A 144,179-nucleotide genomic window follows, 5' to 3' on the forward strand; every position below is an offset into this window, starting at 1 on the left:
GACCATGTCTCCTGCAATACTTCCTTCACACTCCCTACCTGCAACAACCACCAAAACAGAATCTCTCTCGTCCTCACGTACCACCCCAACAACTTCCAAATCCAACGCATCATCCTCTGACATTTCAGCCATCTGCAATCTGACCCCACTACCAAAGACATTTTTCCCTTCCCACCCTTATCTGCTTTCTGGAGGGACCACTCTCTCCGCGACTCCCTTATCCGCTCCACACTCCCCTCCAGCCATACCACCCCTGGCACCTTTCCCTACAACCAAAGCAAGTGCTACACCTGTCCCCACACCTCCCCCATCCCAGGCCCTAAGAAGACCTTCCACATCAAACAGATGTTCACCTGCACATCTGCCAATGTGGTATCAGAGATAATGGGAACTGCAGATGCTGGAGATTCCAAGATAATAAAATGTGAGGCTGGATGAACACAGCAGGCCAAGCAGCATCTCAGGAGCACAAAAGCTGACGTTTCGGGCCCGAAACATCAGCTTTTGTGCTCCTGAGATGCTGCTTGGCCTGCTGTGTTCATCCAGCCTCACATTTTATTATCTGCCAATGTGGTATACTGTATCCGGTGTTCCTGTTGTAGCCTCCTCTACATTGGGGAAACCAAGTGGAGGCTTGGGGACCGCTTTGTGGGAACACCTACATTCAGTTTGCAACAAATAACTACACCTCCCAGTTGCGAACCATTTCAACTCCCCCTTCCACTCCTTGGACGTCATGTCCATCCTCAGCCTGCTGCACTGTCACAATGATGCCACCTGAAAGCTGCACGAACAGCATCTCATATTTCGCTTGGGAACCCTGCAGTCCAAGGGTATCAATGTGGACTTCACAAGCTTCAAAATCTCCCCTCCCGTGACTGTATCCCAAAATCAGCCCAGCTAGTTCCCGCCTCCCTAACCATGCCTCCCAACTCAAGCCCAACCCCCATCTCCTACCCACCAACCTCATCCCACCTCCTTGACATGACTGTCCTCCCTGGACCAACCTATCCCCTCCCTAAGTCCACACCTACATATGCCTTCGCTGGCCCCAACCCCACCTCTTTGACCTGTCTGTCTCCTCTCCACCTATCTTCTCCTTTATCTATCTTTTATCCACCTCTCCCTCTCTCCCTATTTATTTCAGAATCCCCCTCCCCTCTCCCATCTCTGAAGAAGGGTCTTGACCCAAAATGTCAGCTTTCCTGCTCCTCTGATGCTGCTTGGCATGTTCATCCAGCTCTGTACCATGTTAGAACATAGAACATAGAACAGTACAGCACAGAACAGGCCCTTCAGCCCACAATGTTGTGCCGACCATTGATCCTCATGTATGCACCCTCAAATTTCTGTGACCATATACATGTCCAGCAGTCTCTTAAATGACCCCAATGACCTTGCTTCCACAACTGCTGCTGGCAACGCATTCCATGCTCTCACAACTCTCTGCGTAAAGAACCTGCCTCTGACATCCCCTCGATACTTTCCACCAACCAGCTTAAAACTATGACCCCTCGTGCTAGCCATTTCTGCCCTGGGAAATAGTCTCTGGCTATCTCAGATTCTCCAGCACTTGAGTTCCTACTATCTCTGCAACCATGTGCTATTCGCACTTGTTGGAGGGGAGGGAGGAGAAGGATGATGGACAGCCTTTTGGAAGAAAACAAAAACTGTGTCAGTGATATTTTGAAAATAAGTGAACAAACCTGATTTATTTGACATTTATCCAGAAAACTAAAACATACATCTGAAGTCTGGGTTCGAATCTCACTGACAAACACTGGAATTTGAATTCCATGTACAAAATATTGGAATTAACACAATCTACTGATTCCCACTGAGCCACTGCAATTGTCAGAAAAAATACCTGATGTCCTTCAGGGAAGGAAATCTGCCAACCTCACTTGGGCTGGCCTACATGTGACCCCAGAGCCACAACAACATGATTGACACTCAACTGCCCTCTGAAATTACCGAGTTGTATTAATCACTGTGAAGTTTCAACAATGGATGGAACACTTAGCACCTACCAATGCACCAGAAAAGACAACTACAGAATCAGCCCTTTTGACACTGCAAGTTCTCCTTGCTCATATCTGGAGGCTAGTGTCAAAATTGGGAAAGCTATCTCACAGACCAGTAGTCAAGCAACAGCCTGACATAGTCATAAGCGCGGATCATACCCTACAATCAATGAACTCGACACCACCATCACCATCTCTACTAGTCATATACCATCAGCTTGACAGACACAACAGCAGTGGCTGCACAGTGGTGTACAGACAGGAAAGGTTTATCTTGGGGATTCTCAACATTAACTCCAGACCCTATGAAGTCTCATGGCTTCACGTTAAACATGGGCAAGGAATCCGCCTGGGGATTGCCAAGTACTATACTCCCTCAGCTGATTATTAAGTACTGTTCCATGTTGAACAACACTTGGCTAAAGCACCGAGGGGCGTAATAGCACAAAAATGTATTCTGGATGGGAGATTTCAAAGTCCACCCCTAAAACTGGCCTAGCAGCAGTATGACTGATTGCGCTGGTTATTGCTCAACTGGGTGTGCAGCAGATGGTGAGGGCACTAACAAGCGAGAAAAACATACTTGACGTAACCCTTCTTAAATCAATCAGTCACAGATGCATCTATTGGTGACGGTATCGGTTAGAGTGATCACTGCATAGCCCTTGTGGAGACAAAGACACACCCTCACATTGAGAGTACCCTTTAATTGTTTTGAGTGGCACTATCACCATGCTAAATGGGACAAATTTTGAACAGATCAAGGAACTCAAGGCTGGGCATGTAGACTGTCAGCTGCAGGAGAATTGTACTCCAGCACAATCTCAAATCTCATGTCACAGCATATCCCCCCACTCAGCCATTCCCATCAAGTCAGGGGATCAACCCTGGCTCAATGCATAGTGCAGGAGGCATTCTAGTATGGCACCAGGCATATGTAAAAGTGAGGTGACAACCTTGTTAAGCTGCAAAACAGGACTATGTGCATGACAGACAGCATAACAGGCAGAGTTGTGTGATCCCACAACCAATGGATCAGATTGAAGCTCTGCAATTCTGCCACATCCAGTCATGAATGGTGATAAGCAATTAAACTCACTAGTAGAGGCATCACAAATTTCATCATCCTCAATGATGGACGAGCTCAACACATCCACGCAAAAGGTAAAACTATAGCATTTGCAGCAATCTTCAGCCAGAAGTACCAAATGGATGATCCATCTCAGGTTTCTTCAGTGGTCTCCAACATCACAGGTGTCAGTCTTCAGCCAATTTGATTCATTTCACATGATATCAAGAAACAGATGAATGCACTGGATAGTGCAAAGGTTATGGGCCCTGTCAATATTCTGGCATTAGTACTGATATCTTGTGTTCCAGGGCTGGCTGCCTGAATGCCAAGCCAAGCCACTCCAGTCCCGCTGCAGCACTGGTACCTACTGACAACATGGAATATCGCCCAGGTATGTCCAGCTCAAAAATGCAGAGCAAAGCCAACCTGGTCAATTACCATTCCATCAGTGTACTATCCATCATCAGTCAAGCGATGGAAGGCGTCACCAAAAGTGTGACCAAGGAGTGCCTGCTCAGTGATGCCTAGTTTGGGTTCCACGAGGTTCACTCAAATCCTGACCTGGATACAGACTTGATTCAGAAATTGGCAAACAGCTGAATTCCAGATATGAAGTAAGACTAACAGTCCAGCACCAAGAGCACCTTGTTTCACTTCAGTGACATCACCCAACTCTACCCCAGTCTCAGCTCATCTGCTGCTAAATCTCTCATCCATTCCTTTGTTACCACTAAACTTAAGTATCCAAACGCAATTCTGGCTAGTCTCCCACATTCAATCTCCCTGTAATCTCAAAAATATCTAAAATGCTGATGCCCACCTGCTCACTTATGCCAAAACTTGTTCACCCATCACCTACAAAGCCTCCTATTTATAAGCAACATATTAAAATTCTCAACCTTGGATGGAACTGGATGGTAGTTGGCGATTAACAAAAGACTACCAAGAACAAGAACACCCTGTTAACGAATAGCTCAAAGGATGGTTGTTAAGCAAAATGAGAATGTGCAGTGGTTCATGGTTTTGGACATAAGGAAGGGGCTTTGGTCAATCCCATTGGAGGCAGACTGCCAATATAAATGTGTGTTTACTTTCTGAGACCAGAAATATATGTGGACCACTCTGCCACAAGCATTTCATAATTCGCTATCCATATTTCATCAACATCTAAAGGAAGAGTTAACAGGACTCAAAAGGTTGTTAAGGTTCACTACAAAACCAGCTCCATTGAAGAAGTGATTAAAAGACAAATGTGGCCTGGGAGGTGAAACTAGAACACACACAGGTCATTGCATCTCTGAAACAGCACTAGCAACCGTTCTTGCTCTGAAAACCGTAAGTCCAAACATACTGTTTTCATCGGAGGTAGCCCCCACAGGCACCATCCTTTCAGCAGTTCGGCTGTGGAAGAGACATGGGAAATTAAGACCAGTAGCATACGCCTCACATGCTCTCACCAGCATAGCAGGGTCTAATTCAACATGTTTGTTGATGGAGTTCCGGTTGGAAGGTCAGACCTCCAGGAATTCCCCAGCATGTCTGTGTTTGGCTTGTGCGATTATGGATGTATTGTCCCAGTTGAATTCATGTCCCTTGCTGTCAGTGTGCACTGAGACACATGAGAATTTGTCATTTCTCTTGGTGGCACATTAGTGTTCATGTAACGGTATTGTCAATTTTCTTCCAGTTTGGCCTTCAGTGTTTGTCACGGCCCTTGCGAAGTATTTTGTACATTACCCTAGTTTTGCTGGTTTTGGGTATGGGGCCCTTTATGTTCAGTCACTGTCATAGGTTGTCGGTTTGTGGGCTACTCTGATACAAATTCAGACCAGATATTCAATTACACTAGCAACAACCCCAATGCCCACAAACGGAGCCGCATCAGGACACTATTTAAATGAGCCACAACACATTGCAGCAATCTGGAACTATGCAAACAGGAGTACCTTTATGGAGTCTTCAAAAGGAATGGATATGCAAACAGCACAAATCGTCATTACCTCCGAGACAAACCACAACAGGAAGACACAACACAATCAGACTCACCAATAACCGGCGGCAGTTAGGGCAGCACGGTGGCTCAGTGGTTAGCACTGCAGCCTCACAGCGCCAGGGACCTGGGTTCGATCCAGCCTCAAAATGTCTGTGCAGAGTTCACACATTCTCCCCATGTCTGCGTGGGTTTCCTCTGGGTACACTAATTTTCTAATACAGCCAATCCCAGCAATCCGAGGCATATAAATAACAAGCAGGACAGAACACCGACACTTCACCTGAAGCGCACTGATGATGTTACCGAGCAGGGTGGCGAAACGTTTGCAACCAAATTCACTGGCTCGGCGAGCATGTCTTCAATCTCATCCGCAACAGGGGCTACATGTCTTCTTGAAAACCTGGAGATAGCTAATGGGCCCAAGGGCCAATTTGCATCAAAACAAATGGGAGGGGTTAAGATGGGGCCCAAAAGCAAGGAGCCAAAGGAAAGCAAGAACCCCATTTCACACCTTTTGCGGATTGCTCTTAGTCAGTACAGGACAGAGAAAGAAAATCTGGGTGCAGGATCAACAGAGAGGATGAGAATGGACAGGAAAGATATAGCATGGCTCTAAAGTTAGCCAGAACCACAAGTCGGCAGGCAGCAGAGTAAATAACCATCACATGTGGTTGGCCACCCAGAACAATTATATACTCTGACAGCATGTATGTCTGTTATAGCCCCACAGAATATTTGCCCCTATGGAAGATGAGGGGTTGTGTCTCAGTGGATGGAAAGCTCCTTCCATCAGCTCCACTGTTACAATAAGTCTTTGAAGAAGCACAAGGGAAATGATATGGGGTCACAAAAAGTAAAAGCTCTTTAAAACTATTGCCCAGGGGAACAAGAAAGCTGATGAGCTGGCCAAACAAGGAGCTGTAAAACAAGGGCAGGAATGGTGGCCACGAATTGAAGAAATCAGGGCCAGGAGAAACAAGTCAAGGTAATGGATTAAGAACCAGAGCAAAAGAAAGACAGAGAACTGAAAAAAAAAAACTAATAGAAGGAGCAGAATCAGACACAAAAGCACACAAGGGGGATCTTTGTTCAGGACAGAGTAGCTTTATATGAACAAAAATGTGCAGTGCCAGTGGGCAATGAAATCAAAAATTCACTGGTACCATGAGTTATGGGGGCATAAAGAGGCAGAGAATGCCCTGGATAAGATAAAGGAAGTACACTGGTGGCCCAGAATGAAAGGTGATGTGCAACACTATGTTCAGAATTGTTTGATCTGCACATAGCATAACCCCGATACGAATGTTAAGGAAGGGGCATTCCAACATACTAGACCAGTACAAAGGCTATGGACTAATTCACAAATAGGCTATGTAGGACCCCTACCCCCCAATCTAGGGGGATACAAGTACATTCTCGTAATAGTGGACACCTTTACTAAATGGGTAGAAGCTTTCCCAGCCACAGCAAAAAGCCAGAAATACTGCAAAACTTTTGTTTGAACGGATATTCACGCATCAGGGTATACCCCAAAGCACAGAATGAGATCACAAAACACATTATGACCCAAGTAATGCAAAATCTAATGACCCTTTTTGGGATCAGACAGAGAATCCACAAAGCCTATTGACCACTAACAAGCGAAATTGCAGAAAGGATGAATCGGACACGGAAAAACATGAAGCCAAAACAGTGCAGCAGCACAAGGAACCTAGTAAGTTGCTCTGCTTCTGTTGTTTCTGATGTAATATATCAGGTAAAGTAGTTGGTGGAAACAGTAAAGGAAGCAAATTATATAGCAGCTCACCAATGGGAACAGCAAAGTAAAGCTTATTTCAACACAAAAGCCAGCCCGATAGAGTTGAGTCCTGGACAAAGGGTAATGATCCGAATACACCAGCCCATCTTATTCTTGAGCCCAAAGTTTACCAGTCTCTATGAGATAGTAGCTAGGGCTGGCCCATCCGTCTAAGATATATGGTATGCACCAGCCAAGACTACCTGGTATCACATCAGTTAGTCAGTAGGAGAGAAACAAGACTGTTAACATTGAACGTTGAGCATCACATGTCAATTATGGCAAAGATCTCAATGCCAGAGACAGCAAGACAGAACCAGTTACAAGTATCTAAAGAGACAACTGGAACACGACCTGATATCGGCCGTCCACATATAAAAAGGACATCCAAGGAAAATAACAAAAGATGAAAGAAAAGGGTAGAGGAAGTAAGTGGATCAGACAAAATAGATGGTTTAGAATCCAAAACAGATTGGGAACAAGGGATAGACAATCTGGCTCAGCGTATGGAGAACCTGAGCTTATAGTAATCATAAGAAAGAAGCTATCGATAAGAGCAGAAAAAGCATTTGCATATTACAGGTCTAACCTGGGATGAGGGTAGTAATACATTTTGTTGCTACCGGGCCGATCATGCTTGGAACCAAGGTTGAACCAGCATTGGAGTCACCACGATGAACAAATTGAGCAGTGTCAATGCTGGAAGAATGTCTTGTGATCAGGAACAACTGGTCCACAACACAAGACAGTATGAATTAATAAAGGAAGCAGAGGGGACTTAAATTTGTATTATATGGGAGCAAATGGGTTGGTATGAGAGAGCAAGATGTTGGGGAAGAAACAGGGGTACAATTCTCATACAGAGTTCTGGAGATGACATTGGCCGTAATCCCAGAAGGACAAATTACCCATCAATTTATAGGTCCATTTATTCAGCAACCATCAGGGAATGACAGTCAAGGTAGAATTATGGTTCACTGGGATCACACCTTTGTGAATACAGACCGGGGTAGTGATGCATACAAAAGGTATATTGACTGGGGTGGCAAGGCAATTCAAGAAAATTGATTAGATCATCAGTTGTACAAAGGAATGACATGGTACAGGAGGGGACGAGGGAAAAAAAAGGGTGTTGAAAGATGCAGACAGGGGTTTTTGTCTGGGGCCAGGGTCCTTCATAATTTTCAGGTCTCGTAAGAAGCTTATTACCTAATGTGCCCCAGTGATTAAAACCAAACCAGAACCTAGGAGTTGAGTCTCAGTACAGGATGGAAAGTGTGGGTCTGGTGCTCAACGAGGCAGGAGAATCTGTCACTTTGGTACCAGGATATTGGCATGTCCAGGGAGTTTTTAATTTAACTGAAATGACCGCTCTAGAATAGTGCCCTTCCACCATAAAACAATTATTTATCCACCTCCTTGACAAACAATTGAGCAGTAATGATCCTTAAGTCCAACAAAAATATAAAGAAGAGGACCAGTGGAGTTGGCAGGGACATGATATGCATCATGAATGGCAACCATCAACACCTTGGACACAACAGATTTAGAAAGTCAGATGCAATCCCTCCAGCAGAAAATGCAGGTCATTACTGGGGAAGGTTAGTAAGACCAGGTACAGACCAACCAGATGGGTCGGAATACGTCAGAAGTGACCTTGGGCACGTTCTGAAGTGTTTATAGGATACAACAAATTTAAATCGTTGATTGTATGCCCAATACTTCTGAGGAAGCCCATATGACCGGAGGTGTGTGCCATATACACTAGCTGGGTATTGACTATGATGGGGACTAATTTGATACAGCTGCATGCTCATCAAGTTCCACACTGGGTATTGGATGAAAATTAATAAAAAGTGAGTTGAAGTAAAGGAGCTTCTGTCACCTCAGAAGTGTGACCTTATCTAATAGGATGTTACAATGAATTATGTTGGGACAGCGTTTCATATTCCCCAACACGGAAATAATCTGACCTACCCTTTAAAACAAGTTCATAATGTGGGAAAATATCATGAAGGTTCTTGGATATCTTTAGATTAGATTCCCTACAGTGTCGAAACAGGCCCTTTGGCCCAACAAGTCCACACTGCCCCTTGAAACATCCCACCCAGACCCAGACCCATTCCTCTATAACCCACACACCCCTGAACACTACTGGCAATTTAGCATGGCCAATCCACCTAGCCTGCACATCTTTGGACTGTGGGAGGAAACCCACGCAGACATGGGGAGAATGTGCAAACTCCACACAGACAGTCGCCCCAGGCTGGAATTGAACCTGGGTCCCGGGTGCTGTGAGGCTGCAGTGCTAATCACTGAGCCACCGTGCCACCCAACATCACATGCTATTGTAAAAGGATGGTGCGGAGGGAGGATAGATTTGTCCAAATGCCACCAAGGGAGAATCACTGTTGATCTGATGAGATAACGAGACAGAGACTTACAGATTGCGTTTTCAGCTTCTGTGAAAATTGCACATTGGTTATTCTGCTTGCGAGTAACCAGTCCTTTTTACAATATGCCTTTGTGGGGCAAACATATGACATAGACACAGCAGCTATGGATTATACCAAGGGATGGAGACAGTGCCGTTTGGACAAAGTAGCTATCAACAACATTACCTGATTTGATGATTGGCGGACAAGCGCTGTGTCAGCCAATGACTGGGGTGGTGATTACAGAAAACCTTATGATCCAGAGTACAGATATAAACCAAGACATACAGAGGTATGTTGCTACTGAATGACCACCCATTCCACACCTGATAGCAGATCAGACATGCACAGTGGGAGAGGCAAAAGAAGTAATTCATCAGTAGAACAAACACACTAAAACAATTAGAACACATGCTGAAAAAACAAAGGATAGGTTCTGGAATTGGGGAATCAATGTTTAAGTATGTCCATGGGTCAGAATTCTGTTGTATGCTGCTACAGCAGTGATTCAATGTATATTAGTAATCATCATACTCACTGTATGTAACCTCAGAAGGTGACTAAAAGTCAAAAATTATACGAAGATTGGAAGTGGAGGCTATAATGAAACAGAAGGAACATTTTGGAAGCACTGTGTGAATTAAGTTACGTACATGTTTCTCATATATGCTTCTTTTCTATATGCACTTTATATATACACACACACTGCTTATATGTACGTTTTTGTACACATTCTATCATTGCAGTATGACACTGTAGATGTGATACACCCACTCGGGCTCACTAACAATCCTAGGAGTGGTCCACAGCAGAAGACAGAGAATGGTCCTAAGATAAGTATCTTTTGGGGAGTTGGGGGGGAAATATGTTAGCCAAACAATGGCAGAGAGTTAGAGAGAAGTACCAGCTGCTGACATGCTGCTGGAAATGCTCAGTATAAAACTACTGACAAACACAGGGAAAATACGCTTGTAAATTGAGAATGACCGGAGTCCAATTGCTTACCTGAGCTGATCAGAACCACTTGGTACCATGCAGGTTCTGCAAAATTTAAGAAAGATGAGGAAATGCAGAAGCCTTATTTGGACAAGGAGCTGTAAGGTAGTGGTATGAAAGTCTCCTTTCCACCGCTAATAAGGTAAAAGCATGCAATAAGCAGACAAGCCTCAGCCAATGGGAAGGAAACAGCACAACGCGAAAGAGATAAGACAAAAGGATAAAAAGACGATTGTCAGGGCATGCAGTCAGCAAAAACTCCGGAGACTAACCGTTGCAGAAACAGACCCTACGTCAAGGACGGGATGACGACAAAGTGCAACATCTGTCCAGCGTCAGGCCTCATTAGCAGCAGCTATCCTCATTGGGTTTTCGCTTTCATATTCTGTGATTAGTCAGGGAGTGTCACAGCCTAGTGGGTGTACAAATAGGTTTTAGGTCAGTTTGTGGGAAAATATAAGGTCTAGCTTGTAATAAAATATTAAGCAAAATGTGCCTTGCTTAACACATTAATAACAGCAATTTGTGAGGTTATGAGAACTGACTCTTCTGTCCAAATAAGCTGACAACCAGAACCAGCGTTCTCTAGACTCCAACAATTGCTACAGATGGTGCTGGTGAGTGGCTTTTGAGTGGGTCGCTAGTTTATTCAACCAGCACACGCGCTTTAGCCTGTTTCTATGCAGTAACATTCCTCTTGTCCTATCGAGAGGAAATGAAGAAAGAAAGGGCTCAAGCAAGGAAATATCTGAGAAACAGTTTGGCCCAGTGGGCAATTGTTTGGGAGGGAAGCAGCTGATTGTCACCAAGATTGAGAAAATCCAAAGAATCTCCATCAGCTCCTTGCATTTATTGGGAGAACATTTCAAATTAGATCTTAAAACGACTCTGGTTTAACAAAAGGTCGATTTATTTTACTTAGTCCAGTGTATTAACACCAACAGCTGGGCTGGAGGTTATTGACATCAGCCCCAGTCAATGTAGTTCAACCCTTGGTGAAATAAACTGCAAAACTGGATTGCTGCAGTTACTGGTGAACTCGCTGGTGTTTCAGGAGGGTAGATGAAGTCTTGAATGCTTTCTCGCACTGGGAGCAAGAGAACGGCCTCTCCCCAGTGTGAACTCGCTGGTGTGCCAGCAACGCAGATAACTGAACGAATCTCTTCCCACACTCAGGGCAGCTGAATGGTCTCTCCCCAGTGTGAACTCGCTGGTGCGACCTCAGAGTGGATGACTGAGTGAACGCCTTCCCACAAATGGAGCAGGCAAATGGCTTCTCTCCAGTGTGAATGCGCTGGTGTGTCAGCAGTGCAGATGACTGAGTGAACCCCTTCCCACACTCTGGGCAGCTGAATGGTCTCTCCCCAGTGTGCACTCGCTGGTGGACGGTCAGCTGCTCGGACTGTTTGAATGCAGAGCCGCAGTGAGAGCACCGGTATGGTTTCTCCTCAGTGTGTATACGTTGATGGCGCACTAGGTCCCCAGAATATTTAAAGCACTTCCCACATTCCAGACAGTGAAAAGGTCTCTCCTCAGTGTGAACTCGCTGATGTTTTTGCAAGTCAGCAAACTGAGTGAAACCCTTCTCACATCTGGAGCAGGTGAATGGCCTCTCCCCCGTGTGAATCCTTTGGTGTTGCTGCAGCCCTGATGAGCGAGTGAATCCCTTTCCACACTCTGGGCAGGAGAATGGTCTCTCCCCCGTGTGAATTCGCTGATGTCTCAGCATATCGGCTGAGTGAATGAATCCTTTCCCACACTTCGGGCAGCAGAATGGCCTCTCTCCAGAGTGAACTCGCTGGTGTCTCAGCAGGTTGGATGAGCGAACAAATCCTTTCCCACACTCCGGGCAGGAGAACGGCCTCTCCCCTGTGTGCCTGCGCCAGTGAGTTTCCAGCTCAGAAGGGGATCTGAATCCCTCCTCACAGTCTCCACATTTCCATGGCTTCTCTCCACTGTGAGCAGTGCTTTTTCTTTCCATATTAAACATTCAACGATATGGATTTCATGATAAGTTGTATCGATCCCTGATGTGACGTATTCTTTTAGCTTTGTGATTGCAAATCATCTCCTTCGGATATTCTGTAAAACTGATTGAAAACAAAAAAAAAGGAGTGAGCGAGAACCAACTGAAAACAAAGCCGATTGTGAAGTACAGCTGAATGCATCTGGTCATTTGTGCAGCTAGCACAAGGAGAAGTGACATATAAGCAGTGGGATTGTCATACAAACCAAGCTACTGACGTCCATCAGGGAAGGGAAGTTGTCACCCATCCGACCAATAGTTAGGTCTGGCCTCTCTGGCAAAAGGGTTAGGGGAGGGGGAGGAGAGTGAGAGAGCGAGAGCGCGAGCACGAGAAATGCCGATGTTGAAGCTAAATTGTTGTTGGTGATTTGAATGAACATCACCATGCCTTTATCAGCTCTGTAATAATCCTATAACTCCTTACTTATCAACACAATGGGAACACTTTCACCCCACATACAGCAACAGTTCAAGGTCAAATGTCATATATACTAATGAGTCCATCTCATTATTCTTAGATATGAATGTCATTAACGTGTGTGTGCAAAGTAGACTGATAGCACTCTCGGCAATACTTGTCCTTGAAACAATGTCCTGTTACGTTTTATGGACAGTGTTGATTTAGCAACCTGAACTCCCTTAGAATCTCCCTTTAACAATTTCACACTAGACATTGCAGTCTTTGGGGATAACTGCAGCAGTTTCTCCTCCATCTCCACTCCAGCTGAAACAGATGGAAAGAGACTTTTAAAAAGGGAATTGCATACATTCCTACAATGAAACAAATGTTGGTCTACGAAGAGGGGGCTCGGAATACATTTCATGGTGTGTAGAATAAATTATAGATAATATTAAAAAGTGCAGAAATTGATAGTCATTAACCTCAGAAGTGAAAGAGAAATGGGCTGTGGCATGGGACTAAAAAAGTCCTGATTTTTAAAAGGATCCTGTGGGAAGTTCAAGCTGGTAAATTAGCAAGTACAGGCAGCTGTGGAAATCTGACCAATAAAATACTAAACGTGAGTAAGATAGCCCCATTGTTAGAGACAGAGGAGGTTAGACAATGTCAGAGAGATGATCAGGGAGAATAGAGGTGAAACACAGCAGCAAATGGACATAAATTTATCGAAATGTGTAGTACAGAAACTGAACCTTTGGTCCAACTGGCCCATGTCGACCAAATATCCTCACATTCTGCATTCACACAGCACAGCACACGTCCCACTCAACCAAGGCCATCAAGCCAGGGGATCAAAGCTGATTCAACTGAGGATGTGCCAGAAGCAGCTACAGACATGCTTAAATATGAGTTGGTCAATCTGGTGAAGCCACCAACAGGATTACCTGCATACCAAACAGCAGAAGCAGCAAGTGATAAACACAAATAAGCAATCCCATAATCAACAGATCAGATCTAAGCTCTGCAATCGCGGCACACACAGCTGTGAATGGTGGCAACTCACTCACTGGGAGAGGAGACTCCCTAAATATCCCCACTGTCAATTATAGAAGACTCCAACACATCAGTTCAAGTGATAAGGCTGAAAACAATTGCAGCAATCTTCAGCTAGAAGTGCCAAATGGATGATCCATCTAAGTATCCTCCAGGCTTTCATAACATCACAGATGCTATTCTCCGGGCTTCAATTCATTCTATTTGATATCAAGATACAGTTAGAATTACTGAATTCTGAACAGACTATGGGCCCTGACAATATTCCAGCAATAGTACTGAAGAACTGTGCTCCAGAACTTGCCATTCCCGTAGTCAACTGTTCCAGTCGAGTGACAACAGGGGAATCTTCTCGACACTGGAAAATTGTCCCGAAAGACGCTCTACAGAAAAAAAAATCAGGACAAATCCAACCCGATCAATTACTTTCCATCAGTCTACTCTCCCAGTAAACTGATGCAAGGCGTCAGTGTCATCAAGCTGCACCTACTCAGCAATAACCTGAGTGATGCCAAGTTTGGGTTCCAATGGGGCTACTGAGCTCCTGACATCATCACAGCCACAGTTGAAAAGTGATCAAAACAGCAGAATTTCTGAGGTGAATTAACAGTGACAGCCTATAAAATAAAGGCCGCATTTGCATGAGTGTGGCATCAAGGACCCCCAAAAAAAAAACAAACACTGGAAATCAGGGGCAAACTGTCTGCTGGTTGGAGTCATACCTGGCATATAGGAATGTGGTTGTTGCTGTTGGAGATCAGTCATCTCAGCTCCAGGGAATGTCTGCAGACATTCCTCAGTATAGTGCCCTAGGGCCAAACATCTTCAGCTGCTTCAAAGACATTCCATCCATCAAAACAGTTCGTATTGGGGATGTTTCCCTTGCACAATTTTCAACACCCATTCGCGTCTCCTCATAAACTGATGTGAATCTTCAAATGCAAAAGATACGAACAATATCCAGACCTGAGCTGACAATTTGCAAGTAATGTTCACACCACACAAATGCCAGGCAATGACTATTTCCCAGAGGAGACAATTTGAGGCGGCACAATGGCTCAGTGGTTAGCACTGCAGCCTCACAGCACCAGGGACCCGGGTTCGATTCCAACCTCAGGCAACTGTCTGTGTGGAATTTGCACATTCTCCCCGTCTCCGCGTGGATTTCCTCCGGGTGCTCCGGTTTTCTCCCACAGTCCAAAAGATGTGCAGGCTAGGTCGATCGGCCATGCTAAATTGCCCGTAGCGTTCAGGGGTGTGTGGGTTATAGGGGAACAGGTCTGGGTGGGATGCTTCAAAGGGCGTGTGGACCTGTTGGGCCAAAGGGCCTATTTCCACACTGTAGGGAAACTAATCTAATCTAACCACTGGCCCTTGGTATTTAATGCGCTACCACCACTGAACTGAATCACCACTATCAAATGTCCTTGAGACTACCACTGACAATAAACTCAACTAGACGAAATACAGTAGCTAAAAAATCAGCTCAGAGCCAGCAATACTGCAGCAAGAATTCACCTGCTGACTCCCTGAACTTGCCTGGACGAGTGCAGCTCCAATAACACTCGAGAAGCTTGACACCATCCAGGACAAAGCAGCTCACCCGATTGGCAACATATCCACAAGCATCCACTCCCTCCACTACTAATGCTCAGTGGCAACAGTGTCTAACATCTACAAGGTGCGCCGCAGAAAGTCATGAAATATCCTTAGGCAGCACCTTCCAAATGCACAACAGCTTCAATCAAGAAGGTCAAGGTCAGCAGATACCAGTAAGTTCCTCTCCAAACCACTCAACATCTTTACATGGAAATATACAATTATTCCTTAACAACAAAGTGTGGAGCTGGATGAACACAGCAGGCCAAGCAGCATCTCAGGAGCACAAATCCAGCTCCACACTTTGTTATCTTGGATTCTCCAGCATCTGCAGTTCCCATTATCACTGATATAATTATTCCTTCACTGTTCCTGGGCCAAAATTTTGAAATCCCCTCCCTGAGAGGACAACGAGTCTACCTACAGTAGATGGACGACAGCAGTTCAAGTAGTTAGTTCACAACCACCTAGAGATGGTCAATAAATTCTCGCCAGCCAATGACACCCAGATCCCATGACAAAATTGTGCAGATTATAAACAGCAGCAGAAACAGACATCTATAAAACCGGTTCACTCCCAAATTTGATTCAGTGAAATCTAATCACTAGAGTTACATGTGAACTCGTTGGGGTCTCAGCAGGCTGGCCAGCTGAGTGAATACTTTCCCACACACCGAGCAAGTGAATAGATTCTCTCTGGTGTGAACTCACTAGTGTGCTGTGAGTTGAGATGAAAGCCTGAACTGAGTCCCTCAGCAAAACACCTATTTGCATCTCAGTGACATCACCCTATTCTCTGCCAAAACTCTGGTCCATTTCTTTGTTACCTCTAGACTTAAGTATCCTAACACACTCCCAGCCAGCCTCCTATACTCAAGCTCCCTGTAATCTCAGGAATATCTAAAAGCCTGCTGCCTAAGTGCTCACTTGTACCAAGACTTGCTCACCCATCACCCCTGTACTCCCCCACCTAAAAAGGCTCATAGTTAAAAGCAACATTTTAAAAATCTCACCCTTGACGTAATTCCTGCTGTGGTTATCCCTACTCCCCCACACCACACAACTTTTGAGGTCTCAACAACTCATTTAGTTTCAGACTCCAAATCTTCTGCAGTCCACTTTCCTCTTTTAAGATGTTCCTGACAACCTGCTTATTGAGCAATGCTCTTGCTCACTTGACCTAATACCTCCATCTGTGGCCCCACATCAAAAGTTCCTCTACAATATTACTGTGAAATTAGAAACATGACAAAAATACAAGTCTAGACAAATACTGTAACTCTTCAGCATCATTGGGTGAACGATCTGCAAGTCCTTACCTAATCGCATTGTGAGAGCACGTTCACCAAAAAAAATTGCAGCAGTACAAAAAGGTCAAACAAGACCTTCTCCACAGATCACAGGGCTTTGCCAATAATTGTTGGTATCTGTGAAAGGAGAAAGAGTTAACATTTCAGGTGTGCAAAATGAATTGCAGGAAATGAAAACAGTGCAGAATTTGATAGTAAGAAACAGACTCCCCCACTCGAAAAATAATTCCTGACTGAGAAAGAGGTGTGTGCCGATCAATCTGCTAATTCAGCAGCAAGTGGTCAGAGGATGGATGGCAGTGGAAGTCATTTATACAAAGGTTTGCAAAACTAACTAAACTAATAAATAGTTAGAACGCACCCATTTATAACAGCAAGTCAGCTATTGACAAAGTTGATCGGGGAGCACAGGGGTGAATCAGAGCAGTGTTCAGTGTTATGATCCCAATTGTATGAATACTGGGCAGACGGATATACTTTGATAGATCAAAATCTTTAAAATAAGGCATCATAAAGCAAGGCTGCAACAGGTAAAATAGTATCAGAGATAATGGGAACTGCAGATGCTGGAGATTCCAAGATAATAAAATGTGAGGCTGGATGAACACAGCAGGCCAAGCAGCATCTCAGGAGCACAAAAGCTGACGTTTCGGGCCTAGATCTCTGATGAAGGGTCTAGGCCCGAAACGTCAGCTTTTGTGCTCCTGAGATGCTGCTTGGCCTGCTGTGTTCATCCAGCCTCACATTTTATTATTATGCTGCAACAGGTAACTTGGAATATTCCTACATTAAACATCTGAAGTATAACAGTAGCAATTATACTGCCTGAAGCCAGTTATTTGCTTCAGTTCTTTAACAGCGTTAAATGGCTCTCCCAAGAAATATAGGCTGGATCGCTGGGGAAAACAGAGAAAGCTACAGCAGTTTGCCGTCCTCCGTGTTGGCGGCGGCAGCGCGTGCACGCACGCAGCGGACAGTTGCCCGCAGTAAAGATGGCGGCAGTTATCAAGCCTGATGACTGCCTGAGGCCGGGAGACGTTTGCTATAAAAACAGGACCGGGATATTAAAATTTGTTCTTCGATGCGCACTAAGTATTGTTGAAATCTCTCAGATTAGTCGAACACCACTTCCAGTTTCCACAACCGCTTTCGGTTTATTCCCTTTCTTTACCTTCCGAACGAACGGGGCGATCAAACACAGTCATGCTACGACTGCAGTCAAAGACGATCACGTGGCTTTGTACTAGTCCCACCTCCTCATCCGCGAAGATTGGTTGGAGACCAAGCCGCCAGCACTTGGTCCTTCAGCCCCCGTCCCCTTTCCTCCTATTGGACCAGAGCTGACATCAATCACATGGCTGCCCATAGTGACCTCAAGCATGTGCAGTACTTCCTTTCTTTTGGTTTTCTGATTCATAATGTGTTGGTTTTGCTGAGTGTTCGTAAGACAAAACCATAACATACAGGAGCAAAATTTACACCCTTCAATTTTGGCTGATATATTAGAGCAAATTACAAGCATCTACAAGTTTGCTGACCACACCACCGTTGTATGATGGATATCTACCAACGACAAGTCAAAATACAAGGAAGATAAAGGACTTGGTGACGTGTGCAATGAAAATAACCTCTCTCTCAACGTCAGCCAAACTAAAGAACTGATCATTGACTTCAGAAAGAAAGGAGGTCCCTATCTAATCAACAGAACGGAGAGGGTGAAAAACTGAGTGATGATAGCAGACAACTTATCTTGGATTTCCCACTTAGATGCAACGGTCAAGAAGGCAAAACAATGCCTGTTCTTTCTTAGGCGGCTGAGGAAATTTAGCATGCCTCTAAGCACCGTCACCAAATTCCACAGATTAGACTAGGTTAGATTCCCTACAGTGTGGGAACAGGCCCTTCGGCCCAACAAGTCCACACCGCCCTTTGCAGCATCCCACCCAAACCCATCCCCCTATAACTCACACACCCCTGAACACTACGGGCAATTTAGCATAGCCAGTCCACCTAGCCTGCACATCTTTGGACAGTGGGAGGAAACTGGAGCACCTGGAGGAAACCCACGTAGATACGGGGAGAATGTGCAAACTCCGCTCAGACAGTTACCCGAGGCTGGAATCGAACCCAGGTCCCTGGTGCTGTGAGGCTACAGTGCTAACCACTGAGCCACCATGCTGCCAGGTGCACACCGGCCCGGTATGGCAACTCCTCTGCACAGGTGTGTAAGACACTACAGAAGTTTGTGTGCACTGCCTAGACCATCATGGAAAGCCAACCTTCCACATGCAGACTCTGTTTACACAGCTCACCACAGAAAGGCTGCCAACGTCATCAAGTAGCCTAGTAATGACTTCTTGCAACTCTTTCCTAGGGTGGCACGGTGGCTCAGTGGTTAGCACTGCAGCCTCACAGCACCAGGGACCCGGGTTCAATTCCAGCCTCGGGCAACAGTCTGTGCGGAGTTTGCACATTCTCCCTGTGTCTGCGTCGGTTTCCTCCGGGTGCTCCGGTTTCCTCCCACAGTCCAAAGATGTGCAGGCTAGGTGGATTGGCCGTGCTAAATTGCCCGTAGTGTTCAGGGGTGTGTGGGTTATGGGGGATGGGTTTGGATAGGATGCTCCAAAGGGGTGGTGCGGACTTGCTGGGCCGAAGGACCTGTTTCCACACTGTAGGGAATCTAACCTATCTAATCTAATCTTCCATCAGGCAGAAGATACAGAAGATTGAACACATGTACCAGAAGGTTCGGGAACTGCTTATTCCCAGCTGTTATTAGACTAATAAGTGGACGCTCTAACCTCAAATACTGATGATCTTGCTAATGTTAATTTCACCCAGCGCACATCCTGTGCAAAATAACCTGTATGTCTCTGTCTAAGTTTTACTACAACCTCTGTTCTGTACATTCCGGCTTACTATGATCTGCTTGTACTGCTCGTACACAAAGCTTTCACTGTACCTCAGTACATGTAATAATTACTGCAGATGCTGGAATCTGTACTGAAAACAAAAAATACTGGAAATCACAGCAGCTCAGGCAGCATCTGTACAGAGTCAGTAATCTCATGTTTCAAGTTTAGATGAATGTTCATCAGCTAACATAAAATGATAAATTTCTCACCTCCATTCTCCTGCCTTCTTGCCATAACCGTTGGTCCCCTTACAAATCAAGAACCTATCTCTGTTTTAAATACACTCAATGGCTGGCATCCACATCCATCTGCAGAAGTTCTACAGATTCACTACTCTCTGGATGAAGAAATTCTCCCTTATCTCATTTCTGCAGTGTGGTTCTTTCACTCTGAGCTTGTACCGTCGGGTTTTAGTCACTCCTACTCATGGAAATATCTTTTCCATGTCTACTCTATCCAGGCCTTTCAGTATCCCCTAAGTTTCCTCTAAGATTCTCATTAATCCTTCCAAACTCCATTAGTACAGTTCCAGAGTCCTCAAAAGCTCCTCATAATACAAGCCGTCCATCACTGGGACCATTCTTGTAAACCTCCAATGCCAAGACATCCTCAGAAATGGAGCTCAAAACTGCAGACAATATTTCAAGTGCATTCTGACCAGAGCCTTATACAGTCTCCATCCTTAACTCCAACAAATGAAAGGATCTCATGAAGTGTACTTGTCATTCAGAATAAGACAGTCAGTTCCTACCAGCTGAAGATATCCAACCTTATCTCAGTTATAAAGTGTTGAGTTTATTATTAAAGATGATATTTTGGAGTACTTGGAACTGCTTGGTAAAATAGGGCACAACTTCGGCAAGGGGAAGTGTTATGTTTGACAAATTTGTTAGAATTTGTTTGAGGAGTTAATGAGTTACTCAGACAAAGGAGAGCCATTGGACATCACTAATTTAGATCTCCAGAAGGCCTTTAACAAGATACCACATAAGATGTTGCAAAATACGATAAGAGCCCATGGTGTTGGGGTGAAGTACTGGCATGGGTAGAGGATTGGCTCACAGCAGAAGACCAAGTTTGGGGATAAATGGGTCTTTCTTCAGATGGAAAACAGTTCTTTCAATCTGAGGCTGTGTCCTCAGATTCTCGTCTCCCCTACTCATGGAAGGATCTTCTCCACATCCACTCTGTCCGAGCTATTTAATATCCTTTAAGTTTCAATGAGATTCTCACTAACCCTTCTAAACCCTAACTAATGCAAAGTTGCTGTTCAGTTCGTCCACCATTTCTTTGTTTTCCATTACTACTTTTTCAGCTCCATTTTCCCGTTGTCTAATGTTTAGTCATACCTCTTTATATGTATCAAAATCTCTAAATATTCTTTTGTGTTACTAGCTAGCTTACTGTCATATTTCATCTCCCTCATATTGCTTTTGTAGTTGTCCTTTTTGCTGGTGTTTAAACTCCTTGCATTCCTCTGGCTTCCTATCGATCTTCACCACATTATATGCATTTTCTTTTGTTTTATTCTTTCCTTGACTCCCCTTGTTTTTCTAATGAACCTGTTCAAAGATGTTATTAAGCACCACTGCAGTAGGTGGGAATTGAACCTAGGTCTCCTGGTCCAAGCACTTAATTACAAGAGGGCTGCTCTGACTTGTTCGGAAGGATTGTCTCGTTCTGCTCGAACATGTTTCCAGTGCACAACTGCTGAGTAGCGACTGAACCAGTTATGAGGAAGAGTCACTGGATCCAAAATTTAACTCTGATTTCTTTTCACATATGCTGCCAGACCTGCTGAGCTTTTCCAGAAATTTCGGGATTTGCAGCGACTGAACCAAACTCTCTGCCAGAGGGCAGGGAACGGAACTGAAGCACAGTGCTGCAGCCCGTCTTCTGACCAGAGTGAATGAGGAGCGGGGCTAACGAATTGGCAGGGAGTGAACGCTTCAGGACCAGTCAGAAACGGAAGCGAAAAGCTTTCCAAGTTCCTTTCATTCTCACTACATAGCGCATTACATCTAAGAAATCAGCGAGACATCTTAATAAATAGTTGAGATACAGATCACGATAATTTGCATATTTCCAATTAATTTACGGAACGCGAGTAGGGTACTTCGTTTCAAGTCCCCAGAGCGATTGCGAATGGTGATCCTTCTCCCTACTAGGCCTCGAGTGTGGTAACATTCTTTATGTACGCGCCAATAGCTCAGGCGCAAGCGCAGTTTGGTTTGTATCTGGGGCATGCGCAGTGTCACTTCAATCAGGAGAGGACTTCATGGAGCTTGTTTCTCCGGCGGAAGCGATCAACGGCAGAAAGAGGAGTACGGAACCCTTGTGGGCCGGCAATGAGCGGAGACATTTCATCAATACTTCGTGTAGGTCTCAAACCCTCGAATACGACTCTCCCGGCTCCGCGTTAGGAGATGGCGGCCCTTGTCCGGGGAAGAGGCACTGGTTTACAGCGGCCATTTTTTTGTTAAGGGAATAGGGAGGGCGAGCAGGCTGCGGAGGGCTTCCATCTTTCTTGGGTCAAGGTGCAGTAGAGCGCATGCGCGACGTCTGGGTGACTTGACAGCATTGGAGGTAACGTTGACAAGTAGTAGTGTGAATGAGAACTGGCAGCAGAGGTTGGGGAACGAGTGCATGTGGGAGCTGTTGTGATTGATATCTACAGAGAAGAACGGAACGGAACTTCAGAAGCAGATGAATTAAGACTGGGGTGAAGTTGGTGATAATTCTGAGGTGGAAATAGGTGGTTTTACTTTATTGATGACATGGACATGTGGTTTGGGGCGAAATAATGTACCAAGGTTTTGAACAGTCTGCCTCAGCACCACACAGTTGCCAGTGAGAGAGATTCAGTTAGCAGCTGGGGGACGCAGTTCGTAGCAGGGATTGAGGGCACTGACTTTCATCCTTCTAACATTTGCTCAAAGGAAGCCACTGTTCCTTAAGTAATGGATGTCGAACAGGTCAGGATGGTGTGACCTGAAGGGTAACTTGATGGTGATGGCATTTACTTAGATCTACTACCCCAAGCCTTCATGCTGGTGAAAATCCTGTCAGATTTCTGGACAAGTTTAATTATATAGAGTCCCCTTTTCTTTGTATCTTAACTCTTCAACTTCCTTCCCATGTCTGTCTGTTTTCTGTCTCAGTCTGCTCCATAATTATGCTACTGTCCTGTGCAGGCCTGAGCAGACACAGTAAGTTCCTTACTGAAATGCCTCAGATCTGTTTCTATGACAAAGCAGCAGCTGTGATGGTCACTTGTCCAAAATGTCACTCCTCCACCCCCACTTACTACCAGATTCATTCATTATAGTTTTGCAACCTGTATTTATGCATTTGTGGCTTCTGTCTTTTTCACTTTTTCTGTTTATATCAATTAACAGGTATGAAAAGAAGTGGATTTGAAGTCAGGCTACTGAAATCAGGCATCGCAGTGTGATCTGATGGTGCCAACCAATTCATCACAACTAGACTATCAACAGATTTTAAACATGGAAGGAGAAAGCACTGTTCACAGTGGGGAGAACAGATACATATGTTCTGTGTGTAGAGAAGGCTTCAGCCAATCAAGTGGCCTCAAGAACCACAAGTGCAATCATGCTGGGGAGAAACCGTGGAAATGCGGGTACTGTGAGAAAGGGTTCAGTCACCGTTCTGCACTTGAAATTCATCAACGTGTTCACACTGGGGAAAGGCCATTCATCTGCTCCCTTTGTGGGAGGGGATTCACTCAGTTATCCACTCTGTTGAAACACCAGAGAGTTCACAGTGAGGAGAGACCTTTTAAATGTCCAGACTGTGGGAAGTATTTTAAAAGTTCCAGTGATCTGATGTCCCATCGGCGTGTTCACACTGAGGAGAGACCTTATAAATGTCCAGACTGTGCGAAATGTTTTAAAAGTTCCAGTGAGCTGATGTCCCATCGGCGTGTTCATACTGGGGAGAGACGATTCAGGTGCTCTAACTGTGGGGCTGGCTTCAAGTGGTCATCTCAACTCACTGTTCACCAGCGCATCCACACTGGGGAGAGGCCATTCACCTGCTCTGAATGTGGAATTGGATTCACTCAATCATCCCATCTCAAGTCACATCAGCAAGTTCATACTGAAGAGAGACCTTTTAAATGTACAGACTGTGGGAAGTGCTTTAAAAGTTCCCACTATCTGCAGTCTCATCAACGTGTTCACACTGATGAGAGACCTTTTAAATGTTCAGAGTGCGGGAAGTGCTTTAAGGGTTCTGGGGAGCTAATCGTCCACCAACGTGTTCATACTGACGAGAGACCATTCAGATGCTCTCATTGTGGAAACGGGTTCAAGAGATCATCCCAACTCACTCTACACCAGCGTCTTCACACTGGGGAGAGGTCATTCATTTGCTCTGAATGTGGGCAGGTATTCATGCGGTTCTCCACTCTGTTGAAGCATCAGCGAGTTCATTCTGGGGAGAGACCATTCACCTGCATTGAGTGTGGTAAGGGATTTTGTGAGTCTTTCCACCTTAAGGCACACCAGCGAGTTCACACTGAGGACAGACCCTTCAAATGTCCAGACTGTGGGAGGAGTTATAAAAGCTCAGGGGAGCTGAAGTTGCACCAACGTGTTCACACTGATGACAGACCATTCAGGTGCTCTCACTGTGGGACTGGGTTCAAGTGGTCATCTCGTCTCAATGCACACCAGCGCACTCACACCGGAGAAAGACCGTTCACCTGCTCCGAATGTGGGAAGAGATTCACTCAGAAAATTCACCTGTTGACACACCAGCGGGTTCACACAGGAGAGAGACCTTTTAAGTGTACACACTGTGGGAAGTGCTATGTAAGATCCTGGGATCTGATACGCCATCAACACGTTCACTCTAATGAGAGGCCTTTTCAATGTCCAGAATGAGGCAAGTGTTTTAAAAGTTCTGGGAAATTGATGCTACAATGTTCACACCAATGAGAGACCATTCAGTGCCCTTACTGTGGGACTGGGTACAGATGATCTTCCCAACTCACTGTACACCAGTATTTTCACAGTGAAGGAAAGCCATTCATCTGCACTGAAAGGATTCCCTCAGAAATTCCACTTGATTGGCACACCTGCTGGGACAACTGTGAGTTTGAGTGATTTCAGGAGTGTGTATTTTTCTGTTAATCACATCCAGGATAAAAGCATACTAAAACATCTAGCCCAGCTTTATCTGATAACACTTAAGATAAATATTTGGATTTTAACTGAACACAGTCTACTGAATCTATTTAATATCCAAACAATTCCTTTGAATATAAATCAGAAAACTAGAAGCCCATGTGATATGGGCTGTAAGTAAGAATAGATGATTTCATTCCACATGTAAAGTGGGAGCAGCTACTCAGCACAAATGCTGTGGAGGGTGAATATCTGCAGTTCTTACTGAAGTATTTTTGAAGGACCAAGCAGGAATCATATTGTTTTAGGTTCTGTAAAGTGAAACTGTAATTTATAACTTTACTGTTAAGTAGCCTTTGTTGAATACAGACCAGAATGTGGAATATTCAATCAAGTTTGGAAATGATATAGTTCATTCTGGAGTTAGGGTCTCAAACCTGAACAATGTAAATATGAAGACTGGAATGGCAAGTTGGCTGTGAGGGATTGGAAAAGCGCAGTGATTTGAAGGTACACAGGTAGTAATAGGATCCAAAGATGTATTGTATGGATTACAACAATTATGCATTTCCTCAAATCAAAAATAGTGGTTTTGAAGGTTGCACAGAAAAGCAATTAAACTGAGGCATTTTTAATCTAACAAAGGATGATCAAGAAACTAATGAAATAGATGTAGGGAAGCTCTCAGGAAACATAAAGGTGGACTGTAGATGTTGCTTAGGTCCATGAATGCAAAAAATGCAAAAGCCTCCCAGATTGGCATCCTCACTATCAGCTTCAACATGCACTCCCTCATCACTGATGCACAGTTGCAGAAATGTGTACCATCTACAAGGTACACTGTAGTAACTCACCAAGGCTCCTCCAACAGAACTTTCTCACAACCTGTCACTGACAAAGACAAAGACAGTACATGCATGGGAATACCACATCGCAATTTTGCTGCCAACCCCTCTCCATCATAACTTGGGCCAAATCACCTCCTTTCAATGTCACAAGGTCAGGAATACGGAACTCTCTTCTCAACAGCACAGTCAATGCCTTGATAGCCCAAAGACTGCAAATATTCAAGAAATCAGATCACCAGCACCTTTTCCTGGGCAATTACATTTAGGCAGTAAAAACTGGCAAAGCCAACAACACTCACATCTCATGAATGAATAAAAAAATGATAGGAGTGATATTTCACTGAGCATTTGTAAATGATGTTTCAGGAAAAATGGATTAAACTGCTGTTTATGTTAAGGTCTTTCAAAATTGTCATATATACAAAATGTGTTGTTTATTGAAAAAACATTGGCAATATCATGTGAAGATGTTCAGTATTTAACCACGATCCTCTCCAAACTTCAAACATAAAATTTATGATCTATCAAGCCAGGTTTCACTCAGAGATCCAGTAATACCATCCAGTGGGATCATAACATTTGGAGCATGACAGTGATCTAATTAAAACTTACATGATTCTTACAGCGTGGATGTCGCTCAGATTTTTCCACTGGCAGGTGAGTCGACAACCACGGAAAATTGTCTCAGAAATAAGGTATAAATCAGGGTGAGGAGAATCTTTTCACTCAGAGGGTGGTGAATCTTTAGAATTCTCGAACGAGAGGTTCATGGAACGTCAAATCAATGGGGATGTTTAAATCACAAATCAGTAATTTCCTGAAGTGAATGACATAATGTCCAAAGATGTGCAGGCTAGGTGGATTGGCCTTGCTAAATTGCCCATAGTGTTCGGGGGCGTGTGGGTTATAGGGAGATGGGTCTGGTGGGATGATTCAAGGGGCGGTGTGGACTTATTGGGCCGAAGGGCCTGTTTCCACACTGTAGGTAATGTGATCTTAAAAAAACTGTTACTTTAAACACATCCACTAACAGCATCCACTCCACCTCACTACCATCTATCTCCATTGCTCCACTGTTGCTAAGTTATCAACTTGATTACTGTACATACATGGCAGATGAGCAGAAATATCATCCAAATGAAAATTAAGACGACCAAAGCCATTGTCTTCAGGCACCACTGTTCCTTAACTACCAAGTCCATTCCTCTCCCTGGGAAATGTCTAAGGCTCAACCAGACAATCTGTTAGATTTGACTTTAAAATTAGCTTCTGATTGCATATCACTTCATATTGCATGTTAATTGCCTTCAAGCACACATGGGTAAAGAGTAATTTCATCCACATATGGAAATATTTTAGAAGTTTCAATCTGTATTGATATAAACTGTTTCCACTGCAGGATGATTGGTAACATAACTTAAGTGGCAAAAAATCCAGATAAGTATGAGGGAAATGATTTTACAGAGTTAATTTGGATGATCTGGAGGATGTTATCTGAATGTGTAGCGGAAGCAGATTCGACAGGAAGTTTCAAAACTGACTTCAACACTTCTCCTATGAGGAAAAGTTTTCAGTATGAGGAAGAAGGTGGTGGGGAGTGGCACACATTGTCAGCATTTTCAGAGACTGTATCAGCACAATGGTACCAATGGCTACCTTCTGAGCTGTTAAGATTTTATTGTGTGGGTTTATGATGAATCACAGTTTAATTATTTAGAGTTCCCATTTTATTAATAATCTCTTGCTTCTTTCTTCAATAATTGAGAAATAATTTCACCAATAATTTGTGAAATCACAAAGTTATTGTTATTAATAATCAGAACCTTATTACATCAATATTAGGATCCTGTTAAAGTCACTTGCCAATTGTAAAGGTTGTACAATCTCAAAGTAATTCCAATAATAATCAAAGTCCAAATACATCAATAATCTGTTATAAATACCCCAGCTGCCTCCCCTTCCCCCATTATCAGCAATGCTCAAACCACTCCCCAAAAAAAACTTTACTTTTGGGGTGACACAGATTCTGAGGTATGAAAAGGAATGAAACTGGAAAATTTTGGGAAGCGGTGATTCAATAAAATTCATTTCTAGATTTTAAATGCATTGATCTAATTTCCTGTCTCATCATTCTATCACAATTTTAATCTCCCTGAGAGAAGTTATTATTATCCATGAGTATCAGGTGTCCTTGTGGGTTGTTGATTTGGTGTTGGCATCTGTTTCACTTCATTCCTCACCCTGCAACTGTCAGATGCAGTGCTGTCAGATTGTACGGTTCAGGCAAGTGGTTATCAAAAGTGCAGTTCAGACCAAAGAGCTTTAAACCAAGGCATTGGTTATGATCAATCAGCTGCATTAGGCAGTTTACATCATTTGCATGCCTGACACAGGACTTCCAAAAGAAGCTCCCCAATCTAAGCAAGCATTTGCTCAGAAAGAGATTTCCTAGCTGGCAAAGAAACGTGTTCAGTATACACTTTTTTTTCTGAAAAATGGCAATTTCCCAATTTAATTGGTGGAATATTTAGCCAAATAAGATTCAGTTTGGAGAAAAAGCATCTGTGAAGAAATCAACCGTTTTGAGCATCTCCAACAGGCCTAGATGGAGAAGAAAGGTTACTAATGGAAGAAGCATTTGAATATCTAAGCATCATACCCACTCCCTTCAGCACATATCACCTGCCCCACATGTGGCAATGCTTGTAGATCCAGCATTGAACTATTTAATAACCACAGGTATCCAACCCTGGGGTGTAAGAAAATCATCCTTTTCCCACGGTGACAGCTCAAGAAGAAGAATATGATCTTACAAAAGATAAGTGCTGGACAGACATTCAGTGCACATATTTCTGGATGGCGTGAATACATTTCTTAGTCTAAAAGTATCAATCACTATATCCCGCATACTCCCTCCTTATGTAACCTAGAAAAACAAAATCATCCAACCATCTCCTTGTTTTTCGTTCAAATCTTCTTTGCTAAAGATGCTTCCCAGACTCATTTTCACAGTCACAAAAACAGACATTGCTGGAAAAACTCAGCAGGTCTGGCAGCATCTGCGAAAGGAAATCCAGTTTAGGCTCTGGTGACCCTTTCTCAAACTGATGGTAGTTGGAAAAGTGTTTGTTTATGTGCAGAAGACAGGGTGAGGTGAGGGGTTAAAGAGTAAATAATAGGGCCCATAGAGAGAACAGTTGAATGGACAAGGGAGTGGATAACGATACTAAAGTGTGAAGCTGGATGAACACAGCAGGCCAAGCAGCATCTCAGGAGCACAAAAGCTGACGTTTTGGGCCTAGACCCTTCATCAGAGAGGGGGATGGGGTGAGGATTCTGGAATAAATAGGGAGAGAGGGGGAGGCGGACTGACGATGGAAAGAAGAAGATAGGTGGAGAGTAGAGTATAGGTAGGGAGGGGATAGGTCGGTCCAGGGAAGATGGACAGGTCAAGGTGGGATGAGGTGGTAGGTAGGAAATGGAGGTGCGGGTTGAGGTGGGAGGAGAGGATGGGTGAGAGGAAGAACAGGTTAGGGAGGCAGAGACAGGCTGGGCTGGTTTTGGGATGCAGTGGGGGGAGGGGAAGAGCTGGGCTGGTTGTGTGGTGCAGTGGGGGGAGGGGACGAACTGGGCTGGTTTTGGGATGCGGTTGGGGAAGGGGAGATTTTGAAGCTGGTGAAGTCCACATTGATACCATTGGGCTGCAGGGTTCCCAAGCGGAATATGAGTTGCTGTTCCTGCAACCTTTGGGTGGCATCATTGTGGCACTGCAGGAGGCCCATGATGGACATGTCATCTAAAGAATGGGAGGGGGAGTTGAAATGGTTTGCAACTGGGAGGTGCAGTTTGTTGCGAACCAAGTGGAGGTGTTCTGCAAAGCGGTCCCCAAGCCTCCGCTTCGTTTCCCCAATGTAGAGGATGCCACACCTCCGCTCAGTTTGCAACAAACAACTGCACCTCCCAGTTGCGAACCATTTCAACTCCCCCTCCCATTCTTTAGATGACATGTCCATCATGGGCCTCCTGCAGTGCCATAATGATGCCACCCGAAGGTTGCAGGAACAGCAGCTCATATTCCGCTTGGGAACCCTGCAGCCCAATGGTATCAATGTGGACTTCACCAGCTTCAAAATCTCCCCTTCCCCCACCGCATCCCAAAACCAGCCCAGTTCGTCTCCTCCCCCCACTGCACCACACAACCAGCCCAGCTCTTCCCCCTCCTCCCACTGCATCCCAAAACCAGCCCAGCCTGTCTCTGCCTCCTTAACCTGTTCTTCCTCTCACCCATCCCTTCCTCCCACCTCAACCCGCACCTCCATTTCCTACCTACCACCTCATCCCATCTCCCTGACCTGTCCGTCTACCCTGGATTGACCAATCCCCTCCCTACCTCCCCACCTATACTCTACTCTCCACCCATCTTCTTTTCTCTCCATCTTCGGTCTGCCTCCCCCCTCCCTATTTATTCCATTCCAGAACCCTCACCCCATCCCCCTCTCTGATGAAGGGTCTAGGCCCGAAACGTCAGCTTTCGTGCTCCTGAGATGCTGCTTGGCCTGCTGTGTTCATCCAGCTTCACACTTTATTATCTTGGATTCTCCAGCATCTGCAGTTCCCATTATCACGGAGTGGATAACAATCTGGCTAGGAAAATGAATAGCTGTTAGTGGACACCATTAATAGTTAACAATAGGTAATGTGTAACAGCAGACTATGTGATAGCAAGGCCTGGTGTTTTTTTTAAATACGTTCATTGGATGAGGGCATCACTGACAAGGCAACATTTTTTGCCCACAGTGAAGTTCAGAGTCAATCACATTGCCGTGGGTCTGGAGGCACGTGTAGGCTAGACCAGGTAAGGATGGACATTAGTGAACCAGATGGCTTTTTCTTTGCCCCTGACAAGTCACAATGGGTTTATGGTCATCACTGGACTTTTAATTCCAGGTATTTTGTAGAATTCAAATTCCACCATCTGCCATGGGAGCCTGGCTCCCCAGAATATTATCTGAATCACTATTAACAGTCTAGCGATAATACCACCAGGTCATTGCCTCCCCATTGTTCGACGGGGTGGGGGGGGTTGCGGTTGGAGTCCCCGCGAAGACAGTCTGCAAAGTGGTTAAGGGGTCTCACAATAAAATCCAGTGACAGCCCACATGTACTGTGTGACTGAGTGGTGATTAGATTAGATTCCCTACAGTGTGGAGACTGGCCCTTTGGCCCAACAAGTCCACACCGTCCCTTGAAGCATCCCACCCAGACCTATCCCCCTATAACTCACACATCCCTGAACACTACGGACAATTTAGCATGGCTGATCCACCTAGTCTGCACATCTTTGGACTGTGGGAGGAAATCGGAGCACCTGGAGGAAACCCACGCAGACACGGGGAGAATGTGTAAACTCCGCACAGACAGTCGCCCGAGGCTGGAATCGAACCCGGGTCACTGGTGCTGTGAAGCAGCAGTGCTAACCACTGAGCCACCGTGCTGCCCCGTCTCACCAACTTCCGCCACACACTTTTCATCCCACTTTGCAGAGACAGGCAGTTCTGTGTGGTGAGGGCAGGTGCTGGAGCTATGTGCAAGAAGGATCTGGCTGGAAATGCATTCCACTCTGTGATCTGCTGGAGAACAACAGCACCCACTGTTTATGTGGGATGGCCACTCAGATCATTAGAGTCAAAGTGTCTCCAGCTCCAAGTGGATCCAAATTCCACCCCCAAAATCGTCATAATACTGGAAATTGACCAAATTGAAATGGAGGAGGATCAGAAGTCCTCTGGTCCTCTTGCCAATCAGGTAGAACATAGAACAGTACAGCACAGTAGTACAGGCCCTTTGGCCCACGATGTTGTGCCGAACTTTTACCTGAAACCTAAGGTCTATCTAACCTCCACCGCTACCTTATACGATCATCCATATGCCTATCTAATAGCCGCTTAAATGCCCCTAATGAGACCAACTCCATTAACCTCTCTGGCAATGCATTCCATGCCCCTACCACTCTTTCAGTAAAGAACCTACCTCTGACATCTCCCTTGTATCTACCTCCTTTCACTTTAAAACTATGTCCCCTTGTAAAAGCTACCTCCACCCAAGGAAAAAGTCTCTGGCTGTCTACTCTATCTATATCTCTTAACATTTTGTACACCCCTATCATCTCAGTGTGGACATTGGACAATAAGCTTCTGAAGAAGCGCCACTGAACCTGAAACATTTCACTCCTGATTTCTCACCGCAAATGCTGCCAGACTGCTGAATTTTTCCTGTGATTTGTTTTTGTTTCTCACTTACAGCAACTACAGTTCTTTCAATTTTTGAGCATCTGAAGTTGCTCACTGCTATCCAGCAAAGCTGCTGTTTTCTCTCTCTCCCTCAATGAAAATTGAGCTTCACCCAGACTGAAGCTTCCTCCTCTGTCCAATATCTGTGAGCACGAGTGTCTTATATCTTACTTTTCTTTAGGGAAAAAAACCTAGGATTAAATTATTGATTTGTAGCAACTGAAGGGAGAGGCCCACACTTGGTTCACAACAAACAACTGCACCTCCCGGTGGGGAACCATTTCAACTCCCACTCCTTGGATGACATGTCCATCCTGGGCCTCCTCCAATGCCACAACGATGTCACCTGAAGGTTGCAGAAACAGCGCGTCATATTTCACATTGGAACCCTGCAGCTCAATGGTATCTATGTGGACTTCACAAGCTTCAAAATCTCCCCTCCCCCTACCACATCCCAAAACCAGCCCAGCCTCCCTAACCTGTCCACTGTCGCACCTATCCTTTCCTTCCACCTCGAGCCCCACCCCCATCTCCTACTCATTAGCTTCATCCTGTCCCCTTAACCTATCCGTCTTCCCTGGAGTGACCTATCCCCTCCCCAACTCCCCACCTACACTCACCTTTACCGGCTCCACCACTGTTTCTTTGACCTGTCTGTTTACTCTCCACCTATCTTCTCCTTTATCCATCTTCTATCCACCTCTCTTCTCTTTTATCCATCTTCTATCCACCTCCCGCTCTCTCCCTATTTATTTCAGAATCCCCCTCTCCTCCCTCATTTCTGAAGAAGGGTCTAGGCCCAAATGTCAGCTTTTCCGCTTCTCTAATGCTGCTAGGCTTGCTGTGTTCATCCAGCTCGACACCTTGTTATCTCAGATTCTCCAGCATCTGCAGTTCCTACTACCTCGGAAAGGAACTGAAACCAGGAAAGGCGCAGAGTCCATCCAGGACAGATCTTTTTAGTAGCACCTTCTGGAGAATGGGGAGAGTGTACATTAAGGACAAACAGAATGAGAATGACAAGAAAGACTGTGGGATTACAGATTTGGGGGAAGGGAAAGGAAAAAATCCATTCTAGAGAAATAGAATTGTCCGTTTTGAATTTCTAATCTGTATTTATTCATTTTATTATTATTACAGGATGCCAGAAGGGGATGATTTGCAGAAAGGAATCTCAAAACAAACAACATGTCAACATGTGAGGATGGGAGATAGTGGGAACTGCAGATGCTGGAGAATCCAAGATAACAAAGTGTGAAGCTGGATGAACACAGCAGGCCAAGCAGCATCTCAGGAGCACAAAAGCTGACGTTTCGGGCCGAGACCCCTCATGTGAGGATTGTGAATTAATTAACTAGAGCTTAAATAGCCATAAGTGGAGAAACATACATCTGTTCTGTCTGTATTGAAGTTTTTAAACATCAATTTAATTCAAAAAACAGATGCACACCCTAAATTAAGAGTCTTTCAGTAAACTGATTGTGGAAATAGTTTCAATCAGTTGCATGGCCTGAAGAAGCATTGCAACATTCTCTGTGAGTAAAGACATACACATTTGTGTCTGTGTATACGGGTGGTGTGAATTGACTGTTGAACTTTCAGACACACAACCACATGCTCAAATGGAGAAACCATGGAATCCTAGAATGCCTACTGTGTGGAAACAGGCATGTCAGCCTGTCCAATCACCTAGCCTGCACATCCCCGGACACTATGGGCAACTTAACATGGCCAATCCGCCTTACTTGTTCTTTGGACTGTGGGAGGAAACCAGAGAACCCATGCAGACACAGGGAGAATGTGCAAACTCCACACAAACAGACAGTCACCTGAGCTTGGAATCAAACCAAGGATCCTAGTACTGTGAGGCCGCAGTGCTAACCACTGAACCACCTTGCTGACAAGTTTGAAGATAATAGGAAAGGATTCCATGTGCTGTCAATACTGGAATTTCATCAGCTTGGTCACACCACGTAGTGAGCAGGTGAAAGGCCTCTATGTGGAATGGGATTCCCTGACTTGTGTACCCTAGGGAAACACCAGTGTTCTGCCCCTAGAGAGCTGTTGAGAATGGGAAGAAATTCAGAGAATGTTCAAATCTGCTGCAAACTTTAATACCCACAGCCTATTCAGATTCCATGCATGAACCAGCCGGATCCCAGACTCAAGCCCGCAATCTCTAACAAAGCAGATGTTGATGCTGCTTTCCCCCCATTCTATCCCCAATAATTAAAGCTGAAACACCTACAGAGGCTTGACTCGCCTCCTGATCATTTAAAAGATGTGTGAAAAGTGCTATAACCTGCCTCTCACCCCTTGATCTGTTCGAAAGGAGTGGTTAAATGAAATGAAATCCTTTCACTCACTCTCTAATCAACAAATAACAATTTATCTAACTCTAACAGTGAACAAATTAACAGAACTACTAACAAATCTAACAATTCCCCCAACTACACCTATACCCAAATAAAACAAAAGTACCCCACCAATCTACGAGCCATGTAGCTTCGTCTCCTAAAACGTTATGTTTCTTGTAGGAGGCTCACCACATTGAGGAACAAAGTGATACAAAAATTTGTCCTGCGCCTTCCAACTGCTGTCAATGCTGAGGATATCTTCATGGCTGCAGTATGTGCCACAAACACCATTTAAGACAATGAACTCAAACTTAATGAGAAGGGAAGGGCTCCTTTTTCCTTCCACTTCCCGAGGACACTACAAAGGAATCCCTGGCACCACCACTTACACATTTTTGTCCGTTCCTGGATATGACTTGAAGTGGTGGAGAATTCCACCTATCTATAGCCAACCACAGTCTGTCTCAGCGACAAAGCATCACTACCAAAAAGTCCTGATGGGGAATGGCAGGGGGGCTGGTGGGGACTTTGTCCACTAGCACCTTGTTTCTCTCAACTTCGTCTAACTCAGTGGTGCTCACAATCGACACCAGCCCTCCTCCAGGTCATTGCCTCCGACCCCTGACCCATCCCTACATCAAGTGTGGGGGTTAGGCCGGGATCACTGTATGGTCCCTGCCATCCCCAGGATCAAAGGCAGGAGGATTCTTTGCAGGGACCATCTAGGTCTTGGATTATAGCAGACTCAACTAAAATGTTGACTAAAATGTCAGGCCCCTGGCAACCTACTCGACTCCTGGTGCCAGGCCACCATGTCTGGGAAAGGATCCTCAGTAAAGGGCACGGCTGCCTGACATAAAAGGCCTGTTTCCTTCATTCCTATCATCCAAGGTTCCCTCAAGGTAACTATCTCCACCACAGTGCAAAGGCAGCAATGAAATAAATGCAGGATAATTTATCAGTCTTAACTCGTTTTCTGCTTTGTTTGTGCCCTGAATATTTGACTTGCTCCTCTTCTCAAATGTTCTAGACTCAGACTGTTCTCTTTTCTCACTATCTCATTTGGGCCCCTCCATTGCCCCTTTTAATTTAAATCCTGAGTAGCACTGCCGAATCTCTCCACCAGGATATTGTTTCCATTGTAAATCAGCTGCAACCTGTCTTTCGCATAAATGTCAACCATAGAAGAGATTCCACGAATCCAAAAATGTGATTCCTTGCCTCAGCTCCTCAGGCACGCATTAGTGTGCTCTATCCTCCTATTCCTCCTCTTACAAGCAGGTGGCACCAGGTTACTCAGCAAGTCTGAAATCATCTGAAATCATGACTGATGCAGGAACCATTGCAACCTTGAACAAGTGTTTAAATTATCAAATAAAGCACCATAGTATTAGCTTTCAGGCTGAATGCTGGAAAATGGGATGGCCATAAATAGATGCTTGATGCCCAGCACGGACAGATACAATGGGGATATTGTGTTCAACAAATTTATATCACAATCTCTGACCCCATTTTGTTTTATGATTCTCTCTGACTCTCCTTCGATAAGCAGGAAGGTGCGGCAGGCAGTGAAAAATGCAAATGATATGTTGGCCTTCAAAGTAAAGGATTTGAGTACAGGAACAGGGATATCTTTCTGTAAAGTAGGAACAAACTACTGCAGATGCTGGAATCTGCACTAAAAACAATAATGCTGGAGACCACAGCGCATCCGCTGAAAGAGAGCAAGCTAACGTTTCAAGTCTAGATAACACTTCATTACAGCTTTCCTGCCTGACTTGCTGTGATCTTCCAGCATTTGCTGCTTTCAGTATCTTGCTGCAAGGCGAAGCCACAGCCGGAATACTATATGCGCTATTGTTTTCCTTGCCCTGGCTATGACAGAGTCCAAAGAAGGTTCACCATACTGATTCCTGTGGTGTCAGGGCTGATGCATGAAGAGGGGCTTGATCTTTGTTTAACCTTTGTTTCTTTCATCTTCCTGAGTTGCCAACTACATCAGTAACTAATGTTCTACCTCCTGTTTCCTGAACTGAATATATAACACCGAATCCCACGTTTTGGTTCCAATCACCCTGCCATACCAGTTTAAAATCTCACCAACATAACCAGAAGAAGTCCCCGTAAGGAGATTTGCCCCAACTCTGCCCATGTCCAAGCTTCCACAGAAACAGACCCAATACCTCAATAATCTAAGCCCCCTCTGGTACCATTTCTCCAGCCACACATTCATCAGATCTATTCTTCTATTCCTGCTCTCATGAACACATAGCACTGATAGTAAGTCTGACATTACGAATTTTGAGATGATGCATTTTAATATATCTCCTATCGTCCCACATTCAGCCTTCAGGTCCTCAGACCTTTGCTTTGATATGCCGTTGGTGCCAATGTGTTTCACGATCAGTGGCTGTTCACTCTCCCACTCCAGAATGTCCTGCAGCTGCTCCACAACATCCTTGATCAGGTGCCATGGAGGTAATGTACCATCCTGGATCTAAGTCTGTGACCACAGAAGTGCCTGACTGTATCCCTTACTACAGAATCCCATATTACTTTAGCCTGCTACTCATTTCCCACTCCTTCTGTGCTGCAGAGCTACCCACAGTCCATGAATTTGGTTCTTGCTGCTTTCCACTGAGAAGCCACTCCCCATGACAGGATCCAAAACAATCAATCAATCTGTTTGAGAGGGGAATGACCACTGCAGACTCCTGTACTTCCTTCCTGAGACTTTTACTTTGTCTGTTAGTCACCCATTCCCTTTCTGCCTGTGTAATCATCACCTACAGTATGACCACTAAATATGCAGTCTACAAAATTCTCAAGATCACAGATGCTCCACAGTGAATCCACTCACAGATTCAGCTTTGAAAAGCAGTCAACCAGTAGCTGCAGATGTACACACTTCTTATACATATAGCTGTCAGGGACACTGGAAGCAACCCTTATTTCCCACATTGTGCAAGAGGAGCACACCATGGGTCTGAGGACTCCTGTCATGACTTTTCTCCAGATTAAGATAGTTACTCCCATTAATTGATCTCAGGATCTTCCTTCATTTCAAACAGTTTTAGTTTGATCGAAAGCCCCTATCTTTTCTTAAGCTGATACATTATACTTTAAAAACTATTGGAAATACCCTGCTGGAGAGGCAACGGCCTGGTGGTATTATCGCTGGACTCTTAGTCCAGAGACCCAGCTCCTGGGCTCCTGAATTGGAATTCTGCCATGGCAGATAGTAGAATTTGAATACAACAAAATATCTGGAAATAAGGATCCAATGGTGACCATGAATCCATCGCCGATTGTCAGGAAAAACCCACCTGGTTCACTCACGTCCTTTAGGGATGGAAACTGCCATCCTTACCTGGTCTAGCCTACATGTGACTCCAGATCCACAGCAATGTGGTTGACTCTGAACTGCCCTCTGGGAAATTAGGGATTGGCAATAATTGCTGCCGAGCCAGCGGCATTCTCGTCCCATGAATGAATAAAGGAAAGAAAAAAGCTTCACTTACCAATTATCTGTTTCTGTTGGGACCGTGACACTTTCTGAACAGCCTGGAGTTAGACTGAGCCCTGCACTCAGACTTTCAGCTTCACCTTCTCCGTCTTACCTGCCTTGGTTGCACACAATTTCAAAGCATTCTCATTGAGCCAAGCAGAACTCACAGGGAATCTTGTTATTTTAATTGTCTGCTCACATTCACTGATGTTGGCCTCTTGTACTGTTCCAATGTAGCTCAATGGGAGCTCAGAGAACAGTGTCTCATCTTTCAATTAGCCCTTTATAACTCTCTGGACTCTTCACAAATTTCAGCAGTTTCTAAAGCAACAGATAATTGTCAGAATCTGGGACATCCCACCTGAAGATGTGCTGGATCTCGAGTCTACAAGGAAATTTCAAATAGAGTTTGCAGGTATTTGAGAATGAGGGGAATTTATAGGCTAAAAATGACAGTTCTTTCAAAGCAGCAAAGTGTTATTTGGAAAAAATTTGTCACCCCCTCTCAGGCCAAGAACTCCTTTCAAACCTGCAGGGTGCAGAACTGAACACATACCCATGGGTAGTCTAACCATATTTTAACATCTTGCTGCTTTTCATGTTACAACCATATCAGAGGTATTTTCCCACAGACAGAACAGACTAAACCTTTTCCTTCCACAGTTGAATGCCAGTAATGTTCACAACCTGATGACTCCACTGACTGTGTTAGAACTTGCTTTGAGATTCTGGGGTGGAAATTATTCTCAATTGATATCCTGTAAAACAAATTCACAAAGGAAAAAAAAAATCACTGGCAGTGCAAGACAGAAATCTAGAAAGACGAATATTTTTCTTGGATAACAAGTCCACCAAGGAGCATCAGAGGAGCAGGAAAGCTGATTTTTCGGGCCTAGACCGTCAGCTTTCCTGCTCCTCAGATTCTGCTAGGCCTGGTGTGTTCATCCAGTTCATGCTCCTTGTTATCTCAGATTCTCCAGCATCTGCAGTTTCTACTATCTTTGAATATTTTTCTCAGTTTGGGTTGGCTCTATATAAAGCGTCAAACCCCGCCCCCACCTGCGCATGCACCTTGCTGTCCCAGAGGTAACCTGTGGTCTGTGGGCGAATAAGACGCGCAGCAATTTTCCCGTTTGCAACGAATGCGGGAAGGGTATGTCAAAATCGGATCCAGCGGCCTACACCGGGTGTTTATGAAACATCCCAGTGTTGCAAACTAACTCCCTACCTCCTCTGTACCTCTCCTCGTCACTTTTATTTGACTTCCCGCATTGTCACAGCGTCACTGCGCCTGCGCCATTGATGGTCCCGGCTCCTCCTAGCTCCGCCCCTGTTTCAGTCTGATTGCTTGGAACCGCCCCCTGCTTCCTCCTATTGGTCCAGGGTTTCCGTCAATCAGACAGGCCCTATTGTGATAATACAGTGTGAGGCTGGATGAACACAGCAGGCTAAGCAACATCTTAGGAGCACAAAAGCTGACATTTCGGGCCTAGACCCTTCATCCTTGAAAGTCAGCTTTTGTGCTCCTAAGATGCTGCTTGGTCTGCTGTGATCATCCAGCCCCACACTTTGTTATCTTGGATTCTCCAGCATCTGCAGTTCCCATTATCTCAGGCCCGATTGTGATGTCCGTGATGAGCAGCAGAAGTTCCTTTCCCCCAGATGTTGCCTGGCTTGCTGTGTTTCTTCAGACTCCTGCTTCTCTACCTTGTTTTCTACCATCTGCAGTTTTTGTTTGTTTCCCTCTCTTACCCCAAACCGCTCACCAATTAATCAGCACATATACCACTATTTTCTAGCTGCTTTTAGTTCTGGATGGGTCATAGTAATCGAAACCTTAACTCTTTTTCTATCACAAAAGTTTCACTCGTACTTTAAGTTAGACTCTCGCCCTGGAAGAGCCCCGTAGAAATCATTAACAACACTCGCACAACTAAACTTTGGGTTTAGAGATAGTAGGAACTGCCGGTGCTGGAGTTGTGAGATAACAAGGTGTAGAGCTGGATGAGCACAGCAGGCCAGGCAGGATCAGAGGAGCAGGAAAGTTGATGTTTCCGTTCGGGATCCTTCTTCAGAAATGGGGGAGAGGAAGAGGGGTCTGAAATAAATCGAGAGGGGGCGGCGGTAATAGAAGGTGGATAGTGGAGCAGATAGGTGGGAGGTAAGACGGACGGGTCAAGGAGGCGGGTATAAAGCTAGTAGAGATGAGTGTAGATAGGAAGTGGGGATGGGGGTCGGTCAGTGAGGTGGGAGGAGTGGATAGGTGGGAGAGAAGACGGACAGTTCAAGGAGGCGGGATGAGAGGGGGTGTTGGTCTTGGGATAAGGTCGGGGTTGGGGAGATTCTGAAGCTTGTAAAGCCCACATTGAGCCCGTCGGGTGTAGGGTTCCAAGGCGGAATATGAGTTGCTGTTCCTCCAGTTTCTGGATAGTATCGTTGTGACACTGGAGGAGGCCCAGGATGGACATGTCGTCCAGGGAGTGGGGGTTGAGGAGGAGTTGAAGTGGTTCGCGACTGGGAAGTGTTGTCGTTGGAGCATAGGTGATCCACAAAGCAGTCTTTGGGCTTACTACTTGATTTAACCCTTCCGAAATCTACTCATGTGTTACAACCTGCTCCCGTGGATGGACTGTGCTGGCTACACATGGTCTGTTCTACCTTGCATTGATCCATCTCTTGGTTTTGGTCTAAGGGCACGCCTCTTGAAATGTTGGCTATTCTCTAGGAGCTGACGCTGCCTAAATTCCGATACGGTCTTTAGTCTGACCGACCATATCATCCAAATGTGCCTGCTTATAATTGGCTGGGTTTTGATGCAGCGACCACGGGTTAACTTGCTGGTCTGACGTCCATCCGTTACTTATTTTTTTACTGTGGATATATGAGTCAGGGCCAGGTGCGTCCTCCTATGTCTGCGGCCTGTAGCAGCATTTACAGCAGTCCTGATGGGGCCCCCTTCCTCCGATCCCATTGATTCGTAGCTAGGCCACGCAACTCGTCCAACAAATCCTCCACACCCCCCACCATGATACTAAATTTAACCTATTAAGTTTAGGATCATATAAATTCACTGTATAAAAGTTATAACATACAAAATTACGCATCCGGCATTACAATTCTATTACGTTTGTATTTATTTTACATTTACATTTGTAATTATTCTTCGCGATTCAGTAAGCATAACAGCACTGGGTTAAAGTTAATACAATCAGATAATAAGTATTACAATGGACGATATAGTATTGTTGGCAATACCCTTACGTACACATCACCATTGTAATAAGGAAAATAAACATCATAAACCCTCTCCCATAGCTACCTTCTCGTATTTAAGATCAGTAGTTACCCCTTTCCATTTCTCAACTTTCCGTTTTAACAAACAGAATAAGATCATCACTGCAAAAAACATAACTTGCAGTTAGCGAGTTTTGAGAAGAAGAAGGAAACCTAACCAGATAAATAGAAAGCGGGACATAACACCAGCGCTTCGTCGGAGGCTCACTGATGATGTTACCTAGAATGGTGACGAAACGTCTGAAAACTAACCTTCCAGTTCAGCGAGCAAACTCACATCCATAACTTGCAGTACTAAAATCACATTAGATGTTATTCTGATCCATGGGGGGACCTGAGTGTTCAGTCCCCAATTCCAAATTTCACTCTTAAAAACTCGGAACCTGAAAATCCTTATCTCCCTCTTCAGGTGAATTTTAATCTTTTTTTCTTGTGTGTGGACCATCTCTAGATGATTTCCCGTGCCTCCAGAATGATCTCTGTCCAGTCCACTGTGAAATTCGGAATGGAAGGAAGTTCTGTGACTACAAGTTACCTTAAATCTTCCTCCTCATTTGGATGGACAGACAGGATTATATTCAGCTTCCCATTAGATTCTGGCTTGTGCAAAACTACAAGAACGGTTAAATCAGAAGAGATATTACTAATGATTACATTTCTGCCTATATAGGGTACATCAAATTCGTCCTTTTTTGGTATTCGCAGGCTGCTGTGGCAACACAGTAAGTATATCTTACTAAGGCATATTTAAGGAAAGTTTGGTCATTCTCAGTAGAGGCAAATCCACACGAATTTGGCCCTTTGATCATTTCAGGATATGCGCAATGGTTTCCACTTGATGGCATTTAGATAAATGAATCCTCCTTTTTGACCCCACTGTAACAAAGCATGGGTTGGTGGGTTACTTAATGATATCCAGTTCCTTCATGGTATTTGCCCACATTATAAACTCGCATCGGGGGTATTTTAGGTTGCTTCTATGTTTTAGTGTATGCAGCACTGCACCAATGAAAAATTGACCTTTAATATCATCACTAGTAGCCTGAACCTGATAGGTGAGGGTGAGATTTCTGAGGTGGCATAAAGGCATCTTCTCTCCCACCCATATTCTCAGTTGTTCATCTGACACCCAGTCAGTATCCTGTGATTCTGTAGTTGCAGCATATTTGTGCTGATCATGGATAAAATCCAGTTGGGATAAGTTGAACAGAATGTTTGCCTTATTATTGCGAGGCTCGTCCTGAGCTATCTTATCAATAATCTCATTGGTAATGTCCGAGAGAAGCTTCAGCGATTTTGTGATGCTTAGGATCACTTGTGCTGTCTGCCATCCAGCTGTTCATCCAACTTCACACTTTGTTAGTGATAATGGGAACTGCAGATGCTGGAGAATCCAAGGTAACAAAGTGTGAAGCTGGATGAACACAGCAGGCCAAGCAGCATCTCAGGAGCACAAAAGCTGATGTTTCGGGCCTAGACCCTTCATCGGAGAGGGTTCAGGAATAAATAGGGAGGGGGGAGGCGGACCGAAGATGGACAGAAAAGAAGATAGGTGGAGAGTAGAGTATAGGTGAGGAGGTAGGGAGGGGATAGGTCAGTCCAGGGAAGATGGACAGGTCAAGGAGGCGGGATGAGGTGGTAGGTAGGAAATGGAGGTGCGGGTTGAGGTGGGAGGAAGGGATGGGTGAGAGAAAGAACAGGTTAGGGAGGCAGAGACAGGCTGGGCTGGTTTTGGGATGGCAGTGGGTGGAGGGGAAGAGCTGGGCTGGTTGTGTGGTGCAGTGGGGGGAGGGGATGAACTGGGCTAGTTTTGGGATGCGGTGGGGGAAGGGGAGATTTTGAAGCTTGTGAAGTCCACATTGATACCATTGGGCTGCAGGGTTCCCAAGCGGAGTATGAGTTGCTGTTCCTGCAACCTTCGGGTGGCATCATTGTGGCACTGCAGGAGGCCCATGATTGACATGTCGTCTGAGGAATGGGAGGAGGAGTAGAAATGGTTCGTGACTGGGAGGTGCAGTTGTTTGTTGTGAACTGCACTTTGTTATCTTGGATGTGTAACTACATTTTTTTTACACAGAGCATGGTGGGCGTGTGGAATGCGCTGCTGGCAGTGATAGTGGAGTCAGATATGATAGAGACTTTTAAGCGACTCTTGGATAGGCGCATGGAGGATAGTAAAATGTAGGGTGTACAGGATAGATTGGCCTTAGTAGGGTAATAGGTCGGCACAATATCGTGGGCCGAAGGGTCTGTACTGTGCTCTACTGTTCTATGTTCTACGTATGCCACTAATGCCAATCCTACTGTCTGAACGCTCATAGTTTTCAGTAATTTTAGGGCTATGCTTAATATTTACTGTTCATCTTCCATGTAGATACCGCACCCTGCTTTCCGCTCAACTTCCTGCGCCGATGAGAATCCGTCCACTAAAAAAGTAGGTAGATTTTTGCTTTTGCGATAACAAAGTGTGGAGCTGGATGAACGCAGCAGGCTAGACAGCATCTGCAGTTGCCATTATCTCTGATACGATTTTTGCTTTCCTTCTGTTTTCCCTTTACTCTGCGCGTCTTTATTGTTTTGCTTTCTATTAACACTTCCTTTTTTGTTTTGATGCAAATTGCCCCGTCGTGGCATTTACTATCAATATATCATACTCATGTTTGTTCCCTTGATGGACGAAACTGTCAGCTAACATTGTGGTAGATTTTTTTACTCCTTTAGTAGCAACGTTCTTGCCTGTAGAAGTCTGTAGTAGTACAGTCAGTGTCTGTCAGTCAGTCATCTGTCAGTGTGATTTTGGCTCACTGACACCCTTTTAATCTTCCCGTCCAGCAACAAATGGATAGTTGTCTATTCAGTCAAAATAGTAAGAGAATTCAGCCCCACTAGGTGGTGTTGTGCTGTCCAAAAATGGCTAATAAGTCTTTTTTCACATACCATATACCCAAGTTCTACAGGGGTCAGCATATGAGATTCATATGCCACTGGCCTTAACTTTCCATGTGCGTCTTGTAACAGGGCAGCTGACAAGGTAGTATCTGTTGCTGCTACTTCTAATGAGAATGTTTCCTCAGTAGTCAGTGCGGGAGCGGTAACTAATGTCTGTTTTAAGTCTATCACTGCCTATATTAAGGTTGCTACTGCCACTGTACGTTTTTCTTTGATAATTCCATCGAGGGTGCAGCTTTTGTCACAAAGCCGTCCATGTGGTCTTTGCAATATCCCACTCGCCCTAAAGAGGACATTAGGCCTTTTAAATCTTGTGACGTAGGGAGTTTTCTCACTGTTTCGGTTTGTTGCGTGTCAATCTCTCACCTTCCTAAGGTTAATATCATTCACAAATAGCTAATCTCTTGTTTCATGATCTGCTCTTTCTTGAGGCTTACCTTCAACCCGAGTTTTTGTCGGCGCTTCCTTCATTTTACTGCACCTCCCAGTCGCAAACCATTTTAACTCCTCCTCCCATTCATCAGACGACATGTCCATCATGGGCCTCCTGCAGTGCCACAAGGATGCCACCCGAAGGTTGCAGGAACAGTAACTCATATTCTGCTTGGGAACCCTGCAGCCCAGTGGTATCAATGTGGACTTCACAAGCTTCAAAATCTCCCCTTCCCCCACCGCATCCCAAAACCAGCCCAGTTCGTCCCCTCCCCCCACTGCATCACACAACCAGCCCAACTCATCCCCTACCCCCACTGCATCCCAAAACCAGCCCAGCCTGTCTCTGCCTCCCTAACCTGTTCTTCCTCTCACCCATCCCTCCCTCCCACCTCAACCCGCACCTCCATTTCCTACCTACTAACCTCATCCCACCTCCTTGACCTGTCCGTCTTCCCTAGACTGACCTGTCCCCTCCCTACCTCCCCACCTATACTCTCCACTCCGCCTATCTTCTTTTCTCTCCATCTTCGGTCCGCCTCCCCCTCTCTCCCTATTTATTCCTGAACCCTCTCCCCATCCCCCTCTCTGATGAAGGGTCCAGGCCCGAAACATCAGCTTTTGTGCTCCTGAGATGCTGCTTGGCCTGCTGTGTTCATCCAGCTCCACACTTTGTTACCTTGGATTCTCCAGCATCTGCAGTTCCCATTATCTTCGATCTTCGTGGCTTCCTGCCGCAACTTGGCCACCCCTTGCCTGCTCTCTCAACTGTGGCATTTACCATATCATGTAATTCGTTAGGTCATACCAGAATCCCGCTGTCCCAGTATAATCACTCGTTAGTATGTGCTCCTGAATCGTAAGGAGTTTTATTAGTGCTATCGGTTGATTTAGTACTATTTCCCCGTCTGTACTTCAGTCAAGGCACTCACTTATCCCATTTCTGTGTCCCGTGAATCCACTCAAGAAAAACGTAGTTTGTACTTCTCATTTTATCCCTGTCAAATTCCCAATGTCCCTAAACAGAAATTGAAAGGGGGTGGGGGCGGCTTCCTGCACAACACGATCTCCCCATCTCATCCCACCTTGTTCACACATAATTTTGGAATGCCTGAGACCATCATTGGAGCTGGGAATGTAGTCCTGTTGATAGCTGCGTCTCCTGTATGTTGTGTTGAGGGTTCCACCGAGAGTGGCGATTGTCTTGTGCAATATACCCATTTTCCTTGCAATTGTAGACTTTAAATATGGGATCTTGTCCTCTTCCTGTCAGGTGTTCTCTCCCTTGTTCCCTGTCCTGGCCTCCACGCTGTCCATAGCAAGGTAGTGGTGCCTTTGCAATTGGCCCTTCATAACTCTACATTACCTTGTTCCTTGAAAGGGAAATGCTTATTTGCATCTTTCTCCTATGCCCTTGTCATTCTCCTCAGGATCCATGCCTCTGTGTGAGTGCTATCAGCAGGGTCAAACTGATTCCAGTCAATATCCTGGAAGTTAAATTCTGCAAATGTTACAACCTTACTATTTGTACAGCTACCTGCGATCTACCCACATATTTGGTCCTCAGTTTCCTGCCAACTATCAGGGAGGCCTAAAGTACTATCCCATCAAAGCAATCATCCGTTCTTATTTCTCAGTTCTACCTCTATAGCTTCACGAAATGATCCTTCAGGAATAAAAACAGAAGTTGCTGGAAAAACTCAGCAGTTCTGGCAGCATCTCTGAAGAAAAAAATCTGAGTTAACATTTTGGGTCCGGGACACTTTCTTAATTCTTCCTAAACATCTTCACTCTGCTCAACATTCTGAGGTAGAAAAAACTGCGTATGCTGAAGTCAGAGATAACACAGAATGGAGATGGAGAAGCACAGTGAACTAGATTTCATCACAGGAGTGGGAAAGTTGATGCTTCGGGTTGGGACCCTTCTTCAGAAATGGGTTCTGACTTAACATTCTATATTGTTTCACTAGTGTTTGGGATCACAGCCCTCCATCGCCAGACTACTTTAAACCCTCCTGAGCAGCTGTAGCAAATCTCCCTGCCAGAACATTGGTCCCCCTCCAGTTTATGTGCAACCCGTCCTGAACTCTGCCCCCAAAGAAATTCCAATGATCCAAAATTCTGAATCCCTGCCCTCTATGCCAGCTCCTCTGTCACAGATCCATCTGCCCTATCCTCCTATTCCTAACCTCATTAGCAAGTGGCACTGGGATTAATCCACAAGTTATTGCCTCTGAAGTCATGTTTTTTAATGTCCTGCCTAATTCCCTATATTCAATCTGCAGGACCTCATGCATTTTGCAACCTCTGTCATTGTGTATCAATGTGCAAAATGACCTCTTGCTGCTCATGCTCTCCTTTGAGAATTTTCTGTAACCAATCTGACAGTTCTTGAACCTGGAACCAGAAAGCAACACACTAGATCCTGAAGTCTCATCTCCAGCCTCAGAAATGACAGTCTGTGCCTCCGGCTAGACAAACATGTGCTAACTTGGAATTTGCCATAGCCTACTTCACAGCAGAGTCCATTGTGATGTGCCACAGACCTGGCTGCTCTGGCAATTTTCTTCTGAGAGGCTATTTCCACCTGCCAAAAGAGTTTCTTGAGCAACAGGATATAACTCAATCCCTCTCTGTTGCCAGAAAAACTAGCCATTCCCCACTCCCACCCTGTTCTCTGAGAGATTGTCTTTGACTGCATTCTCACTCTACCCCAGTGAATCTGTCTCACATGTAAATACCACTTTTTGAAAATCTCGATCCCCAGTGGGGCCTCTCGATTCCGCAATCAGTCAATGAGCCCTCGCAGTTGGTCTAGCTGTTTAAGGCTTAACTCTTTATTTCTCAATACGGCCGGGTATAGAGCGTCCGGAAACAAAGAAGTTAAGCACTTCTGTGCTCCTCGGGCGAACTGCACACGACAGGTTAATACAAAGACATTTTTATACATTTCTTAAAGCAGACTACAAGGCTTGATCGTACAGTATATTCAAACAATTACCAATCAGTATATAATAATGCTTCATTGACAGTTATTAAGTCCAATGATGTTAACTGTTAAACAACTTATGTCACGACACTTAGATCATTTTTATCCCACGACAGAGAGCCGTTGCACCTGCGTTTGAAAGTCAGTCAGAGCAGTTAGTGCTTCTCTATCTTATCAGGTTACTGCTGTACTCTGAAAGGCGCATTGTCTACTGTCTTTTTTGCAGCAATCTGAGGGTTAGTGAATTATGCAGCTCTAGCAGAATTAGTAAACAGTTTGCAGCCTAGAAGCCATTTTGTTCTGCTAACTTGAATCAAGAATCCATTTTGTACCTGTGTCCAGGTTTCAGCCTCTCATTTCTACCAGCGATATTGCCTCATTCCCCGTTCCTACTTTGTTTTCAGAGAAATTGTCAGAGGCACCACCACCACCATCTCAAGGGTAACTAGGTATTAGTATGAAATGCTGGTCCAGCCAGTGATGCAGACATCCCATATGGCTCCCCGCAGGCCCTTATCCAGTGTGTGACAGGGCACCATCTAGCTTGTAAAAGGGCCCTCTGAGGTCTGTTAAATGGACCCATTCAGGCTCTCAAAGACAACAGTGTGCCACAGCAAAGGCCTCTATCTGGTTTATCACAAATGATCTTACCTGGCCCAAAATAATACCCCTGTTTGGTTTCTCAAAAGACCTTATTCAGTCCAACAAATTATACTATTTGATCTGTCAAAAGCCCTGATTCAGTCTGACAAAGGCGTCTTTCTGGTCAGTGAAGCAACCAGATTCAGTACCCCAAAAGTCCCTTTCTGGTCAATAAAAGACCCCCATACAACACAATAAAGGCCCCTATCTGGTCTTTTTAGGCCCCATTCGGTCTTTCAAAGTCATATATTCAGCGACACATATTCTGTCTCTCAAAGGCACCAGTCCAACGAGAAAAAGGCCTGGCTCTCCCATTTCTCCTGATCCTACTGCTCAATGTTTTCACCGTCAGACACATTTTAGTGACCAGCAGAGCCCGCAGGAGGCTCCAGGCTCACACTTATGGGGACAGTCAGGGTGACACAGAAATGGAAAATCGAAAAAAAATTCCATCATTTTACTGTTTGTGATCTCGGCCAATTTCATTCTGTTATAGAACATAGAACATAGAACATAGAACAGTACAGCACAGAACAGGCCCTTCAGCCCACAATGTTGTGCCGACCTTTGATCCTCATGTATGCACCCTCAAATTTCTGTGACCATATACATGTCCAGCAGTCTCTTAAATGACCCCAATGACCTTGCTTCCACAACTGCTGCTGGCAACGCATTCCATGCTCTCACAACTCTCTGCGTAAAGAACCTGCCTCTGACATCCCCTCTATACTTTCCACCAACCAGCTTAAAACTATGACCCCTCGTGCTAGCCATTTCTGCCCTGGGAAATAGTCTCTGGCTATCAACTCTATCTATGCCTCTCATTATCTTGTATACCTCAAATAGGTCCCCTCTCCTCCTCCTTTTCTCCAATGAAAAGAGACCGAGCTCAGTCAACCTCTCTTCATAAGATAAGCCCTCCAGTCCAGGCAGCATCCTGGTAAACCTCCTCTGAACCCTCTCCAAAGCATCCACATCTTTCCTATAATAGGGCGCCCAGAACTGGACGCAGTATTCCAAGTGCGGTCTAACCAAGGTTTTATAGAGCTGCAACAAGATCTCACGACTCTTAAACTCAATCCCCCTGTTAATGAAAGCCAAAACACCATATGCTTTCTTAACAACCCTGTCCACTTGGGTGGCCATTTTAAGGGATCTATGTATCTGCACACCAAGATCCCTCTGTTCCTCCACGCTGCCAAGAATCCTATCCTTAATCCAGTGGTCAGCTTTCAAATTCGACCTTCCAAAATGCATCACCTCGCATTTATCCAGGTTGAACTCCATCTGCCACCTCTCAGCCCATCTCTGCATCCTGTCAATGTCCCGCTGCAGCCTACAACAGCCCTCTACACTGTTAACGACACCTCCGACCTTTGTGTCGTCTGCAAACTTGCTGACCCATCCTTCAATTCCCTCGTCCAAGTCATTAATAAAAATTACAAACAGTAGAGGCCCAAGGACAGAGCCCCGTGGAACTCCACTCACCACTGACTTCCAGGCAGAATATTTTCCTTCTACTACCACTCGCTGTCTTCTGTTGGCCAGCCAATTCTGTATCCAAGCAGCTAAGTTCCCCTGTATCCCATTCCTCCTGTATTCTATATGGGATTGGATGTATTGGATTGGGAATGGGTTTGTGTATCTACATGACTTTGTGCAGCATTTTGGCTTCATGCTGCAGCTCCTCAATTGCTGCATAAACTCTGTGATTTATGCCATGACCCAGACTAAGTTCAGAAAGCAGCTGAAGAATATGCTGATATATTCCTTTACTCAAATTCATCATTCAATCAAATTCCATCATTAATTGATTGACCTAGGATTTTCTCATTCCAGACAAATGTGCAACAATGAAACAGCTTGTTGCTATGGTAACAGGCTGGTGTGTCTAACCTTATCAGACAGATTACATGAGCACATTTCAATGTTTTTCTCAACTCAGGGGCTAGCCCCTGAGAAAAATCACCATTCCATTGACTGTATCTATAATTATGATTTGTAAATAATAAAAATGTCCATTAAAAAGTGCCAAGCAGCAGAGCAAACTATATTTTGTTTGTGATTGAAGAGCTGAGCTGGAGAGAGACAGACTTGGCCCCAAGCCCTGGTGCTCAGGGAAAGGGAGGGGCCCAGGGCCGAGTTTAGGATTTGGGTTTAAGTCAATTTAAGGCTTTCAACTCTGGTATCACCTACTCTAACCTGGCCTCAGCAAAATTCATCTCTCTCCCTTGCTCCCTCTCCCTCCATCTCTCTCTCTCTCTCTCTTCTTCCCATTTTCTCAATCTTTTTCACTGTCCCTCCCTCCCGCATCCTGCTTCTCTCTCTCTCTCTCACACACTATCTACCTCCCAATCTCTCTCTCCCCCAGTTTCCTCATGTTCTGCATACTTCTCTTCATCTAATGTTGCAAGGGGAATAGATGGAGATTGGTTCCCAGGCCACTGATAGGGAAAAGATTTGGTGTGGGACTACTGTCTGTTGCTAGGGAACAGAGTGTAACTGAGTTCATAGGCTGCTGCAAGGGGATCAGTGTGGTGGGTGTGAGAAACAGTACCTGCTCACAAATTCAGCCTGAGACAAAGCCTTGGAAACGAGACAATTTTATTCTGTACGATCTTGCAAGAAAGGGTGTCTGCTAGACAGGCACACACTACAAAGCATGTTAAACATTCTTATACAGTTTACAAGTTGCGGAATCACGCCTCCCTGCTCCCATTGGTCTTCTCTTATCCTATCATTCCCCATCCTATCGGACCGTTTATTGTTTATTGTTCCCTTTTCTGCCGGCCGAAGGCCCCATTCCCTTGTTTACTGCAATTCTTATTTGCTATCCTAAAGAGCGCTAGACATGCTGTACGTGCGAATCGTCAGGTTTGCAGAGGTAAGCCCCTGCTACAACACCCTTATCTCTACCACGTCCTTGTCTGCAGAAACAATATTTCTGGTCGTGCTAACTGCCGCCTTTGCAGAACCTAATCTCTGGTTAATGATAAACTTCTGCTACAAAATCTTGTGACTATAATGTTCTTCTTTTGCAAGACCCCACCATTCATCCTTGTCTGCAGAAACAATATTTCTGGTCGTGCTAACTGCCGCCTTTGCAGAACCTAATCTCTGGTTAATGATAAACTTCTGCTACAAAATCTTGTGACTATAATGTTCTTCTTTTGCAAGACCCCACCATTCATCCTTGTCTGCAGAAACAACATTTCTAATCTCTCACAATTCCCCCTTTTTCTTTTACTCAAACTGTTGTTTCTGCACTAATTAAGCCCCTTTTCTACTTCATTTTCCCATTTTCTGCCCTCTTACGCTTGCTGGCGTTGAGGTTCACAATCTTGTACACGGTTAGCCCTTAAATCATTCTTTGTGACGTTAGTTTTTCAAACTCTAGAAGCATTCTTTGACTTTCTCTTTGTTGCATACCATCTGCTGATTGTAAAAGCATCTGGTGATGTACTAGGGTTTGTTCCCCTAGAGATGTCATTAATCGGTTCAGTATCCATTTGAGGACATTAAACCCCACCACCAGATCCACTAATATCAATAATCCATAGATGGCCAACTGAACCAACCACCTTCCTCAACCAGTTCATCCCCAATTCCCCCATTCCCAGACTTTTTCATTCCGGTATCGGTTACCGGCCTCCCTTATCTTGGCGATTTTGTCTCGCACATGTTGGGAGATATCAGTAATGTTATGGGAAACCTCGGGTATGTATGTACAACACTCTTCCCCAATTAGAGCACAGGTACCACCTTTCTCTGCCAGAATACAATCTAGAGCCATCCTATTCTGAAGAGTCATTAGCCTGGTGGCAATTATTTCGGTCGTTATGGCTGCCACTTGGGATTGAGTCTCGACCAACGCATCGGCAGTATTGTTGGCCAACTCCTCCAGGGAAGGCGCCAACTTTTGTATTTTTCTTCCTGCTCGGACAGTCTCATACATAGGTATCAAAGTCCAGAGGAAGCGATCCCCTTCGGTTACTTCTCGGGGCGTCCGCTTCCCTCCCTGCCCATTCTGAGTTATTTCTGGGGTTTTATCTAACAGCCTCAGATGGGGAATTAGGTAGGCAAGGTAGCAACAGCCACTCCAGCCTTTCTGACTTTGAGGCAGTGTTAGATCAAAATCATAACATTTCTGCATTTCTACGCTTCCTATGCATTCGGCCACCCGAATGTACCTTTCCCCGGGGATAAAGGGATAGGCCTCTAGACCACATATCCAATATATACCGTTCAATATGTGGGGTACATTTGTGCCAGTAGCTTGGCTGGTGGCGACACAAGATGAGTTTCCTAACTGGAAGGGTGCGCTGTTGTTCTGATTGCAGAAACAAGTAGTATTGACTACTCCTTTTGGTGGGGAAACCTTAAGGCCGTCGATAGCACCCGGGGTTTTCAAAGCCGGTCGTGGGAACCATCCCGCGAATTTATAATCACCCCTTTCAGATCTCCATTTTGAATCATTTGAGCCCAAGTCAAATTGTTGTACCTCGTACACCTCTCTATTGGTAAATGGTATTACCGTGAGAGGGATTCCAGATTCTCCATGGTGTGGGATCGCAGCATACCCAACAGTCAGTACGCCCCATTACTCTAGCATAATTGTGACATAACATGGTAAAATGATTCTTCCCAACCCCCTTGGCAACTAGCGCCAATATTATCGTAACAACATAAAGATGCCTGCTCATTTCAGCTTCCCAACCCCCCCCCACCTGTCTATTCCCTAACCCTTTAAGTACCCGGGAGGCGTGGGTTCGCGCAATGCTTACAATTCAAAAAAAAATTTTAACCAATACTTAATAGTCTCTCATATCAGTTCAGTTCATTCTTTCTGCTCAGTTTGACTTTCAAACGGTTGTCTGTAGGATGAGCTTGCCACTCGGCCGGAGGGGAAGGAGCGTCCACCGGACCCTTAACACGAGTGTGATGACTCCACCCTTTTTCAGCAGTACAGATGGCTGTTTCGGTAGTCAGGAGGGTTAGGAACGGTCCCTCCCAGCTTGGGTGTAGTTTGGTATCTTTCCAGGTTTTGATCAGGACCCAATCACTCGGTCGTATCCGATGTACTGCGAACTCAAGTGGAGGTGTTTGGGTCAACAGACCCTTCTTCCTAAGGACAGACAAAGAAGAACCGAGAGCCACAATATAGTTCTTTAAAAACTTATCATTGAACTCTACAGTTGGTAATTCCCCTTTTCCACCCAAGAAGGGTAATCCAAACAGCATTTCATAAGGAGAGAGAATATAGGGTATTGTCTAACCCGAACCGTCTCATCTTTTCGATGGGGATTGGTTCCCAGGCCACTGGTAGGGAAAAGATTTGGTGTGGGACTACTGTCTGTTGCTAGGGAACAGAGTGTAGCTGAGTTCTTAGGCTGCTGCAAGGGGATCAGTGTGGTGGGTGAGTCCAACTTAGCGGCCACTGAGAAAATGGCACCATTCCACATACTGCATCTTTATGCCAAGCAGCAGAGCTGACTGTATTTTGTTTATCTTTTTGTTGAAAAACCTGAGCTTGAGGGAGGCAGACTGGCCCCAAGTCTTCATCCTCTAGGAAGGGGAGGGACTGGGGCCAAGCTCAGGAGTTGGGTTTAAGTCACTCTGACCTGGCTTTCTCCTCTCTCACCAACTCTGTCCTGGCCTTGGCAGAATTCATATCTCTCATTTGTTCCCTTTTCCTCCATATCTCACTCTCACAATCTCTGTCCCTTTCCTCTTCCTATTTCCTCTCTCTTTTTCACTGACCCTCCCTTCCCCATTCTGCTTCACTCTTTCTTTCTCATTCTCCCTTTTGCACTGCCTACCTAACCCCCAACACCCACCTCTCCCACTTCCCTCATATTCTCCATATCTCTCTTCCTATCATCCTCTCTTAACTTCCATTGTTAAGGAGACAGTATGGAGTAGGACCACACACCATTGCTTGGAGAAATGCTGGGTAGGAACACAGGTAGTTGCTCAGTGAAAATAATAGTGTGGCTCCACTGTCTGTTGCTGAAAAAACAGAGTGGGTGTGGGTCCACTGGCCATTAAAGTCACAGAGTGAAGATGCGGTTGACAGACTGTTGTTCGGGGTTCAGTAAGTTGAAAGGTCTGGGAGTGGGATCATAGGCCATTGCAAGGGAAGCAAAGGGGATTGGGGACGGTGAGTTTTTCTAGGGGTACAGAATGAGTGCAGGCTCTCAGGTCATTGCTAGCGGAACAGTGTAGGGGTGGGACCACAATCTGTTGCTGGGCAAAACAATGGGGGGGGGGGGGGTGCGGTTAAACAGAAGAACACTGTGGCTGTGGGACCACTGTCTATTGCTAGGGGAACAAGGTGCAGGTGAGTTCACAAGCGATTGCTCAGGCTACAAGAGTGTGTGGCACAACTGGTTGTTTCTAGGGGAACAGAGGGGGTGGGGCTGATGGACATTGCTAAGAGAACAGAGGTGATAGGTATACAGCCCATTGCCAGGGGAGCAGAGAGGGTGGAACTGCTGGGCATTGCTAGGGGAACAGTGTGGAGTTTGGGTGAAATAACTCCACAGGGACCTTAACTCCCAGATTGTTGGAAAATCCCACCTGTAGGGAGGAATCTATCATCCTCACCTGGTATCTTCATATGTGGAGAAAATATAAGGCTTTATTCCTTCATTTTAATCTTAAAAGTGTTTAAGAGTATGGTTAGATTTTTTCAATGATGATCCCAGTCCAGAAGCAGTAAGATTTTCTACCTATATATCCCAGCAGTTTCCATTATTGTCTCAAAAACTTTCATAACCTCTGATCTTTCAGGAATACAGTCTTAGGAAGGGTAATGCCCGAAATGTTGACTTCTCCTTTCCTCCAGGTGCTGCCTGGCTTTCTGTGTTCTTCCAGCCTCCTGTTTGTCTACCTTTCAGGAATCCAACCCTAGGTTTGTGTCATACCACACCCTTGTCACTGAATTTTTGCTGTCCAGCACTATCTTTCTGGTGAATCTATGCTGCACCGAAATGGACACAGACTCCCAATCCCCATTCTTTCTTCCCTTTCTCTGTTTAGAAAGTCAGTGTCAGTGCTATGCTAACATGAAATGGCTGCCATAAACAAACCTCAACTGTCGGATTGACCGAATCATTCATCCTGGCTTTGCAGGTTAAAACGCACCTCACAGTTTTTACATCTCTCAGCCTCCTGCAGATGGAACAGCAAGCTGTGAACCAATTCTGTTTGGATGTTACACTGAGGAGGGACAATGTAAAATAAATTGTGCAATACTAAACTTGGTGCAGGAACAGAGAAGACTATTGTTTGGCTTTGGAATCGAAGAGGAGCAAATGAGACAAGATTCCTGCATTGAAGAAATGTTAATTTGTTTGCAGAAGTAAACTCTGTGAGAAAGGATATGCAAATTTCAACAGATTAAGATGTAAATTCCAGAATCAGTTTAAAATTACTGCCCTGAGAGAACTAAAAGTTTCAACATTGTCAACTTTTCAACTTCCCAAACTTCAAACAGGCAGAGTGAATGGAATATGCAAAATTTGACATGTCAGGTCAGCCTTGGTATGAGGCCTTGTTCAGAATCTGTCACAGTGTTTTAACGTGGTTAAGACTTGCTTTATCCTGAAAACAGGAATTTATCAAATACCATACTGTGGCTTTCAACATTCTGCTGTCTAAAAACAAATCTTAAAAAGTGGAATTGCAAATAAACAAACCTGCTGAACCCATAGATCCATGTGAGAGAGTGAGTGTGATTCTGAGCCAGTGAGGGAGTGAGAGTTTATATTTGAATTTGTTTGAGTGAGACATTGTGCTCGTGTGAGTGACAGGCATGCGTAAGATTGGGTGATTCTGTGAGTTGGTGAGTTTGTAATGCTGTACAAGTGTGTGTCTGACGGATTTGTGTGTGCATCTGTGCATGTGCAAGTGCATGGCAGTGTTTGCATGTGTGAGCGTGAGTTAGTGCATGAGTTTTCATGTGTATGAAAGATTCATTGTATGTGTGTGTGGCAGAATGAGTGAGCATGTGTGTGTTTATGTATGTATGTCTACACATGTGATAGAGGAATTCCAAAGGGATATTAATAATTTCTGTGAAAGGGAAACTCTGAAAGACTAACATCAAGACTTGCTCACATTGTTAAAACAATCTCTTGGCAATAAGTGTCAATATATTATTTGTCCTCTTAAACTATATTATGTTAATTTTCTGATACCATCAACACACCCTGGACAATAATGTTTAATAAATTCTCAGCATTTTAAACAGAAGCATTCTGTTTTTTTTCTTTTCTTCCTACAAACGTGAATCACTTTTCACCACATTATATTTTCTCTGCCGATGTTTTAAACAAGATATAGATAGCAAAGTAGATGATATGATGAGATGTAGTGAACTCTATTACACTCAAGGTCTTCATGTTGCAATGTTATAATATCCAGTCAGAAAACAGGCTCCACACAAGGTCTAAACTGCACTGTGTCTGGAACTGTGGATTTGGCACGGAATTTTTAATATTTTAATATGTCACGAAATTAGTTTGTAAATCTCTGTTGCACATGGACATTTCTCCACATTATATTTCACCTGTCAATTGCTGGCCTACTCAATAAACCTACTCATATCCGTTTAATGCTTCTTTGGTTGTTTCCACAACTGTCTCTCCAACATGGTCTTGTCAATGATATTGGAGACATTACACTTCTTCCCTTCGTATAAGTCATTGACGTTGATTGCAAATGGCTGTGTCCTCAGCAATGATTCTTCTGGCACCTCCACTAGTGTTAGCTCATCCAGCTGAAAATGACTCTGTTTACTGTCCACCAGCCAATCCTGTATTCTCCAGGACACAACAAATACTGTTGCACTAATTGCGCCTTAGCATTACAATGTTAAAATATACAGTTAGAGAATGTCAAAGATGGGGATGGTGGGAGACACAGAGAGGATCAGAGACAAGCAGAGAGAGAGAGAGGACAGTGACAGTCAGAAAACGACATACAGAGACTGAGAGGGAGAACTGTGAGTGTGCACTGAGCTGAACAGCTCCCTGAATTATGACACAATACGCACATTCAAATACAATGCAATTTTCTATGATAACAAAGTGTGGGGCTGGATGAACACAGCAGGCCACGCAGCATCTTAGGAGCACAAAAGCTGACGTTTCGGGCCTAGACCGTTCATCAGAAAAAGAAAAAGAAAACGGAAAAGTTTTTCTGATGAAGGGTCTCGGCCCAAAACGCAGCTTTTGTGCTCCTAAGATGCTGCTTGGCCCGCTGTGTTCATCCAGCCCCACACTTTGTTATCTTGGATTCTCTAGCATCTGCAGTTCCCATCATCTCTGATGACAATGCAATTTTCTGACATTTTCAGGTTGTTAGATGTACATATAATAAATTGATAAATTCTGAGACCCACACTGACTCTTAAAAACTCTGCAACAAGATGAAAGCCTAGCTCTCTCTGGCCATCTGTCCATTTTAACATTGGTACCGTTTAGTTTATACTGCCTCTACTCAGATTTTCATTCAAACTAAATCACTATGCTTTTCTTAGCGTTTCAGTGAACTGCCGTGTGTCTGTCCACTGAATCTGCTCACATCCCATCAATGTGAGTGTCCTGTAAACCAGTCCAGAGAAACAGGGCTGCTGCAGCAAGCAATCACAAGGCAAATGCTACATTGGCTTTCATGGAGGAAGGGTTGGATTTCAGATTTAGGAATGTTGTAATGCAGTGAAAGGGGGACGTTGCTATGACCTGACAAGGAGGATTGTGTACTTTGGTTGTCGCTACCTAAGAGAGATATCCTTGCCATAGAGAGAGTGCAGCAGAGGTTCACTCGGCTGATATCAGGGATCGCAGGACTGTCCTGTCAGGGAGGTTGTTTTACCTGGGCCTGTATTCAGAAGAATTGCAGGGGGATGTGATTGAAATGTATCCAATTCTAACAGGGCTACTTGCAGGAGGATGTTTCCCGTGGTAGGGGACAGTCTCAGGATATGGGCTAGGCCGTTTTGAATGGAGATGGAGACAACTTTCTTCATTCAGACTGTGATTTTGCAACTACAGAAAGGTGTGGAGGTCAAGTTACTTAATATATTTAGGAAAGAGAATAATAATCCTTTTAGAGAGTAAAGGCATTTTGGGGTGTGGAGAGAAAGTGGGGAATATGGCATCATGGTAGAGGATGTCAATTTGAAAATGTCAATTTTCTTTCCAGGAGCTGTTTACATTTGGTCTGAGGGTTAAAGTGGTCCACAGGATTTCTGATGTCCTCTCAGTAAAACAGTCACAGCAAGGCATACCTTACACTTGATGGCCAATCACTAGCAATAAAGGCTGACATTTCATGGACCTTCCTGATTGTTTGAGGTTCTGAGTGTTAATGTTCTGTGTGATTTATGGACAATGTAAATGTAGAGAGGAAATACACTGAATGTCTTCTTTGAAACTGAGGGACGGACATTTACATAGCACTTTTTTATATAACTTAAGGGTATCTCAATGGGTGTTGTAGATAATTAAGCTGGTTTGAAGTTTATTCAATGTTATTGAGGGAATGAGAGATAATTTCAGAGACACACAGAGTTACAGACATAGAAACAAAGCCAGTGACACAGATGCAGGATCAGACTGTCCAGGAAAATGCTTCACAGCTGAATCTGTGACACAGAGAAGGCAGTACAGCAGCAGAAGGAAGACAAACATTCTTTGGTCATATACAAGACGCTTTATTTTGTAGCTGACAGCAGATTGTATCTGTTCTAGGAGAGTTGATGGAGACTGCATCTTTACATTAAGGGAACTTTTGCTCTGTATGTAACTCTGTGCTGTCACTGCCCTGGGAGTATTTGGTGGGGACAGTTTTACTCTGTATCCAACCCCATACTGTCCCTGTCCTAGGAATGTTTGATGGGGCAGTGCAGACAAAGATTTACTCTGTATCTATTGATGCATTGTACCTTTCCTGCAAGAGTTTTATGGGGATAGTGTCAGGGTGAATTCATCAATACATAAGCTCATCCTGAACAATGGCTTAATATTTTCAAATAGGTTTCAGATTATTGTTAAATTTCCTTTTTACCCAGCACTTATTGCCCATCAGGCAGTTAAGAGTCAACCACATTGCTGTGGGTCTGGAGTCATATGTAGGCCAGACCAGGTAAGGATGGCAATTTCCTTCCCTAAAGGACATCTGACAATCAACACTGGATTTATGGTCTTCACTAAATTCTTAATTCCAGGTAATTATGGAATTCAAATTCCACCATTTGCCATGGTGGGATTTGAACGCGGGTCTCCAGGGCATTATCTGGGTCTCTGAATTAATAGTCCAGCAATAATGTCACTGGGCCATCACCTCCCCTGACTTTTAGATGATGAACCTAGGCCCAGAGTCCAGAAGCAACAAGAATGTTTTCTTTTTATCTAACCCAGTAATTTCTATTATCGTCTCAAAAACGATGATCATCTCAGATCTTTCTAAATTCCATGGATGTAACACTGGGTTTGTATCATTTCACTCACTCGCCATTAACCCTTGCTGTCCAGCTATCATTGTGGTTATTCAACAGTGTACTCAAATACACATGGACTCCCAAGACTCCACTCTTTATTCCCTTTCCCTGTTTATTGAGTCAGTGTCAGTGCTGTGCAATCATGAAACGGCTGTAGTGAACAAACCTAAAACAGCCTACTGACTGATTCCTTCTGAATCATTTGTCCCAGCTTCGCAGAATGAAACACACCTCACACTTTGTACATTATCATCTCTCAGCATCCTGCAGAGGAAATACAGCGAGATGTGAACCAGTGCTTTTGGATGTTACACTGAGGAGGGACAATATAAACTAAATGGTACAATGTTAAACGGGGAGGAGGAACAGAAAAAGCTTCAGTTTGGGCCTGGAATTCTGTCAGCAAAGCAGAGCGGCAAATATGTGAAAAGCTGTTTTCAATCATCCCATTCCTGCATTGTAGGAATGATAGTTCAAACTGCAGAGGCTGTATATGGAAAATCACTTGTCAGAAAGGTGTGCACATTTTGATTGATTAAGATGCAAATTACACCATCTGTTTAAATTCAGTGCCCCCAGACAATTGAAAGTGCCATCATTGTCTGTCTAACTTCTCAAACTTCAAACAGGAAAATTCAATAGGAAAGTACTAAAGGTCAGGTTAGCCACTGAATTGTAGGTGTGAGGCTTTGTTCAGAATCTGTCACAGTTTAACCCGGAGTCAGGTATGTTTTATTTTGAAAACAGAAATTTAACAAATGTCACATTGATGTACTTTGGCTTCAAATTTTGTCCTGTCTGATAGTTAAAAAAGGGGATTGGAAATTAAACAAACGTCTGGACTTATAGATGTATTGTTTGGATATGTTTGTGAGGGAGTGACTGTGTATGTGAAGGAGTGAGTATGATTTTCAGGGACTGCATCTGTGAGGCAGTGAGTGTGACTACGAGGGAATGAGAACTTGTGGTTGAGTTTGTTTGAGTCAGAAATTGTACTTAAATGTGTGCAAGAGGTATATGTAAGATTGTGTGATTCTGTGAGATGGTAAGTCGAAAATGCTCTTCAAGTGTGTGTGTGTGTCTTTGTGCATGTGTGTGAGTTCAGATGTATGGGTGTGTGTCCATGTGAAAAGTTTTGTCTGAGTTTCAGTGCTTGTGAGAGATTAAGTGTGTGTGTGTCTGAGAGAACAAGTGACTTTGGGTTTTTTTCTTTGCAAGTCTATGTGTGGGAAGGATGAACTCCAAATGGATATTATTATCTTCAGTGAAAGAGAGTATCTGACCTAGAGAGATTCACTGCTAGATTTCCACATGTTCCCAATTAAATCTCCTGGCAATAAGTGGCCACGTATCATTTGTCCTCTTCATTTTTCTGACTGGAGGACAAATGATACAAGACTTGAGGGAGTAACAGTGTCAAGGGGTATCTTACTCTGTATCTACCCCCATGCTGTACCTGGCCTGGTAGTGTTTGATGAGGATGGTGTGGAAGGTGATTTACTCTGTATTGAACCCAGGTAAGTTCGTGTCCTGGATATGTAAAAAGGATAGTACGTATTTCCCTTTGTGTAGCCTGTGGTGTCACTGCTCTTTTTAAAATTTCGTTTGTGGGACATGGACATCGCTGGCTGCCAGCATTTATTGCCCATCACAAGTTGCCTTTGAGAAAGTGGTGATGAGTTGCTTTCTTGAATCGCTGCAGTTCACCTGCTGTGAGTTGACCCACAATGTCATAAGGGAGAGAGTTCCAGGATTTTGACCCAGGGACAGTAAAGGAATGACAATTTATTTCCACAGCAGGATGGTGTGTGGCTTGGAGGGGAACCTATAGGCGATGTTCCCACATATCTGCAGCCCATGTCTTTATATATGGAAATGGTCATGGGTTTGGAAGGTGCTATCTGAGGATCTTCCATGAATTCCTACAGGCAATCTTGTAGATGGTACACACTACTGCTACAGAGCTTCGGTGATGGAGGGAGTGGATATTTGTGGATGTCATGCCAGTCAAGTGGGCTGTTGTGTCCTTGATGGTGTCAAGATTCTTGAGTGTTTTTGGGCTGCACTCATCCAGACAAGTGGGGAATATTCCATCATACTCGTAACTTGTGCCTTGTAAATGATGGACAGGCTTTGAGGAGTCAGGAGGTGAGTTCATCACCACAGTATTCCGAGCCTCTGACCTATTCTTGTAGCCACAGTGTTTATGTGGTGAGTCCAGCTGAGTTTCTGGTCAATGATAATCACCAGGATGTTGTTAGTGTGGATTCAGTGATGGTAACACTAATGAATGTCATGGGGCAGTGGTTAGATCATTGCTTCTTAGTGATGGTCATTGCCTGGCATTAATGTGGAGTGAATGTTACTTGCCACTTGTCAGTCCGAGCCATTGTCCAGATCTTGTTGCATTTTGAACATGGATTTCAATGTCTGAGGAGTTGCAAATGGTGCTGAACATTGTGCAATCATCAGCAGACATCCCCACTTCTGGCCTTATGATAGAACATAGAACATTACAGCACAGTACAGGCCCTTCAGCCCTTGATGTTGTGCCGACCTGTCATACCGAACTGAAGCCCATCTAACCTACACTATTCCATGTAGGTCCATATGCTTATCCAATGACAACTTAAAAGCGTTCCTTTCCCTTACTACTCTCTGAGTAAAGAAACTACCTCTGACATCTGTCCTATATCTTTCACCCCTCAATTTAAAGCTATGGCCCCTCGTGCTCGCCGTCACCATCCTAGGAAAAAGGCTCTCCCTATCCACCCTATCTAACCCTCTGATTATTTTATATGTCTCAATGAAGACACCTCTCAACCTTCTTCTCTCTAACAAAAACAGCCTCAAGTCCCTCAGCCTTTCCTTGTAAGGCCTTCCCTCCATATCAGGCAGCATCCTAGTAAATATCCTCTGCACCCTTTCCAAAGCTTCCACATCCTTCTTATAATACGGTGACCAGAACTGGATGCAATACTGCAAGTGCAGCCGCACCAGAGTTTTGTACAGCTGCAGCATAACCTCTTGGTTCTAGAACTCAATCCCTCTATTAATAAAAGTTAAAACACTGTATGCCTTCTTAACAGTCCTGTCAACCTGGGTGGCAACTTGCAAGGATCTGTGTACATGGACACCGAGAGCTCTCTGCTTATCTACACTACCAAGAATCTTACCATTAGCCCAGTACTTTGCATTCTGGTTACTCCTACCAAAGTGCATCACCTCACACTTGTCTGCATTAAACTCCATTTGCCACTTCTCAGCCCAGCTCTGCAGCTTATCTATGTCTCTCTGCAACCTACAGCATCCTTCGTCTCCATCCACAACTCCACCGACCTTAGTGTCGTCTGCAAATTTACTAACCCATCCTTCTACGCTGTCATCCAGGTCATTTATAAAAATGACAAACAGCAGTGGACCCAACACCGACCCTTGTGGTACACCACTAGTAACTTGGTCTCCAGGATGAACATTTCCCATCAACTATCACCCTCTGTCTTCTTTCAGCAAGCTACTGTCCGATCCAAACTGCTATATCTCCCACAATTCCATTCCTAAACATTTTGTACAATAGCCTATTGTGGGGAACCTTATCGAACGCCTTGCTGAAATCCACATACACCACATCAACCGGTTTACTCTCATCTACCTGTTTGGTCACCTTCTCAAAGAACTCAATAAGGTTTGTGAGGCATGACCTTCCCTTCACAAAACTGTGCTGACTATCCCTAATCAATTTATTCTTTTCTAGATGATTATAAATCCTATCGCTTATAACCTTTTCCAACACTTTACCAACAACTGAGGTAAGGCTCACTGGTCTATAATTACCAGGGTTGTCTCTACTCCCCTTCTTGAACAGGGGAACCACATTTGCTATACTCCAGTCATCTGGAATTATTCCTGTAGACATTGATGAGTTAAAGATCAATGCCAAAGGCTCAGCAATCTCCTCTCTGGCTTCCCAGATGATCCTAGGATAAATCCCATCCGGCCCAGGGGACTTATCTATCTTCACCCTCTGTAGGATTTCTAATAACACCTCCTTGTGAACCTCAATCCCACCTAGTCTAGTAGCCTGTATCTCAGTATTCTCCTCGACAACATTGTCCTTTTCTAGGGTGAATACTGTTGAAAAATATTCATTTAGTGCTTCCCCTATCACCACTGACTCCACACACAACTTACCACTACTATCCTTGATTGGCCCGCATCTTACTTTCGTCATTCTTTTATTCCTTAAATACCTGTAGAAAGCCTTCGGGTTTACCCTGATCCTATCCGCCAACAACTTCTCATGTCTCCTCCTGGCTCTTCTGAGCTCTCTCTTTAGGTCTTTCCTGCCTACCTCGTAGCCGTCAAGTGCCCTAACTGAGCCTTCACATCTCATCCTAACATAAGCCTTCTTTTTCCTCTTGACCAGAGATTCCACCTCCTTCGTAAACCATGGCTCCCAAGCTCTACAACTTCCTCCCTGCCTGACAGGTACATACTTATCTAGGACACACAGGAGCTTTTCCTTGAATAAGCTCCACATTTCTAATGTGTCCATCCCCTGCAGTTTCCTTCCCCATCCTATGCTCCCTAAATCTTGCCTAATCTCATCGTAATTGCCTTTCTCCCAGCTATAACTCTTGTCCAGTGGTATACACCTATCCCTTTCCATCACTAAAGTAAACATAACAGAATTGTGATCGCTATCACCAAAGTGCTCACCTACTTCCAAATGTAACACCTGGCCGGACTCATTACCCAGTACCAAATCTATTGTGGCTTCGCGCCTTGTTGGCCTATCTACATACTCCATCAGGAAGCCCTCCTGCACACTCTGGACAAAAACTGACCCATCTATAGTACTCGAACGAGAGTGTCCCCAGTCAATATTTGGAAAGTTGAAGACCCCCATGACAACTACCCTGTCTCTCTCACTCCTATCAAGAATCATCTTTGCTATCATTTCCTCTACATCTCTGGAACTATTCGGAGGCGGAAAGAAAACTCCCAACAGGGTGACCTCTCCTTTCCTGTTTCTAACCTCAGCCCATACTACCTCAGTTGACAAGTTCTCAAACATCCTTTCTGCAACTGTAATACTGTCCTTGACCAACAATGCCACACCTCCCCCACTTTTACCATCTTCTCTGTTCTTACTGAAACAGCTAAATCCCGGAACCTGCAACAATCATTCCTGTCCCTGCTCTATCCATGTCTCCGAAATGGCCACAACATCGAAGTCCCAGGTACTAACCTATGCTGCAAGTTCACCCACCTAATTCCGGACACTCCTGGCATTGAAGTAGACACACTTCAGACCAACTTCTTGCTTGCCGGTGCCATGTTGCGTCCCTGAAACTTTATTTCAGACCTCCCTACTCTCAACCTTTTCTATACTCGAAGTACAATTTTGGTTCCCATCCCCCTGCTGAATTAGTTTAAACCCACCCGAATAGCCTTAGCAAATATCCCCCCCAGGATATCGGTACCCCTCTGGTTCAGGTGAAGATCATCTTGCTTGTAGAGGTCCCACCTACCCCAAATAGAGCCCCAATTATACAAGAATCCAAAACCCTCCCTCCTGCACCATCCCTGTAGCCACGTGTTCAACTCCTCTCTCTCCCTATTCCTCGCCTCACTAGCACATGGCACATTATGATGGATGGAAGGCCATTGATGAGGCAGCTGAAAATAGTTCGGCCTTGGACAGTACATCAGGAATTCCTGTGGGGATGTCCTAAAGCTGAGATGACTGACCTCAAATGACCAGAACTATCTTCCTACATGCCAGGTATGACTCCAGGGAGTTTGCCTCCTGAAACCCATTGATTCCAGTTTTACAAGGGCTCCTTGATGCCACACTCAGTAAAATATAGCCCTGATCTCAAAGGCTGTCACTCTCACCTCACCTCTGGAACTGACCTCATTTGCCCATATTACAACCGAAGCTGAATGAGGTAATTTCATCATTATTCATCACAATTGATGACACCTTCCTTTGTTTTCCTGTTGATCAAGAGTAGACAGATGAGGCAGTAATTGCCCAAGCTAGGTTTGTCCTGCTTTTTTATATATAGGACAGATCTGGACAATTTTTCACATCATCTAGTAGATGCCAGTATTGTACTGGAACAGCTTGGATAAGAGTGTGGCAAGTTCTGGGACACAAGCATTCAGTACTATTGCTGGAATGTTGTCAGAGCCCATAGCCTTTACAGTATCCAGCATCTCCAACCATTTAGAACATTACAGCATAGTACAGGCCCTTCAGCCCTCGATGTTGTGCCGACCTGTCATACCGAACTCAAGCCCATCTAACCTACACTATTCCATGTATGTCCATATGCTTGTCCAATGACGACTTAAATGTACCTAAAGTTGGCGAATCTACGACCGTTGCAGGCAAAGTGTTCCATTCCCTTATTACTCTCTGAGTAAAGAAACTACCTCTGACATCTGTCCTATATCTTTCACCCCTCAATTTAAAGCTATGCCCCCTCATGCTCGCCGTCATCATCCTAGGAAAAAGGGTCTCCCTATCCACCCTATCTAACCCTCCGATTATTTTATATGTTTCAATTAAGTCACCTCTCAACCTTCTTCTCTCTAATGAAAACAGCCACAAGTCCCTCAGCCTTTCCTCGTAAGACCTTCCCTCCATACCAGGCAACATCCTAGTAAATCTCCTCTGCACCCTTTCCAAAGCTTCCACATCCTTCTTATAATGCGGTGACCAGAACTGTACACAATACTCCAAGTGCGGCCGCACCAGAGTTTTGTATAGCTTCACCATAACCTCTTGGTTTTGGAACTTGATCCCTCTATTAATAAAAGCTAAATCACTGTATGCCTTCTTAACAGCCCTGTCAACCTGGGTGGCAACTTTCAAGGATCTGTGTACATGGACACCGAGATCTCTCTGCTCATCTATACTGCTAAGAATTTTACCGTTAGCCCTGTACTTTGCCTTCCGGTTAAGCCTGCCAAAGTGCATCACCTCACACTTGTCTGCATTAAACTCCATTTGCCAGCTCTCAGCCCAGCTCTGCAGCTTATCTATGTCTCTCTGCAACCCACAGCATCCTTCGTCACTATCCACAACTCCACCGACTGTAGTGTCATCTGCAAATTTACTAACCCATCCTTCTACGCCCTCATCCAGGTCATTTATAAAAATGACAAACAGCAGTGGACCCAACACCGACCCTTGCGGTACACCACTAGTAACTGGTCTCCAGGATGAACATTTCCCATCAACTACCACCATCTGTCTTCTTTCAGCAAGCCAATTTCCGATCCAAACTGCTATATCTCCCACAATTCCATTCCTAAACATTTTGTACAATAGCCTATTGTGGGGAACCTTATCGAACGCCTTGCTGAAATCCATATACACCACATCAACTGGTTTACTCTCATCTACCTATTTGGTCACCTTCTCAAAGAACTCAATAAGGTTTGTGAGGCATGACCTTCCCTTCACAAAACCGTGCTGACTATCCCTAATCAATTTATTCTTTTCTAGATGATTATAAATCCTATCGCTTATAACCTTTTCCAACACTTTACCAACAACTGAGGTAAGGCTCACTGGTCTATAATTACCAGGATTGTCTCTACTCCCGTTCTTGAACAGGGGAACCACATTTGCTATACTCCAGTCATCTGGCACTATTCCTGTAGACAATGACGAGTTAAAGATCAATGCCAAAGGCTCGGCAATCTCCTCCCTGGCTTCCCAGAGGATCCTAGGATAAATCCCATCCGGCCCAGGGGACTTATCTATCTTCACCTTCTGAAGGATTTCTAATACCTCTTTCCATGTGAACCTCAATCCCACCTAGTCTAGTAGCCTGTATCTCAGTATTCTCCTCAACAACATTGTCCTTTTCTAGAGTGAATACTGTTGAAAAATATTCATTTAGTGCTTCCCCTATCTCCTTTGACTCCACACACAACTTACCACTACTATCCTTGATTGGCCCGCATCTTACTTTCGTCATTCTTTTATTCCTTAAATACCTGTAGAAAGCCTTCGGGTTTACCCTGATCCTATCCGCCAACAACTTCTCATGTCTCCTCCTGGCTCTTCTGAGCTCTCTCTTTAGGTCTTTCCTGGCTACCTCGTAGCCGTCAAGTGCTCTAACTGAGCCTTCACATCTCATCCTAACATAAGACTTCTTCTTCCTCTTGACCAGAGATTCCACCTCCTTCGAAAACCATGGCTCCCGCACTCTACAGCTTCCTCGCTGCCTGACAGGTACATATTTATCTAGGACACACAGGAGCTTTTTGCCTTGAATAAGCTCCACATTTCTAATGTGTCCATCCCCTGCAGTTTCCTTCCCCATTCTTGCCTAATCTCATCGTAATTGCCTTTCCCCCAGCTATAACTCTTGCCCAGTGGTATTCACCTATCCCTTTCCATCACTAAAGTAAACATAACAGAATTGTGATCGCTATCACCAAAGTGCTCACCTACTTCCACATCTAACACCTGGCCGGGCTCATTACCCAGTACCAAATCTAATGTGGCTTCGCCCCTTGTTGGCCTATCTACATACTGCGTCAGGAAGCCCTCCTGCACAGTCTGGACAAAAACTGACCCATCTATAGTACTCGAACGAGAGTGTTCCCAGTCAATATTTGAAAAGTTGAAGTCCCCCATGACAACTACACTGTCTCTCTCACTCCTATCGAGAATCATCTTTGCTATCTTTTCCATTACATCTCTGGAACTATTTGGAGGCCTATAGAAAACTCCCAACAGGGTGACCTCCTTTCCTGTTTCTAACCTCAGCCCATACTACCTCAGTTGACAAGTCCTCAAACATCCTTTCTGCAACTGTAATACTGTCCTTGACCAACAATGCCACACCTCCGCCCCTTTTACCATCTTCTCTGTTCTTACTGAAACATCTAAATCCCAGAACCTGCAACAACCATTCCTGTCCCTGCTCTATCCATGTCTCCGAAATGGCCACAACATCGAAGTCCCAGGTACTAACCCATGCTGCAAGTTCACCCACCTTATTTCGGACGCTCTTGGCATTGAAGTAGACACACTTCAATCCAACTTCTTGCTTGCCGGTGCCATCTTGCTTCCCTGAAACTTTATTTTGGACCACCATACTCTCAACCTTTTCTATAGTCGAACTACAATTTTGGTGCCCATCCCCCTTGATATGGAGTGAATGGAGGATCATCTGCACAGCATTTCTGGCTGAAGATTGCTGCAACAGTTTCAGCTTATGATTTTGCCAGGAAGGAACCCCATATGCAGTAGCTGCTACTTAAGAATCCTAAAGAGGGCGCTGCAAGTATTTAGGTGGTTAGTAACCTGAAATGTTGACAGGAGTAAGATTTCAATTCACACTTTCATTGAGATTGAAACACCAATGATTCGCTTCAGATCACTCAGCCAGGTCACTTCATTTTAATGTACCCACTTCTTTGACTGGGATTGATATTGAATTAGAGTCAGAAGGATATTATTTGACATCTCCATTCTATTTAAAAAAAAACAATAGAACATGGGTGCCACTGACACCAGTATTAATTTCCAGATCCCACAAACCCTGAGATGATACAAAAACAGAAATTGCCACAAAAACTAAGCAGGTCTGGCAGCATCTGTGAAGAAACAGTTAACGACTTGAGTCCATTGAACCTTCGTAAGTCTTCAGAACCCCTCAACACCTCTGAGATGACTTGGAGGTGCTGGTGTTGGACTGGGGTGGCATTCTATTTTGTTCAAAAAGTACATAGTTAATAGATAGTCAATGTGGTGTTTTATAAATTCCGACTTTAGAAATAAAACCAGTCTGACTCCAAACCAAAATACAAACAGATTTGAAACAAAGCCTCACATCTAACATGCATTGTCTGCCCTAAAATGTCATCTCTTTTTTATACTGATAAAATCTTTAGTTCTCTCAGGACATTGACTTGAAAGGAATTCAGGGATTTACATATACATATTAATCTATTAAACCCATTTAACAAATTAAAAATTCAACAGCATCTTAGGTTGTTTAATATATCCTCATTAATGGTGTGACCATTTGATTGTTTACTTAGAAATTCAGTGTCTGATACCATCTCTCACACCAACTCCTGAAGAAGGAGCAAGGCTAGGAAAGCTTGTGTTTTCAAATGAACCTATTGAACTATAACCTGATGTTGTGTGATTTCTGACCGTATCCACCTCAGAGATTATGGTAATGATCGATCAACACAATTTGATGATTGACTCATTACTTCATTTGCTTACCTTCCTGCATTACAGTCAATCATATACTTCCTCTAATGTCCTTGTTACAGAGTAGTTGCTGACTTTACAATCAGAAAATGCGCAAATATCCATCAGTTCCTGCAGCCTCTGTGGGGAGAGAGTAAGAGAAATAACATTTTAGCTCGAAGGCCTTCCATCAGAAATGAACAAAGTGAGAGTTGCAACAAGTTTGAAACAATCCAATGATGGGGAAGGAGGACAAGACCAGAGAATTATAGAGAAGCTATGTGACAGGGTGGAGGAAAGGAGAGACTGAACAAAAACAAAAGGAAGATGGTGAAAGGCAGAAGGAGATGTGAATGGAAAAAGTGAGGTAACAGCAGTTGGCAGAATCATTCTGGACCAATCAATTCTCTGCTCTGAGAGTTTTAATTCTCATTCACTCAGAACTCTTCTGACTAACACTGAAAACTCACGTCCTTTCGTTCCGTTACTGAGAATAAACATTTCATTGACCAAACACAAGCAGGTTTTTTGAGTGCGAGCAGCAGCGGAGGCAAGACGGACCCGGAAGACTGCAGCTAAGGTAAAGCAGTTTATTTTTAAAATTACTTACCGGTAGTGGGCAGCGGTGTTTTTTTTTCCTCTTTCAGAGAAGGAGCGGGAGCATCAGAGGAAGTGACGAGGACCAGAGGGGCAGCCGGGAAGGAAAGCAGTGAGTATAAATACTCACCCTTCGACGCCAACGGCCTTTTTGAGTGCGAGCAGCAGCGGAGGCAAGACGGACCCGGAAGACTGCAGCTAAGGTAAAGCAGTTTATTTTTAAAATTACTTACCGGTAGCGGGCAGCGGTGTTTTTTTTTCCTCTTTCAGAGAAGGAGCGGGAGCATCAGAGGAAGTGACGAGGACCAGAGGGGCAGCCGGGAAGGAAAGCAGTGACCATATATATCAGCAAGGCGGCTTAACCCGAGACTCTACAACTGTAGTGTCTCCCACCCGCCCTCCTCCTCTAACCTAGTTAATAAGGTAAGGTTCATTCTAAACTTTCTCTATTGAACATAAGTTTGTTATTATTACTTGAAGTAAGCTTTCTGCTTTAGTATTGAGTGGGTGTTCAGATAAGTGGGGTATGGATGCTAGGGCAGTTGCTTGCTCCTCCTGCAAAATGTGGCAGTTGGGAGATGTGGCACACGTCTCCGCTGGCTACATCTGCGGGAAGTGCACCCAGCTACAGCTCCTTGAAAACCGTGTTAGGGAAATGGAGCTGGAGCTGGATGAACTACGGATCATTCGGGAGGCAGAGGGGGTAATTGAGAGGAGTTATCGGGAGTTGGTCACTCCTAAGGCTCAGGACGAGGATAGATGGGTTACAGTTAGGGGGAGGAAAGGGGACAGACAGACAGTGCAGAGATCCCCTGTGGGCATTCCCCTCAGCAATAAGTATACCGTTTTGGATACTGCTGGGGGGGTTGACCTACCAGAGGAAAGCCATAGTAGTCAGTTCTCTGGCACTGAGCCTGACACTGTGGCAAAGAAGGGAAGGGGGCAGAATAGAAAAGTACTCGTGGTAGGGGACTCGATAGTTAGGGGAATCGACAGGAGATTTTGTGGGCAAGATCGGGATTCCCGGAAGGTATGTTGCCTCCCTGGTGCCAGGGTCCGGGACGTCTCCGATCGGGTGTATAAAGTTCTGAAAGGGGAGGGTGAACAGCCAGAAATCGTGTTACATATTGGCACAAATGATATAGCCAGAAATAGGTTTGAGGATATAAAAAGTGATTTCAGGGAGTTAGGATGGAAGCTGCAGAGCAGGACGAACAGAGTAGTGTTCTCTGGTTTACTACCGGTGCCACGAGATAGCGAGGTGAGGAACAGGGAGCGGGCGCAGCTGAACACGTGGCTACGCAGCTGGTGTAGGAGGGAGGGTTTCAGATATGTTGATAATTGGGATGCCTTCTGGGGAAGGTGGGACCTGTACAAGAAGGACGGGTTGCATCTGAACTGGAAGGGGACCAATGTCCTGGGTGGAAGGTTTGCTCGAGTAGTTCGAGAGGGTTTAAACTAGTATGGCAGGGGGGTGGGAACCTGAGCTGTATACCAGAGGTGAGCGTTGATGCAGGTGAGGCAGTAGCAAGAGGTAGACCAGCTAGTGGGAAGGATTTTCCTGGGAAGGAACCAAGGGATCGGTTAAAGTGTGTTTGCTTTAATGCAAGGAGTATCAGGAATAAAAGTGATGAACTTAGAGCATAGATCAGTACCTGGTGCTATGATGTTGTGGCCATAACAGAGACATGGGTTTCTCATGGGCTGGAATGGTTGCTGGATATTCCAGGGTTTAGAACATTTAAAAAGAATAGGGAGGGGGGAAAAAGAGGAGGGGGTGTAGCACTACTAATCAGAGAGGGTATCACAGCTACAGAAGCTTCCATTGTCGAGGAAGATCTGCCTACTGAGTCAGTATGGGTGGAAATTAGGAGCAGCAAGGGAGTAGTCACCTCGTTAGGGGTTTACTACAGGCCCCCCAATAGCAGCAGGGAGATTGTAGAAAGCATAGGTCGACAGATTTTGGAAAAGTGTGGACGCAGTAGGGTTGTTGTAATGGGTGACTTTAACTTTCCTAATATTGATTGGAACCTCCTTCGAGCAGAAGATTTGAATGGAGCTGTTTTTGTAAGGTGTGTTCAGGAGGGTTTCCTAACGCAGTACGTTGACAGGCCGACGAGGGGAGAGGCCATTCTAGACTTGGTGCTCGGAAACGAGCCGGGGCAGGTATCAGATCTTGTGGTGGGAGAGCATTTTGGTGATAGTGACCATAACACTCTCTCATTCTACATAGCTATGGAGAAGGAGAGGATTAGGCAGAATGGGAGGATATTTAATTGGGGAAGAGGAAACTATGATGCGATTAGACACGAGTTAGGAAGCATGGACTGGGAGCAGTTGTTCCATGGTAAGGGAACTATAGACATGTGGAGATGGTTTAAGGAACAGTTGTTGGGAGTGATGAGTAAATATGTCCCTCTGAGACAGGCAAGACGGGGTAAGATAAAGGAACCTTGGATGACGAGAGCGGTGGAGCTTCTAGTGCAAAGTAAGAAGGTAGCTTACATAAGGTGGAGGAAGCTAGGGTCAAGTTCAGCTAGAGAGGATTACATGCAGGCAAGGAAGGAGCTCAAAAATGGTCTGAGGAGAGCCAGGAGGGGGCACGAGAAAGGCTTGGCAGAAGGAATCCGGGAAAACACAAAGGCATTTTACACTTACGTGAGGAATAAGAGAATGGTCAAAGAAAGAGTAGGGCCGATCAGGGATAGCATAGGGAACTTGTGTGTGGAGCCTGAGGAGGTAGGGGAAGCCCTAAATGAGTTTTTTGCTTCTGTCTTTACGAAAGAAACGACCTGTGTAGTGAATGAAACCTTTGAAGAGCAGGTGTGCATGCTGGAATGGATAGAGATAGAGGAAGCTGATGTACTGAAAATTTTGTCAAACATTAAGATTGACAAGTCGCCAGGCCCGGATCAGATTTGTCCTCGGCTGCTTTGGGAAGCGAGAAATGCAATTGCTTCGCCACTTGCGAAGATCTTTGCATCCTCGCTCTCCACTGGAGTCGTACCTGAGGACTGGAGAGAGGCAAATGTAATTCCTCTCTTCAAGAAAGGAAATAGGGAAATCCCCGGCAATTATAGACCGGTAAGTCTCACGTCTGTCGTCTGCAAGGTGTTAGAAAGGATTCTGAGGGATAAGATTTATGACCATCTGGAAGAGCATGGCTTGATCAAATACAGTCAACACGGCTTTGTGAGGGGTAGGTCATGCCTTACAAACCTTATCGAGTTTTTTGAGGATGTGACTAGTAAGGTTGATGAGGGTCAAGCTGTGGATGTGGTGTATATGGACTTCAGTAAGGCATTTGATAAGGTTCCCCATGGAAGGCTCATTCAGAAGGTCAGGAGGAATGGGATACAGGGGAACTTAGCTGCTTGGATACAGAATTGGCTGGCCAACAGAAGACAGCGAGTGGTAGTAGAAGGAAAATATTCTGCCTGGAAGTCAGTGGTGAGTGGGGTTCCACAGGGCTCTGTCCTTGGGCCTCTACTGTTTGTAATTTTTATTAATGACTTGGACGAGGGAATTGAAGGATGGGTCAGCAAGTTTGCAGACGACACAAAGGTCGGAGGTGTCGTTGACAGTGTAGAGGGCTGTTGTAGGCTGCAGCGGGACATTGACAGGATGCAGAGATGGGCTGAGAGGTGGCAGATGGAGTTCAACCTGGATAAATGCGAGGTGATGCATTTTGGAAGGTCGAATTTGAAAGCTGAGTACAGGATTAAGGATAGGATTCTTGGCAGCGTGGAGGAACAGAGGGATCTTGGTGTGCAGATACATAGATCCCTTAAAATGGCCACCCAAGTGGACAGGGTTGTTAAGAAAGCATATGGTGTTTTGGCTTTCATTAACAGGGGGATTGAGTTTAAGAGTCGTGAGATCTTGTTGCAGCTCTATAAAACTTTGGTTAGACCGCACTTGGAATACTGCGTCCAGTTCTGGGCGCCCTATTATAGGAAAGATGTGGATGCTTTGGAGAGGGTTCAGAGGAGGTTTACCAGGATGCTGCCTGGACTGGAGGGCTTATCTTATGAAGAGAGGTTGACTGAGCTCGGTCTCTTTTCATTGGAGAAAAGGAGGAGGAGAGGGGACCTAATTGAGGTATACAAGATAATGAGAGGCATAGATAGAGTCGATAGCCAGAGACTATTTCCCAGGGCAGAAATGGCTAGCACGAGGGGTCATAGTTTTAAGCTGGTTGGTGGAAAGTATAGAGGGGATGTCAGAGGCAGGTTCTTTACGCAGAGAGTTGTGAGAGCATGGAATGCGTTGCCAGCAGCAGTTGTGGAAGCAAGGTCATTGGGGTCATTTAAGAGACTGCTGGACATGCATATGGTCACAGAAATTTGAGGGTGCATCCATGAGGATCAATGGTCGGCACAACATTGTGGGCTGAAGGGCCTGTTCTGTGCTGTACTGTTCTATGTTCTATGTTCTATGTTCTAGGTCACATGGGTTGGTCTGTTTTTGTCGTGGTATATAACATTAGAGAGGGCATCAATGATGTGTTTCCCCCAACCTTCTAAATTAGTTAAATTTGGTTTGGTTCCATTTGACATGGACCCACTACTATTAGTTTCCCCCAGAGAGTCTCCATTCACAGTCTGAGACACTGAGCAGATTTCTTGTTCCAGGGATTGGGGTAGAACTTGCCATTTGAAAGTGTTATCATTTATTGCACATGAGGCTGAACCGACAAACTTGTCTCTGGCCCTTCCAATGAAGTGGAAACTGTTTTCACTCAGAGACCAACAACTAAGATATTCACAAAAGCAGCTGCAGTAAGACTTTGCTTGAGCATTGACACTGCTAGAGGAATGAAGTGCTGGGTGTCAACTCACAAATTCCAAAATAAAGGTGCCCAGTGTGGGGGTGAACCCATGATTCTGAGATTAAGAGTCTCATGCCTGACTAACTGAGCTAGCCAGGCACATTCACTAGTGAATTAATTTCTCCTTTTATCCTGAGATTAAGATGCATATATGTTCGCATTTTAATTTTACCTTTTTCATATCCACTTGAAGTCTCTGAATTTCAAGCTGCTGAAGTTCATCAACCTAGAAAATCCCAAAGTCACTCTATCAGATGGTGAATAAATCTGTGAATCTGCTTCAAAAAAATCCCTGTCATTTCTATTACAGACTCTAAGAAATGTTCATCTGCCCGCTGAGTTACAATTCCACACAATCAGCACTTCCTTTCTTCTGTGTTAGCAACTTCTGCCACTTCTCATTTGGGGCTAGATTCTCAGTGTTTGGATAAAGACGTTCTAAGGACAAGAATAATCTGCTGCAGCTGTTGTCAAATGTTCCTTTCACACAAAGAAAACCATTCACGAGGAACAGATTTATTCACTCACTTGAAGATTGCATACATGACCAGGAGACTGGGATTTCAGAAAATCAAAGAAAGATTAATTCATTTTCAGAAAGCACTTTTCATCAGCAGTGGATATCTCAAAGCATCTTCCAGCCAAGCAACTCCTTTCAGAAGTGTAGATGTTGTTGTAATGTTGGAAACACAGCAGCCAAACTCAGCAAACCCACACAAACAGCAAGTTCGGAACAAACACAGAATCTATTTTGTCATTTTGATTAAGGGGTAAACATCACTCAAGACAGTGGCGGATGTTGTGTTTCTATAGTGCAGTGAGTTTCGCTTTCACCTAACACTCGTAGAAACAGCGGTGCTCCCTCATTATCTGGCAAGGCATGCTGCCTCCACCTGCTGGTAGAAGCGAATGGAGATCACTTCTTGAATGACACGTTGATCCAGTAGTTAGCCATCTTGCATAACAGCACCACAGACCTGTCTGTGTGGCGTTTGCATGTTCTCCCCCATCTCCAGTTTCCTCCCACAGTTGAAAGATGAGCAGTTTAGGTAGATTGGCTGTGCTAAATTGCCCTTTAGTGTCCAGGGATGTGTAGGCTGGTGGCATCAGCCATGTGCAAAGTGGGAATGGAGTGGGTCTGGTTGGAATGCCCTTCAGAGAGTTGGTGCAGACTGGATGTGCCAAATAGCCTCTATCTATGATGTAGGGATTCTATCTCCTCTGCTGTTCCTTCAAATAGTCCCATTGGACTTTTGACATTCCAGCACTTCATTTCCACTTGGGTAAGATCTTGGGTCAATATTTGTCACCTTACATCCTGGTGGACTACAGGAAGGGCCATGCAACCCGTTGCAGCATTCTACCATTTTCTCTTATGCTGCAGTCAGTCTTGCCACACCTCTGGGTGAGCTCTGTCATGGATTAATAATTTGGGTGGTAATATCAATCAAAAGCTTATAGTCAGTAAAAGCAGGAATCAAATGTCTTATGCCTCATGCCTACTGTGCTACTTAATAGGATCCTAGTGGATTTGCCAAACTCAACATCCATTTCACCTTGATTCCCAGAGGAAAGATGTAAAACACCTTCCACTTTTGTCTGAAGATATCTCAAACATCTATTTTCTCAAGGAAAGAACTAAACAAAACATGCTAGAGGCAGTCAGATGATCTGTTAACGTTTGTGTCAAGAGAAAGAGAATTAACATTTTCAATTTGACATGACTCTTCCGGCAGCACTTTTCCATGGCTAGTTGTATTTATTTTACATCCAAAGGTAACTCATGGTTTGGGTGTGTAAAATAATGCATGAGGACGTGATGTAAGGCGAAAAAGCAGTAACATGAATTTAGGTGAGACAGTCATTTGGAAATCTGCCATAGTCACAATGGGATGACTGGACTCTTTCTGCATCATGGTATTAGTCTCTGGTTCAGGTAAGTGTCAATATAATCAATCCAGAACAATGTATTTTGGTGGTGCCGTTTCATTTTGCACGCCAGGAAAGCATGTGAACACAAATTGTCAGTCAATTCTATGACGGTGACCCTACCCAGAGGACCACAACGTTAAAAATGTCCCATATCAAGATAACAGGAGTGTAGTGCACAAACACAGAGCTGATTACAAAAAAGAAGCATGTACGAAGCAAGTGGTGGTAAGAGAGATGGTTTTGGTTTTTTTGGTTCCACAAATATTGCAACTGAGACAAAAAGGAAAGGCTGTGATGGTCCAGGCAAATGAAAAGGCTCTGTGAATATTTTGTGAAACCTGCAAATCTCGATAATAAAACCCCGGTCCCCATTCACAACAAACAGAACAATGGCTTTAGGCTTCATCCCAAAGACTGGCCCAGGGAACGGCCACTATTTTTATTGGTGGGGGGGGGGGGGGGTGGTCAGTAAATATCAGGGCACACACACAGTTCCTATGTTTGTCTGGGAGAATGTTTAGAATGACTCGGCAGAGCTTGCTGTCCATGGTTCAGAATGGAGACAATTTGTTCATCAAACTACATCAGCCTTTCACACCCGATGTCTTATTGATGAGGTGCAGTGACAGCACAGAAGTAAAGAAAAGGAAGCAAATTTTGCTCTCTGAAACCCCTACCTCTAACAGTCATAGCCATAGAATTATACAACATAGAAACAGACCCTTCATTCCAACTCATCTATGTCAACCAGGAATCCTAACTGATCTAGTCCCATTTGCCAACATTTGTCCTGTGTTCCTCTAAACCCTTCCAATTCATCCCTATACAGAGTCCTCTTAAATATTGTAATTATACCTGCCTCCACCACTTCATCTGGCAGCTCATTCCATAAATGCACCACCCTCTGTGTGAAAAAATACTGCCCTCAGATCTCTTTCAAATCTTTCCCCTCTCACCTTAGGGGATAGGTCAGCACAGCGAGGGCAGACAGGTCAAGGGGGTGGGATGAGGTTAGTGCGTAGGAGAAGGGATGGGCTTGAGGTGGGGACTGTCTGGGCTGGTTTTGGGATGTGGTAAGGGGAGGGGAGATTTTGAAGCTTGTGAAGTCTACAAGTTACCCTTGGGCTGCAGGGTTCCCAAGTGAAATATGAGATGCTGTTCCTGCATCTTTCAGGTGGCGTTATTGTGGCAATGCAGGAGGCCCAGGATGGACATGTTATCTGAGGAGGGGGCGAGTTGAAATGGTTCACGACCAGGCGGTGTAGTTGTTTGTTGCGAACTGAGCGTAGGTGTTCTGCAAAGTGGAGGCTTGGGGACCACTTTGCGGAACACCGGAACAACTACACCTCCCAGTTACGAACGTTTCAACTACACCCCCCCCCCCCCCCCAGCCAATCCTCTGACATCAATGTGGTCTTCACAAGCTTCAAAATCTCCCCTCCGCTGACCACATCCCAAAACCAGCCCAGCTATTTCCGCCTCCCTAACTATTCCTCCCACCTCAAGCCCCATCCTCTTCTCCTCCCCACTAACTTCATTCAGCCCCCTTGACCTGTCCGTCCTCCCTGGGCTGACCTGTACCCTCCCTAACTCCCCACCTACATTCACCTTCACTGGCTCTAACCCCACCTCTTTAACCTGTCTGTCTCCTCTCACCCTATCTGCTCCTTTATCCATCTTCTATCCGCCTCCCCCTGTCTCCCTACTTATTTCAAAATCCCCTTCCCCTCCACCATTTCTGAAGAAGGGTCCCGACCCAAAACGTCAAATTTTCCTGTTTGGCCTGCTGTGTTCATCCAGCTTCACGCCGTGTTATCTCAGATTCTCCAGCATCGGCAGTTCCTACTATCTCTGTCACAAATCTTCCAGTTGTGTTCTCTGCAAATTTTGAAGTTGTGCTCTCTACATTGAGGTCTACATCATTAAAATATATAATCAAGAAAAAGAGGACCCTCAAACTAAGCCATGTGGAACTTCACTGGAAATCGTCCTTCAGTCCAAGCCCAACTGTTAACAGCTACCCTGTTTCATCACCCAGGTAATTCTATCTCCATGCCGCTCCTGTCACTTTTATTCCATGAGCTCTAATTTTCCTCACAATAGTTATTCAGCATTTTATCAAATGTCTTTTGCCAGTACCAGTTCACCACAGCAATTGCATAGTTCACAAAGATACTACTCAATGTTGCCATGAGTGGAATATTTGGTGGAACTGGAGTTGCGGACTACAGCTGGGATCTCATTTGCCAGCATTTGTGCCATATCTTTTCCTTTCCATATACCCATCCAGATTTTAAATAATTTAACTGCACCCACCTCCACCACTTCCTCTAGCAGCTTGTTCCTCCGACATCCCAATTTCTACGCTCAAATGTTACGACCAATGATGACAAGCATGCCTTTTTCACCACACTGTCTATCTGTGAATCCAATTTCGAGGATCTATGTATATGCACCCCTGGGAGCTCAGAGCTGTCAGTATACATGTGAAAACTGATAGTATTTCCAGATGATGTTGCTATAGAAACATGCTAATGAGAAATGTCAGGTGGGCAAAGCTTGTTCTTTTGGGGACATTCGAGGGATCTATTGGAATTGGAAAACAAACAATAGCCTGTGATATTCTGTCTACAATTAGATAGAGAGATATGAGACTACATGACAGCAGCTGAGCAACAGTGAAGAAGCCTTAGAAACAAATGGTGTGGTCAACATTGACAAAGGCTGTAGACTAGTCAAGAATAGTGAGAAGTGATCATTTTCTTTTTAGTCACTGTTACACATGATATTATCTGTGGCTTTAACAAGAGTATTTTCAATACTGTGCCAAGGCAGAAACCTGATTTCAACGTTATAAACATTAACCTCTAGTAACGGACAGGGCTTTGGGACATGAAATATTCCGGAGACTTAGCAAGGGAGTTTGAAGATTGGACAGTGATTTGCTCAAACAGTGGAGTCAAGGTTTGTAGACAAGATGATCATGTCAGATTTGAAAAAAAAAAGTCAGACAACACCAAAGAGAGAGGGAGCAGTGATAACAATACATTCAAAGATGTGAAAACTACATCAGGATTTTAGTCAAAATTCGCTTGATGAGTCAGGAGGTGTGTCTCATGTCCAAGATTAACACAGATGACAGAGTAACTTAAGAAAAACGTGGATTCAGTGCTTGGGCAAGATAAACTAAATTGTGTTAGAAATATTAAAAATACTTAATGCAGTGTGTTTTAATACAATGCTTATTTATTTGAATTTTATCCAGAAGAGACACCCCAATGACTGAGCTCAAGTATTTTAACATCAGCAGAAATAGATACTAACGAACACGGTTCAGTCCTGGACGTAATTCACACTAATATTCAATCAGTGTCATTGCTTGTGAATTTACTGGTTTTTCAGCAACTATGATGAGCTAAATCAATACTTTTACATCAACTTCTAGCAGGTGAATGGTCTCTCCCTGCTATGACTCCGCTGGTGTACTGTGAGATTGGAGGACTGAGTGAATCCCTTCCCACATTCCAAGCAGATGAATGGTCTTTCCCCAGTATGAACTCGCTGGTGTGCAGTAAGGTTGGATGACTGGGTGAATCCCTTCCCACATTCAGAACAGCTGAATGGTCTCTCCCCAGTGTGAACTCGCTGGTGTACAGCAAGGTCAAATGATCGCCTGAACCCAGTCTCACAGCGAGAACACCAGAATGGTCTGTCATCAGTGTGAACACGTTGGTGGGACTTCAGATCCCCCAGTCTTTTGAAGCACTTCTCACAGTTTGAGCATTTAAAAGGTCTCATGTCAGTGTGAACTCGCTGGTGTTTCAGCAGGTCAGATGTTTGAGTGAATCCCTTCCCGCACTCCGAGCAGGTGAACGGTCTCTCCCCAGTGTGAACTCGCTGGTGCACAGTGAGTTGAGATGATCGCTTGAATCCAGTACCACAGTGACTGCACCTGAATGGTCTCTCATCAGTGTGAACACGTTGATGGGACATCAGCTCCCCGGAACTTTGGTAACTCTTCCCACAGTCTGAACATTTAAAAGGTCGCTCCCCAGTGTGAATGCGCTGGTGTATCAGCAGACTGGATGATGTAGTGAATCCCTTGCCACACCTAGAGCAGTTGAACGGTCTTTCCCCAGTGTGAACTCGTTGGTGTACCAGCAGACTCTGTAAATGAGCTAATGCCTTCCCACATTGAGAGCAGGTGAACAGCTTCTCTCCAGTGTGAGTGCGCCAATGAATTTCCAACTCAGACGGGTAATTGAATCCCTTCCCACAGTTTGTACATTTCCATGGCTTCTCTCCATTGTGACTGCGCTGATGCTTTTCCAGCTGGGATGGGTAATTGAATCCTTTCCCACATTCCCCACAGTTCCACAGTTTCTTCTGGGTGTGATGGCACTTGTGACTCCACAGGCCAGATGATTGGATGAAGCTTTGTCCACACATAGAACATGTGTTAAGTTTCTCAGCATTGTTAATGCTTTTTACCTCCATCTTGAAATCTGATGATGTACAGGTTGCAACAAATTACATTAATCCATCAGAACCTGTGATTTCAGTTTCCAGACAGGAAATCGTCGCTTTCCGATCAATATCCTGGAACACTGATGTAAAACAGAAACAAAAGTGACAGCACAGAAAAAAAAGGCAATTACTGAGATTGAGCTGAATGAATCTGAATTTACAGAGCTTAACTCAGAAAATGTGACCAGGAAATTTGCTGAATTTGTTACTAACAACCTAATTGGTTCAGTTAATGTCTTGCAGGGAAGTGAATCTGTCACTCCATTTACCAAGATACGCTCCTGGACCAATAGCATCTCAAATAGTAAATCTGCATCCTTGTTTCACCTGTCTCTATTTGCTTGGTATATACACCTTGGTATATTTCAGCAGAGCCAAGAGAAGAGAGTTTGATAGATTTAACAACTTTGGGGAACATCTGAGGAACAATGTTCTGAATTTTTATGCTGCTCTTCCATACAATCATCTTGTTAATTTACATTTCAAAGGTATAAGGAGGACAGGACTTACAGTTCGGCGCCGAAACCAACAAGGAAAATCACGTTCATCATTACGGCCTGAATATCATCAGACTTTAAACAGAAAAGGAGAATTATTTGACTGAGGGATGGATGGCCTTATAAAATCATAGCTAAGGTCTTTTTCCCAGGGTAGGAGAGCTCCAAAATTGGAGGACATGGATTAGAGGTGAGAGGGGAAAGATTAACAAGGGACCTGAGAGACAACTTTTTCACACAGAGGATGGTGTCTGGAACGTGCTGTCAAAATAATTGGGAGAGGCATTATAACATTTAAAAGGCACTTTTTTTGGGGGGAGTGGGAATAAATGGGGAAGATTTAGTGTGACAGAGGACAAACATAGGCAAATGGGTAAGACAATACACTGTATTTTTTCTTACAAAGGCTGTGGCAGAGGTTAACAAGCAGTCTGCTCCAAAACTAATAAACAGCTTACGAGATAACAGCGCAGAGCTGGAGGAACACAGCAGGTCAGACAGCAGAGGAGCAGGAAAGTTGACCTTTCTTCAGAAGCGGGGGAGGGGGATGGAAGCTCAGAAATATGTAGAGAGACGAGGGGTGGGGCTGGGGAAGGTAGGTGAGATGAGAGTAGTGGGGATTGGTCAGTGAGATGGGTGGAGCGGACATGTGGGAGAGAAGATGGACAGGTCGTGTCAAGTCAAGGAGGTGGGGATGAGAGGGAGGGTTGGTCATCGGATGAGGCCAGGGGTGAGGAGACTTTAAAACTGGTAAAATCCACATTCAAGCCATTGGGCTGTCGGCTCCCAAGGCGGAATATGAGGTGCTGCTTCTCCAGTTATCCGAATAGCGTCAATGTCACACTGGAGGAGGCCCAAAATGGACACGTCACCCAGGGAGCGGGAGTGGTTCGAGACCAGAGATTGATGACCGGAAGGTGTTGTTTATCACGAACAGAGTGCAAGTGCTCAAGAAAGTGGTCTCCAGGCCTCTGTTCGGTCTCTGTAATACAGAGGAGGGCACAGTGGGAGCAGCAGATGCAGTAGACCACATTGACGGATGTGCAGGTGAACCTCTGTCTGATGTGAAAGGTTTGTTTGGTGCCTTGAATGGAGCGGGGGGGGGGGGGGGGGGGCGCGGAGGGGATAGGAGAGGTGAAGGTGGATGGGGGGTGGGGGAAGGGCGGGGGGGGGCGCGGAGGGGAAAGGAGAGGTGAAGGTGGATGGGGGGGGGGAAGGGCGGGGGGGGAGGGTGGGGGGGGAGATGGGGGTGGGAAAAGGGAGTGGGGGGCAGGGTGAGGGGAAAGGAAGGGGGGTGGGGTTGGGTGGGGGAGATGTAGGTGCAGGTGTAGCCCTTCCTGCGGTTAAGCGAAAGGTGCCTTGGTTGGTGTAGCTCATGGGGAAGGTGGAGTGGATGAGGGAGTCGCAGAGAGAGCAGTCCTGAGGAAATGGAGATAGGGATGGGATGGAGATGGAAGTATATCTTTTGTTGTGGGGTCAGACTGTAGGTGGCAGAAGTGGCAGAGAATGTTATATTGAATACGGAGATTAGTAGGGGTGATGTATGAGGAAAAGGGGGATTCTGTCTTTGTTATTGTTAGGAGGGGATGCGAAGGCAGAGGTGCGGGAAATGCAAGAGATGCGGCCAAGAGCATTTTCGAACACTGAAGTTGGTGGGGGGGGCGGTGTTGGTGGAGTTGTGGTCCTTGAAATAAGAGGATAGCTGGGATGTTCGGGAGTGGAAAGCCCCATTTTGGGAGCAGATGCAGAGGAGACAGAGGAAATGCAGGGGATTGCATTCTTGCAGGAAGGTGGGTGACAGGAGGTGTAGTCTGGTAGTCAGGTGTACTCTGGTAAGAGTCAGCGGGCTTGAAATAGATGTCAGTTTCAAGGTGGTTACCAGAGATTGAGACATGGAGTTCTAGTAAGAAGAGAAAAGTATCAGAGAAGGCCCAGGTGAACTTAAGGTCGGTGTAAAAGGTGTTAGTAAAGTTGATGAACTGTTCAAGCTCCTCACGGGTGCACAAGGAAGCGTTGATGCATGCATCGATGTAATAGAGGAAGAGGTGGGAGTTAATGCCAGTGTAGCAACGGAAGAGGGGCTGTTCTATGTATCCTGCAAAGAGTTAGGCATAGCTTGGGCCCATGCAGGTTCCCATGGCCAGCCCCTTAGTCTGTAGGAGGTGGGAGGAGTTAAAGATGAAGTTGTTTAGGGTACGGACCAGTTTGGCTCATCCAATAAGGGTACCAGTAGTGGGGACTGGTAAGGCTATCGTAGCCTTCAACCTCATTGTTCCATAATGTGACTGTCCCAGCTGACCCATTGTCTCTACCTGTTCCATCCCCACTGAGCTTATCTTTGCTTACCTTGGTTCTGTATGTAGACAACAGTAATGCATTTGATGTAGTCTACTTGAACCTCAGCAAATCTTTTAATCAGATCCTGCACGAGACACTGATAGTGAAGGTAAGATTCCAAATGATACAAGGACATTTGTCAGATTAAATCCACGATGCCCAAGTGGCAGGAAGCAGAGGACGATGACTGAATGCCTGTACCCATTGAGGCTCTGCAGGGATCAGTACTGAAGCCCTTGCAATGTAAAGCATATATAAACAATTTAAAATTTAATATGAGAGGGTTAATCAGTAAGTTTGTACATGATACGGAAATGGTGTAGTGGTAAATGAGCAGCACAGCCTTAAATCAGAGAGGGGTATACATCAGATAGTGGGAATTGCCGATGCTGGAGAACCTGAGATAGACGGTGTAAAGCTGGATGAACACAGCAGGCCAAGCAGCATCAGAGGAGCAGGGAAGTTTGACGTTTCAGGTCGAGACCCTTCTTTCAGGAGTATAGATCATTTGGTCAGAAGGGCTGATCAGCGGAACTGGAATTCAAAAATCCCCATAAATATGAGGTGATGTTCTTGGGCAGGAGAATACCAGATGGGCAGTAAGACTGGGAGGCACCAAGGCTTAGAGAGACCTTGCTGTGCATATCCATTGTTCCCTTAAAGTAGCAGGTAGATGAAAGTGGTGAAAAAGGCACATTGGATACTTGCCTTTATTAGTTGAGGCACAGATTTTAAAAGCAAGAAGGTTATGTTGGAACCGCATGAAATATTGGTTAAGCCACATTGAGAGTATTGTGTGCAGTTCTGCAGTACACATATGACTGCAGAGGAGATTTCTCAGAATGTTGCCTGGACTGGAGAGGTTTTGTTATGAATACAGATTGGATAGATTGGTGTTGATTTTCTTGGAACAGAAGATACTAACGGATCACATGATTGTGGTGGATAAAAATATGAAGGTCACAAAGGTGGTAAACCGGAAGAAACTTTTCCCCTTTTCATTACGAGAGCGACACTGACAGAGAAGTTCCTAAGTAAGAATTCCTACGGTTTCTCACCAGATATAAATCAGGATACTGAAGAGCTTCCTCACAGTCCACTCCCTGAGCCTGCAACCTTCAGTGGAGTCAGTGGTGAAGTTTACATCGGGAATGATCCGAGATTCACTGTCAGGATCACATCTCTTGTGGATATGCCAGGTTGGAGATCTTTACATACACATACACACACACACATATATATATATAGATATCCCAATAAAACAGGGGATTCTGGGAAACATGACATGTCCTTCTTTGTCTGGAGATCAAATATCTGTTGTACAGATTTACCAGTAGTGACTAAGTTCCTGTGTAATCCACCATCTGTTATTTTATTGCACAGCATAAACAATTAATTTAAATTTTAAAGGAATTAACACCTACAGTAAGGCTCAGGTCTATCAGGTAGAAATATTACACCTTCACAGAATAATGACTGGTATCACTGTCAGACTGGAAACTTAAACCTCCCGTTTCACTCACTCCAGAACAGATCCCAGTTTAACCCCAATCTCTGATTTGACAGCACGTTTGCAGTATTCCCTGTTGTTCTTACTGATTCTAAACTCAGTTGCAAAGAAGCTTGTGTTTCATGTCTAGGAGCTGCAAATCATAGGCTGGGACACATTTCTTCCCTACCTCAGGATGGGATTCCAGACGGATTTTGCTGTCAGTGAACAGAGATGAGAAAGACCCAAGTCCTGTTTGTCCTTCTCAATGTGATCCAGGCTGACATTCTGTTTATGCTGTAGTGCCCCCAGGTTGTCCTTGCTGAGCTCCAGTCAGGCAATGATCATATTTAAGGGAGGTGATGGCCTGGGGTATTAAAGTTTTCGCAAAGGTCTGTAGTTCGGGTTGTGAATGAGGTTGTTGATTTGCTTGCCGAGCTGGCTTGTTTTCGTTCAGACATTTCGTCACTGTGCTGGGTGACATCATCAGTGGAACCTCCAATAAAGTGATGTTACTCTACTCCGCTGGGAATTTATACTGTCCAGTCCGTTATGGTGAGTACTGTCATTTCCAGTCTTGATCTGCATGGGTTTGTAAATGGGGTCCAATTCTAGATGTTTGTTGTTTGGAGTATGGATGGAGGAATTCCTGTGTGTGTCTATGTTTAATTTGGGCTACTATGGTTACCTTGTCCCAGTTAAATTGATGTCCTTCATGGTGTGAATATAGCGATCTTAAGGTGCATTCAGACAAATGAAGACCGTCAATTCAACTTGGACATGGTAACTATAGTAACCCAAACCAAACATAGACACTTCTGGGAATTTCTTGAGGCATGGTTCCGCACCCATGCTTCAATCAACAAGCATCTAGAATTGGACCCCATATACAAACCCATACAGATCAAGCCCAGAAAATGACAGTACTCACTGTAACGGACAGGACAGTGTAAATTCCAAGCAGAGTAGAATAACATCGTTTCATCGGGGGCACCACTGATGAAGTCATCCAGCATGGTGATGAAACATCTGAACAAAAACTAGTCAGCTCGGCAAGCAAGTCAACAACCTAGTAGTACTATCGCTAGACTAGTAATCTGGAATTGTTCTGGGGACATGGGTCTCAATCCCATCAAGTCAGATGATGGAATTTAAATTCATAAGTCTAATGATGATTATGACACCATTGTTAATTGTAAGGGGAAATCCATCTTGTTTACTAATGCCCTTTTGGAAAAAGAAACTGCCATCCTTACCTGGTCTGGCCTACATATGACTTCATGTCATATGAGTAATGTGGTTGACTCTCCATTGCCCTCTGGTCAAATAGGAATGAGTAATGAATCCTGGCCTGGCCAGTGATGCCCACATCCTGTGAATAATTTTAAAAAACGATCATCAGTATTCAGGTGGAAGAGACAGAAAGCAACACTGAAGTCCTGATCCAAGGCTGATTTATTTGATATTTATCCAGAAGATTAAACTCCAGCCCAGTTACAGGAATTATTAATACCGCCAGCAACAACCAGCTACTGTCAGAATGAACATGGTACTCAATGTTGTAGGTGAGATAACCAAGTGATTCCACAGAGAACAGTTACATGTTTTTCACCAATGTGAATAGGTTGGTGTTCCAACAGATCTGTTTTGATTTAAAATCTCTGCTCATGTGCAGATCTTTGAAGTAGGTTTTTGTCAGAAGCAGCTGAAGCAATGTGAACATGTTGCTGGGTGCTGAGGTGGGAATGAGTGACTTGAACTTCTTCCCGTATTGAGAGCAGATGAATGGTTTCTCCTCAGTGTGACTGTGCTGGTGGATTCTGAGTGTGAATGCACAAGTGTGCATGTAGGTCTGTGGAATTAGCGAATTCATTCCCATACATGGAGCAGGTGAATGCCCTCTCCCTGGTGTGGGTTGAGTAATCACCTGAATCCCTTCCCACAGTGAAAGCAGATGCAGGGACTGGAACCACAATGGGTGCACGGTCCGAGAGTGTGGATTTTACAAACATATGCCACTGGTGAAGCACTGACACACTCTCTCCGGTATTAACTAGGTGGTGACTATGGAGGCTGTGTGGAGAAAGGTGTAAAGTGATGTCTCTAATATGGGGAAGGTTTAGAAACAGCTTGGCCTGGTGGCTAGTAAAAAGGTGGCAGCTGATGGAATTGTCTCAATCATAGAATCTTCATGAGTTCCTCATACTTGTTGACGGTGAGGATAGAGAATGCAGGCAAGAGGAAGTGCCCTTCAAAAGGACCTAACATGTCAGAGTCTTAGAAAGATTCAATTCCCTGGTTTACACAATACTGATTTCAATGTTATACGTAATATTAACTTCATAAACTGATCTGGAGTTATAGAATATAGAACATTATAGCACAGTACAGGCCCTTCGGCCCTCGATGTTGTGCCGACCTGTCATACCGATCTCAAGCCCATCTAACCTACACTATTCCATGTACGTCAATATGCTCATCCAATGACACTTAAATGTACCTAAGGTTGGCGAATCTACAACCGTTGCAGGCAAAGCGTTCCATTCCGTTACTACTCTGAGTAAAGAAACTACCTCTGACATCTGTCCTATATCTTTCACCCCTCAATTTAAAGCTATGCCCCCTCGTGCTCGCCGTCACAATCCTAGGAAAAAGGCTCTCCCTATCCACCCTATCTAACCCTCTGATTATTTTATATGTTTCAATTAAGTCACCTCTCAACCTTCTTCTCTCTCACAAAAACAGCCTCAAGTCCCTCAGCCTTTCCTCATAAGACCTTCCCTCCATCCCAGGCAACAGCCAAGTAAATCTCCTCTGCACCCTTTCCAAAGCTTCCACATCCTTCTTATAATGCGGTGACCAGAACTGTACGCAATACTCCAAGTGCGGCCGCACCAGAGTTTTGTACAGCAGCGGCATAACCTCTTGGTTTTGGAACTCGATCCCTCTATTAATAAAAGCTAACACATGTATGCCTTCTTCACAGCCCTGTCAACCTGGGTGGCAACTTTCAATGGTCTGTGTACATGGACACCGAGATCTCTCTGCTCATCTGCACTACTAGGAATCTTACCATTAGCCCAGTACTTTGCCTTCCGGTTACTCCTACCAAAGTGCATCACCTCACACTTGTCTGCATTAAACTCCATTTGCCACCTCTCAGCCCAGCTCTGCAGCTTATCTATGTCTCTCTGCAACCTACAGCATCCTTCGTCACTATCCACAACTCCACCGACCTTACTGTCGTCTGCAAATTTACTAACCCATCCTTCTACGCCGTCATCCAGGTCATTTATAAAAATGACGAACAGCAGTGGACCCAACACTGACCCTTGCGGTACACCACTAGTAACTGGTCTCCAGGATGAACATTTCCGATCAATTACCACCCTCTGTCTTCTTTCAGCAAGCCAATTTCTGATCCAAGTTGAAGAGGAGATTATAGTACGCTGGGAATGTCACTGGACTAGTGATCCTGATGTTAATGTTCAGTGGATACTGGGTCAATCCCCAAGAGCAATTTGTGCAATGTAAATTTGATATGTAAAGTCTGGAATTTAAAGCAGGTCTCCGTAGTCATGCTACGAAACCACCAGTGATCATTGGAACAACTGATCAGGCCCAACCTGGTCTGACAAACAAATGAGTCCATGCCCACAATAATGTGGTGACTCCTAACTAGCCTCTGAAATGGCCCGGAAAGGCACTCTGTTGGACAACAAGTAACAAACAGCTTCATCCAATAAAACTAAATTGAAGCGAGTTTCCTAAAATCTGCAGAAAGAGACCCTGATAAACCTGGTTCACTTCTGGACATGACTGACAGCAAAATCCAATCACTTGTGGACTTGTTGATGTCGCAGCAGGTTGGATGAGTGAGTGAATTTTTTCACACTGGGGAGAGGCCATTCACCTGCTCTGAGTATGGGAAGGAATACACTCACTCATCAACCTGCTGAGACACCAACAAGTTCACAATAGATTGGATTTTGCTGTTAATCACATCAGCAGTAAAGAGCCTCTCTCTCTAATATCCTGCGAAATTGGTCTAGAACAGAAAAAGAGGGAGTGATAAAGATCTTGTGAAAACATAAAATTAAGCCAATTCAAATTCATCCAAGTTTTTGATGAATTTACTGGGCCCTAAAAAAGACCATAAAAGATGCTACACTGTTACTGAAACCTCCTCTAAGAGTGAAGGGCGAGGATAACACGGGCTGGGAACACGGAGTGTCAAGGGATATTGGGAGTTGGATAAAGAAATAAGATGGAAGTATCTGTCAGGTACAGTACATCAATCCAGTGGAGTACCTTCACAAGTTCACAGAGTGTCTGATTTTGGTTAAAAAACTGAAATTGGGAGGGCAAAATAGAGATACAAAGTATCTTGGGCAGATGGGAATCAAGGAAAACCCCAAAGCATTTCATATGAAGGGTAAGAGGATTACAAGGGAAAGAATGAGACCTATTCAAATCTAAAGGGGTGACCTGTGTATGGAGCCAGTGGACATGGGTAAGGTCTAAAATGAATACTGTTCATTTGCATTCACAGATGAGAGAGACATTGCAGATGGAGATTTCAGTTGATATGCTGAGGTCCAAGGACATGTTAAGATTAATAAAGATCAGAAGTCACACGACACCAGGTTATAGTTGAACAGGTTTATTTGAAATCACAAGCTTTTGGATTGCTGCTCCTTTGTCACTTCACCTGACAAAGGAACAGTGCTCCAAAGCCTTGAGCTTTCAAATAAGCCTGTTGAACTAGAACTCGGCGTTAGAACATAGAACATTACAGCACAGTACAGGCCCTTCGGCCCTCGATGTTGTGCCGACCTGTGATACCGATCTCAAGCCCATCTAACCTACACTATTCCATTAACGTCCATATGCTTGTCCAATGACAACTTAAATGTGCCTAAAGTTGGCGAATCTACTACCGCTGCAGGCAAAGCGTTCCATTCCCTTACTACTCTGAGTAAAGAAACTACCTCTGACATTTGTCCTATATCTTTCACCCCTCAATTTAAAGCTATGCTCCCTCGTGCTCGCCGTCACCATCCTAGGAAAAAGGCTCTCCCCATCCACCCTATCTAACCCGCTGATTATTTTAGTACATGAAGACAATCACGCAAATTATAATGCACATTAAAGGAGACACACCAGCCCAAAAGCCACAGAATGTCTTCACAGGTAACAGGCACAATAGTACAAGCTGAAAATTGTTCATGAATGGTCAAAATACTAAACAATATCACTGTTTTCAATTTGAAACTCTCATCCTGGAGTGCTGGAAAGATATCAGAAACACTGGAGACAGTGAACAATCTGACAGTTACGGAAATCCCCAGGGAGTAGATGATGTCAATGTGAAATTGTTGTTGTATGATGACATTGCACATGGGAACAGAGAGTCTGAGTCTGTGCAAACCAGGGATCACCTTACATTGTGAAGGATGACATGGCCGTTGAGCAGGGACAGAATGGTTCAAGAGCGAAGTATGTGTGATGTGAGGGCGCAAGTAAGAGATTTGACAGACTTGTAAGGGTTTATGATTCTAAAGGTAGATATAAACAAGATGTTCACATCAGCTAAACAGAAACAAATTATGGAATGCAAATTTAAGACTTTAGACACGGTTGACAGGGAGGATGTGATGAAGAAATTATACGCAGTAACATGTTAATGACTGGGAAGGCAACACTTACACCCAAAGGCCAATTATACCCAATGTCTGATGATTCAACTGACTCTGTCAGATTCTTGTGTGATGTTTGGTTGGAGTTTCCTGTCTGTGGATTCACTTCAAATATTCTGGAAAAGAAGTTTAGAAAAGACAGTGTCAGTCAAGGTTGGAACTCAGATAATTTATTCCCTATGTTTGATCTTATGTGTGTGTGAGAGAGAAGGTTCCAAAATATATGACTGTCAGTCCAGGATACAATACAATACAATATCAGGTTACACATTGGAGATATCTCCATCAAAGCTGTCTGTCCTACTAGGTCTCTCCAGCACCTTCTGTTTTTAAGGAATCCCTACAGTGTGAAAGCAGGCCACTCAGCCCACCAAGTCCGCACAGACCCTCTGAACAGCAAAGCATTCAAAACAACATCCTCCACCCTATCACTGTAATGCTGCATTTCCCATTACGAATCCACCTAGAATGCACATCCCTGGACACCCTGAACAATTTTAGCATGGCCAGTCCATACAACCTGTGTACCATTGGACTGTGGGAGGAAACCGGAGCACCTGAGGAAATCTGCACAGGCGTAGGGAGAAAGTGTACACTTCACACAGTCACCCGAGCGTGGAATCGAACCCACGCACCTGGTACTGTCAGGCAACAGGGATGACCAGTGAGCCACCATGCCACCCCAATTTACTTTAGAAATTCACAATATCCACTAATTCCCTCCTAGCCGAGATAAGTACATATGCTCCCTGCTGCACATTGTCCCACAATGTGTCCCTCGGTTTTATGGTGAAACCTAATCAGGGTCATGAGCAACTGCCTTGGGTCTTCATGAGAGTGACCACATCTTTGGGGAGCACAGTGGCTCAATAGTTAGAACAGCAGCCTGACAGCACCAGGAACCCGGGTTTGATGCAACCCTAAGGTAACTTTCTGCGTGGAGTGGGCACATTGTCCCCGGTTTTTGCTTGGGTTTCCTCTGCGTGCTCTGGTTTCCTCCCACAGTCCAAAGATTTGCAGGTTAGTTGTACTGGCCATGTTAAATTGCCCATAATGTCCAGTGATTTGCAGACTAGATCGATTAGCCATGGGAAATGCAGGGTTACATGGCAAGGTAGGGGGTGCATTTGGACAGAACGCTCTTCAGAAGGTCACTGTGGACTCAATGGACCGAATGGCTGTTTCCACATTGCAGGGATTCTTTGTGGAAAGCTCACTGTGCAATTTGTCTCATGAGGGAATGGGATCATGATAACATTTTCTGAAGAAGGGTCTAGACCCGAAAGGTCGGCTTTCCTGCTCCTCTGATGCTGCTTAGCCCGCTGTATTCAGCCAGCTCTACACCATGTTGTCTCAGAATCTCCAGCATCAGCAGTTGCTACTATCTCATGATAACAGGATTTGCTTCCTTTTATTTCCTTGTCTGCAGCCTTTCTGTCACATCAATAAGGCTAAGGCAACTTGAATGACAAGTCGTCTCCATTCTAAACAATGGGCAGTAAGCTTTTAAGAAGATGGCATCCACACACGCACACCCCAGTCGAGTGCCCCAAACAAAGATGGCGGACGGTGCCGAGGCCTTCCCTAAGCGGGAGACAAGAGTCGTCCGTCCGTTTGGTGCAAACAGAGGCCCAGGAGTCTCTTCCTCGAATTTTAAATCTGCACAAAATATTTGCGAAGTCTTCCCATCAACTGACAGATTCAGTGCACTCTGCGATCCGCTACATTTTTCACCGTTTGCGGAGCCGAAAAAGAATACCAACTACCTCAGCCATCGCCCATTTCAGCGCATGCTCCGTTCCGTATTCCCCGTTGCGCCTGCGCACTTCTCCGTTGTGTGGATAGGGTACATTCACTGCCGCGCGGAATGCTGGACTTTTGATCGGCCGTACATCTGTTTCATGGAGTGGGTCAACACAAAGGAAATCCAAGAGAATCTGTAAGACTTCTAACATAGACTGACACCGTCTTTACTCAATCTATTTTTCAGAATATTTGAAGAAGATTTGCAGATTGGAAACTGCAACCAAACGTCGTACAAAAATGTGACAGAATCACTCGAATCAACAGATCCTGCATATTACTGTCCCTTGAGTTTTAAATAGCAAATTCCTTGCCATTGCCATATACTGCACACAATTTCTTCATTACATCCAGTCGATCATGTTGAAAATCTTACATTTGTATCCCATGTTCCATTTTCCATCAGCTAATGCAATCATCTTGCTTTTTATCCACCTTTTCTAAACCAATCATAAACCTATAAGCCTGGTAAATTTCCCTTCAGCTTCAATTGTTCCGCTGCTTCACAAATCTGTCAGTCCTGAAACTTTCTGCTGAATGAACGAGTCTATCATCTCTCAGCAACATGCCATCCCTCAACAATATGTGGTGATCTCTGTTCTGAGCACACATGATCATTGGCCGGGAGGATGGATACTGTGAGTTTCTGAGATAAAGGAAGGGGTGTTGGCGGACACTAAAGGGTGTTGGGAGCATAATCAAAAAGAAAAAAAATGAAGCATTTATCAAGGCTAGAAGGCTGGGAACACACGAAGCAAGGGTGGAAAACAAGGAAAGTCGAATGAAACCTAAGCAAGGAGTCAGGAGAGCTAAAAGGGGCCATGCAAATTCATCGTCCAATAGGATTAAGGAAAATCCCAATTTTGATACACACATGAAGAGCAAGTGGGTGGCCAGGCAGAGGATTGGCCCACTCAAGGACAGGGAAGGGAATTTGTGTGTGAAGGCAGAGGAAATGGGTGAGGTACTAAATGAGTACTTTGCATCAGTATTAGAACATAGAACAATACAGTGCAGAACAGGCCCTTTGGCCCTCGACGTTGCGCCGACCTGGGAACTAACCTAAGCCCATCCCCCTCCACTATCCCATCAACATCCATCTGCTTATCCAAGGACTGTTTAAATGCCCCTAATGTGGCTGAGTTAACTACATTGGCAGGTAGGGCGTTCCACACCCTTACCATTCTGAGTAAAGAACCTACCTCTGACATCTGTCTTAAATCTATCAACCCTCAATTTGTAGCTACGCCTCCTCATACAAGCTGATGTCATCATCCTCAGAAGAAGACTCTCACTGTCCACCCTATCTAATCCTCTATTCACCATAGAGGAGGACTTGGTGGATGATGAGTCTGGGGAAGGGTCCGTAGATAGTTTGGATCATATTGAGATCAAAAGGGAGGGTATATTGGGGGTCTTGAGAAACTTAAAGTAGGCAAGTCCCCAGGGTCTGATGGGATATATCCCAGAATACTGACAGAGGCAAGGGAGGAAATTACTAGGGCCTTGAGGAAAATCTTTGTATCCTAACTAACTCCAGGGGAGGTCCCAGAGGATTGGAGAAAAGCCAATGTTGTTCCTTGGTTTAAGAAATGTGGCAAGCATAATCCAGCTAATACAGGCCAGTGAGTCTTACATCAGCGGTAGGGAAATTATTGGAGACGATTCTTCGAGACAGGATGTACTCCCATCTGGAAATCAGTGGGCAAATTAGTGAGAAGCAACATGGTTTTGAGAAGGGGAGATTGTGTCTCACTAACTTGATTGAGTTTTTGAGGAAGTGACGAAGATGATTGATGAGGATCAGGCAGTGGATGTTGTCTACATGGACTTTAGCAAGGCCTTTGACAAGGTCGCTCATGGCAGGCTGATACAGAAGGTAAAGTTGCATGGGGTCAGAGGTGAGCTTGCAAGATAGATTAAAAACTGGCTCCATCATAGATGACCAAGTAGCAGTGAAAGGGTGAGTTTCTGAATGGAGAAGTGTGACTCGTGACATTCCTCAAGGATCAGTGTTGGGACCTATGCCGTTTGTGACATATATAAATGATTTGGAAGAGATGTAACTGGTCTGATTAGTAAGTTTGCTGATGACACAAAGGTTGGTGGAATTGTGGATAGCGATGAGGACCGTCAGAGGACACAGCTGGATATTGGTAACTTGGGCAGAGTGATGGTAGATGGAGTTTAATCTGGAAAAATGTGAGGTAATGCATTTTTGCAAGGCCTAATCCAGATGGAAAATATACAGTCAATGGCAGAACTGTTAAGAGTACTGATAGGCAGAGGGATCTGGGTATACAGGTACACTGTCAGCATTTGGAATATTGCGTTCAATTCTGGTCACCACACTACCAAAAGGATGTGGTGGCTTTGGAGACGGTACAGAAAAGATTTAACAGGATGTTGCCTAGTATGGAGGGCATAAGCTATGTGGAGAAGTTGCAGAAACTACAAGATTATGAAGGGCATGGACAGACTGGACAGTCAGAAGATTTCTCCCAGGGTGGAAGAGTCAGTTACCAGGAGCCATGGGTTTAAGGTGCGAGGGGCAAGGTTTAAAGGTGATGTACGAGGCAAGTCTTTTAGACAGAGGATGGTGGGTGCCTGGAACTCACTGCTGGGGGAGGTCGTGGAAGCAGATATTACAGTGACTTCTAAATGACCAATGCATGAATTGGATGGGAATAGATGGATATGGTCTCCAGAAGGGTAGGGGGTTCTGGTTGTGGCAGGTAGCATGTAGGTGCAGGCTTGGAAGACTGAAGGGTCTGTTCCTGTACTGTACTTTTCTTTGTTCTTTGGTCTTTGTTCTTTGACCCCAGTAGGATTGGAAGCCTCTATGGAGAGAGAAATAATGTTCATATTTAGAGCTTGTTACTACTCTTTTCTCTCTGCATTGATATGATGGAATTTGGAAATTTCTTTCACTAAATCTTGGAAGGATAGATGTATACACAAAAAGGAAAAAAATCAATCAAACAATTTGTCTGAAGAAGGGTCCCAACTCAAAATGTCAAGCTTTCACGCTCCTCTGATGCTGCTTGGCCTGCCGCGTTCATCCAGCTTCACACCGTGTTATCTCGGAATCAGTTGTATGTCTGATTTCTAAGCTGGACTGACACTGTTTTTACTAAAATATTCTTTTACATAATGTTTAAAGAGTGTTCATAACCAAACATTAAATCAAAATCTAACACAATCAATAGATACATCAAAAACTATTGGAAAAAAATTATTGGCATTTGAGTGTATGTATTGAGTTCCACTCACCGCATATAAATTTCTCCATCATATGCTCCCCATTGATCTGGATCTAAATAATACTTTTGCAGTTTGTGATCCATTTCCTTTCAGTTAATATGAATATATTGTTTTTATCTAACTTATTTAAAACAACAGTAAATGGTACTGTTTCCTCTCAGTGATCCTGGCATCCTTCATAATGTGTGGGTGATCTCTAGTCTGCACAGAGCCAGATGCTCTGCCTTCCTGTGGGTGAGGTCATCACAATGGAATAACTGCACAGTGGCTGAGAGTTTTTTCTTTAATTCCACATTTCTGATATCTTTCCAGCTGCAGGCTCCACAGGATAATTTCAAACTGAAAACAGTGATATTGTGGAGTGTTTTTCACCATTCATCAACAGTTTTGAGCTTATAGAGCTGTGCCTATTACCTGTGAGAGGTTTCGTGGCTCCTGGGCTGGTTTGCCTCTCTGGTGTGGATCTGAATCCATTTTGATACATTGTTTCACTTCTACCTTCCCTCTTTCTCTAATAATGCAAGTACTTGTCTCATACATCTCTGTTACTTTATACAGTTGTGTCTAGATGAGGTTTCCACCAAATTCCCGTGACTATATACTGTGGACTGAGAAGCTTTATGTTCCCACATTATCCTTTTCAGTCAAGTATTGTCCTTCCTCCACTGCATTTTTTCTGCTTCTGAGCTTATATTAACAACCAAATTCTGCACTGTGTTTATTCTCTGAAATTCATTCAGCGTATATTGAAACATTAACTCTGCGTCTCTCTCCACAGATATCTTCAGTTACATCTTCAGTTAATCTTCAGTAAATCTTCAGTTACATGTGGAACATATATAGAACACAGAACATTATAGCACAGAAGAAGATGATATTTGACCTTCTTTGAACTGCTGCAGTCTGTGGAGTGAAGATGTTCCTGCAATGCTGTTAGGTAAGGAGTTGTAAATGATAATGAAGGACCAGTGGTATTCATCAAAATGATCAATAATTTAAATTGTTTTTACATTTTTTAATGCAATCCAATGACCTGAGCTATTACAGAGGATTGTCATAAAACAATATTTGACACCAGGCCACATATGGAGATATTAGGAAAGATGACCAAAAGCTGGACCACAGAAGTAGGTTTTAAGAAATATCATAAAATCATAGAGTCATGCAGCACAGAAACAGACCCTTTGGTTCAACCAGTCCATACCGATCATAATCCCAAACTGAACAAGTCTGCACTTGGCCTCGCATCCTTCCAAATATTTCCTAACCATGTACTTGTTTAAATATTTTTTAACATTGTAACTGTAGCTACATCCACCACTTTGTCTGAAAGTATATTCCACACATGAACCACACTCTGCGTGAAAAAAATTGCCTCTCATTTTTAAAAAATTGTTCTCCCCGATTTTAAAAATATGCCCCCTCATCTTGAAACACTTCACCACAGAGAAAAGACACTTTATCCATACCCTTCATTGTTTTATAAACTTCTATAAAGTTACGTCTCAACCTCAGACACTCCAGTGAAAAAAGTCCCAACCTATCCAGCATCTTTTTTTAACTGAAGCGCTCCACCAACATTCCCGCGCGCGCGCACACACACACACACACACACACACACACACACACACACACACACACACATACATACACACACACACAATGCCCCTCCCCCACCCTCAAATTCTCGGCACCATCCTGGTAAATGTTTTCTGAATCCTTTCCAGCTTAACAATATTCCTTCTACAACAGGCTGACCAGAACTGGACACATAACTGTAGAAGAGGCCTTACCACCATCCTGTGCAAGCTCATTACAATGTCTCAACTACTATATTCTAAGGTCCTGAACAAAGAAAATGAAGCTGAAAATCAGGGAGGTTTGAGGAGTGAACTCATTAGTTTATGGTCTTTGAAAGTGAAAGAATGAAAAGGTCAGACAGGTAAAACCAGAAATGCACAGGAGATTGATTTCCAATGAGAGTACATATCTCAGACAAAAAAAATGAAAGAACTGCAGATGCTGGAAATCAGAAACGCAAACAGAAATTGGAGAAACTCAACAGGTCTGGCAGCATCTGTGGAGCATTTGCAGTGTTAACATTTGGGTCCAGGGACCCTTCTTCAGAAATATCTCAGAGGGTTGTCTAGCTGGAGGAGATTATACCAAGACAGAGAGGTCTGATAGAGAAATTTTAAAATAGCAATAAGAATTTCAATATCTTGGTGTTAAGTCACCTAGAAAATGTATAGTTTAGGGAGCTCAGGGTGAAGGCAGGATTGGGTGCTAGTAAAGATGTGAGCAACAGATTTTTGGATGACCTCAAGATTACAGGGAGGTGGAATGAGGGAGGCCAGCTGGGTGTATGCTGGGTGAGTTAAGTCAAGAATGAATGAATGAATGAATGAATGAATGAATGAATGAGAGTTGCAGCAGCAAATGAACTTAACATGTCACTGAAGTTAAGATATATGTGGTCTGTGTGATGATGGGGATATGTGATTGGAAGCCCATCTTGGGGTAGAATATTCACTATGGTTGTTGTGTGATATTATAAGGTCTCTTTACTAACTCACTCACTCACTCGCTATATTCACTAATACCGCATTCCCATTCATTTTGTATTTACTAATACTGCATTCCCATTCATTCATAACTCTTTGCTAACAAGCTGTTTAATATAAAACATTTTCATTCATTCGTAAAGCAATGCTTTTTGTAGTGCATTTTACTATTGCGAGATAGGCTAAATTAAAACAAAGGCAAAAAAACTATAATGGGAGTTATGTACAGACCTCCTAACAGTGATTAGGACCAGGGGCACAAGATGCACCGAGAAATAGATAGGGCATGTCAGAAAGGCAAGGTCATGGTGATCATGGGGGACTTCAATATGCAGGTGGATTGAGTGAATAATGTTGCCGGTGAATCCAAAGAAAAGGAATTCATGGAATGTTTGCAGGATGGCTTTTTGGAACAGCTTGTGATGGAGCCCACAAGGGAGCAGGCTATTCTGGACTTAGTGCTATGTAATGAGCCAGACTTTATAAAAGACCTTAAAGTAAGGGAACACTTAGGAGGCAGCGATCATAATATGGTAGAGTTCAGTCTGCAGTTTGAAAGAGAGAAGGCAAAATCGGATGTAATGGTATCACAGTTAAATAAAGGTAATTACAGGGGCATGAGAGAGGAATTGACGAAAATCAACTGGAAGCAGAGCCTAGCGGGGAAGACATTAGACCAACAATGGCAGGAGTTTCTGGGTGTAATTGAGGACACAGTACAGAGGTTCATCCCAAAGAAAAGAAAGATTATCCGGGCTGTCTAAGCCATGGCTGACAAAGGAAGTCAGGAAATATATCAAAGAAAAAGAGACAGCCTATAAAGTGGCCAAGAGCACTGGGAAATCAGAAGATTGGGAAGGCTACAAAAACAAACAGAGGATAACAAAGAGAGCAATAAGGAAGGAGAGGATCAAATATGAAGGTAGGCTAGCTAGTAATATTAGAAATGATAGTCAAAGCTTCTTTCAATACATAAGAAACAAACGAGAGGCAAAAGTAGATATTGGGCCGCTCCAAACTGATGCTGGAAGGCTAGTGATGGGAGATAAGGAAATAGCTGAAGAACTTAATAAGTACTTTGCATCAGTCTTCACAGTGGAAGACATGAGTAGTACGCCAACAATTAGGGAGAACCAGGGGGCAGAGTTAAGCATGGTAGGCATTACAAAAGAGAAAGTGCTAGAAAAGCTAAAAGGTCTAAAAATTGATAAATCTCCTGGCCCCGATGGGCTACATCCTCCCTGTAATCTTGAGGAAATAGCGGAGGCTTTGGTCGTGATCTTTCAAAAGTCACTGGAGTCAGGGAAAGTCCCAAACGATTGGAAAATTGCTGTTGTAACCCCCTTGTTTAAGAAAGGATCAAGGCAGAAGATGGAAAATTATAGGCTGATTAGTCAACTAACTTGGTAGTTGGTAAAATTCTAGAATCCATTGTCAAGGATGAGATTTCTAAATTCCTGGAAGTGCAGGGTCAGATTAGAACAAGTCAGCATGGATTTAGTAAGGGGAGGTCGTGCCTGACAAATCTGTTAGAATTCTTTGAAGAGGTAACAAGTATGTTAGACCAGGGAAGCCCATTAGATGTTATCTACCTAAGCTTCCAAAAGGCCTTTGATACGGTGCCTCACGGGAGGTTGCTGAGCAAGGTGAGGGCCCATGGTGTTTGAGGTGAGCTACTGGCTTGGATTGAGGATTGGCTGTCTGACAGAAGGCAGAGAGTTGGGATAAAAGGCTCTTTTTGGGAATGGCAACCAGTGATGAATGGTGTCCCGCAGGGTTCAGTGTTGGGGCCGCAGCTGTTCACCTTATACATTAATGATCTGGATGAAGGGACTGGGGACATTCTGGCGAAGTTTGCCAATGATACAAAGATAGGTGGACAGGCAGATAGTACTGACGAGGTGGGGAAGCTGCAGAAAGATTTACACAGTTTAGGAGAGTGGTCCAGGAAATGGCTGATGAAATTCAATGTGAGTAAATGTGAGGTTTTGCACTTTGGAAAAAAGAATACAGGCATGGACTACTTTCTAAATGGTGAGAAAATTTGCAAAGCAGAAGTACAAAGGGATCTGGGAGTGTTGGTCCAGGATTCTCTAAAGGTTAACCTGCAGGTACAGTCCGTAATTAAGAAAGCGAATGTAATGTTGTCGTTTATATCAAGAGGGTTGGAACATAAAAGCAGCAATGTGCTTCTGAGGCTTTATAAAGCTCTAGTTAGGCCCCATTTAGAATACTGTGTCCAATTTTGGGCCCCACACCACAGCAAGGACATACTAGCCCTGGAGCGCGTCCAGCGGAGATTCACACGGATGATCCCTGGAATGGTAGGTTTAACGTATGATGAACGGCTAAGGATCCTGGGATTGTACTCATTAGAGTTTAGAAGGTTGAGGGGAGATCTAATAGAAACTTACAAGATAATGTATGGTTTAGAAGGGGTGGACGCTAGGAAGTTGTTTTCGTGAGGCGGGGAGACTAGGACCCGTGGGCACAGGCTTAAAATTAGAGGGGGTAAATTTAAAACTGAAATGAGACGACATTCCTTCAGCCAGAGAGTGGTGGGCTTGTGGAATTCATTGCCACGGAGTGCAGTGGAGGCCAGGACGTTGGATGCCTTCAAGGCAGAGATCAACAAATTCTTGATCTCAGAAGGAATCAAGAGCTATGGGGAGAGTGCAGGGAAGTGGAGTTGAAATGCCCATCAGCCATGATTTAAATGGCGGAGTGGACTTGATGGGCCAAATGGCCTTACTTCCACTCCTATGTCTTATGGTCTCTTCCAAACCCGTTACTGCTTCTTCACGCCTTCAATCCTTATCAGACCAATTTACATCAAAAGCTGCTGCTAAATAAATATCAAAAACTACTAATCTATTCAGAAACAAAAACCCTCACTGCCACAGTGTCTCCACAACTCACCCAAAACTATCAAGATTATAATTTTAATCAGCCTCTTAGCAACCCTCTCTTGGGACTTGAAATATGTTGCAGAACATCAAACAAGTTTCCTCCACTTGCATGAGCCTGTTAAATACATATTGATTAGGGGCATCTATCCCATTTAAGGAAGTTACTATCAAAACAGCGTTTCTGTGAAACTGCATGAATGAATGAAACTCACACTGGCAAATAGTAAACAGAATCTCACAACACAGCTGTGGTAATCAGTTTAATATCCTTTATACTTTTATTTCGTGCATGTATAATTTCTAGCTTATTTAGATCATATAGGTCTAGTATTTTCACTAACATTTACTAGTTTAAAAGATAAAAGGACTGACACTTCTTAATTATGCAAGTAGATCAGACAGACACTCTCATTCCAGTCGCAGCCAGCACTTAGCAAATTTTTAAACAATCTCCTGCTTCCCCAGGACAGATTAGATTCCCTACAGTGTGGAAACAGACCATTTGACCCAACAAGTCCACACCGCCCCTTGAAGCATCCCACCCAGACCCATCCCCCTATAATCCACCCACCCCCGAACACTACGGGCAATTTAGCATGGCCAATCCACCTAACCTGCACATCTTTGGACTGTGGGAGGAAACCGAAGCACCTGAGGGAAATCCACACAGACACATGGAGAATGTGCAAACTCCACACAGACAGTCGCCCGAGGATGGAGTTGAACCTGGGTCCCTAGTGCTGCGAGGTTGCAGTGCTAATCACTGAGCCACTGTGCCGCCTTAAATTCAGCCCATCCTCTGTAGCCCCGAAATAACAATTGGTAGTGGTGGGATGTCTCATAAACCTCTGTGTTCAATGTGCTGGATGACATGAGATTCTCCAAAGGAAGAAACATTAGGGAAGTTAAAGTAATAAATGTGATAAAATAATAAATTGTGTAAACACAAACTCCAAAAAATGCCATTGGCACAGGAGGAGGGAAATCTGTTAAAGACCATATGACATAGGAGTGGAAGTAAGGCCATTTGGCCCATTGAGTCCACTAAAAGACAGGTCATGACTGAGAGACAAACAATTGGCTTCAGTCCAAATGTAGGTAATTCGAAGAAATTCTAAACGTCCAAAGATCAAGGGAAGAGTGATAAAGACAGATTACACAGTATAGTGAAGATGTAACTATGTCACCTAGTTGTGAGTGGAATCTAAATAAGTTTCATTTAATGGCTTTGTAAACTTGTAAACTGGTTAAATTTCGCTCTTAGCAGTGGAATTTGAATTGATGCTTTTATTAAGAAAAGACAGTTAGCAACAAAAAGTGTCTAGAGTGGAAATAGTGAAGATGTATTTAAAAATGAACTTTTAGTTTAAAATCCACTTACAGTATGTAAATAGCAGGGTTCGTAAACTGCAGTTGCAATTCAGAAGGACTGTTGTTTTATCTCTCAGGCTGAAGTGAGACAGGGATTGTTCTCAATTTGTCAGCTGTGTAACAGTAACTTTATATATATATTAGAGTAGATTTCAAAGACTTTATAACAATAGGTAGAAATTAATATCGTTCTTTGTCTGCCATACTAAAGTTATGACAGAATTTGGAAGCGTTCATTGGGATAAGCGAGTATTTAGATTGTTGGTAATAATGCAGTGGGGCTAGCAAATGTCTGGGAAGGAATAAAACTGTTAGAAGAGAGATCCCAAAGCCAGAGGATGGAGGTATCTAGTAGACATCATAAGATTATGGGAGGACCTATGGCTGTCCATATAGTTATCCATCATTGACCAAATTATACGAGTTTGGATGTATAGTTTAGGGGCTGTAGCTAACAATGACAATGCTGTATGGCATTATTGGAACGCAAAGGGTATAAAAATGTCTATTTGCATTGACATCCGATCTCAGCTGTTATTAAGAGGGCAACTGGGCCACACCTAAAAGCCAAATTCATAGTGGCCTCTGACCGTTCCCACATATGTGGTAATAGAGCCCTGAATAAAGATCACTTGTGCCAAGGAACACAGAACTTAAGACTCCTCTTTGATATTTCTCACTACAACAATATTCAGAATTGTCTGATTTTATGTAGGCTACGCCCCTTTTCAGGCAGGAGCAGACTTGGCAGCAGAGCTGAGTTGTGAACGGTCAGATCCTCTAAGACAATGTTTATTTGTTGTCAAGTAAACCAGCGTGCTAAGCTCAGACAGTGATTTGCAGTTCGATGAGGGTGCACTGCTTATGTTGATAAATAGACAGTAAAGCACTAAAAGGACTTCTTGTAGCTTTTTCAGCCTCTGTTATTGAACTTTTTCTCTCTCTTCGACCTTTACATTATGATTCTGTTTGCTTGCCACTGCACAGACTTTTTTTGAGAATCTATTTTATAATTGCCCTTCTCTGATTACCTCCTCCCTGTGCCCAGCCACAGTTCATATGAGCAATGTTCACCTCAAGTAACAACACAATGTTTTGCATATTCAAGATAACAAAATGTGAGGCTGGATGAATACAGCAGGCCAAGCAGCATCTCAGGAGCACAAAAGCTGATGTTTCGGGCCTAGAGCCTTCATCAGAGAGGGGGATTTTGCATATTCATCTTACCTCAGGGATCATAGAAGCCCTATAGTGTTGGGCCAGGCCCTTCAGCCCAACAAGTCCATGCTGACTCTCAGAGCATCCCACCCAGGCACACCCACCCACCTAATCTACATATCCCTGAAGACTACGGGAAATTTAGCATGGCCAATCCACCTGCCCTACACATCTCGGGACTGTGGGAGTAAACTGGAGCACCCAGAGGAAACATGCGCAGACACAGGGAGAATGTGCAAACTCCACACAGATCGTCGCCTGAGGGTGGAATCAAACCCGTGTCCTTAGTGCTGTGAGGCAGCAGTGCTAACCACTAAGCCACCGTGTCGCCCCTGTGGGGTAGCCTCATAAGGATGGTATTTGGGGAAAGTACATATCTCAGATTTGACAGGCTGGAGGTGGTTACAGAAATAGGGGAGATTGTAAGGCTATTTGTTGTTATTTATTTTGCCAACATTTCACTGTTTGCTGACAAAGCAGCTTCAAGAGCTATTTTTAGTTTTTAGCTGCAGGAAGCTTTTCAAAACATGACTTAAAATCCCAGAATCTCTAACTTGACATTTTTCTGATCTAATTTCCATGGTTAGTTTATATACTGTACTGCAAATGCAAGATTCTAATGACAATCTATGTCAGCTTCGAACAATCAAATTCAATGTTAAAACTTATCTCGTTGCCAACCTCAGAATTGCAGCATAAAACCAATGAGAGTCAGCTGACCCTGGGGATGTGAGAATGGATATGACCGGAAGCAGTTCCAATCTTTAGATTCCACATGTCGATTTAAAAAGGAAACAATATTTCGTCAACGTTTCCACCCTCACCTCCCAATGCATGCACATACTTAATCAATTACAGTTTGTCGTCCAGATGCTTCCAATTGCTTTTACCTGGTGCATCTTGTAGCTTTCAGCACGTGTAGAGTCAGTCTTCTCAAGTCCCGGTTCTAACTGCTCAGACGTTTTTGCTCTTCGCTAAAGAGTTCCAATGCCCTGGAGGGTCCTGGTAAAGACTGTTCCACATAGACTTGTGCAGGGCCAGACACAGGTAGTGCGGGACACTACACTATGGTGAGAAATAGAGGTGTTGTGTAGGGTACTTCCTCAGTTTGGGGCTGACAATAGTGAGAAGGAGGAAGCTTTGTTTGGATTTCCTATGCCATCTCCTGTAGCTGCATCACATCATTGCCCATGGCTCTACCTCCGACCAGTTTGTGGAGACCGATTATGTTTTGTATGCTCATGAATATAAGATCTGTCACTCCGTTTAAGGCAGCAGAAACCTCCAGTACCACTGTGGTTGTGGCTTGCGTGGATCACATGCAGTGCCGTATTTCAAGTTCCATGTAGGCAGACAGTCTCGGGAACTTTCTCCACCCTCCAAGACCCCACGCACTTCTGTAATTCCGTTTTCCTCTTCAATTCAGGCCACCTACATCACCCAACGATTGCAGCTACCGCTGAGCATGCCCTGCAGGTCACCCCCCCACCAAAAAAATCCTCTCTATTCATTTTTCTTTTGATCAATCTTAAAATCGATCTCTGCCATCACTTGCGAAGCACCTGAGGAGAGCTGGCATTGTGGAAGGTTCCATGAGATGCAAGTTGCTGTTGTTGTTATTGTATTAAGTGACGAGAATCGATACATTTCATCCTTATCATTACCACACCCCGGCCGCCCGCCCCCCCCCCCCAATGGAGACGGACCTTCCACCTCACTTCCGATAGCTGACGAACTGCATGCAAGTCGCCAGCTCAATGTGGGTGGGTCTGTATCCATTAGGAGGCGAGGTGCGGTGGCCGCTGGTCCAATTGAGAGAGAGAGAGAGAGAGAGAGAGTTTCATCAATAGTTGCAAACACTAACTCTGAACTCCCGTTCTGGAGAACGTCAGTTTATATTCAGAAAATAGGGAGGTGGGTGGAGTAGGGAGTAAACGATAGGATAGAGCCCAAGGACAGAGAAAGACAGTTGGACAGACAAAGGAGTTGCTAACGATCAGACTGGGCGGGTGAGTCGTTGTTAATGGGAACTGTTGGTGAGTAACAACAGGGGATGTGTATGGTAGTAAAATGTGAGGCTGGATGAACACAGCAGGCCAAGCAGCATCTCAGGAGCACGTCAGCTTTTGTGCTCCTGAGATGCTGCTTGGCCTGCTGTGTTCATCCAGCCTCACATTTTATTATCTTGGAATCTCCAGCATCTGCAGTTCCCATTATCTCTGATGTGTATGGTAGGCTGTGTGGTAACGTTGTTGTGGGGCTGGGGCGGGGGCTGGGACACGGGAGAACTTAGGCCCTAAAATTATTGAACTGGATATTGAGTCCAGAGGGCTGTAGGGTCCCCAAGTAGAAAATGAGGTATTGTTCTTCCAGCTTGGCTTAGGCTTCACTGGAACACTGTAGCAAGAGATCTTAGTCAGGGAACAGGGTGGTGCGTTGAAGTGGCAGGCACCAGGTAGTTCTGGGTCTTGTTTGCAAACAAAAAGCAGATGTTTGGCAAAGTGGTCATCCAGGTTATGTTTTGTTGTCACCAATGCACAGAGTTTCCTCCCACCTCCTTCAGGTGTCAGTAACAGAGGTAGTATCAGACACAGAATTTATAAGTAAAGGATCAAACTCCTGATGAAGATGTATGAAACAAACCTAAGATGGTGTTACATCTTTAATCAGTTAAAGGTTTTAACTGATTGATATGAATATGTAAATCCCCAAATTCCTTTCAAGTCACTTTCCTGAGGCATGGTATACTGGTGAAACTATGCAGATGCTATGACAACAGATGAACGGACACTATGCAACAATCGCCAGAGAGGAATTTCCCTCCCATTGGGGGAAATACCAGTGGTCAAGGATGCACAGCCTTGGATCATCAAGGAAACGTATTTCAGGGCGGTCTTCAGAATGCACAACAATGCAGAGTCGCTGAGCAGAGACTGATAGCCAAGTTCGGTACCAAAGAATATGCTGTCAACTGGGATCTTGGTACATGTTGCACTCCAGGTGATCCCCATGCTATTCTCTCTCTCACACTCACTCACTCACTCACAGATCCTCTCACATACACACGGTATGTCTCTCCCACACTCAAGCACTCTTGTGCTTGCTCTCACCCTCTCTCAAAGAGGAACAAAGAAAATTACAGGATAGGATCAGGCCGTTCGCCCCTTAAAGCCTGCACTGACATGCTGCCTGTCACAACTAAAATCCCCTACCCTTCTAGGGACCGCTTCCCTCTATTCCCATCCAAGCTATGCTTTTGTGAAGATGCCCTTTAAAGGGCAGTATAGTATCAGCTTCCATTACTTCCCCCAGCAGCAAGTTCCAGGCACCCACAATCCTCTGTGTAAAAGACTTGCCTCATCCAGCACTTTTAAACCTTTCCCATTGCCCCTTGCACCTTAAACCCATGGCCCCTGATAACTGATTCTTTCACCCTGGGAAAAAGCTTCTGACTGTCCCGTCTGTCCATGCCCTTCATAATCTTGCAGATCTCTATCAGGTTGCCCCTCAACTTCAGTCATTCCAGTTAGAACAACCCAAGTTTCTCCAACCTCTCCTCATAGCTGATGTTTTCTATACCAGGCAACATCCTAGTAAATCTTTTCTGTACCCTCTCCAAAGCCACCACATCCTTCTGGTAATGTGGCGACCAGAATTGAACACAATATTCCAGATGCAGCCTAACTAAGGTTCTATAAAGTTACAACATTACCTGCCAATTTTTAAACTCAATACCCTGGCTGATGAAGGCAAGCATGTCATATGCCTTGTTGACTACTTACCCACTTGCGTTGCCACTTTCAGTGACCTGTGTACCTGTGCACCCAGATCCCTCTGTCAGTACTCTAAAGGGTTCTGCCATTTGCTGTCTATTTTCCATCTGGATTAGACCTACCAATATGCATTACGTCTCATTTTCCCAGATTAAATTCCATCTGCCATCACTCTGCCCAAGTTACCAACCGATCTGCATCCTGCTGTATCCTTTGACGGATCTCATCACTCCACAATTCAACCAACCTTTGTGTCATCAGCAAACTTACTAATCAAACCAGTTGCATTTTCCTCCCAATCATTTATGTATTTATATATTACAAACAGCAAAGGTCCCAACATTGTTTCCGAGCCTGTAATTAGCTGGATTATCCTTGCCAGCCTCTTAAACAAGGGAAAAACTTTGGCTTTTCTCAAATCCTCAACATGACACAAACTATCTACACAGATCTACCTTCCTCAGACTCATCATCCACCAATTCCTTCTCTATTGGTGAATACTGACACAAAGTACTCATTAATAACTCGCCCATTTCCTCTGTCACAACACCAAAATCCTGGGACAAGCTAGGCAGAGACAGGCACGAGAATTCCTAGAAGCCTGACACTCCACGAAGCATGGTATTAATAAACACATAGAACTTGAACCCATATACATTCCACTACGAAGGAAAATCGGAAGCAAGGCAATTCATCTCAACAATCCCCAGAGTTTAAAAACCAGGTGGGAAAACACACCGACGCTTCATCGGAGGCTGCGCTGAAGATGTTACCCAGCATGGTAATGAAACATGTGCAAAACAAGAAACCAGCTTGGTGAGCTAACCAACCTCAACACCCTTAACCCGAGCTACAAATCTACTCCAAAACCTTAGAAACTACACCCATCTTTAACCATCAATGCCTTAAAGCTTACGAATTGTGAACACTGTTCCCAAGCTACTCCCCGAATGAAAGGTTGACCACCTAGCCATGGTTACTTCACCGGTTCTAGGTCCAGTATGGCCCCTTTCCTAGTTGGATTCTCTACATTCTGTTTCAAGAAGCTCTCCTGGATGATCCTTACAAACGGTGTCTCATCAACGCCCCAAGCACTGAGTGATTCCCAGTCAATAAACGGGAAGTTAAAATCACTCAAGATAACAACCATGTTACTTGTACATTTTGCCAAAATCTGCCTATATATCTGTTCTTCTGTCTCCTGCTGGCTGTTGGGAGGCCTATAGTAAACTCCAAACATTGTGATTACAACCTTACTTTCCTGAGCTCTCCCCATATTGCCTCGCTGTATAAGCCGTCCAAGGTGTCCTCCTGCAGTAGTGATAGACAAGTAGTGCAACTCCCCCACCCCTTTTATATTCCCCTCTGTCCTACCTGAAACATCTGTATCCTGGAACATTAAACTGCCAATCCTCTCCCTTCCGGAAGCAAGTCTCTAAAATAGCAACAACGTCAGAGTTCTAAGTACTAATCCAAGCTCTAAATTCATCTGCCTTACATGCTGCACTTCTTGCATTGAAACGGATGCAGTTCAGTCCAGCAGACCCATTTTGATGAGCATCCACACCCTGCCTACTCTTCTTCTGAGTCAGACAGTACCTATTTTCCAGTACCCCTTTCAGTCCATTCACCTTCGCTTTAGTTCCCAACCAACTGCCAAGCGAGGCACCATTTCGCTCTCGCTTGTGTGCGTGCACGCTGTCTGATTCTTGTTTCTTTCTTATATGCACAAACAATCTGTCTCTGTTTTTATCTCTCTCTCTTTCTCTCACATGTATACACTTTCTGTCTCTGCTTCTCTCTCTCACCACATACGAACTGAGTCTCTCTCTCTCACACACACAGACACAGTCTCTCTCACACACATGCACTCTGTCTGTGTTTCTCTCACTCACACACGTACACGCACTGTCTCTGTTTCTCTCTCACACTCACACACTCTCAGATGCACTCTTGCCTGTGTTTCTCTGTCTCTGTCTCACGCGCGCGCGCACACTATCTCTCTCTCACACACGCATTCTGTCTCTGTTTCTCGGCCTCTCATATGCACACACTGTCACTCACTCATGCACACACAGATTCTGTCTCTGTTTCTCCCTCTCTCTCTCTCACACGCACACTGTCTCTGTTTCTCTGTCTCTCACACATAGGGTCTGTTTCTCTGTCTCTCTCACACACACACACTGTCTCTGTTTCTCTCTTTCACGCAGACACACCTGCCTGTGTTTTTCTCTCTCACACACACTCTCTGTCAGTTTGTTTCTGTCTCTCTCTCTCACAAACCCGCACAGTCTCGCTCACAAGTACACACATTGTGTCCCTTACATGAACATGCTCTGTCTCTTTCTCACACACAAACTGACTCTGTTTCTCACTTTCACACATGCAACATCAGCAACATCACCAGCAGGACAAATAACACCAAAAGCCATCAACACCAGCAGCAACATCACCAGCAGGACAAGTAACACCAAAACCAACAACACCAGCAGCACAATCACCAGCAGGACAAATAACACCAAAACCCATCAACACCAGCAGCAACATCACCAGCAGGACAAATAAAGCCAAACCCAAACACCAGCAGGACAAATAAAACCAAACCCATCAACGCCAGCAGCAACATCACCAGCAGTACAAATAACACAAAACCCATCAAAACCAGCAGCAACATCACCAGCAGGACAAATAACACCAAAACCATCAACACCAGCAGAAACATCACCAGCAGGACAAATAACACCAAAACCATCAACACAAACAGCAGCATCACCAGCAGAACAAATAAGACCAAAACCATCAACAACACCAGTAGTAACATCACCAGCAGGACAAATAACACCAAAACTCATCAACACCAGCAGCAACATCACCAGCAGGACAAATTACACCAAAACCAACAACACCAGCAGCAACATCACCAGCAGGAAAAATAACACCAAACCCATCAACACCAGCAACAACTTCACCAGCAGGACAAATAACACAAAAACCCAACAACACCAGCAGCAACATCACCAGCAGGACAAATAACACCAAAACCCATCAACATCAGCAGCAACATCACCAGCAGGACAAATAACACCAAACCCATCAACACCAGCAGCAACATCACCAGCAGGACAAATAACAACAAACTCATCAACACCAGCAGGACAAATATCACCAAACCCATCAACACCAGCAGCAACATCACCAGCAGGACAAATAACACCAAAACCATCAACACCAGCAGCAACATCACCAGCAGGACAAATTACACCAAAACCAACAACACCAGCAGCAACATCACCAGCAGGACAAATAACACCAAAACCAACAACACCAGCAGCAACATCACCAGCTGGACAAATAACACCAAAACCCAACAACACCAGCAGAAACATCACCAGCAGGACAAATAACACCAAAACCATCAACACCAGCAGCAACATCACCAGCAGGACAAATAACACCAAACCCATCAACACCAGCAGCAACATCACCAGCAGGACAAATAACAACAAACTCATCAACACCAGCAGGACAAATATCACCAAACCCATCAACACCAGCAGCAACATCACCAGCAGGACAAATAACACCAAAACCATCAACACCAGCAGCAACATCACCAGCAGGACAAATTACACCAAAACCAACAACACCAGCAGCAACATCACCAGCAGGACAAATAACACCAAAACCAACAACACCAGCAGCAACATCACCAGCTGGACAAATAACACCAAAACCCAACAACACCAGCAGAAACATCACCAGCAGGACAAATAACACCAAAACCATCAACACCAGCAGCAACATCACCAGCAGGACAAATAACACCAACCCCAACAACACCAGCAGCAACATCACCAGCAGGACAAATAACACAAAACCCATAAACACCAGCAGCAGCATCACCAGCAGGACAAATAACACCCAACCCATCAACACCAGCAACAACATCACCAGCAGGACAAATAACACCAAACCCATCAACACCAGCAGCAACATCACCAGCAGGACAAATAACACCAAAAACCAACAACACCAGCAGCAACATCACCAGCAGGACAAATAACACCAAACCCATCAACACCAGCCGGACAGATAACACCAAAACCATCAACACCAGCAGCATCATCTCCAGCAGGACAAAGAACACCAAAACCATCAAAACCAAAAGCAGCATGACCAGCAGAACAAATAACACCAAAACCATCAACACCAGCAGGACAAATAACACCAAAACCCATCAACACCAGCAGCAACATCACCAGCAGGACAAATAACACCAAAACCCATCAACACCAGCAGCAACATCACCAGCAGGACAAATTACACCAAAACCAATAACACCAGCAGCAACATCACCAGCAGGACAAATAACACCCAACTCATCAACACCAGCAGCAACATCACCAGCAGGACAAATAACACGAAACCCATCAACACCAGCAGCAACATGACCAGCAGGACAAATAACACCAAACCCATCAAGACCAGCAGAAACATCACCAGCAGGACAAATAAGACCAAACCCATCAACACCAGCAGAAACATCACCAGCAGGAAAAATAACACCAAACCATCAACACCAGCAGCAACATCAGCAGCAAGACAAATAACACCAAAAGCCATCAACACCAGCAGCAACATCACCAGCAGGACAAGTAACACCAAAACCAACAACACCAGCAGCACAATCACCAGCAGGACAAATAACACCAAAACCCATCAACACCAGCAGCAACATCACCAGCAGGACAAATAAAGCCAAACCCAAACACCAGCAGGACAAATAAAACCAAACCCATCAACGCCAGCAGCAACATCACCAGCAGTACAAATAACACAAAACCCATCAAAACCAGCAGCAACATCACCAGCAGGACAAATAACACCAAAACCATCAACACCAGCAGAAACATCACCAGCAGGACAAATAACACCAAAACCATCAACACCAACAGCAGCATCACCAGCAGAACAAATAAGACCAAAACCATCAACAACACCAGTAGTAACATCACCAGCAGGACAAATAACACCAAAACTCATCAACACCAGCAGCAACATCACCAGCAGGACAAATTACACCAAAACCAACAACACCAGCAGCAACATCACCAGCAGGAAAAATAACACCAAACCCATCAACACCAGCAACAACTTCACCAGCAGGACAAATAACACAAAAACCCAACAACACCAGCAGCAACATCACCAGCAGGACAAATAACACCAAAACCCATCAACATCAGCAGCAACATCACCAGCAGGACAAATAACACCAAACCCATCAACACCAGCAGCAACATCACCAGCAGGACAAATAACAACAAACTCATCAACACCAGCAGGACAAATATCACCAAACCCATCAACACCAGCAGCAACATCACCAGCAGGACAAATAACACCAAAACCATCAACACCAGCAGTAACATCACCAGCAGGACAAATTACACCAAAACCAACAACACCGGCAGCAACATCACCAGCAGGACAAATAACACCAAAACCAACAACACCAGCAGCAACATCACCAGCTGGACAAATAACACCAAAACCCAACAACACCAGCAGAAACATCACCAGCAGGACAAATAACACCAAAACCATCAACACCAGCAGCAACATCACCAGCAGGACAAATAACACCAACCCCAACAACACCAGCAGCAACATCACCAGCAGGACAAATAACACAAAACCCATAAACACCAGCAGCAGCATCACCAGCAGGACAAATAACACCCAACCCATCAACACCAGCAACAACATCACCAGCAGGACAAATAACACCAAACCCATCAACACCAGCAGCAACATCACCAGCAGGACAAATAACACCAAAAACCAACAACACCAGCAGCAACATCACCACCAGGACAAATAACACCAAACCCATCAACACCAGCCGGACAGATAACACCAAAACCATCAACACCAGCAGCATCATCTCCAGCAGGACAAAGAACACCAAAACCATCAAAACCAAAAGCAGCATGACCAGCAGAACAAATAACACCAAAACCATCAACACCAGCAGCAACATCACCAGCAGGACAAATAACACCAAAACCCATCAACACCAGCAGCAACATCACCAGCAGGACAAATAACACCAAAACCCATCAACACCAGCAGCAACATCACCAGCAGGACAAATTACACCAAAACCAACAACACCAGCAGCAACATCACCAGCAGGACAAATAACACCCAACTCATCAACACCAGCAGCAACATCACCAGCAGGACAAATAACACGAAACCCATCAACACCAGCAGCAACATGACCAGCAGGACAAATAACACCAAACCCATCAAGACCAGCAGAAACATCACCAGCAGGACAAATAAGACCAAACCCATCAACACCAGCAGAAACATCACCAGCAGGAAAAATAACACCAAACCATCAACACCAGCAGCAACATCAGCAGCAAGACAAATAACAGCAAAAGCCATCAACACCAGCAGCAACATCACCAGCAGGACAAATAACACCCAACTCATCAACACCAGCAGCAACATCACCAGCAGGACAAATAACACCAAACCCATCAACACCAGCAGCAACATGACCAGCAGGACAAATAACACCAAACCCATCAAGACCAGCAGAAACATCACCAGCAGGACAAATAAGACCAAACCCATCAACACCAGCAGAAACATCACCAGCAGGACAAATAACACCAAACCATCAACACCAGCAGCAACATCACCAGCAAGACAAATAACACCAAAAGCCATCAACACCAGCAGCAACATCACCAGCAGGACAAATAACACCAAAACCCATCTACACAAGCAGCAAAATCACCAGCAGGACAAATAATGCGAAACCCATCAACATCAGCAGCAACATCACCAGCAGGACAAATAACACCAAACCCATCAACACCAGCAGCAACATCACCAGCAGGACAATTAACACCAAACCCATCAACACCAGCAGCAACATCACCAGCAGGACAAATAACACCAAAACCATCAACGCCAGCAGCAACATCACCAGCAGGACAAATAACACAAAAACCAACAACACCAGCAGCAGCATCACCAGCAGAACAAATAACACCAAAACCATCAACACCAGCAGCAACATCACCAGCAGGACAAATAACACCAAAACCCATCAACACCAGCAGCAACATCACCAGCAGGACAAATTACACCAAAACCAACAACACCAGCAGCAACATGACCAGCAGGACAAATAACACCAAACCCATCAACACCAGAGGCAACATCACCAGCAGGACAAATAACACCAAACTCATCATCACCAGCAGCAACATCACCAGCAGGACAAATAACACCAAAACCCATCAACACCAGCAGCAACATCACCAGCAGGACAAATAACGCGAAACCCATCAACACCAGCAGCAACATCACCAGCAGGACAAATAACACCAAACCATCAACACCAGCAGCAACATCACCAGCAGGACAAATAACACCAAAAGCCATCAACACCAGCAGCAACATCACCAGCAGGACAAATAACACCAAAACCGACAACACCAGCAGCACCATCACCAGCGGGACAAATAACACCAAAACCCGTCAACACCAGCAGCAACATCACCAGCAGGACAAATAACGCGAAACCCATCAACACCAGCAGCAACATCACCAGCAGGACAAATAACACCAAACCCATCAACACCAGCAGCAACATCACCAGCAGGACAAATAACACCAAACCATCAACAGCAGCAGCAACATCACCAGCAGGACAAATAACACCAAAACCCATCCAAACCAGCAGCAACATCACCAGCAGGACAAATAACGCGAAACCCATCAACACCAGCAGCAACATCACCAGCTGGACAAAAAACACCAAACCCAACAACGCCAGCAGCAACATCACCAGCAGGAAAAATAACACCAACAGCAACACCAGCAGCAACATCACCAGCAGGACAAATAACACCAAAACCATCAACACCAGCAGCAACATCACCAGCAGGACAAATAACACCAAAACCATCAACACCAGCAGCAGCATCACCAGCAGAAAAAATAAGACCAAAACCATCAACACCAGCAGCAACATCACTAGCAGGACAAATAACACCAAACCATCAACACCAGCAGCAACATCACCAGCAGGACAAATAACACCAAAACCTACAACACCAGCAGCACCATCACCAGCAGGACAAATAACACCAAAACCCAGCAACTCCAGCAGCAACATCACCAGCAGGACAAATAACGCGAAACTCATCAACACCAGCAGCAACATCATGAGCAGGACAAATAACACCAAACCCATCAACACCAGCGGCAACATCACCAGCAGGACAAATAACGCGAAACGCATCAGCACCAGCAGCAACATCACCAGCAGGACAAATAACACCAAACCCATCAAGACCAGCAGAAACATCACCAGCAGGACAAATAAGACCAAACCCATCAACACCAGCAGAAACATCACCAGCAGGAAAAATAACACCAAACCATCAACACCAGCAGCAACATCAGCAGCAAGACAAATAACACCAAAAGCCATCAACACCAGCAGCAACATCACCAGCAGGACAAATAACACCCAACTCATCAACACCAGCAGCAACATCACCAGCAGGACAAATAACACCAAACCCATCAACACCAGCAGCAACATGACCAGCAGGACAAATAACACCAAACCCATCAAGACCAGCAGAAACATCACCAGCAGGACAAATAAGACCAAACCCATCAACACCAGCAGAAACATCACCAGCAGGACAAATAACACCAAACCATCAACACCAGCAGCAACATCACCAGCAAGACAAATAACACCAAAAGCCATCAACACCAGCAGCAACATCACCAGCAGGACAAATAACACCAAAACCCATCTACACAAGCAGCAAAATCACCAGCAGGACAAATAACACCAAAACCATCAACACCAGCAGCAACATCACCAGCAGGACAAATAATACCAAAACCCAACAACACCAGCAGAAACATCACCAGCAGGACAAATAACACCAAAACCATCAACACCAGCAGCAACATCACCAGCAGGACAAATAACACCAAACCCATCAACACCAGCAGCAACATCACCAGCAGGACAAATAACAACAAACTCATCAACACCAGCAGGACAAATATCACCAAACCCATCAACACCAGCAGCAACATCACCAGCAGGACAAATAACACCAAAACCATCAACACCAGCAGCAACATCACCAGCAGGACAAATTACACCAAAACCAACAACACCAGCAGCAACATCACCAGCAGGACAAATAACACCAAAACCAACAACACCAGCAGCAACATCACCAGCTGGACAAATAACACCAAAACCCAACAACACCAGCAGAAACATCACCAGCAGGACAAATAACACCAAAACCATCAACACCAGCAGCAACATCACCAGCAGGACAAATAACACCAACCCCAACAACACCAGCAGCAACATCACCAGCAGGACAAATAACACAAAACCCATAAACACCAGCAGCAGCATCACCAGCAGGACAAATAACACCCAACCCATCAACACCAGCAACAACATCACCAGCAGGACAAATAACACCAAACCCATCAACACCAGCAGCAACATCACCAGCAGGACAAATAACACCAAAAACCAACAACACCAGCAGCAACATCACCAGCAGGACAAATAACACCAAACCCATCAACACCAGCCGGACAGATAACACCAAAACCATCAACACCAGCAGCATCATCTCCAGCAGGACAAAGAACACCAAAACCATCAAAACCAAAAGCAGCATGACCAGCAGAACAAATAACACCAAAACCATCAACACCAGCAGGACAAATAACACCAAAACCCATCAACACCAGCAGCAACATCACCAGCAGGACAAATAACACCAAAACCCATCAACACCAGCAGCAACATCACCAGCAGGACAAATTACACCAAAACCAATAACACCAGCAGCAACATCACCAGCAGGACAAATAACACCCAACTCATCAACACCAGCAGCAACATCACCAGCAGGACAAATAACACGAAACCCATCAACACCAGCAGCAACATGACCAGCAGGACAAATAACACCAAACCCATCAAGACCAGCAGAAACATCACCAGCAGGACAAATAAGACCAAACCCATCAACACCAGCAGAAACATCACCAGCAGGAAAAATAACACCAAACCATCAACACCAGCAGCAACATCAGCAGCAAGACAAATAACACCAAAAGCCATCAACACCAGCAGCAACATCACCAGCAGGACAAGTAACACCAAAACCAACAACACCAGCAGCACAATCACCAGCAGGACAAATAACACCAAAACCCATCAACACCAGCAGCAACATCACCAGCTGGACAAATAAAGCCAAACCCAAACACCAGCAGGACAAATAAAACCAAACCCATCAACGCCAGCAGCAACATCACCAGCAGTACAAATAACACAAAACCCATCAAAACCAGCAGCAACATCACCAGCAGGACAAATAACACCAAAACCATCAACACCAGCAGAAACATCACCAGCAGGACAAATAACACCAAAACCATCAACACCAACAGCAGCATCACCAGCAGAACAAATAAGACCAAAACCATCAACAACACCAGTAGTAACATCACCAGCAGGACAAATAACACCAAAACTCATCAACACCAGCAGCAACATCACCAGCAGGACAAATTACACCAAAACCAACAACACCAGCAGCAACATCACCAGCAGGAAAAATAACACCAAACCCATCAACACCAGCAACAACTTCACCAGCAGGACAAATAACACAAAAACCCAACAACACCAGCAGCAACATCACCAGCAGGACAAATAACACCAAAACCCATCAACATCAGCAGCAACATCACCAGCAGGACAAATAACACCAAACCCATCAACACCAGCAGCAACATCACCAGCAGGACAAATAACAACAAACTCATCAACACCAGCAGGACAAATATCACCAAACCCATCAACACCAGCAGCAACATCACCAGCAGGACAAATAACACCAAAACCATCAACACCAGCAGTAACATCACCAGCAGGACAAATTACACCAAAACCAACAACACCGGCAGCAACATCACCAGCAGGACAAATAACACCAAAACCAACAACACCAGCAGCAACATCACCAGCTGGACAAATAACACCAAAACCCAACAACACCAGCAGAAACATCACCAGCAGGACAAATAACACCAAAACCATCAACACCAGCAGCAACATCACCAGCAGGACAAATAACACCAACCCCAACAACACCAGCAGCAACATCACCAGCAGGACAAATAACACAAAACCCATAAACACCAGCAGCAGCATCACCAGCAGGACAAATAACACCCAACCCATCAACACCAGCAACAACATCACCAGCAGGACAAATAACACCAAACCCATCAACACCAGCAGCAACATCACCAGCAGGACAAATAACACCAAAAACCAACAACACCAGCAGCAACATCACCACCAGGACAAATAACACCAAACCCATCAACACCAGCCGGACAGATAACACCAAAACCATCAACACCAGCAGCATCATCTCCAGCAGGACAAAGAACACCAAAACCATCAAAACCAAAAGCAGCATGACCAGCAGAACAAATAACACCAAAACCATCAACACCAGCAGCAACATCACCAGCAGGACAAATAACACCAAAACCCATCAACACCAGCAGCAACATCACCAGCAGGACAAATAACACCAAAACCCATCAACACCAGCAGCAACATCACCAGCAGGACAAATTACACCAAAACCAACAACACCAGCAGCAACATCACCAGCAGGACAAATAACACCCAACTCATCAACACCAGCAGCAACATCACCAGCAGGACAAATAACACGAAACCCATCAACACCAGCAGCAACATGACCAGCAGGACAAATAACACCAAACCCATCAAGACCAGCAGAAACATCACCAGCAGGACAAATAAGACCAAACCCATCAACACCAGCAGAAACATCACCAGCAGGAAAAATAACACCAAACCATCAACACCAGCAGCAACATCAGCAGCAAGACAAATAACAGCAAAAGCCATCAACACCAGCAGCAACATCACCAGCAGGACAAATAACACCCAACTCATCAACACCAGCAGCAACATCACCAGCAGGACAAATAACACCAAACCCATCAACACCAGCAGCAACATGACCAGCAGGACAAATAACACCAAACCCATCAAGACCAGCAGAAACATCACCAGCAGGACAAATAAGACCAAACCCATCAACACCAGCAGAAACATCACCAGCAGGACAAATAACACCAAACCATCAACACCAGCAGCAACATCACCAGCAAGACAAATAACACCAAAAGCCATCAACACCAGCAGCAACATCACCAGCAGGACAAATAACACCAAAACCCATCTACACAAGCAGCAAAATCACCAGCAGGACAAATAATGCGAAACCCATCAACATCAGCAGCAACATCACCAGCAGGACAAATAACACCAAACCCATCAACACCAGCAGCAACATCACCAGCAGGACAATTAACACCAAACCCATCAACGCCAGCAGCAACATCACCAGCAGGACAAATAACACCAAAACCATCAACGCCAGCAGCAACATCACCAGCAGGACAAATAACACAAAAACCAACAACACCAGCAGCAGCATCACCAGCAGAACAAATAACACCAAAACCATCAACACCAGCAGCAACATCACCAGCAGGACAAATAACACCAAAACCCATCAACACCAGCAGCAACATCACCAGCAGGACAAATTACACCAAAACCAACAACACCAGCAGCAACATGACCAGCAGGACAAATAACACCAAACCCATCAACACCAGAGGCAACATCACCAGCAGGACAAATAACACCAAACTCATCATCACCAGCAGCAACATCACCAGCAGGACAAATAACACCAAAACCCATCAACACCAGCAGCAACATCACCAGCAGGACAAATAACGCGAAACCCATCAACACCAGCAGCAACATCACCAGCAGGACAAATAACACCAAACCATCAACACCAGCAGCAACATCACCAGCAGGACAAATAACACCAAAAGCCATCAACACCAGCAGCAACATCACCAGCAGGACAAATAACACCAAAACCGACAACACCAGCAGCACCATCACCAGCGGGACAAATAACACCAAAACCCGTCAACACCAGCAGCAACATCACCAGCAGGACAAATAACGCGAAACCCATCAACACCAGCAGCAACATCACCAGCAGGACAAATAACACCAAACCCATCAACACCAGCAGCAACATCACCAGCAGGACAAATAACACCAAACCATCAACAGCAGCAGCAACATCACCAGCAGGACAAATAACACCAAAACCCATCCAAACCAGCAGCAACATCACCAGCAGGACAAATAACGCGAAACCCATCAACACCAGCAGCAACATCACCAGCTGGACAAAAAACACCAAACCCAACAACGCCAGCAGCAACATCACCAGCAGGAAAAATAACACCAACAGCAACACCAGCAGCAACATCACCAGCAGGACAAATAACACCAAAACCATCAACACCAGCAGCAACATCACCAGCAGGACAAATAACACCAAAACCATCAACACCAGCAGCAGCATCACCAGCAGAAAAAATAAGACCAAAACCATCAACACCAGCAGCAACATCACTAGCAGGACAAATAACACCAAACCATCAACACCAGCAGCAACATCACCAGCAGGACAAATAACACCAAAACCTACAACACCAGCAGCACCATCACCAGCAGGACAAATAACACCAAAACCCAGCAACTCCAGCAGCAACATCACCAGCAGGACAAATAACGCGAAACTCATCAACACCAGCAGCAACATCATGAGCAGGACAAATAACACCAAACCCATCAACACCAGCGGCAACATCACCAGCAGGACAAATAACGCGAAACGCATCAGCACCAGCAGCAACATCACCAGCAGGACAAATAACACCAAACCCATCAAGACCAGCAGAAACATCACCAGCAGGACAAATAAGACCAAACCCATCAACACCAGCAGAAACATCACCAGCAGGAAAAATAACACCAAACCATCAACACCAGCAGCAACATCAGCAGCAAGACAAATAACACCAAAAGCCATCAACACCAGCAGCAACATCACCAGCAGGACAAATAACACCCAACTCATCAACACCAGCAGCAACATCACCAGCAGGACAAATAACACCAAACCCATCAACACCAGCAGCAACATGACCAGCAGGACAAATAACACCAAACCCATCAAGACCAGCAGAAACATCACCAGCAGGACAAATAAGACCAAACCCATCAACACCAGCAGAAACATCACCAGCAGGACAAATAACACCAAACCATCAACACCAGCAGCAACATCACCAGCAAGACAAATAACACCAAAAGCCATCAACACCAGCAGCAACATCACCAGCAGGACAAATAACACCAAAACCCATCTACACAAGCAGCAAAATCACCAGCAGGACAAATAATGCGAAACCCATCAACATCAGCAGCAACATCACCAGCAGGACAAATAACACCAAACCCATCAACACCAGCAGCAACATCACCAGCAGGACAATTAACACCAAACCCATCAACACCAGCAGCAACATCACCAGCAGGACAAATAACACCAAAACCATCAACGCCAGCAGCAACATCACCAGCAGGACAAATAACACAAAAACCAACAACACCAGCAGCAGCATCACCAGCAGAACAAATAACACCAAAACCATCAACACCAGCAGCAACATCACCAGCAGGACAAATAACACCAAAACCCATCAACACCAGCAGCAACATCACCAGCAGGACAAATTACACCAAAACCAACAACACCAGCAGCAACATGACCAGCAGGACAAATAACACCAAACCCATCAACACCAGAGGCAACATCACCAGCAGGACAAATAACACCAAACTCATCAACACCAGCAGCAACATCACCAGCAGGACAAATAACACCAAAACCCATCAACACCAGCAGCAACATCACCAGCAGGACAAATAACGCGAAACCCATCAACACCAGCAGCAACATCACCAGCAGGACAAATAACACCAAACCATCAACACCAGCAGCAACATCACCAGCAGGACAAATAACACCAAAAGCCATCAACACCAGCAGCAACATCACCAGCAGGACAAATAACACCAAAACCGACAACACCAGCAGCACCATCACCAGCGGGACAAATAACACCAAAACCCGTCAACACCAGCAGCAACATCACCAGCAGGACAAATAACGCGAAACCCATCAACACCAGCAGCAACATCACCAGCAGGACAAATAACACCAAACCCATCAACACCAGCAGCAACATCACCAGCAGGACAAATAACACCAAACCATCAACAGCAGCAGCAACATCACCAGCAGGACAAATAACACCAAAACCCATCCAAACCAGCAGCAACATCACCAGCAGGACAAATAACGCGAAACCCATCAACACCAGCAGCAACATCACCAGCTGGACAAAAAACACCAAACCCAACAACGCCAGCAGCAACATCACCAGCAGGAAAAATAACACCAACAGCAACACCAGCAGCAACATCACCAGCAGGACAAATAACACCAAAACCATCAACACCAGCAGCAACATCACCAGCAGGACAAATAACACCAAAACCATCAACACCAGCAGCAGCATCACCAGCAGAAAAAATAAGACCAAAACCATCAACACCAGCAGCAACATCACTAGCAGGACAAATAACACCAAACCATCAACACCAGCAGCAACATCACCAGCAGGACAAATAACACCAAAACCTACAACACCAGCAGCACCATCACCAGCAGGACAAATAACACCAAAACCCAGCAACTCCAGCAGCAACATCACCAGCAGGACAAATAACGCGAAACTCATCAACACCAGCAGCAACATCATGAGCAGGACAAATAACACCAAACCCATCAACACCAGCGGCAACATCACCAGCAGGACAAATAACGCGAAACGCATCAGCACCAGCAGCAACATCACCAGCAGGACAAATAACACCAAACCCATCAAGACCAGCAGAAACATCACCAGCAGGACAAATAAGACCAAACCCATCAACACCAGCAGAAACATCACCAGCAGGAAAAATAACACCAAACCATCAACACCAGCAGCAACATCAGCAGCAAGACAAATAACACCAAAAGCCATCAACACCAGCAGCAACATCACCAGCAGGACAAATAACACCCAACTCATCAACACCAGCAGCAACATCACCAGCAGGACAAATAACACCAAACCCATCAACACCAGCAGCAACATGACCAGCAGGACAAATAACACCAAACCCATCAAGACCAGCAGAAACATCACCAGCAGGACAAATAAGACCAAACCCATCAACACCAGCAGAAACATCACCAGCAGGACAAATAACACCAAACCATCAACACCAGCAGCAACATCACCAGCAAGACAAATAACACCAAAAGCCATCAACACCAGCAGCAACATCACCAGCAGGACAAATAACACCAAAACCCATCTACACAAGCAGCAAAATCACCAGCAGGACAATTAATGCGAAACCCATCAACATCAGCAGCAACATCACCAGCAGGACAAATAACACCAAACCCATCAACACCAGCAGCAACATCACCAGCAGGACAATTAACACCAAACCCATCAACACCAGCAGCAACATCACCAGCAGGACAAATAACACCAAAACCATCAACGCCAGCAGCAACATCACCAGCAGGACAAATAACACAAAAACCAACAACACCAGCAGCAGCATCACCAGCAGAACAAATAACACCAAAACCATCAACACCAGCAGCAACATCACCAGCAGGACAAATAACACCAAAACCCATCAACACCAGCAGCAACATCACCAGCAGGACAAATTACACCAAAACCAACAACACCAGCAGCAACATGACCAGCAGGACAAATAACACCAAACCCATCAACACCAGAGGCAACATCACCAGCAGGACAAATAACACCAAACTCATCAACACCAGCAGCAACATCACCAGCAGGACAAATAACACCAAAACCCATCAACACCAGCAGCAACATCACCAGCAGGACAAATAACGCGAAACCCATCAACACCAGCAGCAACATCACCAGCAGGACAAATAACACCAAACCATCAACACCAGCAGCAACATCACCAGCAGGACAAATAACACCAAAAGCCATCAACACCAGCAGCAACATCACCAGCAGGACAAATAACACCAAAACCGACAACACCAGCAGCACCATCACCAGCGGGACAAATAACACCAAAACCCGTCAACACCAGCAGCAACATCACCAGCAGGACAAATAACGCGAAACCCATCAACACCAGCAGCAACATCACCAGCAGGACAAATAACACCAAACCCATCAACACCAGCAGCAACATCACCAGCAGGACAAATAACACCAAACCATCAACAGCAGCAGCAACATCACCAGCAGGACAAATAACACCAAAACCCATCCAAACCAGCAGCAACATCACCAGCAGGACAAATAACGCGAAACCCATCAACACCAGCAGCAACATCACCAGCTGGACAAAAAACACCAAACCCAACAACGCCAGCAGCAACATCACCAGCAGGAAAAATAACACCAACAGCAACACCAGCAGCAACATCACCAGCAGGACAAATAACACCAAAACCATCAACACCAGCAGCAACATCACCAGCAGGACAAATAACACCAAAACCATCAACACCAGCAGCAGCATCACCAGCAGAAAAAATAAGACCAAAACCATCAACACCAGCAGCAACATCACTAGCAGGACAAATAACACCAAACCATCAACACCAGCAGCAACATCACCAGCAGGACAAATAACACCAAAACCTACAACACCAGCAGCACCATCACCAGCAGGACAAATAACACCAAAACCCAGCAACTCCAGCAGCAACATCACCAGCAGGACAAATAACGCGAAACTCATCAACACCAGCAGCAACATCATGAGCAGGACAAATAACACCAAACCCATCAACACCAGCGGCAACATCACCAGCAGGACAAATAACGCGAAACGCATCAGCACCAGCAGCAACATCACCAGCAGGACAAATAACACCAAACCCATCAACGCCAGCAGCAACATCACCAGCATAACAAATAACACAAAACCCATCAAAACCAGCAGCAACATCACCAGCAGGACAAATAACACCAAAACCATCAACACCAGCAGCAACATCACCAGCAGGACAAATAACAACAAAACCATCAAAACCAAAAGCAGCATCACCAGCAGAACAAATAAGACCAAAACCATCAACACCAGCAGCAACATCACCAGCAGGACAAATAACACCAAAAGCCATCCACAACAGCAGCAACATCACCAGCAGGACAAATAACACCAAACCCATCAACACCAGCAGCAACATCACCAGCAGGACAAATAACACCAAAAGCAATCAACACCAGAAGCAACATCACCAGCAGGACAAATAACACCAAAACCTACAACACCAGCAGCACCATCACCAGCAGGACAAATAACACCAAAACCCATCAACACCAGCAGCAACATCACCAGCAGGACAAATAAAGCGAAACCCATCAACACCAGCAGCAACATCATGAGCAGGACAAATAACACCAAACCCATCAACACCAGCAGCAACATCACCAGCAGGACAAATAACGCGAAACGCATCAGCACCAGCAGCAACATCACCAGCAGGACAAACAACACAAAACCCATCAACGCCAGCAGCAACATCACCAGCATAACAAATAACACAAAACCCATCAAAACCAGCAGCAACATCACCAGCAGGACAAATAACACCAAAACCATCAACACCAGCAGCAACATCACCAGCAGGACAAATAACACCAAAACCATCAAAACCAAAAGCAGCATCACCAGCAGAACAAATAAGACCAAAACCATCAACACCAGCAGCAACATCACCAGCAGGACAAATAACACCAAAAGCCATCAACACCAGCAGCAACATCACCAGCAGGACAAATAACACCAAACCCATCAACACCAGCAGCAACATCACCAGCAGGACAAATAATACCAAAACCCAACAACACCAGCAGCAACATCACCAGCAGGACAAATAACACCAAAACCCATCAACACCAGCAGCAACATCACCAGCAGGACAAATATCACCAAACCCATCAACACCAGCAGCAACATCACCAGCAGGACAATTAACACCAAAACCATCAACACCAGCAGCAATATCACCAGCAGTACAAATAACACCAAAACCATCAACACCAGCAGCAACATCACCAGCAGGACAAATAACACCAAAACCATCAACACCAGCAGCAGCATCACCAGCAGAAAAAATAAGACCAAAGCCATCAACACCAGCAGCAACATCACTAGCAGGACAAATAACACCAAACCATCAACACCAGCAGCAACATCACCAGCAGGACAAATAACACCAAAACCTACAACACCAGCAGCACCATCACCAGCAGGACAAATAACACCAAAACCCAGCAACACCAGCAGCAACATCACCAGCAGGACAAATAACGCGAAACTCATCAACACCAGCAGCAACATCATGAGCAGGACAAATAACACCAAACCCATCAACACCAGCAGCAACATCACCAGCAGGACAAATAACGCGAAACGCATCAGTACCAGCAGCAACATCACCAGCATAACAAATAACACAAAACCCATCAACGCCAGCAGCAACATCACCAGCATAACAAATAACACAAAACCCATCAAAACCAGCAGCAACATCACCAGCAGGACAAATAACACCAAAACCCGTCAACACCAGCAGCAACATCACCAGCAGGACAAATAACGCGAAACCCATCAACACCAGCAGCAACATCACCAGCAGGACAAATAACACCAAACCCATCAACACCAGCAGCAACATCACCAGCAGGACAAATAACACCAAACCATCAACAGCAGCAGCAACATCACCAGCAGGACAAATAACACCAAAACCCATCCAAACCAGCAGCAACATCACCAGCAGGACAAATAACGCGAAACCCATCAACACCAGCAGCAACATCACCAGCTGGACAAAAAACACCAAACCCAACAACGCCAGCAGCAACATCACCAGCAGGAAAAATAACACCAACAGCAACACCAGCAGCAACATCACCAGCAGGACAAATAACACCAAAACCATCAACACCAGCAGCAACATCACCAGCAGGACAAATAACACCAAAACCATCAACACCAGCAGCAGCATCACCAGCAGAAAAAATAAGACCAAAACCATCAACACCAGCAGCAACATCACTAGCAGGACAAATAACACCAAACCATCAACACCAGCAGCAACATCACCAGCAGGACAAATAACACCAAAACCTACAACACCAGCAGCACCATCACCAGCAGGACAAATAACACCAAAACCCAGCAACTCCAGCAGCAACATCACCAGCAGGACAAATAACGCGAAACTCATCAACACCAGCAGCAACATCATGAGCAGGACAAATAACACCAAACCCATCAACACCAGCGGCAACATCACCAGCAGGACAAATAACGCGAAACGCATCAGCACCAGCAGCAACATCACCAGCAGGACAAATAACACCAAACCCATCAAGACCAGCAGAAACATCACCAGCAGGACAAATAAGACCAAACCCATCAACACCAGCAGAAACATCACCAGCAGGAAAAATAACACCAAACCATCAACACCAGCAGCAACATCAGCAGCAAGACAAATAACACCAAAAGCCATCAACACCAGCAGCAACATCACCAGCAGGACAAATAACACCCAACTCATCAACACCAGCAGCAACATCACCAGCAGGACAAATAACACCAAACCCATCAACACCAGCAGCAACATGACCAGCAGGACAAATAACACCAAACCCATCAAGACCAGCAGAAACATCACCAGCAGGACAAATAAGACCAAACCCATCAACACCAGCAGAAACATCACCAGCAGGACAAATAACACCAAACCATCAACACCAGCAGCAACATCACCAGCAAGACAAATAACACCAAAAGCCATCAACACCAGCAGCAACATCACCAGCAGGACAAATAACACCAAAACCCATCTACACAAGCAGCAAAATCACCAGCAGGACAAATAATGCGAAACCCATCAACATCAGCAGCAACATCACCAGCAGGACAAATAACACCAAACCCATCAACACCAGCAGCAACATCACCAGCAGGACAATTAACACCAAACCCATCAACACCAGCAGCAACATCACCAGCAGGACAAATAACACCAAAACCATCAACGCCAGCAGCAACATCACCAGCAGGACAAATAACACAAAAACCAACAACACCAGCAGCAGCATCACCAGCAGAACAAATAACACCAAAACCATCAACACCAGCAGCAACATCACCAGCAGGACAAATAACACCAAAACCCATCAACACCAGCAGCAACATCACCAGCAGGACAAATTACACCAAAACCAACAACACCAGCAGCAACATGACCAGCAGGACAAATAACACCAAACCCATCAACACCAGAGGCAACATCACCAGCAGGACAAATAACACCAAACTCATCAACACCAGCAGCAACATCACCAGCAGGACAAATAACACCAAAACCCATCAACACCAGCAGCAACATCACCAGCAGGACAAATAACGCGAAACCCATCAACACCAGCAGCAACATCACCAGCAGGACAAATAACACCAAACCATCAACACCAGCAGCAACATCACCAGCAGGACAAATAACACCAAAAGCCATCAACACCAGCAGCAACATCACCAGCAGGACAAATAACACCAAAACCGACAACACCAGCAGCACCATCACCAGCGGGACAAATAACACCAAAACCCGTCAACACCAGCAGCAACATCACCAGCAGGACAAATAACGCGAAACCCATCAACACCAGCAGCAACATCACCAGCAGGACAAATAACACCAAACCCATCAACACCAGCAGCAACATCACCAGCAGGACAAATAACACCAAACCATCAACAGCAGCAGCAACATCACCAGCAGGACAAATAACACCAAAACCCATCCAAACCAGCAGCAACATCACCAGCAGGACAAATAACGCGAAACCCATCAACACCAGCAGCAACATCACCAGCTGGACAAAAAACACCAAACCCAACAACGCCAGCAGCAACATCACCAGCAGGAAAAATAACACCAACAGCAACACCAGCAGCAACATCACCAGCAGGACAAATAACACCAAAACCATCAACACCAGCAGCAACATCACCAGCAGGACAAATAACACCAAAACCATCAACACCAGCAGCAGCATCACCAGCAGAAAAAATAAGACCAAAACCATCAACACCAGCAGCAACATCACTAGCAGGACAAATAACACCAAACCATCAACACCAGCAGCAACATCACCAGCAGGACAAATAACACCAAAACCTACAACACCAGCAGCACCATCACCAGCAGGACAAATAACACCAAAACCCAGCAACTCCAGCAGCAACATCACCAGCAGGACAAATAACGCGAAACTCATCAACACCAGCAGCAACATCATGAGCAGGACAAATAACACCAAACCCATCAACACCAGCGGCAACATCACCAGCAGGACAAATAACGCGAAACGCATCAGCACCAGCAGCAACATCACCAGCAGGACAAATAACACCAAACCCATCAACGCCAGCAGCAACATCACCAGCATAACAAATAACACAAAACCCATCAAAACCAGCAGCAACATCACCAGCAGGACAAATAACACCAAAACCATCAACACCAGCAGCAACATCACCAGCAGGACAAATAACAACAAAACCATCAAAACCAAAAGCAGCATCACCAGCAGAACAAATAAGACCAAAACCATCAACACCAGCAGCAACATCACCAGCAGGACAAATAACACCAAAAGCCATCCACAACAGCAGCAACATCACCAGCAGGACAAATAACACCAAACCCATCAACACCAGCAGCAACATCACCAGCAGGACAAATAACACCAAAAGCAATCAACACCAGAAGCAACATCACCAGCAGGACAAATAACACCAAAACCTACAACACCAGCAGCACCATCACCAGCAGGACAAATAACACCAAAACCCATCAACACCAGCAGCAACATCACCAGCAGGACAAATAAAGCGAAACCCATCAACACCAGCAGCAACATCATGAGCAGGACAAATAACACCAAACCCATCAACACCAGCAGCAACATCACCAGCAGGACAAATAACGCGAAACGCATCAGCACCAGCAGCAACATCACCAGCAGGACAAACAACACAAAACCCATCAACGCCAGCAGCAACATCACCAGCATAACAAATAACACAAAACCCATCAAAACCAGCAGCAACATCACCAGCAGGACAAATAACACCAAAACCATCAACACCAGCAGCAACATCACCAGCAGGACAAATAACACGAAAACCATCAAAACCAAAAGCAGCATCACCAGCAGAACAAATAAGACCAAAACCATCAACACCAGCAGCAACATCACCAGCAGGACAAATAACACCAAAAGCCATCAACACCAGCAGCAACATCACCAGCAGGACAAATAACACCAAACCCATCAACACCAGCAGCAACATCACCAGCAGGACAAATAATACCAAAACCCAACAACACCAGCAGCAACATCACCAGCAGGACAAATAACACCAAAACCCATCAACACCAGCAGCAACATCACCAGCAGGACAAATATCACCAAACCCATCAACACCAGCAGCAACATCACCAGCAGGACAATTAACACCAAAACCATCAACACCAGCAGCAATATCACCAGCAGTACAAATAACACCAAAACCATCAACACCAGCAGCAACATCACCAGCAGGACAAATAACACCGAAACCATCAACACCAGCAGCAGCATCACCAGCAGAAAAAATAAGACCAAAGCCATCAACACCAGCAGCAACATCACTAGCAGGACAAATAACACCAAACCATCAACACCAGCAGCAACATCACCAGCAGGACAAATAACACCAAAACCTACAACACCAGCAGCACCATCACCAGCAGGACAAATAACACCAAAACCCAGCAACACCAGCAGCAACATCACCAGCAGGACAAATAACGCGAAACTCATCAACACCAGCAGCAACATCATGAGCAGGACAAATAACACCAAACCCATCAACACCAGCAGCAACATCACCAGCAGGACAAATAACGCGAAACGCATCAGTACCAGCAGCAACATCACCAGCATAACAAATAACACAAAACCCATCAACGCCAGCAGCAACATCACCAGCATAACAAATAACACAAAACCCATCAAAACCAGCAGCAACATCACCAGCAGGACAAATAACACCAAAACCATCAACACCAGCAGCAACATCACCAGCAGGACAAATAACAACAAAACCATCAAAACCAAAAGCAGCATCACCAGCAGAACAAATAAGACCAAAACCATCAACACCAGCAGCAACATCACCAGCAGGACAAATAACACCAAACCCATCAACACCAGCAGCAACATCACCAGCAGGACAAATAACACCAAAAGCAATCAACACCAGAAGCAACATCACCAGCAGGACAAATAACACCAAAACCTACAACACCAGCAGCACCATCACCAGCAGGACAAATAACACCAAAACCCATCAACACCAGCAGCAACATCACCAGCAGGACAAATAAAGAGAAACCCATCAACACCAGCAGCAACATCATGAGCAGGACAAATAACACCAAACCCATCAACACCAGCAGCAACATCACCAGCAGGACAAATAACGCGAAACGCATCAGCACCAGCAGCAACATCACCAGCAGGACAAACAACACAAAACCCATCAACGCCAGCAGCAACATCACCAGCATAACAAATAACACAAAACCCATCAAAACCAGCAGCAACATCACCAGCAGGACAAATAACACCAAAACCATCAACACCAGCAGCAACATCACCAGCAGGACAAATAACACCAAAACCATCAAAACCAAAAGCAGCATCACCAGCAGAACAAATAAGACCAAAACCATCAACACCAGCAGCAACATCACCAGCAGGACAAATAACACCAAAAGCCATCAACACCAGCAGCAACATCACCAGCAGGACAAATAACACCAAACCCATCAACACCAGCAGCAACATCACCAGCAGGACAAATAATACCAAAACCCAACAACACCAGCAGCAACATCACCAGCAGGACAAATAACACCAAAACCCATCAACACCAGCAGCAACATCACCAGCAGGACAAATAACACCAAACCCATCAACACCAGCAGCAACATCACCAGCAGGACAAATAACACCAAACCCATCAACACCAGCAGCAACAACACCAGCAGGACAAATATCACCAAACCCATCAACACCAGCAGCAACATCACCAGCAGGACAATTAACACCAAAACCATCAACACCAGCAGCAACATCACCAGCAGTACAAATAACACCAAAACCAACAACACCAGCAGCAACATCACCAGCAGGACAAATATCACCGAAACCATCAACACCAGCAGCAACATCACCAGCAAGACAAATAACACTAACCCCAACAACACCAGCAGCAACATCACCAGCAGGACAAATAATACCAAAACCCAACAACACCAGCAGCAACATCACCAGCAGGACAAATAACACCAAAACCCATCAACACCAGCAGCAACATCACCAGCAGTACAAATAACACCAAAACCAACAACACCAGCAGCAACATCACCAGCAGGACAAATATCACCGAAACCATCAACACCAGCAGCACCATCACCAGCAGGACAAATAACACCAAAACCCATCAACACCATCAGCAACATCACCATTAGGACAAATAACGCCAAACCCATCAACACCAGCAGCAACATCATGAGCAGGACAATTTTCACCAAACCCATCAACACCAGCAGCAACATCACCAGCAGGACAAATAACACCAAAACCATCAACGCCAGCAGCAACATCACCAGCAGGACAAATAACACAAAAACCAACAACACCAGCAGCAGCATCACCAGCAGAACAAATAACACCAAAACCATCAACACCAGCAGCAACATCACCAGCAGGACAAATAACACCAAAACCCATCAACACCAGCAGCAACATCACCAGCAGGACAAATAACACCAAAACCAACAACACCAGCAGCAACATGACCAGCAGGACAAATAACACCAAACCCATCAACACCAGAGGCAACATCACCAGCAGGACAAATAACACCAAACTCATCAACACCAGCAGCAACATCATCAGCAGGACAAATAACACCAAAACCCATCAACACCAGCAGCAACATCACCAGCAGGACAAATAACGCGAAACCCATCAACACCAGCAGCAACATCACCAGCAGGACATATAACACCAAACCATCAACACCAGCAGCAACATCACCAGCAGGACAAATAACACCAAAAGCCATCAACACCAGCAGCAACATCACCAGCAGGACAAATAACACCAAAACCGACAACACCAGCAGCACCATCACCAGCGGGACAAATAACACCAAAACCCGTCAACACCAGCAGCAACATCACCAGCAGGACAAATAACGCGAAACCCATCAACACCAGCAGCAACATCACCAGCAGGACAAATAACACCAAACCGTCAACAGCAGCAGCAACATCACCAGCAGGACAAATAACACCAAAACCCATCCAAACCAGCAGCAACATCACCAGCAGGACAAATAACGCGAAACCCATCAACACCAGCAGCAACATCACCAGCTGGACAAAAAACACCAAACCCAACAACGCCAGCAGCAACATCACCAGCAGGAAAAATAACACCAACAGCAACACCAGCAGCAACATCACCAGCAGGACAAATAACACCAAAACCATCAACACCAGCAGCAACATCACCAGCAGGACAAATAACACCAAAACCATCAACACCAGCAGCAGCATCACCAGCAGAAAAAATAAGACCAAAACCATCAACACCAGCAGCAACATCACTAGCAGGACAAATAACACCAAACCATCAACACCAGCAGCAACATCACCAGCAGGACAAATAACACCAAAACCTACAACACCAGCAGCACCATCACCAGCAGGACAAATAACACCAAAACCCAGCAACACCAGCAGCAACATCACCAGCAGGACAAATAACGCGAAACTCATCAACACCAGCAGCAACATCATGAGCAGGACAAATAACACCAAACCCATCAACACCAGCAGCAACATCACCAGCAGGACAAATAACGCGAAACGCATCAGTACCAGCAGCAACATCACCAGCATAACAAATAACACAAAACCCATCAACGCCAGCAGCAACATCACCAGCATAACAAATAACACAAAACCCATCAAAACCAGCAGCAACATCACCAGCAGGACAAATAACACCAAAACCCGTCAACACCAGCAGCAACATCACCAGCAGGACAAATAACGCGAAACCCATCAACACCAGCAGCAACATCACCAGCAGGACAAATAACACCAAACCCATCAACACCAGCAGCAACATCACCAGCAGGACAAATAACACCAAACCATCAACAGCAGCAGCAACATCACCAGCAGGACAAATAACACCAAAACCCATCCAAACCAGCAGCAACATCACCAGCAGGACAAATAACGCGAAACCCATCAACACCAGCAGCAACATCACCAGCTGGACAAAAAACACCAAACCCAACAACGCCAGCAGCAACATCACCAGCAGGAAAAATAACACCAACAGCAACACCAGCAGCAACATCACCAGCAGGACAAATAACACCAAAACCATCAACACCAGCAGCAACATCACCAGCAGGACAAATAACACCAAAACCATCAACACCAGCAGCAGCATCACCAGCAGAAAAAATAAGACCAAAACCATCAACACCAGCAGCAACATCACTAGCAGGACAAATAACACCAAACCATCAACACCAGCAGCAACATCACCAGCAGGACAAATAACACCAAAACCTACAACACCAGCAGCACCATCACCAGCAGGACAAATAACACCAAAACCCAGCAACTCCAGCAGCAACATCACCAGCAGGACAAATAACGCGAAACTCATCAACACCAGCAGCAACATCATGAGCAGGACAAATAACACCAAACCCATCAACACCAGCGGCAACATCACCAGCAGGACAAATAACGCGAAACGCATCAGCACCAGCAGCAACATCACCAGCAGGACAAATAACACCAAACCCATCAAGACCAGCAGAAACATCACCAGCAGGACAAATAAGACCAAACCCATCAACACCAGCAGAAACATCACCAGCAGGAAAAATAACACCAAACCATCAACACCAGCAGCAACATCAGCAGCAAGACAAATAACACCAAAAGCCATCAACACCAGCAGCAACATCACCAGCAGGACAAATAACACCCAACTCATCAACACCAGCAGCAACATCACCAGCAGGACAAATAACACCAAACCCATCAACACCAGCAGCAACATGACCAGCAGGACAAATAACACCAAACCCATCAAGACCAGCAGAAACATCACCAGCAGGACAAATAAGACCAAACCCATCAACACCAGCAGAAACATCACCAGCAGGACAAATAACACCAAACCATCAACACCAGCAGCAACATCACCAGCAAGACAAATAACACCAAAAGCCATCAACACCAGCAGCAACATCACCAGCAGGACAAATAACACCAAAACCCATCTACACAAGCAGCAAAATCACCAGCAGGACAAATAATGCGAAACCCATCAACATCAGCAGCAACATCACCAGCAGGACAAATAACACCAAACCCATCAACACCAGCAGCAACATCACCAGCAGGACAATTAACACCAAACCCATCAACACCAGCAGCAACATCACCAGCAGGACAAATAACACCAAAACCATCAACGCCAGCAGCAACATCACCAGCAGGACAAATAACACAAAAACCAACAACACCAGCAGCAGCATCACCAGCAGAACAAATAACACCAAAACCATCAACACCAGCAGCAACATCACCAGCAGGACAAATAACACCAAAACCCATCAACACCAGCAGCAACATCACCAGCAGGACAAATTACACCAAAACCAACAACACCAGCAGCAACATGACCAGCAGGACAAATAACACCAAACCCATCAACACCAGAGGCAACATCACCAGCAGGACAAATAACACCAAACTCATCAACACCAGCAGCAACATCACCAGCAGGACAAATAACACCAAAACCCATCAACACCAGCAGCAACATCACCAGCAGGACAAATAACGCGAAACCCATCAACACCAGCAGCAACATCACCAGCAGGACAAATAACACCAAACCATCAACACCAGCAGCAACATCACCAGCAGGACAAATAACACCAAAAGCCATCAACACCAGCAGCAACATCACCAGCAGGACAAATAACACCAAAACCGACAACACCAGCAGCACCATCACCAGCGGGACAAATAACACCAAAACCCGTCAACACCAGCAGCAACATCACCAGCAGGACAAATAACGCGAAACCCATCAACACCAGCAGCAACATCACCAGCAGGACAAATAACACCAAACCCATCAACACCAGCAGCAACATCACCAGCAGGACAAATAACACCAAACCATCAACAGCAGCAGCAACATCACCAGCAGGACAAATAACACCAAAACCCATCCAAACCAGCAGCAACATCACCAGCAGGACAAATAACGCGAAACCCATCAACACCAGCAGCAACATCACCAGCTGGACAAAAAACACCAAACCCAACAACGCCAGCAGCAACATCACCAGCAGGAAAAATAACACCAACAGCAACACCAGCAGCAACATCACCAGCAGGACAAATAACACCAAAACCATCAACACCAGCAGCAACATCACCAGCAGGACAAATAACACCAAAACCATCAACACCAGCAGCAGCATCACCAGCAGAAAAAATAAGACCAAAACCATCAACACCAGCAGCAACATCACTAGCAGGACAAATAACACCAAACCATCAACACCAGCAGCAACATCACCAGCAGGACAAATAACACCAAAACCTACAACACCAGCAGCACCATCACCAGCAGGACAAATAACACCAAAACCCAGCAACTCCAGCAGCAACATCACCAGCAGGACAAATAACGCGAAACTCATCAACACCAGCAGCAACATCATGAGCAGGACAAATAACACCAAACCCATCAACACCAGCGGCAACATCACCAGCAGGACAAATAACGCGAAACGCATCAGCACCAGCAGCAACATCACCAGCAGGACAAATAACACCAAACCCATCAACGCCAGCAGCAACATCACCAGCATAACAAATAACACAAAACCCATCAAAACCAGCAGCAACATCACCAGCAGGACAAATAACACCAAAACCATCAACACCAGCAGCAACATCACCAGCAGGACAAATAACAACAAAACCATCAAAACCAAAAGCAGCATCACCAGCAGAACAAATAAGACCAAAACCATCAACACCAGCAGCAACATCACCAGCAGGACAAATAACACCAAAAGCCATCCACAACAGCAGCAACATCACCAGCAGGACAAATAACACCAAACCCATCAACACCAGCAGCAACATCACCAGCAGGACAAATAACACCAAAAGCAATCAACACCAGAAGCAACATCACCAGCAGGACAAATAACACCAAAACCTACAACACCAGCAGCACCATCACCAGCAGGACAAATAACACCAAAACCCATCAACACCAGCAGCAACATCACCAGCAGGACAAATAAAGCGAAACCCATCAACACCAGCAGCAACATCATGAGCAGGACAAATAACACCAAACCCATCAACACCAGCAGCAACATCACCAGCAGGACAAATAACGCGAAACGCATCAGCACCAGCAGCAACATCACCAGCAGGACAAACAACACAAAACCCATCAACGCCAGCAGCAACATCACCAGCATAACAAATAACACAAAACCCATCAAAACCAGCAGCAACATCACCAGCAGGACAAATAACACCAAAACCATCAACACCAGCAGCAACATCACCAGCAGGACAAATAACACGAAAACCATCAAAACCAAAAGCAGCATCACCAGCAGAACAAATAAGACCAAAACCATCAACACCAGCAGCAACATCACCAGCAGGACAAATAACACCAAAAGCCATCAACACCAGCAGCAACATCACCAGCAGGACAAATAACACCAAACCCATCAACACCAGCAGCAACATCACCAGCAGGACAAATAATACCAAAACCCAACAACACCAGCAGCAACATCACCAGCAGGACAAATAACACCAAAACCCATCAACACCAGCAGCAACATCACCAGCAGGACAAATATCACCAAACCCATCAACACCAGCAGCAACATCACCAGCAGGACAATTAACACCAAAACCATCAACACCAGCAGCAATATCACCAGCAGTACAAATAACACCAAAACCATCAACACCAGCAGCAACATCACCAGCAGGACAAATAACACCAAAACCATCAACACCAGCAGCAGCATCACCAGCAGAAAAAATAAGACCAAAGCCATCAACACCAGCAGCAACATCACTAGCAGGACAAATAACACCAAACCATCAACACCAGCAGCAACATCACCAGCAGGACAAATAACACCAAAACCTACAACACCAGCAGCACCATCACCAGCAGGACAAATAACACCAAAACCCAGCAACACCAGCAGCAACATCACCAGCAGGACAAATAACGCGAAACTCATCAACACCAGCAGCAACATCATGAGCAGGACAAATAACACCAAACCCATCAACACCAGCAGCAACATCACCAGCAGGACAAATAACGCGAAACGCATCAGTACCAGCAGCAACATCACCAGCATAACAAATAACACAAAACCCATCAACGCCAGCAGCAACATCACCAGCATAACAAATAACACAAAACCCATCAAAACCAGCAGCAACATCACCAGCAGGACAAATAACACCAAAACCATCAACACCAGCAGCAACATCACCAGCAGGACAAATAACAACAAAACCATCAAAACCAAAAGCAGCATCACCAGCAGAACAAATAAGACCAAAACCATCAACACCAGCAGCAACATCACCAGCAGGACAAATAACACCAAACCCATCAACACCAGCAGCAACATCACCAGCAGGACAAATAACACCAAAAGCAATCAACACCAGAAGCAACATCACCAGCAGGACAAATAACACCAAAACCTACAACACCAGCAGCACCATCACCAGCAGGACAAATAACACCAAAACCCATCAACACCAGCAGCAACATCACCAGCAGGACAAATAAAGAGAAACCCATCAACACCAGCAGCAACATCATGAGCAGGACAAATAACACCAAACCCATCAACACCAGCAGCAACATCACCAGCAGGACAAATAACGCGAAACGCATCAGCACCAGCAGCAACATCACCAGCAGGACAAACAACACAAAACCCATCAACGCCAGCAGCAACATCACCAGCATAACAAATAACACAAAACCCATCAAAACCAGCAGCAACATCACCAGCAGGACAAATAACACCAAAACCATCAACACCAGCAGCAACATCACCAGCAGGACAAATAACACCAAAACCATCAAAACCAAAAGCAGCATCACCAGCAGAACAAATAAGACCAAAACCATCAACACCAGCAGCAACATCACCAGCAGGACAAATAACACCAAAAGCCATCAACACCAGCAGCAACATCACCAGCAGGACAAATAACACCAAACCCATCAACACCAGCAGCAACATCACCAGCAGGACAAATAATACCAAAACCCAACAACACCAGCAGCAACATCACCAGCAGGACAAATAACACCAAAACCCATCAACACCAGCAGCAACATCACCAGCAGGACAAATAACACCAAACCCATCAACACCAGCAGCAACATCACCAGCAGGACAAATAACACCAAACCCATCAACACCAGCAGCAACAACACCAGCAGGACAAATATCACCAAACCCATCAACACCAGCAGCAACATCACCAGCAGGACAATTAACACCAAAACCATCAACACCAGCAGCAACATCACCAGCAGTACAAATAACACCAAAACCAACAACACCAGCAGCAACATCACCAGCAGGACAAATATCACCGAAACCATCAACACCAGCAGCAACATCACCAGCAAGACAAATAACACTAACCCCAACAACACCAGCAGCAACATCACCAGCAGGACAAATAATACCAAAACCCAACAACACCAGCAGCAACATCACCAGCAGGACAAATAACACCAAAACCCATCAACACCAGCAGCAACATCACCAGCAGTACAAATAACACCAAAACCAACAACACCAGCAGCAACATCACCAGCAGGACAAATATCACCGAAACCATCAACACCAGCAGCACCATCACCAGCAGGACAAATAACACCAAAACCCATCAACACCATCAGCAACATCACCATTAGGACAAATAACGCCAAACCCATCAACACCAGCAGCAACATCATGAGCAGGACAATTTTCACCAAACCCATCAACACCAGCAGCAACATCACCAGCAGGACAAATAACACCAAAACCATCAACGCCAGCAGCAACATCACCAGCAGGACAAATAACACAAAAACCAACAACACCAGCAGCAGCATCACCAGCAGAACAAATAACACCAAAACCATCAACACCAGCAGCAACATCACCAGCAGGACAAATAACACCAAAACCCATCAACACCAGCAGCAACATCACCAGCAGGACAAATAACACCAAAACCAACAACACCAGCAGCAACATGACCAGCAGGACAAATAACACCAAACCCATCAACACCAGAGGCAACATCACCAGCAGGACAAATAACACCAAACTCATCAACACCAGCAGCAACATCATCAGCAGGACAAATAACACCAAAACCCATCAACACCAGCAGCAACATCACCAGCAGGACAAATAACGCGAAACCCATCAACACCAGCAGCAACATCACCAGCAGGACATATAACACCAAACCATCAACACCAGCAGCAACATCACCAGCAGGACAAATAACACCAAAAGCCATCAACACCAGCAGCAACATCACCAGCAGGACAAATAACACCAAAACCGACAACACCAGCAGCACCATCACCAGCGGGACAAATAACACCAAAACCCGTCAACACCAGCAGCAACATCACCAGCAGGACAAATAACGCGAAACCCATCAACACCAGCAGCAACATCACCAGCAGGACAAATAACACCAAACCGTCAACAGCAGCAGCAACATCACCAGCAGGACAAATAACACCAAAACCCATCCAAACCAGCAGCAACATCACCAGCAGGACAAATAACGCGAAACCCATCAACACCAGCAGCAACATCACCAGCTGGACAAAAAACACCAAACCCAACAACGCCAGCAGCAACATCACCAGCAGGAAAAATAACACCAACAGCAACACCAGCAGCAACATCACCAGCAGGACAAATAACACCAATACCATCAACACCAGCAGCAACATCACCAGCAGGACAAATAACACCAAAACCATCAACACCAGCAGCAGCATCACCAGCAGAAAAAATAAGACCAAAACCATCAACACCAGCAGCAACATCACTAGCAGGACAAATAACACCAAACCATCAACACCAGCAGCAACATCACCAGCAGGACAAATAACACCAAAACCTACAACACCAGCAGCACCATCACCAGCAGGACAAATAACACCAAAACCCAGCAACACCAGCAGCAACATCACCAGCAGGACAAATAACGCGAAACTCATCAACACCAGCAGCAACATCATGAGCAGGACAAATAACACCAAACCCATCAACACCAGCAGCAACATCACCAGCAGGACAAATAACGCGAAACGCATCAGCACCAGCAGCAACATCACCAGCAGGACAAATAACACCAAACCCATCAACGCCAGCAGCAACATCACCAGCATAACAAATAACACAAAACCCATCAAAACCAGCAGCAACATCACCAGCAGGACAAATAACACCAAAACCATCAACACCAGCAGCAACATCACCAGCAGGACAAATAACAACAAAACCATCAAAACCAAAAGCAGCATCACCAGCAGAACAAATAAGACCAAAACCATCAACACCAGCAGCAACATCACCAGCAGGACAAATAACACCAAACCCATCAACACCAGCAGCAACATCACCAGCAGGACAAATAACACCAAAAGCAATCAACACCAGAAGCAACATCACCAGCAGGACAAATAACACCAAAACCTACAACACCAGCAGCACCATCACCAGCAGGACAAATAACACCAAAACCCATCAACACCAGCAGCAACATCACCAGCAGGACAAATAAAGCGAAACCCATCAACACCAGCAGCAACATCATGAGCAGGACAAATAACACCAAACCCATCAACACCAGCAGCAACATCACCAGCAGGACAAATAACGCGAAAATCATCAGCACCAGCAGCAACATCACCAGCAGGACAAACAACACAAAACCCATCAACGCCAGCAGCAACATCACCAGCATAACAAATAACACAAAACCCATCAAAACCAGCAGCAACATCACCAGCAGGACAAAT

General features: G+C 44.9%; 2 protein-coding genes and 1 long non-coding RNA gene across 5 annotated transcripts; 1 reads left to right on the forward strand and 2 right to left on the reverse strand.

Moving 5' to 3' along the window:
* Positions 1-11,153: 11,153 nt before the first annotated feature.
* Positions 11,154-83,297, reverse strand: LOC125455908 (gastrula zinc finger protein XlCGF26.1-like). Its single transcript, XM_059649387.1, has 3 exons — positions 80,651-83,297; positions 73,568-73,570; positions 11,154-12,187 (listed from the first exon to the last, which is right to left on the reverse strand). The coding sequence occupies exons 1-3, from the start codon at positions 81,678-81,680 to the stop codon at positions 11,346-11,348; spliced, it is 1,875 nt and encodes a 624-aa protein (XP_059505370.1). The 5' UTR covers positions 81,681-83,297; the 3' UTR covers positions 11,154-11,345.
* On the forward strand, positions 21,857-35,210 carry LOC125455907 (zinc finger protein 420-like). 3 transcript variants are annotated; one of them, XR_007248337.2, is made up of 3 exons: positions 21,857-21,999; positions 23,020-26,276; positions 33,050-35,210. XR_007248337.2 is itself a non-coding variant. In XM_048538447.2 (3 exons), exon 2 carries the CDS (start codon positions 23,080-23,082, stop codon positions 24,526-24,528), a length of 1,449 nt encoding a protein of 482 aa, XP_048394404.1. In that variant the 5' UTR covers positions 21,857-21,999; positions 23,020-23,079; the 3' UTR covers position 24,529; positions 33,050-35,210. The 3 variants fall into 3 exon arrangements, 2 of the variants coding, with proteins under 2 accessions (XP_048394404.1, XP_048394403.1); XM_048538447.2 differs by having other exon boundaries at positions 23,020-24,529; XM_048538446.2 differs by lacking the exon at positions 33,050-35,210 and having other exon boundaries at positions 23,020-27,685.
* Positions 83,298-83,506: 209 nt separating the features above from the next.
* On the reverse strand, positions 83,507-93,549 carry LOC125455909 (uncharacterized). The gene is made up of 4 exons (XR_007248338.2): positions 93,499-93,549; positions 91,743-91,848; positions 87,290-87,405; positions 83,507-85,752 (listed from the first exon to the last, which is right to left on the reverse strand). It is a non-coding gene; the product is annotated as an uncharacterized LOC125455909 (long non-coding RNA).
* Between the last annotated feature and the right edge of the window lie 50,630 nt (positions 93,550-144,179).

The sequence above is a fragment of the Stegostoma tigrinum genome, chromosome 10 (assembly GCF_030684315.1).
Source record: "Stegostoma tigrinum isolate sSteTig4 chromosome 10, sSteTig4.hap1, whole genome shotgun sequence".
Taxonomy (NCBI): domain Eukaryota; kingdom Metazoa; phylum Chordata; class Chondrichthyes; order Orectolobiformes; family Stegostomatidae; genus Stegostoma; species Stegostoma tigrinum.

What these genes read in the sequence shown, in the direction of transcription:
- LOC125455907 (XM_048538447.2), top strand. Translation starts at nt 23,080, where the DNA reads ATGGTGCCAACCAATTCATCACAACTAGACTATCAACAGATTTTAAAC.
- LOC125455908 (XM_059649387.1), bottom strand. Translation starts at nt 81,680, where the DNA reads ATGGAGGTAAAAAGCATTAACAATGCTGAGAAACTTAACACATGTTCT.